Raw genomic sequence first — 144,179 nt, 5'->3', positions numbered from 1 at the left:
TACTATGAATCATTCAGCTTAATGTATTAAAAATAATATTATGAATGTCATTACTATCATGTTTTTTTTCATCATACCATAAAATTACAACAGGAAAATAACCTAATCACAAACTTGACTAACCATTAAAGATGTAAGTGTATAAAGCCTATATGAAAATTATCATAAGCACATTAGCATAGTATGTTTGATTTTGACAATCAATAACTCTATCATATTTCTTTTTTAATAATCTCTGGTCAAATAAATACAATACACCGATCTATTTTATCCATTATCTAGTTTTGATGATTAATGATTTCTTATTAGATAAATTGGTTAATCTATACACAACGACATCATTTATTATCATATATACCGGTTGTGTTGTTTGCTGATTAACTTGCTTACTTGTTTATTAATAACCATCGCCTTTCTTTTTCCATATGCTATATCGGAATAACTAAAGATCCGAACATGAAATAAGTGTAAAACAAGAATTAGAACAAAAAGCCTTTGAGCAAAGAAAAACATCATTCTTCTTTTTTGTTTTTTCGTTGGAAATACGCAACAGTATTTTGTAGTTTTTCGCCTCATTTTTTTGTTTGTTGGAAAGTTAACAGAAGGTTATTTACCAGATTAAAAGTTAAAATAAATGTCAAATAATGTTTATGTTTTTTTTTATGTCGACAAATAGAAAATAAGTATGTAACTACTGAATTACAAGATAGTACAGTGAAATGAAGAATAAATATTACTAAATATTGACAAAATTATGATTATATTGTTCCAATTATAATGATCTTTATAATATCCATGTGTAATTGAGTGGGTGACTGCATTCTCTTTGGATTACACTTATTATTTTAGTATAAACAAATGCTAAAAGCAATACCTTGTTGTTGTTGTGTGTGTGTTTTTGTTTTACATAAACTTTGATGTAAACAAAAACGTAACAAAGTATATGACATTTAAATAGAATAGCTAAATGAGATAATTAAAGTTATGGAGACATCTTTGGAATGTGAATAATGTTACGTCGGATTATTAATAAAAGCATTTAATTTAATTTAATCATTGACCGTGTCATTCATTTAACTAATCTGAATATCAAAGAAAATCATTACACTTGTTTGATGAATATATATATATATATATATATATAGAGAGAGAGAGAGAGTGTGTGTGTGTGTGTGTTAGATTATGCTTAGTGGATTTTGTTTGTTGAAACCTTGCGCTTTTTAATATCGTAGCCTTTATTTATTTTTGGTAATAGATAAAATGAAGTGTTATTTTACATAATATCACCTCCCCTACACTTAATTTTCTTACCTTTAATTTTGCCAAGCCCTGCAAGTTACTTAATTAACAGACTGTATTAATTGGACAGTAATAACTTGTATATCTTGATATTATTATCTTGTCTGTATGACTATGTATTCTTGATTACATAAGACAACCCACTCATATTACCTTTTTTTTAGCTTGAATGTTAGTTGCTGTAATCTCTCGGTGAATCTTTCGCTTTGCCGTATATACATATACATCCCTAGATCTTATTGATGCATTCGACTTTTCATTAGATTTTTTATGCGACTCATAAATCGCCCCGGTATTAGTTCACTCGCTTGCATTAGTATTTCTACACAAATTCGCTTGGTGTGTTTGTGCCTTAGTGATCTATGCCATTTAATAATAAACTGTAGTCAACTCATCATATTGCCTTCTGAATTTATACACCTTAACAATACATTTAATAACAGTTATCAGAGAGATTGATCTATGAAGCCTTCGGAATTATCTTGCTAGATAATCAAGTACAAAATACTCATCACATAAAACTTCGGTAAGAATAATTTTTTTTATTTGTTAAGTACTAAAGTGAAATCAAAAATACTACTTAAAAGTATTTTAATTAGTACTTTGTTAAGTCTTTATAATCCTTTGACAATCTATAACGCTTAAATATCAGAACCAAGAATACAAATTAACATGCTTTTATAAAAGTACAATTAAGCACTTGAATATATGAATCCTAACATATTTCAGATGATTCTATCAAATATAACTACTAAAAATAATGTTCAAATGGAATATTTATAAAATTTTAATTAATGTAGTAACGAAAGATATTTGAGGTACATGATTACATAATGGACTCATTAAACTAAAGCTAATGTTAATTAAGAATAAGATAAACTGTGAACCAGGCTTCACCAAATAAAATAATAACAATGGACTATAAAATAACTGACTCAAAAAGCGATGTCACCAAACACGAAAACTTATACAAAATTTTTCCATCAGTCCAAAATATTATTGATAATGCATCGTAGAACCTGAAACTAATGTTCATCGGTTCACGTTACCCAAAACATATCAGTACAGTGAGATGCTGTGGTAGTATAAGTAATAATAGAATTATTGATAGGAGAAAATAAAGGGCCTACATTATATGAATCGAAAAGAAAATACGCATTCATACAGTAAAACCTTCCAAGATAATATAGAAGCTTAAGATCTAAGGGTAAATGTGTCTTTTGCATGATAGACGATTCTAAATCATATCACCTATAATTTCTATCAATCGGTTACGACAATAGCGTGAATCCAAACCAGATAGTCTCCAGCTGTATACAAGCGTTAATCTAACAGTTACTGACTTCAAGGACTGAAGCCACTTATAGAATTTATTGCTCCTAAATCCCCATAATGTATTTTCTTTAACAAAGATAAACAATGTTTTAGGCTTCTGATGACTATAGCCTTGGTAAATTTGAGACTAATTATTCGTGATCGAATTTTCTTTACACTATGTATAGTTATAAAGTCTACTTTGCCGTTATCATTAATTTACCAACGACATTGATTACTTTAAATGCTTTTAAAACATGAACAGAAATACTTCTGAACATTAACTTAAAGTTTGACAAATATCGTTTTTGGCATATCTTGCTTTTTAATCAAGTAGAAGAATTTCACATTATCCATCTCCTGTTTATTTAATGTACGAATGTTCTAATAACTCATATTTTACAAACTGTCCTTGTTTGAAGTTCATGAAGAGTACCGATACCCTTAAGATTATAGATAGACCTGAATTAGAATTTCTAACTACTCAAAACCTACATCTAGACCTCCCTAAAAATTCCCTATAATCATCTAATACAATGATTTATTTAGTAAAAATAGTGTGACAACATATATACAACTATGGATTTTCTTTGAAATTTTACTCAAAAAAAAGAGCATCCGTTTTAAAGTTTATAGCTCCCTATGTCATAATAAACCATTAAATAAAAATTAATTTCATAATAACAAAATATCAACTTGGAAAAAAGAGGGGAATATATATTCCAACCAATCAGAATACAGTGAGTTCCTTCATATAACAGTGTTAACATAATGCTTGAAATAAACAGTTACCAATATTATTCTATGATTAAAGATGAGCATCTTACTAATATGTGTCATTTCTAATAAATCACTGATATATATATATACATTCATCATTGTTCATAAAAATACTTATTATATGTATATCATCATTATCTGTCAAGTTACTTCTATCTCATAGATTACTGCCATAACTCTTCATATGAAATAACAAAAAGAAAAAAAAGAACGAAGACTATTTTTTGCCTACTTTTCAAGATAATGTGACCTTAAGATAAAAATCCATTATGTACATAAGTTATCAATATATTTGACCTTATTGGTTCAATATGTAATAAATTGAAATGAACAAGAATGTTTAATGACTATATCTATCTGACAATGTTTATTACGGTTCATCGTAATGTATCTGAAAATCATTTTCATTAATTTTCACAAAATCAGAAGATCACTTCAAATCATATAATTTTAAGCTGTAAAACATTTTTTTATAAATGTTCACTTTAACAATTGATATCAAGAAACAATCAATCAGTGACCAAATTCCTTCAGAAAGCTCAGCACATCTTCGTCCACAAATTCTTTCGGCCATGAAATAGTAGAGGCAGCGACACCAAATGTAGTGAAGGAGAACACAGGTGAAGACAACTGAATTATATTTAGCACAAAATTACAGAGTTACTTGATAAAATAGAAAAATCACACTATAATACTTTATTTGCAAAATGTTCAATAATTGTCTTGGACTTCATTGTTCTTGCATTTCCATACTAATTGCTTTCTATTCCCGTTCTTCCTCTCTTGATCTTCTCAATCTTCTTCTACTGCTAGATATTATTTTCCTGACTCGCGTTATGTACTACTTATGTCAATATAAGTAGCAAACACCACAGGATGTGTCAGTGAATTTTTGGCTCATCTGTTTATCAACATTTAATCCATGTATAGTATACAGTATTTTCTCCTATTTTTTGTTGATTTACTGAATGATTCATGCGTATAAGAGCGTTATTTTCACCAAAGATATTATATCAAGTTCTAACCTCTGTTTTATTTGCCATTTTTATCTTGCAAGTTGAGATGCGCTACAGTTGGTCATGCCTGAAAACTGGAGTGAATTCTGCAATTGTTATTTTCAGGATATACAATTATTATTATTAGTGGTTATTTCATTGAAGACTAACATAGAAATCTTTAGATAACTGAAATGAAATTCACACTTAAAATCATATTCCTACATGTAGCACTCACACATTGATTGAATGGACAAGCACTTGAAAATACTAGCTGTGGTTATTTATTTATTCTCTGAAGAAGCAAACCATACTACGACACGAAACTTCAGAAGTTCAAGTTTATATTCATTAGAATATTAGAAATATTTTATTATCATACCTTAATAGGGAAATTAATCTGTTATATCTAGAGCTTAGATACTTAATATACAACTTGAGCACTAGAACTCTAAAACCCTCCAAGCTGCAAATGAGTAGACATAAGACAAGTGAAAGGAACGCTATTCCAAACAGTGTCAGTTATTGTACAAAACTGTCAGGTATTAATAGTTTTTAGTAAAAACGAAATAATTATTATAGTCTTTCAATCCGCCTACAGGGGTTTATCAGCAATTGTCCAGTAGGGAAGCTACACGTAGGCATTCTGGAATATTCTTCCAAAAGATGATTGGATGGAATATCTTCAGCTCTTTCTGAGCTTCTTAGAGCTTCCTCAAGTTCACCCGTAAACCATTCTCACATAATCCAAATAGAAATATTTCTAAAAAAATAGTAAGTAAAAACAAAACTATGAATTACATTCGTTTTCAATACAACGTTATTAAAAATAGGTTAAGCTAGTAATGATAACACTTTAAAGTGAATCTAAACCAAATTAGTAATACAAATGAAGTGGTGTTATTATGTGAGTAACTTTCATGGTTAACTTCCAAACAAAAATAACATTACAATATAATAGTAAACATTTGAGAGAGAGAGAGAGAGAAAATCCTCTTTTTAAATCAGTGAATTGTAATTCATTTATCACTTGTATAAGTAAACTTCAATTTTATTGACATAAATACTTTTCTTTAAATTTTCAATTAACTCCAAAAAGTTTGTTATTTGTTTGTTTATCTTTCATTAGCCTTGTTATATCTTGAAAAGTTGATTTTTCTTGATACTATCGCGTATAACAGAGCAGCAAGAAGACAGAAGACTAACGAAAGGAATATTATTCCAAACAGTGTCAATCATAGTACAAAAATTGTCAGGTACTTATAGTTTTTAGTGAGAACGAAATCATCATTACAGTCTTCCAATCCGCATACAGGGGGTTGTTAGCATTATCCAATCGGGAAGCTACACGTTGGAATTCTAGAATATTCTTCCGAAAGGTGATTGGATGAGACGTCTTCGGCTCCTTCTGAGCCTCTTACAGCTTCCTCGAGTTCACCGGTGGTCCGTCATCACAAGCCTTAATTTTAGATTAAATAGATTAAAACAATTAATATCGTTTATATTTAGGTTTTGTGAACATTTTGTGCAAGTTTAAGGTAGACTTATCATGAATTAAGCCTATCTGTTGACTAATCGACAACCTTCATCTGTAACAGAATGATTTAAAGTAATGACATTAAGTGCGAAGATCTTGAATAATTTGTTCAAATCACTGAATATTCTTACATTAGGTTTGAGAAATATCCTGAATAGACGATTTTCAACAATTAAATAGTCAACAATATTTGTTTGCACTGGTTTTGTTAAATTCGAGTCTCTATTACTAATTTATGCACAATTTCTCATTCTTGAGTGCTGTTAGAGGTATAAGGACGGTTATCACTTCCCGGTTGCCCACACCGTGGAAGGATTCTTTTAGAGGTACATAAAAAGGAAATCGAATTGGGGTGGTCTTAGTGAACTGAGAGCTTGACCGCAGTACCCAAGAGACAGCTGCTTGAGGTCGGTCACACACGACATTTTTGTGAGCAGTTTTCGTGTTAGCTCCGTACTTGTTGAGACCTTACCGCTGGATACGGAAATCCGCAAAATAAGGTGAAGCGTGCATTTTTAGGGTCGACTTTTTCTAGCCCCACCCACCCTTTGTCGGAAGGCAACATCGCTGTTATGCTGGTTTTCCGAAGGAAACACCTTACTGCCGTTACAGCTCTGTACAGTCAGCAGCACGACTTCGCCCTCGGACCTTGGGTTTGTTGCCTTTAGTCTTATCTTTCTTCAACCGACATACCTGGTATGGTAGAACCTTGAGGAACGATTGTCCCAGCCAGTATAGCTCGATTGGTTCATCAAGATAGGCAAGCCTGATCACCACGTCAAGGTAGCTGCAAAGGTCGGAGTATTTCTCACTACAATAATTTAATTATGACATTTTATCAGTAAAACAATCAACTGAAATTTTTTTGGTTTGTGTTGGCAATATTTATATGTTACTCATTATCATAATAAACTTGCTTCATGTTGTGAATAACTGTTAACAACTTCAGGGATAACGATTACATAATACGAAGGAGGCCTGTTTGAATACTTGGGCTATCTGTTCCAGTTATCTGGATATTTAAACAAATTATCTGTTTTCTTGTTTGTTTTAACACATCATTATGCTTATTAGTCGAATAACCTATTCAGGTGCGTTTGTGAAAAATTTACTAGATTTCACTGTACAACTTACAAAAAAGCCCAGTCAGTGACATCGTGGTTGCTGGTAATATGCATTGAAAAGAATGTACATTATTCAGGTGTCGATTCCTGAACTGCTAACATCTAACTGTCGACAACTCAATATTTATCGTTCAAGAAATAATTAAAAGAATCGTAATCGATGGTAATTTATTTGTTATGATCATTAATAAGATTATTATTTCTCATATATTCCTTAGTCTGTAATCATTTTGACGACTAATATTGCAACTTGAATTCAGTGGATTGCTGATTCAATTACACATCACACGTTAGTGATTTATAAATTAACAGTCCCCAGAAAAATTAACTTACAACCCTAGGTTTATATTGTGTTTTATTCTAAACGTCTTTATTTCAAACTTGATCGTCTTTTGATCATTAGGTTGAGTTACTAAGTTTAGCAGCGAATGCAAATCCTTTGAAAATAATGTTATTTGTTCATATTTCTGTATGCTTTCATGTCCTGTTTAATAAGCAACTGATCATATAGAATTTATTCAGAAATGCGAATAACGATATATAGTAATGGAATATATAAAAATTAAATACAATATTTGTGAACTTTTTAAATACCAGTAGAAACATAATTTATTTCTTTGTTCTTTCTGTAACTGCTAACCAAATTTGTTCTCAATCTTAAGGAACCTCATTCATTTGGTGGTTTGAAGTTACACTATTAGACGTCTTTTTTCCAGAAATCTTGATAATATTCAAGCAAAAGAGTGTACTTTAAAAACCCTTTTATAGTAATGGGAAGGTTATTAAAGTGTTATTCGTCAACACCCTAATTTTTTGATGGCTCCATTTAGGTTCTTATTAAAGTCCAAATCATTTTCTTAACTACTCTGAGATATATGTCATCATTATTCATTAGAATAGTAAAGTTGAACTGAAAGTTGCTCCTCTACTTTGTTTATGTTGTATGATATTGTAATTACCAACTACTAACTGCCACAAATTTGATGTCGTTTATCATCATTTTTAAACATCCTTGAAAAAACTGGCTAGTTTCTGACTTACTAAAAGATATTTACACAACAATATTCATTAGCCGTAATGTTATGTCTACCGATCTGATATAAGGATAATGGTAAAATAGAAAATAATCTTTACATAGGATATTGTGAAAATATGTTGTTAAAATCTATATACAATCATTATGAAAATAATTCCAGGAATAAAAAAACAATAAATAATCTTGACAAAATAACTAAAACTATTCAATAATTAATTTATTTTGATTGAAATCATGAGTCACTTGAATCTAGACCACCATGGAAAACCTGGAAGCACTGAACGGGGTGCGGGATCGTGGATGCGCACTGCTGAGAAGTCCCATACTATGACGAAACAGCCGTCCAGTGCTTCCAGGTTTTCCATGATGTTCTAGCTTCAACTGACTCATGATTTCAATCAAAAACTTAACAATCTCCACAACACCTAAACTAATTAATAATTTATTACTGAAATGATATAAAAGTAGTAAATTTATTATCGTCACCGATGACGATGAAATTGATATTAATGATTCCCTGTATTCATAAAAAAAATACAATGTTTTATTTGAAAGTAGAATAGAGTTAAGGTGAATGTTTAATACTGTTTTCCTTTAGTTAAATCCTGAACTGTTTTGTCCTTCTAAATGTTTAATTTATACGAAGGTAACTCAATAGTTCAATAATGTATATTAACATATGATGTTTATTCCGGCTGACAATGAGTATTTATTATGCAATACAATAATATTTTTCCTTCTTCTTTGATTACAAAAATTTACTTCACAAAAATTAGAATAGCACTTACTTTTAATTATTTATTGATAAACAAAAATATTTGAAACAATATGAACTTTATGAATGACTTCTGTTGAAATAGTCTAGCACTTTTATTTCATCTTGCTTTAGTTCATAAAGAAATATATAAATGATTAACTTGAATTTTGGAGTTATTTTAATAATTTAAAGGTCTTTCCTTTTGGCTCTTAATCACATTTATTATTTGATGGTTATCGATTTTGTCCCGTAGAGTAAAGCAAAGTAATTGAAATGAGTCTCTAGACAAAGACTTATCGGTTCGGAATAGATATCAAACAATTTTGTTTTACGTAGATCAACTAATAAATAATTCATATCAAAAGGGTTTTTGTGGATATTATAGTCATTTCAATGATTGAGATCATGATGCGCAATCCTGAGGAGTTTCACAATAGAACGAAACGGCCGTCCAGTGCTTCCAGGTTATCCATGGTGGTCTAACTTTCATTGACTCATAATTCCAACAGTTGAAATTACTATAATGTCCACAAAAACCCCTATTGATATGAATTAACATATGCTCACCAGTGACTGGCTTCAACAGGCATTTCCTGCAGTTCTAGTGAGAAGCAGTGACCAGTGGAGTTCAACCGGATGTGTTGAGAGACAGTAACTCACTGAAGACAATGGTGGACGGTGCCGCAATTTCGTGGATTAGTTGAAGTTAGACATCAACACATTTGAATGCAGGCTCAGTGGTCAAATGGTTAAGTGCTCGTACGCGAGAATGATAGGTCCTGGGTTCGAACCTCACGGAGGGCAGGATCGTGGATGCGCATTGCTGAGGAGTTCTATACTAGGACGAAAAGGCCATCCAGTGCTCCCAGGTTTTCCATGGTGGTCTAGCTTCAATTGATTCACGATTTAAATCAAATTGTTAATGTTGGGATGAGAGAGATAATAATGTAATTGCACATCGGAAATGACGTGATATGTAGAAGAGTATGAATTGCGTACGAATTAGTAAGTAGGGGTGGATGCTGAATAATAAAAACTGACTCATGATCTCAACGAATGAAATTAACAATAATTTTTAGTAAATTTATTAGTTTTTTGTTGTTTTAACACAAAATTATTCTGATTTTCTATAATCTAATTATTATTTATCAACTATTTATTCATCATTTACACATATTAATATTTTAGTTTGTTCTAGTTATTAGCAAATATATTACCGCCAAATAACAACCATATTTCAATAAGAAAAACAAAACAAATAAAAATACAGATTATCTTAAGCAATCAATTATTAACGTTCAATATAATGTCTAAATGGAAATGTAAATAAACCATATTAATATGATAATTGAAATGAATCTTTTGTTTTTTTTTTTAAGCATTAGATCAATGAATGACTAAACAAAGTTAAAAAAGTAGTAATCTATTTGTACATACAAAATTAGAAAGCAAACAATCTAAGTTTAATTTTTCTTCTATTATCATTAATTCATGATTAGTTGTTCCCTGAAATTAATTCACATTTACTTACTTACGCCTGTTACTCGCAGTGGAGCATAGGTCACCAGCTAGCATTCTCCAACCCACTTTGTCCTGGACCTTCCTTTCCAGTTCTATCCAATTTTTGTTCATTCTCATGTCTGTCTCCATTTCTCTGAGTAATGTGTTCTTTGGTCTTCCTCGTCTCCTTTGGCCTTGAGGATTCCATGTGAGAGCTTGCCTTGTGACGCAGTTATGTGCTTGCCTCGATGTGTGTCTTATCCACTTCCTATCAGCTTCTTCCTCCGCTGAGATCTGGTTTGTTCTCTCCCATAGTAGTTTGTTGCTGACAGTGTCTGGCCAACGGATCCGAAGTATTTTGCGTAGACAGCTGTTAAAGAACACTTTATTGGATGTATAAAAAGAAAAAAAAGTAGAAATTTTTTCTCTTGAATTATTAATTTTGATTTAATTTCGTAAATAACATTTTAAATTGAATAAGCTTTTTTGTTTAGAAGATAGAAACCCTTTTTTTATACTTTGAATCAGTCTTTACAAAAGATTTAACTAAATAATAACCATTTGTCAACTAGTACCTAAAGTTCACAGAGAATATGAAATTTCTAATGAGTGTAGAGTTTAGTAATGCTGTAGATGAATATGTCATTACCAATTATTTTGGATAATGGAATGTAGTGTCGGTTATTACGTTAAGCCCGTATACCTTGTTCTAGCTTTCAGACAGGCGAGTCTATTAATTTTACTTGAGTCACATTCTGACCTTGTTAATTATTCAATTGTCAACTTTGACTGTTCTTATATGGGCACATATGTATGTGTACACTTCTTATCCTATTAATCTGTAGTTTATTTTTGTGTGACTATAAATACTGATTAACGCTTGGTTAAGAGGAGTTGGCTTATATGCCTTCTCCACTACGCGTCATTTTGCTTCGCTTTCTTCTCTTCGCTTTGTTCCTCCGATTATCTGCCCAGAACAATGATTGTACAAAATGTATGTATTCGAAATCCATTCTCGTATTTGACTTATTTAATTCCGTTATTGATTAAGGCGATTTAACTCGATGATTATATATGGGGATTGACGATATGCATATCTCAATAACAATTATTCATACAATCTACTTGAAGTCAGATCCCGGGTCACTAAAAGCCTTACTATACTGTCAGTAGATTGAATTCGAACATGTACACCACAAGATTACAGCTTAAAGATAATATTCTCACTTAAAGGCCTAAAGATCCTAGGTATAATCATATACTGGAAAATAACAACTAGGAGCGAAACATCTCTTCCAGAGGAAGTTAATATATCATAAAGCTTCATTAAACTCAAACTAATCTTCGTAATAATCACTGTAGCTTAAAATTTAGCTTGACTAATTGAAAAATGACGTTTACTGTCATATGATTTAACTGAAAACTTTGATCATTTCCCATGTAATAATTTCAAAAACTCAATAAATTGCTCTTCTAAGTGTTGTACAAAAAAATGTGATAGCATAATTTAAAAAATGATATACCGCGATATCTTTCTGCAATTAGTCTATTCGCTACAAATCTAGACTAGTCAGTTTAATTGATTATATTCGAAATTGTGATTAACTGACTTTGTTTACAAAGTCAAATCAACTAATCTGTCATTTAATAATCACATATTATTCACTTTACTGAATACCACCGAACTAGTAGTTAGATAGACCTTAAAACTTCATTAATTGTTTTTTTTCATATAATAAATATTCAGTAAGATAATTTATTTGTAAATTTATCTCACTTTTACTGTTAACTTTACAAAATGTGAACTCCGCTTGTAGCTCTTTTAGAGTTACTGCCGGTCCCATGCCCGGGTAAAGGAGAAGGGTCGGGAATGAGGTTGGCGAACCCATCCCATAGAAAACTAACTCGCATAAAAAACGCCAACCAGAAAAAATAATTCAAACCGTTTAAACGCTGCCCTGGGAGATAGAAGGTCTTCATTTAGAAGAATTATGACGCCTCATGGTGGAAGCCGACCTCCTTCGGAAGCCACGAAGCCGATGCACCTTCTAACAACCAGAGCAACGATTTTTATAGGTACATGGAACGTCCGAACAATGTGTGAGACCAGGAAGACCAGTCAAATAGCAACGGAAATGAGGAGATACAACTTGACAGTACTGGGAATCAGCGAAACCCACTGGACCCAAGCTGGACAGAAAAGGCTAAATAAGGGAGAGATGCTGCTATACTCCGGTCACGAGGAGGAAAATGCTCCACACACTCAGGGAGTTGCTCTAATGCTGTCCAAAGTAGCACGAAATGCGCTTGTAGGATGGGAATCTCACGGATCCAGAATCATCAAAGCATCATTCAAAACAAAGAAGGAGGGGATCACAATGAATATTATCCAATGTTATGCATCCACCAATGATAGCAACGAAGACATTGAGGATCAATACTACGAGCGGCTGCAATCAATCATAGAGAAGTTCCCAAGAAAGGACCTCACCATTGTAATGGAAGATCTAAATGCCAAAGTCGGAATAGACAACACCGGATATGAAGATATCATGGGACGACATGGACTGGGAGAGAGAAACGTAAATGAGGGAAGATTTGCAAATCTATGTGCATTCAACAAATTGGTCATAGGTGGCACAATATTTCCACACAAACGTATACACAAAGCCACATGGATCTCACCGGACCACACCACAGAGTACCAGATAGATCATATCTGCATCAATAAAATGTTCCGAAGGACAATGGAAGATGCGAGAACCAGAAGAACAGCTGACATAGCTTCAGATCACCACCTAGTTGTGGCCAATTTAAAACTGAAGCTAAATAAAAACTGAACAACTGGACAAACAGCACTTCAAAGGCTCAATACAGCCTTCCTTCGAGATACTGACAAACTCAATGAATTCAAGATAGCTCTCAACAACAGGTTTCAAGTCTTACAGGATCCACTGAAGGAAGAAGAAACTACTATGGAGAACAACTGGAAAGGTATCAAAGAAGCATTAACTTCAACGTGTCAAGAGGCTCTGGGCCTAGAGAAACACCATCATAAGGAGTGGATCTCTGTAGAAACTCTAGACAAGATCAAAGAAAGGAAGGACAGGAAGACAGCGATTAACAAAAGTGCGTGTTTGAATGAACCAATGATACCTTTGTACTTGTTGAATGCTTGATTTCGAATTCCAAATACAATACATCCGTTTGTGCTTGTGTCTTACTTCTTAATTCAATTGCGTTATTTCTGGGACTCTTAGTTCATACTACAATTCAGATAATTCAAAACATTATAAAAAGCCGAACGCAAGCAGAGAATGTACAAGCACAAGCTGGGTACATACAAGCAAACAATCAAGTGAAGAAGATCATTAGAGCCGACAAGCATAAATACGTGGAAGAACTAGCAAAGATGGCGGGAAAAGCTGCTAGAGAATGAAACATCAAACAGCTTTACGATACAACGAAGAAACTAGCAGGGAAATATAGTAAACCACAGAGACCGGTTGAAGACAAATAAGGCAAGCCAATCAATGAAATTCAACAACAGCGGAACAGATGGGTAGAATATTTCGAGGAACTCCTGAATAGGCCGTCTTCAATGAATCCACCGGAAATCGAAGCAGCACACATAGATCTTCCTATAGATGTCAATCAACCAACGACGGAAGAAATCAGGATGGCCATCAGACAAATCAAGAGCGGGAAAGCAGTAGGTCCCGACAATATACCAGCTGAAGCACTGAACTCGGACATCGAAGTAACTACAAACATGCTTCACCTTCTATTCAAAAAGATTTGGGAGGAGGAACAAGTGCCGATAAACTGGAAGGAAGGACACCTCATCAAGATTCCAAAGAAAGGAGATCTGAGAAAATGTGAAAACTACAGAGGCATTACACTGCTGTCAATACCAGGGAAAGTCTTTAACAGAGTTTTGCTGAACCTGATTAAAGATGTAGTAGACACCCAACTTCGAGATCAACAAGCTGGATTCCGTTAGTATCGGTTGTGCACAGGCCGAATCGTCACACTACGGATCATCGTCGAACAATCGATTGAGTGGAACTCGTCACTGTACATCAACTTCATTAATTATGAAAAGGCATTCGACAGTGTAGATAGGAGGACATTATGGAAACTTCTTCGACAATACGGCGTTCCTGAGAAGATTGTCAACATTATCCGGAACATATACGACGGACTACAGTGCAAAGTAGTGCATGGAGGATAGCTCACAGATGCATTCCAAGTAAGGACCGGAGTCAGACAAGGCTGTCTACTCTCTCCCTTCCTCTTTCTTCTGCTGGTCGACTGGATTATGAAGAACTCGATATCTGAGGGAAAGCACGGCATACAATGAACAGCTCAAAACCAATTAGACGATTTGGACTTCGCAGATGACCTAGCCATCCTATCGCATACACATGAACAAATGGAGATAAAGACAGCCAGTGTAGCAGCAGTCTCTGCATCAGTAAGCCTCAAACTACACAAGGGGAAAACCAAGGTTCTCAAATTCGAAACGGAGAACAGCAATCCAATCACTCTTGATGGCGAAACTCTGGAAGATGTAGAATCCTTCACATGTCTGGGAAGCATCATCGATGAACAAGGAGGTTCAGATGCAGACGTAAAGGCGAGGGTTGACAAAGCAAGGGCCGCATTCCTACAATTGAAGAACATATGGAACTCAAAACAACTTTCGACCAATATCAAAGTCAGAATTTACAATACCAATCTTCAATATCAACGTTCTACTGTACAGAGCTGAAACATGGAGAACTACAACAACCATCATCAAGAAGGTACAAGTATTTATAAATAGCTGTCTACGCAAGATATTCAACATCCATTGGCCGGACACCATCAACAACAGCCTTCTTTGTGAGAGAACAAATCAGATTCCAGTTGAAGAGGAAATTAGGAAAAGACGATGGGAATGGATAGGACATCCATTACGTAAATCATCAAGCCTTAACGTAGAATCTTGAAGGGAAGCGGAAAATAGGAAGGTTAAAGAACACATTATGTCGCGAAATAGAAGCAGATATGAAAAGGATGAATAACAACTGGAAGGAGTTGGAAAGGATTGCCCAGGACAGGGTTGAATTGGGAATGTTGGTGAGCGGCCAATGCTCCTTCACAAGGAGTAACAGGCGTAAGTAAGTAAGTTACGAAATGTGATAGAATGTATACTTTCGAAAGTAAAAGTTTATTTTCACCTAATAGCAGGAACGTCTATGCTTGTTTAGTGGCCAAGGACTCCCAGTTTTGTATTTTCCGATTTTTATTGAGATATGCATATATATATATATATAATCATCGACTTAAATCGCGTTAGTCAATAACGGAATTAAATAAGCTAAATACGAGAATGGATTTCGAATACATATATTTTGTACAATCATTGATCTGGACAGATAATCAGAGGAACATAGTGAAGAGAAGTAAGCAAAGCAATATATATAATGGTTTTCGAGAGGCAGTACGAAAAACAATGAACGATTTGTATGAGAAAAGTATGACTGAACCGATTCAGTCTTCACCATGGCGTACTCCTATTTTTACGCCATCTAAGTCGTGTGGCAAGACTCTGTAGAGGTAAATAAATCACCGAAATCAATAGCTCTGTAGGTTTTCGACATTTGGTGCTGACCAAATTAGTTTTAATGGACTCATCTAGCTGAAGGTGACTGGTCGCACATCTGCACCAGATCACAAGTGAGAACGCCGTGTTCAACTCCTCCTACAACCGCTAGCCAGTTTAGATCAGTCACTTCTTGATATATTAATAGCCTATCAAATATATCTTCGAACTTCTTCGCTTCTGACTTCAGATTTCATTGGGTGGACACGTTTTGATTATATAGATATTACTCGTTAAGGTGTTATCAAACTCCAAATACTTGTGACATCCTCAACCCCTAGAATATGTTGTGACTACAGATTAACAACGAACTCCCGTTTGCTGAAGCAAACGTGCATGAGGATAGATCCTGAAGTTATTCTAATGTGACCTTGCACGGGTTCAGTTACGCTCGGTAACCACTCTTGTACTCCTTTGGCACGATCTCGGTATCCTTTCGACACCACGGGATCGCCAACAAATACATCTCGACTACAGCCATCAACTGCCTTCTGATATTTGGCTTACGGGGGATTTTATCGTTTAACTGGCTAGTAGTCTTCTTGTAGTGGTGTTCATAGTCAATCTCGACTCGACACCACACTACAATTGGTGAACCCAAAAGCACGAAAACTTCTCAGACTCTGGTCAAATCTCCCAAAGAAGCCAATTGCGGTGAGTCTATTATTTATCTATCCAAGTCTGTCGTATATTTTCATATTAATATTTTTCAATATATGATATACTCGACATGGCGGATAAGAATAGTAATAATATGATAGACTCCGATGTACGCGTACCAAATCATAGGTGTCTTTCATTCGCGTGACGATATATTTCACGCTTTGTTCGGGAAATTTCCCCAAATAACTATTCTCACTGACCCGGCTGCTTGGTACGGAATGCATACGCACTGCCGCCTACCACCCAGTGTCAAATGGTTTAGTTGAACGGTTTCATCGCCAACTTAACAGTGATTATCGAGCACACGAAAACGACAATTGGTACAAAACCTTACCGCTCGTCCTCTTAGGTATCAGAACGAGCTTGTTCCGCCGCTGAACTTGTATGCGGCACGAAATTTCGTCTGCCTGGGGAATTCTTCACACCACGGGTCAGCAACGGTTTCGGTTAATCGGACTACGTCCACCGACTGTCTACATTTATGTGAACACTGTCTCCGGTGTCAACTCGTATACAACGTCTACAGGCCGCTCTCCCTCGAGAGTTATCCACCTGTTCACATGTTTTCATACGAGCAGATTCGGTACGCAAACCATTGCAATAGCCTTACAAAGGACCTTTTCACGTGATCCCTCGTCACGAGAAGACGTTCAAGGTTGATCAACATGGCCGCGTCGAGATCGTCAGCATTGATCGTCTCAAACCAGCACACGTCAATAACAGTGCCCTACACGGTAACTCGAGACTCAATTCAAGACCTATCAAATCTACTAGCAGGACCCTTACATCTACTTCATGTCCCACGCTAGATACACCAGAGACCTCATTTCACGTCCCGGTCAACAGCACATGTCATCTGCACCATCTACGAACGAGACCATCGTCTCACGTTCTGGTCGCCGAGTACGCTTACCCGCACGCTTTCGCGACTTACCGCACAGTCAATAACGGATGCGGTGTAGGACTATTCCTATGCTACATGCATACTACGCTTTTCTCTTTTTTTATATTTTTGTATCCTGAGCCCACGCCTCCGACCATCGCCCGTTTGGTACCGTCGACTTCAGTCAACTTTGGCGAAAGCCGGGCTGGCCACCCACACTCTTGTCAACGCACTCAGTCGATGTTCTGGTTTCGTACTTGGTCGTTATGGTCGCCTCCGGTTTCTTAGCTCAACGTGGTTTCGTCCCACGTCTGCAGCGTGTTCTGGTCTGCACCACTACGAACGCAATATTCCGATCCTGGATACAAACCACTCTGGTGTGGTACGCTAACTTGAGCAACAAATACAGCACACTTCTGGTACCGTTCTCCGTAAAAGACCTTCGTTGGCAACTGAAGGATCAACGACCACGTCCTGTTCCGCCAATCCTCTCGTCCTACAATCGCACGTTTGCCGATCAGTCCCACGAATCAAACCGCTACTTATCGAAAGTGTAAACCCCTTCTGGCGGAGCTCCTGTAGTGACCTACTTTTATAAAGAGAACGCGACTGATTTAATGGAAACAACCATTATTATAGCCAATTGTACCAGTGGTTGTTTTACTGTGCTCGTTTGTTTAATTGTGCTAAAGACAGCCATATTCCTACTCCATTACTCTCCATTACTTTTCCGCGGATTGTGACCTCGTACGTACCGATTAAGAGCATATGCCAAACTATTTCTTATGAGGAGTTATTAACCATTACAATAAGAAAAAGGAAGCAGTTTTTATGGTCAAGGCTGCCAGAACTTCTGGTCAACTTTTGCATTATTTATAAAAAGTCTGTCATGCTTGCATATAGTAATTATTCTGATATACTCCATCAGACGGCTGATTTATTTTCCAAATACGAAAATTCCACTGTCCCTCGCCATATCCTCTGTGACGTTGGTACTGGCATGAACAGGATCCCTAATCAATCAAAATTCTATCATAACCAGTCACGCTTTTCATTTTTTATCATGGTGGACTTATTTTCTCCTCGGAGTCAAATTTCTCTTTTCATCACACTTTAATTCTGTCTCGATCTACTTATTCTCGTTTTTATATTTTATGTACGCTGTTATTTTATTTCAGTCCGACTGTAGTTTTGAAGTTTCTCGAGTCGAGCCAGCGTTGTCTTATCATTTAAAAATATTTGATTCATTTGTGGGGCAAATGAAATGCCACGGCTACAGCCAGGTCATAGAGTAGTTGGGTCACTTAAAATCGAACAGTTCACTAATCTTCGTTAAAATCAAAGACAACCATAGAGTACTAATGAATTACACACTATGAATTGGCCTGTGTGGCAGTGATCACTATTCTGAACAATGCGTTTCTGTAGTATAGTTATGTCCGTTCTATATGGTCATCAAGGTGGCCGAAAAACTTGAATAGAACGGAAGAGTAGTCGACGTTGTGTATCAACCACGAACTGTGACTTCGACGACGGCTAGAAGGTTATACCATTCCCGTCCAATTCGAGTAGGCCCACGGACACCTACACAGATGACCTTCATCGGTTATGTACACGTTGAACTTTACCAATGACTTCCTTACTTCGAACCCTGCAGATATGTCTGGCTTAGACAAACTGACTTAGAACTGTGGTTTTGGTAAATAATGATGATTAAGATCACATTGGTAAACCCTGTTTGCTGTGTGAGATTAGGACCATCTAGTTGAACTTCATTTAGTTGAGTCCGCTCAAACTAACAAAGTCAGCAACAATGGTAGAGGAATACAGAACCATTTACTCTGAAGAGTGGTTTACCCTCGCAAGTTTGTCAAAATAATTTGTTAGTTTATGATGTGGCGGAACATTTAAACGACTACTGCACGTAAGGCACTACTCGACATTTTATATTATCTCGATCTTTCTTTTTACGATTTATGATATTTAAAAAAAATTTAATATGCTTATATATTCATATTTTTATTTTTAAAAAAAACAAACAAAAAAAAACAAACAAAATATTTTTTTAATGCTATTACGTGTGCTTGAGTTTATTTTCCATTTTTTGCCGACATTGTGCTTTTACGCACATACGAGTGTGCTTCGATACGCACTTACATTTTCTCTTTTCTTGTCCAGGACGGCTGGAGAAGAACGATGAGGTTTACGAGGAGTCAAAATTTTCATTGTAATTTTTTTTACTATGTTGTACCTCGGTCCCATATAGTAAAGAAAGACGACCAGACGCTGCTAAACCTAGTAAGCTATCAGAAGAGTGTTTACCAACGACAGACTCGTTGGGCTTAAACTTCTGGCTGGCCACGTCTTAGGGTCGTCACTGCCCCACTAGGGGGGAGTGATCTGTAGCAGTAAATAAATCCCCGAAATAAATAGCTCTGTAAGTTTTCGACATTGGATGCTGACCATATGTTTTAGTGGACTCATCTAGCTGAAGGCGCTCGGTCATGCGTCCGCACCAGATCACGTGTGGTAACGCTGTGCTCAACATCAACCGCAATCGCTAGCCAGATTGGATCAGAGAATTCCGATATATTGGTAATCGCCAAATACACTCTTCCGATCTCCTCGACTCTGTCTTTTGATTTCTCTTGGTGGGTACAAATCATATTAGAAGGTGTTGCTGGTAAAAGCGTTGTCAAACACTGAATACCTGTGCCATCTTCAATGATATTTTGTGTTCTTTTCTGTTTCAAAAACTGATGGGTGCTGAAAACCAGCCTTTGATAATAATACGTCTACTTTCCTTAACACATTCCGTTCATACAGAAGGTTTAAAAACGTCAATCCCCCTCGAGGCTATCCCAGTCATTTGGCAAGCTAGAAATCATAAAACTAATTACCTATTATTTATACCACCGTTCAAATGGTTCAAATGGTTCAAATGGTTGTGGACGGAATAGAAGAAGCTTTCGCTTAACAGGCTTCCGTGTCTAGTAGCAGGGGATCACCAAATCCTCCAGGCAGGAACCTAGGTATGTTAACAATAAAAGAGGAAAAGAAATTGGTAAATCATAGTGCGATGCTGTCCTTGGTCCTTAAGAATAGGTCAAGTTGCCTCTTGAAGGACTCCTGAGAAGTCGCTTGGACTAGCTCGGCCGGCAGCGAATTCCAGCTTTTGACAACTCTTAAGGAGTAGAAGTTGTGTCTACATTCCGTCTTGCTATGTTGTGTTTCCAGTTTCTGGGTGTTACCCCTTAGGTTATTGTTCGAACTAAGCTTAAGTAGGTGTTTAAGAGGATGTCCAGAAGTGTTAAGAATACTATAAGCCATTAATAAATCACCTCTAAGACGCCTATATTCTAGTGGGTAAAGGTCTAGTGAACGGAGGCGTTCTTCGTAAGGCTTAGATTTGAGTCCTCGAACTGATTTCGTGGCTCGCCGTTGGATACGCCCCAAAGTGACCTTATCCTTTTGGAGTGAGGGGGGGAGTACTATGTTTCCGTACTCTAAATGGGGACGGATGAAACTATTGAAGATTGTGTGGAAAGTTCTTCCGTCAAACTGACCAAAAATGCGCCTCAACGTTACCAGTGCAAGGTTTGCTCGGAAGGCATTTTTGTCACAGTTAGCGTAAGACTTTAAGTCATGGGGCACCAGGACTCCTAAATCTTTTTCGACTTGGGATACTACTAGAGAGGAGTTTCCTAAGTTGTAACTGTAGTTTGCGACATGTCGCAGATGGACTACTTTACACTTAGAAGTGTTAAAGGTAAGTCCGTTATCGTCTGCCCAACTATGAAGTCGAGTCAGATCCTCTTGAAGAGCCTGTATATCGTCTTGGTTGCGTATCTCTCTCCAAAGTTTCACGTCGTCGGCAAAAAGTAATAAGTCTGACGTTACCTGTTGAGGAAGATCATTTATGTAAATCAAGAAGAGAAGAGGCCCTAGTACTGAGCCCTGGGGGACCCCACTAGAACATTCCATAGCTTGAGATAAAGTGAAATTAACCCTAACCTTAAAGTGTCGATTTTTAGGTATGAAGTAAGCCAGTCGATTAGAGGTGGTTTGATACCTAGTCGTTTGAGCTTGTTGATAAGACACAAGTGGTTAACCTTATCAAAAGCTTTTGAGAAATCAAGGTAAATGACATCAACCTTTCCCTTGCGATCGAGGATGCTTGTCCATCTGTCCACCGCAGTCAGCAGGTTGGTTATACAAGAGTAACCCTTCCTGAAACCATGCTGTTGGGGTGAGAAGAAATTTAAGGACAGTAGGTAGTCATTTAAACCGTCGCATATCAGGGACTCCATGAGTTTTGAAGGTAACGACAGAAGAGCTACCGGCCGGTAACTTGAAGGTTCATTGCGTCGACCACCTTTGAAAATTGGTGTGATGTGAGCCAACTTCCAATTTTCCGGTAGTTTGCCTCGGCTAAGCGAGTGTGAAAACATCACGCTAAGCGGCGTTGCCAGGATTGAGGCTGCCTCCCTCAGTATGGCAGGATGAACCATATCCGGGCCAGGAGAAGTGTCAAGTCGTAAGTGCTGCAGTTTCCGGAACACCAAGTCAGCGCTTAGGTCCACTTCAGAAAGTCCTGTGGAATTGCAGATGAAACTGTCGTCAATAAAGTTGATATCAGCCGGTTGAAATGTTTGAGAGTAATGGGCCGCCAGAAGGTTAGCGGCGTCGCCATCGTTGTTGGTCGGGCCGTTAGGACCTAGCAGTTGAGAAACTCCTGTTTTGGCTTGACGAAGAGAGGCTGCATAACGGAATAGGCTTCTAGGGTTAGAGGCGAATTTGTCCATAAGCTTTGTTTGGTACTGAAGCCTGTCTTCTCTTATAGCCTTCGTGCATGTGTTCCTGATATGTTTGTATTGCCTATACGCTCCATCGTTATTAGTTCGTTTGTATTCCGCCCAACAGTGCCGTTTGCGGCTTAGGAGGCGGAGGGTACGGTTCTTGATTACTGTAGGTGGCTTGAAGCTTTTGGGAACCGTTTGAGGAACTGAATGGTTTGTAGCACGTAAGAGCGTGTGCAGCAAGAAGTCCCAATGACCATCCACATCGATTTGAGGGTGAACATCCCAAGCCACCTGTTGTAGATAGTCATGTAGAGCTCGCACATTCAGCCGTTTAAAATTCCATCGCAAATTATTGTTGGGATACCTTAGCTTAGTTTTGATGACAAAACTGAAGGCTATGACGGCATGATCGCTTTTTCCCAGAGGAGCCAGGATTGAGAGGTTGTCGACTAGGAATTCTTCGTTAGTGAATACACAGTCTAAGCGCGATGGTGTCTGACTGTTTCTCCAACGAGTTGCCGACCTCACATTTTCATATAAGCCCAAGTTATCGATGAGGTTGAAGAACCGAGCTTCAGTTGAGTTGTCGCCTCCAGTGTACGTGTGTTCCGCGAAGTTGACTCTAGGGAGATTAAAGTCCCCTAGAATCAGGATGTGTGTGAAACCGAGACGGATAGAGCGGGATAGTCCTTCCAGCATACGACTATCGTACTCGGTGTCGGCAGTTGGCTTCCTGTAAATGACTCCGACTAGACACCTGGAAGTACTAGACAACCTTACAGAGCACCATATGGATTCCTCAAGATTGTTAAACTCGAGGTTGTGAACCTGGTGCACCTCCAAGCAAGAGCTTATGTATATGGCTACTCCGCCCCCAATTCCTATTTTTCTGTCGTTGCGGAACAAAGTCATCCCAGGCAATGCTAACTCTTGATCCGAGAACTGAGAAGATGTCCAGGTTTCAGATATTCCTATCAGATGGGCCTTGTTAGCGTCGCTAAGTTCACGTAGTTCATCCAGTTTGTTTGGTAAACTCGCGGCGTTCGTATATAAGCAGTTTATGCTTTCAATTTGGAACGCATGAGCTTCGTCCTGTTTTTCTGTATGAACCTTATGTGAATGGACAGGTAGCCCACCTATATGAGGTTTGCCGAGGTGGTAGGCCCTGTCCTTTACACGTTTTTTTATCGTTTAGACAGTCCACAAGTGGAATGGTCAGCTCCAGCTTGCCTTTGTTCTTGGTCCTGACTTCGTATGGCCTATCCGGGTGCATGTGGATTCCAGGTGGCAATCGACGTCTGTTGGCACGAAATGCTTCCAGAACTGCAGCCGCCATGTGAGAAGATGGGAAGGTTATCTTCATCAGACGAGGTCTAGGATCACCGTCCTTCTTGGCTAGTCTCGTCACATGCTGAGTCAGTATGTGTTTGAGCCTCAAGGACTGTTTGATGAATTTCCATTCCCTGATGTCAGAATTTGATTGAGTAGGGTCTGCATTTTCCGGTATACCTTGGACAATTATGTTTCTTCCGCGGAAGAACTTCTCGCGAGATTCTTTAGGGACGTTTCGTATGATATTGCGCTCAGAGTACGGTATGTCGGGCAATATTCTTACGTTACCATCTGATTTCAGTAAGTGACTTGCTAGCAAGACGTCCTCTACGTCGGTAGCATTCTTAAGTGTTACTCGGAGAAGCCTCGGGTGATTTAGATGCTTAGAATCCTTTCCTCGAGTGAGCCGGGTGACCGTCAAAGGCTCTATTCTAGGAAGTTCGAGCTTTTGTTCAATTCACCCCACAGCATCCTGTCGTTTTTATCCTGCAGACTGAGAGGAAGGTCAGGATTGTCGACGAGGTTCATGATAATGAGAGAATCGTCACGAACTGTTGTTAATTTACCAGGTTTCACGATGGGTTCAGGTTTAATAACTTGTTTTTTGGAGGTCAGTGTGCGTTTATGAATCTTGGGCTCTTTATTGACCGGACGAACAGTCTTGGGGGTAGACTGTGCGACTAAATCACCAGTTATTTTCCGTGCAGCAACACTTGGGTTGCTCGGCTTAGGCGGTGATGCCTGGTTCTTTTGGGCTCTCTTAACGCGGGTCGAATCGCCTGCAGGGTTTTGGGAACCACTGTTGTGTTCAGCGACCCTGAGCTGGGAGACCCGAGTTTGCCTAGGGAGTCTAGTACCGTCGACGTAATGATGGTACTGAGCCTCGACACGTCGTCGTTAGTGTTGATGGATGCTCCATCGATGACATACCTATCGACATCCCTATTTTTGAGTCCGTTGCGCGCTCTTGTTTGTATATCGGTTTTTTTACTGTCGTATTCCAAGTTAACTGACAGCTTGTTTCGAAGACCTGTCAGTAGGACAATGATGTTACTCAGCAAGACTACTGCGTCCGTGTTGCACGTGACACATACCCACTTTTGGTCTGACTTGCTGAGTTTGTTGTAAGCAGTTGCTGTCAGATTTGTGCATGCTTCGTGAAACCAACCTTTGCAGTTGTCACACTGCATGCCAGTTGTGACAGCAAAACGGCATCCCGGACGTTTGCATGAGTTTTTCATGACGGTGTTGAAGCAAACTATGTTATAGATTCTGGCAAAGCTTAAGACCTTTTTAAAAAAAAACACTAAAATGCACACTGAAAACGGACAAAAACGGACAAAACGAGTGATGTAAACTGAAACTAGTCTATACGTGAAAAACAAAAAAAACCGAATAGTAAGCTGAGGCAAAACCACAGGTAACTATTAAATATAGTGAAACTCAAAAAAAGTAATCTACCGAACGTATAGCTCAGGATAGATTTTTTAGAACTGAAATAGTACTTTTGTTGCGTAAGAACACAGCAAAAGTTTGATATATGCAAATCACGTTAGGACTAAACTTCCCGTTCGAAAATCGCGACCAAGAAAATTGACAAATATCCTTAAAGGCAATCAAAATATTTAAAAACTCTGTTTAACAACGAGAAGTAAACACTAAAAAACCAATTGATTGATGCAAATTAGTCGCTAGGATATTGGATATTGGATTAACCTCTGAGTTTTCGGAGCAATTTCGGAGGTAGCGCTACGTCGCGTGCCTTGCGAATAGTTTCCCTGACTACATTAACTTTCGGGGAAAACACATTTCTGAATTTATATGTTTTCTCATTCTTATCGGCCGTCATATATCAAGACTGCACTTAAATACTCAACGTATGCATATGGAGCATCACCAAGTAAGGACGTCAAATAAAATTTGCTTTAAAGTACTAATCAAACTTTTAGGACTTCAAAACAACGACCCTTTTTCCCAAAAACCACATGAATCCAAAGTTCTGACTGTTAAGAAAAGGGACAATCCTCAGATTGATGAACTATCGCTTAATGCGGCTATACTTATCAAACAATCTGAGTGTGCTCTAACTTCCAAGCACATTCCTCCTAGGTTCCAAACAATCACAAAGTGTTGCAAACAGTTTTGGATGGCGAATTTTCCCGAGTGGTCTCGCATTCTTGAAATAAAACTGGACAAGGACCCACACTTTCTTGACAGTCATATTTCAGAACCCGGTTTCCCGCATAGTTTCTCTGCTCAGCTTTCAAAAATTTTTAATTTCAATATCAAACTAGCAGGATTCTTGGATTCAAGTATTGCGTCAGGAGAGGTCAGTGTTTTGGTGCTTAATCTGTATATTTAAAGTAAGGTGGTTATTGCTAGGTCAAATTACGCTAATCGCTCTTTTTCATATGTCATTTAGTGATTAGTCGTTAGATTTAAAATTAAAAAAGGTTAATGTTTTGAGATTTTACATAGTATGATCTTACCTGAAAAATGTTAAAGGTCAGTTATTTGACCGTTTAAGTGGGTTACTTATAGTTCACAGGTTTCTCAAAATCATGTGGAATGGTCTCGTTGACATTTCAGTTAATAGAACGTTCGATTGTGCTGTTTCGCGCTGCTGTTTAGTCTAATCTCCATAGCATATAGTCAGGCAAAAGACTCAGCGCTATTAAAACAAGTTTGTTCTTCATTATCTCTAAACTAGAGGTCTTTCAATCTTGGTTAAATATATATCTCTGTTTATTAGTTGTATGATGCTGACTAGATCTGAAGCACACTTGCCTCAGGCTGTATACTGACCGACTAACCAAGTAAATGTCCTGTAATCTTAAGAAGAATAGTATATTGCATCACAAGTTCTTACCCTTTGAATTGCGGTTAAAATCAGTATTAGTTAGTGTGTCAAGAGCTAATACGGACTGAATCTTTAGATTTCGTTGTCAAGACCTAACTATCAATTTGTTTGTAAAACGAGAAAATAAGTCCGACGTTTTGGCTGGAGTCCATGATATTTATTTCCAGGTAAATCGCTTTCGAATATAAGATCTTCTAAGTTCTCAGACAGGATGTCTCTAGCTCTTGAGAGTAGCTCTTTGTTCAAACTTTCAGCACTATCTAAACTATTACGATTATCACTATTCTGGAAAAGAACCTACTGTTTATAATGAACAAATAGTTTTCAGTTTCAGTTTGGAAAGGACAGGAGGCTTGATCATCTGTGCTAGTCCTGGAAATGGTGGTCTGTCAGTTGATCCAACTTTCTTTTGAAAGAGTCGACGGATGGAGCCTCAACCATGTGCTGAGTTAATGAATTCCACTCGTTAATGATGCGATGAGAAAGTCGATAGTCAGCTGACAACTAATTTGTTCTGAGCTTGTGAAGTGTTCTAGAGTGTCCTCGTAAATCCTCTGTTTTTGAAGACAAGAAAAATAAGGACATATCAGGTGCAAGTTTATCACTAAGCAATTTGAAAACTAATCAAGTCACCTCTAGTTCTACGACACGACAACGGAAATAGGTTTAGCTTGGCCAGTCGAGTATCATACGAAAGCTTCTCTATTCCGAGAATCAGCTTAGTTGTTGTTCTCTGAACCTTTTCCAGAAGTTCACCGTCTTTTTTTAGGCAGGGGCTAGACGCTTGTATGCACTACTCAAGTTTAGGACGTACGAACACCGTATACAAAGTCAAAAACGTTTTAGCGTCGACATGACTAAAGGCCCTACGTATTGACCATAAAGTTCTAGAACCTTTGGGGGCTATTGCACGTCAGCGTGCAGTAGTCTTGAAGTCTTGGCTAACGATGACTCGTAAGTGATTGTGTGTAGCTCAGTGTTATTTATCGTGCATGTATCTGTGCCTTGATGACTGATATGCATCACAATACACTTGGAAGTATTTGTCGGCAACTGCCAGGTTGAAGATCATTCAGATAATTTCTCCAGGTCGTTTTGGAGTTCTAAGCTATCACCCTTACTTCGTATCGTCCTCCATATCTTGACATCTTCAGCATATAGCAAAACCGATGATGATAGTAGACGAGGACGGTCATTTTCATGCAAGAGGAACAACACTGGCCCCAAAACTGTACCCTGGGGCACTTCACTAAGTACGGCTTCCCAGCTAGACAACTTTGAATTCACCCGAACTAGGAAGTCTTTTATCCACATTAATAGATTGTCTCCAATTCTAGCATCCCTTAGCTTATATAACAGCCGATTGTGTGGAGCTTTGTCAAAAGCTTTGCTGAAATCAATGTAGGCTACGTCTACACGTAACTTTTGGTCCTTAAGAGCTCACCAGCTTTCACAAGCGACTAATAAGTTAGTGAGACAAGAATAACTTATTCTAAAACCATACTGTTTCTCCGAAAGGATCCGGTTTTCATTGAGGTACTTAAACAGCTCCTTCCAAATAATCTTTTCTAAGATTTTAACAACCACACTAGTTGAGCTAACGAGTCGGTAATTCTCAGGTTTATGTTTCGTAACTGTTTCGAAGACAGGACTTGCTATGGCGTTCTTCCAGTCTTTTGGTAACCGACCCTGCGTTACGGATAGATTAAAGCATATACTTAAAGGGTTCGCAACGAAGTTAGATAATTCCTTCAGTCGCCTAGGATGCATCGAGTTCTTTAATGGTCACGTCCAGTGCATGTGCGGGGGGATTTGTATGCGCTGACGGGAAGAGTGCTTTTATGTTATATACATTGATAAAGTAGTTCGAGAACATTTAAGCCTTACCAAAGTCGTCTTCCACTAATGATGCGGCAGTACTGTCTCCCTATAATGCAGGAATATCTCTTCTTTTTGTCCTCTGGTTTATTTACGAATACAAGCGTTTAGGACATTCTATGGATTCCCTAACTTTCTAGACTTACGGAGGGTCGAGGCACAGTTATTCCGAGCTTTTCGGTACTGATATTTCGTCTCATCAGTCCCCAGCAACCTAAATCTATCCCACATTTTTCTTCTCTTGCGGAGATGGATGCGAACCTCCCTACTGAACAATGGTAGAAAGTTTCTCGGCCCCCTTGATATAGTCCAAGGGATGTGCGGTGCGGTAACTTTTAAGTATAAACTTCGAAATGCGTCCTAAGCCGTTTCAATTGAGGACTTTGGCTCTATTGTCCAAACTACTAAAGATGCTGAGTGCATGATATCTGGTATGTTTGCTTTCCAGACGTTAGTTCTGGATTGAGCTGACGCGTGCTCGTGATTGACAGTTACATGGAAGTCAAAATTTAAAACTGTGACCACTTTTACCTAGGGGTGGCATGTAATGGAGGTTCACAACGTCATCCTCATAGTGAGTCAACATAAGATTTAGTTAGGATGATTCAGTGCCCGGGTCGTACCGGGTCGCTTCTTTCACATGTTGCACCAGGGCACATGTGATAACCGCATCACCTAGTTCCTGATCGAAGGAATTATCTGACGATTCAGTTCGCAGATTTTCCCAGTCTACCACTGATGCATTAAAGTCCCCTAGGATTAGACATCGACCACTTTGTGACCAAGTATTGAGACTGCCTAGCAGGACCTCATTTACCCTACAGCTTGGACTGCGATAGACCAAACCAGCAGCTCTTGTCCCTTGCATTTCAAGAGGCAACTAACTAATTCATACGTCCCACTCTCATGGGATACACTGTCGATAATCGCAAATGGGGTAGCATTCCTAATGAATAGAGCCACTCCCCCTCCTTTACGCTTTTGTATTCTGCCGGCCCTTACTAACATAAAACCCTCGAAATAAGGGTCCATACTATCTATAGACTGTGTCAACCAGGTTTTTGTGACTGCGATTATGTCTGGCTTTGTAGAGTCAATCTTTACACCTAGTTCCGATCGCTTATTGATCAAGCTTCGGGCATTAGTGTAACAACTTAATTAAACGATTTTGGAGTTTAGTCCGTTTCAACTAAACAACTAAATGCAATCTGTTGAGCGGTGACTTAGTGACTAAGGCATCCAGCTTTCAATCACAGCCACAAGTTCGCGTGCCGCCCCACCTACTGCTCTTTGAAGAGTCGAGTAGTATCACTAGCCCTCATGCACAGGGTGACTCAAAATCACGTACACAAATGTATACTTGTCTTATGAGTCCTGGCAATTATTGGAGCAGCGATTTTTCTTAAAGACATGTGGTAATTTGTACACAACGTATCCTATAAAAGTCAACTTTCTATAATCTCGTTTCTTTCAGGTTTTTAATTTTCTACGGTTTTGTGATTCCGTTTACAAAGAATCGCGAACAGCTAAAGGATTTCGACGTGGCCATATTATACAGACCTCAATGGTTTACGAAAAGCTAGCAAATTATTACGCAAAATGTGTGAGTCATTCGGTTTTTTTCCATTTCCATCGTGTTTAACTAAGTAGCACTTAAAAGCTTGTATCAGATTGCATCTCCACATAGCACGTTTATTTTATACACTCGTCGACTGTTTAAACATTAAATATTCTTAGGAATATTTAAGATACATGATTCAATATATTTCTTTTCGACTGGTCACCGATAGTAAGACAATATTTACGACCTAAAATCTGTTTTTTTCGGGACTTGAATTCTCCATGTTCATTAGCAGGAACTTCAAGTTAAAACTCCAACATGAGGAATTCTTCACTGTACCAAAGAACTCTCGCAGATAATGAATTCAGTCAACTCTGTCTTACCTTTGGTTGTAAAACATAATTAAAACACCCGTGGGCCGCACTTTTCTACCAAATGCATATTCGAAGCGTCTGTCACGCGTTGTGACACAACCAAGTGAGCAGTGCCGATGTTATATGTAGGGTACTTGACACAATACCTAAATGTTAGTCCTAAGAGTCACATTTTAAGTGCTTGATGAATGAGTAGTCCGCAAGCTAATTTCCTCCAATCTCCTATGACATTTTATCATATCTATTTTTTGTTAATATTCTGCTTATAAGCATATTATTTTACCACAAGGAAATATATTTGTCTGGCCAATAGTCTTCTTGATTTCTAATCATTCGAGGCTGCAGTTAAATAATACAATCTTGTAAGTAGCCATCACTCAGCAATATCGCATAATTCCGCTTATCTGTCGGTTCTTTATTTATTTATTTATTTCAACACACAGATATTGGTACAAAGAGGCACCAAATACATATGCGCCACACAAATTTCATTCGATATGTGTGAGGGCTGTGATACTGCCCGGGTGCCCAAACCGAAGCAGGTGGTTTACTCAGGGGACCACTCCCCGAGCCTTCGACCAGAAGGTCTGATCCACATGGCAGTGGAGCATCGTGAGGAGACGCAGCCGCATGGAAGCCGGTTACCAGCAATTGGTTCATACGCCATTTGTTCCCTCAGGAAACTGGAGCCAATGTGCACCATTGGTTTGGAATCTGGTCAAAGCGCCGGACATTCGCCTCTCATTTTCGTAAACAACACCCCCGTCACGAGAAGTCAGTGAGTAGGACTTCCTTAGCAGAGGCTTTATACGCGTAGCCATGTGAGAGTATTTCGAGAGGGAGAGCGGACTCTCCCCACTCTCGATTCGCATTTTGTTCATCAATTTTTTCAATCTGAAATTAGTCCCATCACCTCAAACCTCCTTCATGAAAGTACTAGACAACGATGATAAGTTCGTTCATAATACTAAAAACTTTTGCAATTCACATCATATTTATTAATTAACTTATTTGAACACATAAATATTGGTACAACGGGATTACCGAATACATATACGCCACACAATAAGAGTGAGGTTGTGAAGTGATAGAGCACGTAACCTGCGTATAATGAAAGAGAAACAGCGAACAGAAATTATTGCGTACAGCGAGTTAATAATAATAATGGAAGAAACAGCTGGTTTAGAATTCTTTCAGTTAAAGAATTTACGTTCACTTATTATGAAGAAACTAAACAAAGTTACACCAGGATCGCCATTAGATTCAATTCTGAGCCGTATCTGATAACGTCTCTACTCACCGTGTTGCACCATTTCAAGCACTTCAGTCAGAGAGACATGAAGGACCAATAGATTCCAGTCATGTACAGCTTTCTTTAACACCACGATATCGTGTTATACAGTGACCACCTCCGCTTTTTCCAACCAGTCCCAGCGTTAGCAAATAATGCACGATGTGGAACTCCATAGGCATATATTCTTAGTACCTGACCAAGCTACCGAAGTCGGTATTCCAAGATAGTGACACTAATTGAATTATCGTCCCTGTGCCCGAACACACGATGCCAAACCTCTGCATTACTAACATGGCGTTACCACTGGATGTCAGCAATCCTTCGGAGACAACGATGATCAAACACAGAAAGTCGTCTAACATCCTCAACTCGGAGAGGCCAGGTTTCACAAGCATAGAGCACAACTGCTCTCATCGACGCGTTGTAGATCTGACCTTTTTCAGCCAAACTAACATCGCGAAGGCGCCAAACGTTAGTATAAGCCGCTCTGGCTTTCACTATACGTGAACTGGTCTCATCTCTCATGCGACCACCAGCACTTACGCAGCTAAGCAGATACATTAACTTCTCGACCCCGTCTATCCCCTCGCTACCCAGGGTGAGTGCAGTATCTGGGTTCTGACAGTTTTGTAAAAGTACTTTGCACTTCGAAGGTGCAAAGCACATACCACACCTATGGACACTATTTGTCAATTGACTAAGTGCGGATTGCATGACTTGGGTATCATCGCATAGTAAGACAATATCGTCCACACACTCAAGGTCGAAAAGTCTTTCTCTAAGCAACAGATTCACACCACCATTACCTACATCCATCAGAGCTGTTTCCGGAACGGCATCAATGGAAAAGTTGAAGAGGGGTGGTGAGATTGGGCAACCCTACTGCTTGAATGGAACAATGGGAAGAGGTAGTCGTACGCCATCACTCTGCATAGGATATTTGTATATAGACCCTCCAAGGTGTTAGTAAGCTTCTCAGGCACACATTTCTTCAATAGACAATCCCAGAGAACAGTTCTGTCCAACGAACCGAAGACGGCCTTAATGTCAAGAAACACTACAATTGTTGGCCTGTAACAAGTATGACAGTGTTCTAAAATTAAGCGGAGGGTCAAGATATGATCAATACATCCTCGATCAGAATGCGAACCGGCCTGTTCCTCGTGAGTCAATCTTTCTCCGGTTTTGAATAATCTACGAAGTGTGACGCAAGCCAATAGTTTCGATTCAATCGGAAGTAGACTTGAATAAGTGACAAATACCTTTAAAAGTTAGGATTGACTATCGATCCTCTAATTCACAAAATTTTGCAAACAACTTAGTTCAATAGTCAGAAGGTTGCAACAGCACTTAAAGAGCCCCAAGAGTAGGTCATCTGGGCTTGGTGGTTCCTAGAGTTCCTTGGGGGCTTTTGTCTCCTGTCCAGAGGGAACAGAACAGTCTGGTCGAGGTCGCTGGGACAGCAGACCAGCTTAAGTGTTTCTCGAATAACTCCACCTACTGTGCTGACATTTAGTGTCAGCCAGGAACGGGTCGTGGTCTGTGCAAAGTTTGAGTAGATGGTCCATCGTTAAGACATCGACATGTTATCTGTTGAACGCCCTTTATGAAGATCACTTAACTGATGGTACAATTTATCCTCGATCGCATCCGGGCTGCAACGTGCAGGGGAGTAGAAGATAACAAATGACATCGTTTTTCACACCGATTTCTTCACACTTTGATGGGGCTTTATAACCTAACATCATATAGCCGCGGTTCTAGAGATACTGTTTCAGTATTCGTAGTCGGTGGTAACATTCATCCCATGGAATACTGTCGAACTACAGGACCTTTCCCAACAACTTAGCCTTCATTTCTGGAAAGGCCTTAAAATAGATTGTCTAAGCCTAATGAAATGTAGATAGGCAATCATCAGCCAAGGAGGATATCACATTCTGATTGATATTTGTGAGACAATGGATCAGTTAAATTGTCCTCCACCTAGTTTTCAAGGAATTTATGATAATTACTATTTGGAGTGCCATCAACTCAGATTGTCACTTACATTGGACCTTCCGGTACTAATAGTGCATTAGTACTTGATAGCCTTTCCGAAAAATTATTGTTCATAATTATAGTACGTTAATGTATAAAATATCAGTAACTATCCCTTGTTAACCAAAACGTGAAGCTCTTTTAAATTAACTTAGTGTCTTGAATGTGTCTTTCTGTCCATTGTTGTTGGTGTACGAAGTTGACGAACGTATAACTTCTGTTTGCCTACACTAATCAGAATTTGTCCAGATTATAAGCGACGGTTTGCAAAGTGAATGGTCTTCATTGTTTTATTGTTAGATGAACCATCAAATAAAGCCATTTTGATCCAAACTTATACAAAAATAAGTCATGTATATTTTTTATGTGGTTCTAAATCGACCCATCACCCCTTAAAAGATAATAGACTATGGTTATACAACTAATATAAATATTACAAGTCCTTTTTGCACTTTTTCATTATTTTAGGGTGACTGGAGTGGATACATTAAATTACTGGAACGAATGAAACGAGAGGGTTTGTTACCTTCAAAAAATACTTATTTCTATGGATTCGAATGTTTGGGTAAACTTATGAACGAGAATGGATCTCAACTTCCACCGTCTTCGCACCCTCAGTCTATTTCAAAAAATAAAGCATTTAATCGCATAACTCCCAAATCAGTTATACCTATGGAAAAAATTGGACGCGAAGCTAAAAATCTAATAGGTGCTGCTGAAAAGGAGGTAATTTATTTTGCCCCTTTCTGTAATAAATGTAATTTTTCAGTTACCATTCTTAAATTATTATTTTTAATAGTCAAATCATTGGCATTTTACGGGGTTCTGGGTATCTATGTGGTTGTGCCACAGGATTGATCCGCGCTCTTCAAGTTCCATTATTAAAACTTGGATAGCGACTGATCCTCCTCAAAACAAATGTAAACTTATCATCTATCAGAAGGGTATGTTTATATAGAAGTGAACACCTCCCGAATCCTCTAGTACGAACGAGGGTGGTGAATCCGTTCACCCACTCATAATGCTTTCATATATCCACTGTTAGGGAAGTCCTACTCACCGCCTTATCGCGACCAGGGTGTTGTTTACGAAATTGGGACGAAAAGCGAACGTCCGGAGCTTAAACCGGGTTCGTGAGTACGGAGGATCCACCTAGGAGAGTTAGAAAACCTTTATTCCAAACTATTTATGCAAATGGGGCTCAAGATCCCAAAGGAGCAAATGGCGTGTAAACCTATTCTTGGTCACCCGCTACCATGAGATATCGTCTCATTACGTTGCTCCGCTGCCTCGTGAATTAGGCATCTAGCTCAAAGGCTTGGCGACTGCCCTCTAGCTCGCACACAAATCAAATAATGGTTAGAACTGAAAAAATACTCTCCCTCCAATTTACATTTTCAGAAATTGTATTTACAATTATTCCGAAACATTCGTTATTATTTTATATTACATCACGTCTATATTCTCTTCTTTTCATATTTTGTTTACTCCCTTATTTTTCAACCCATACAGCAGTTTGTTTATTGTTGAAAACCCTCTCCCAACCAAGCGTTCTCAAACCGCTTTTTGGTCGAAAGTTGAACGCTACATCCGACTACGAATACTTAAACAGTCTTTCTGAAACCACGTATACCATTCAAACTGGCCCCCTTCAACGTTAATGCGGATCGGACAACAGATAGGGTTGGCTATATCTTTATAAATTCATAATATCGATATCTGTTGTCTATCCGAGACTCATATTCAAGACTCTAGTAAAGTACTACAAGTTTTCTTTCCATCTGCCCAGATACTGCACTCACCCTGGGTAGCGAGGGGATAGACGGGGTCGAGAAGTTAATGTATCTGCTTAGCTGCGTAAGTGCTGGTGGTCGCATGAGAGATGAGACCAGTTCACGTATAGTGAAAGCCAGAGCGGCTTATACTAACGTTTGGCGCCTTCGCGATGTTAGTTTGGCTGAAAAAGGTCAGATCTACAACGCGTCGATGAGAGCAGTTGTGCTCTATGCTTGTGAAACCTGGCCTCTCCGAGTTGAGGATGTTAGACGACTTTCTGTGTTTGATCATCGTTGTCTCCGAAGGATTGCTGACATCCAGTGGTAACGCCATGTTAGTAATGCAGAGGTTTGGCATCGTGTGTTCGGGCACAGGGACGATAATTCAATTAGTGTCACTATCTTGGAATACCAACTTCGGTAGCTTGGACAGGTACTAAGAATATATGCCTATGGAGTTCCACATCGTGCATTATTTGCTAACGCTGGGACTGGTTGGAAAAAGCGGAGGTGGTCACTGTATAACACGATATCGTGGTGTTAAAGAAAGCTGTACATGACTGGAATCTATTGGTCCTTCATGTCTCTCTGACTGAAGTGCTTGAAATGGTGCAACACGGTGAGTAGAGACGTTATCAGATACGGCTCAGAATTGAATCTAATGGCGATCATGTTGTGACTTTTTTCATAGTAGTTTAATGACTTGAAATAATTCTTTCTAGTTCTATTTTAATTAAGTGAACTGCTTCTCTTATTATTCTTTTTATACTCACCCTCCTTTGTATGTCTTTTTGTAGTCTCATTTTTATTTTTTAGCCCTTACGGATTTCGGTGTCCGTTCGTATCAATGTTCCTCATCTATGCCACATTAGGTAGGTCGATGGACACCGACCAGGGAGGACAGAACCGCCTGATCTAGGTCGCCGGGACAGCAATCCAGCTAAACTGTTTCTCAAATAATTCTATCGACCCAGACGTCAATAGATGCTATTAATCGGTGTTCCGTCCGCTTCTCAGATTACTCCCGAAGCCCATTTGCACCATTGGTTTGGAACCAAGGTTTTCCAGCTGTCCTAGTTGGGTCTCCCGTACTCGCCAACCCGGTTTAAGCCCCGGACATTCGCTTTTCGTCCTAATTTCGTACAAAACACCCTGGTCGCTATAAAACAGTGAGTGGGACGTCCCTGACAATGTCTATTTACGAGTGGCAATATGAAAGCATTTCTAGAGGTAGAGTGGACCCACCACTCTCGGTTTTATTTAATGCATTCAGGGTCTTCTTTGCAGTAATGCAGGCACTTGTTAGATTTTATAGATCTCCGACAGGAATAGTCTTGACATAAGACTTATGGAATACTTCCTACTTGAAAGCTCTTCTGAGGTGAAATATTCTTTTAGTTCTTAGTTCCTAAAGTGCTACTTTATGTTTTAAGACCCTTTACCACTGGGTTTGCGATATCTTTGTTCAGATTATATTAAATGAATCAAGCTAATTATCAATAGTCTTCGTGAAAATCCGACAGAATGCATTCTAATTTTTCATTATTATTGCTAAAATTCCCAGCTCATTTTAGGACATCTGTTCTCAATTATTAGTTCATTACCCTGTTAATAACCTTTTCTTTTGTACATTCGGTGGGATAATAAAACTGTGTATACACATGTTGTTTGTCTAGTCAGTCTTTGCTGTCCCTAATAAGTTTTCTACTGAATATTTACTTGTGTTAGGTAGTAGCTTCAGGCAGAATAAAAAGTTACTTATATTCTTTGTTCAGAGAATAAGAACCTCAGAGTATTTCTTCTTTTTACATTTGGTTCATTCATGTAGTTTATTTGTCTAATAACAAGTTGAAGGCAATTTAGCTATTCATGTAGTTTCACCACATGGAAAACAATGTTATTTCCAACAGTATAACAGTTTCACAGATTTATTATCCTCTATGTTTTAAGACATCTTTAATTGACCATAAAACTATTAAATAAGTCAAAATAAAAGAGGCGGCACTAAATTTTTGTTCACAAGTAACAATTTATTAAGTCACTCCTTTGAGTTTATTCCTATTCTTACATTCTATAGAAAACTTCGCAGGGTGTTTGTATCTGTTTATTAATTCATTTTATTCATTACAATTCTCTGTTTCATTGATATCTTGTAACAGACCAAGATTATTTGTTTCTTAATCTTCACATGACTTAGCTATAAGTTTGTAATTCTCTGCTTCTCTAGGTAATTTTATATACTCTGTTAAGTGAGATCATGTTGATGAATGTTTTATTTGTTGGCATTCATTCACTAAGCGAGTGCTGACTATTCTTTATTATTCTTGTAATTCCTATGAATTTAATTAATATACACGCTTTCTCTTTTTAAAGGGACATGATCTAACTCAGGGTTTACTAGGTTTATCTCTAGAAGAAGGTTCATTGAGGAACATTCTCACTGCTTTGTTGTATGTCCGACCAAATATAAATCCAAATCTTAATTACTTTATACACTATTCATCCAGTAATATTTCATCACATACCAAACGTATCAAGGAAATATCTCATCCAGCTCAAAAACATTTAGATAATGTTAAAGTAAGTTAATAACATTTTGTTTCCCTGATTATGCCCACAGACTTGCATGACGTGCTTTTTGCATTACCCCAGTAATCTAAATACCCATTTCTTAGCACTTTACATGAAATGTGTAAAACTAAAACGTAATAAGAAAGTATAATTGAGTGCTTTCTGTCTAATATCAACTGATCTGATGACTCAGATCTTTGATGCAACTTCTTGTCAACTATTAAATTAATTTTCAATTCAATCAAAAGTAGTTAAGATATTGATTTTGTACTCGCAAAAAATTAGCTGAATCCGAAATTCCTTATCATAAGCTTAATTTCCTAACCTACATATAATTATAATTCCTTACCAATGTAATTTGAATTAATAAGTTTAAATTTGTCTAGTGGTAATTTGACATGTCACAGGTTCGAATCCCACTACATTGTTTTCAGTTCAAGCAGTCTGCTAGTATTACTATTTCTACCATACGAACAGAAGTCAAGCTTGTAAATCCATGTTTGATAAATAAGTTGCATTAAAATATTTGATTTAGACCTTGAGCAATAGGTCTCACAATATATCTCACTGATACAAATGTGTTCGCTTTTTTCTTTCTCTTATTTTCATAATTCTTGCTTACTGATTTTGTTCATTTTTCCTTCCTTTTTATACTTAGTTATCCTCTTAAATTAGTATTATCACCATCATTATCAATCTTTTGGTTTTTCCCTTAATAATTCCTTTTTCCTGTTTCGATCTAAAACGTGATAACTTAAATTAAAGCACCCTTAAACCAGGTCTAACTCTGTACATATCTGTCTGTAAACACCTCTATATTATTGTTTAAATTACATTAATCTCTAAAACAATCCCTTTTCTAATAAAACACTAGTCCTAAGTCAAGTTGTTCTCTCAGTTTGGAAATGTTTTCCTCCTTAATTATAGCACGAACGTAAAAATCCTTACGCTGGTATTTTTACGGATTTTGGTGACATTTCAAAGGCATTTAAAAACCAGATGTATGTAGAACAAATGACAGAAGTCACTGTCTCACCCGTACTTTCACCATTCGGTCAATCAGAAACTACCTCTTTATCGCCAGAACTAAAAAAGAATTTGGTACGTTATCTTGTTTTGTACATCTGTAAATGGTTTACTCACTATAATTTTAATATCTAATATATATATGTACACAGGAAATCTAAACCATTGAAAGCAACTTTGGGACTAAATTCATTCTTTTAAGGTGTACCACTCTCCAGTATCGCTTACATTTACTACATCATTAATTGAACTTAAAGTAAACTGTTTGATATTTTATGAAATTTTTATTCTGCGGCTTGCAAATTAAAAGTCTGAAAGAATTTACGGCGATAAAAGAAATCCCATATTTTCCAAGATATTACAGCACATACTTTAAGATAAATTCCACTTATATACTTACAGTCGCGCCTCATTGTAAGGAATCTAATTTCAGTTCCATCCATTCTTTTCACAATTCGGTAACTGGCTTTTATCAGTTACAAATTCCCAACTTCTGTTTGTTAGCTTCGCCAACGCTTTAAGCGTTTTTCCGTTTTTTACAACTGTTCAGAACCTTAACCAGGCTGAGACTGGTTGATTTGCTTGTCTTAAGACTTTTTTATTCTGTTTTATTTGAACACATAGATATTGGTACAAGGAGGCACCAAATACATATGCGCCACACAAATCTCATTTGATTTGTGTGAGGGCTGTGATACTGCCCGGGTGCCCAAACCGAAACAAGTGGTTCTCTTAGGGGGCCACACCCAGAGCACTCGACCTAAAGGTCTGATCCACAAGGCAGTGAAGCAACATAATGAGATGCAGTCCCATGGTAGCCGGTGACCAACGATTGGTTCATACGCCATTTGTTCCCTCAGGATACTGGAGCTCATGTGCTCCATTGGTTTGGAATCAGGGTTTTCCAACTCCCGTAGGTGGACTTTCCATGTCCACTAACCCGGTTAAAGCGCCGGACATTCGGTTTTCGTCCTCTGAATTTCGTAAACAACACCCCTGTCACGAGAAGGCAGTAAGTAGGACTTCCTTATCAATGTATGTATACGCGTGGCCGTGTGAGAGCATTTCGAGAGGTAGAGCTTACTCTCCCCACTCTCGGCTATACCACGGTATTTGGGGGCTTTAAGACTGTTGCATCTCTTAGTCTTATATGTGCTATTCCTATATTTATTAAAACAGTTTATTTAAATAAACTATAAATTGAAATTCACACACATTTTGCGTTTATTTTTATTTTACATCATTGAAAAGCCATATAATTGAAGAATTTTTCTTGTGGTTTAGAAATAGTCAAAAGTATACAGTTTAGTTATATGTGATATTTAAATCGTGGCTTATAGTGGAATTCAGGACACCTGTTCCTTCTTATTTAAGATACGTCAGCCAAATGTATGCATTTCAGTGTTCATATTCACACTGAGATTCGAACCCATTACTTGTTGCTTCAAACGTCAACTCACTATCCACTAAGCTACTAAGTCGAGTTGACAAGCCTTCAAACAACAAAAATCGTGTCCTGAATTCCACTGCTCTAGCAATAATCCATTGCTCCAGGAATCGAAGATAAACATCAAGAGAATGAATAGTACTTGGCAACATTTGGAAAAGATAGACAAGAACAGATCAGGTTGGGGATTGCTGGTTGGCGGTCTATGCTGCACGAGGAGTAACAGGAGTACTTAAGCTACAATCCAAGTATGCTAAAAATTTGTAACTGAAAAGGCTATATCAGCACAATGCTCTCAAAATCACCAATACATCAATAAAAACTAATCAGGTGTCGTTCTTCAAATCAACAACGAGAAAGTACAAACTCTAACAAGTACATAGCATGATTTGTGATCATTAGAGTTTCGATAAATTTTGTACTTTACTGCGATTACAAATTTATATATGATAGTTTGTTATTCGACTTAATAAAACGTTGTAACTAATATTGGTTTGCAATATTTAATTTTCATCCGGTTTTATTGATTTCCTCAACAATAATTTTGTGTTTGTATAGTATTCATTTTTATTTCCTTTACATAGCATAATGCTTTGATTGAAGAACGTAAACACTGGCATCAAATCCTACTAACGGCCTTTAATGAACAGTTGAAAAGGCTTAAAATAATTCATGCAAGTGAGTTTTTTTTCCTCAAAGGAAAATTCACTAGTTCTTGTACAATTTTATCTCTCAAGTTACCAATAAATAATTATAGCTGATATAATACAAGTGTGGCTGCTCAAACTATGATAGTGTTGAATTTAAAATGATAATTTCATGACTTTCAGAGGTTATTGATAAGCAGGTTTTACAAACTAGTTAGAAATATTCAAATCCAGTTTATTATAACATGTAATATGGTTTAAAAAGTCTCGATATGTCCAACCAGTCAAAATCTTATCCAAACTAATTTTGCTTTGTTTGCTTCAATTTTATATTTATTTGCGTTTGCTACATAAATTGCAATATACACTAGTCTGGGCATCTCTGACTCTTTCGTTATGTTTGTTTGAATGTGAAAAGTCATATGTACAAAGCTGTAGTGCATATGGTTCTGTACTCACCTGTGTGACCTAAACCTTACAAGTTTGAAGTGTTCTAGAGTTTTCTGTGTCCCTTCATCTCTTAGTTGTATTGTTCTGAGCTGGCGGCAACACTATACATGCCATTTCAATGCCAAACTCCTTCTTGAATATGAATTCATTAGAAACTACTAGCTTTGGTAGCTAACACTCTCAATAACAGCAATTACCATATCAAACATCGTTCCCTACTTTTTTTCATCCCATTGCCTGGTCTCAAAATATAATGGTTGTACTGGATTTATATTTCTTGGATAAATCTCATCGTTCTCTGAAAGGTCCTAGAAATAACGAAAATAAATATCTCCAGTAACATCAGAATTATTACCGCTGAGTTACTAGTTTCGTAGTTATTCCCTTTAATTATAGGTTATTTCCACCAAGTAGTCAGTAATTCACACTTAAATTATTTTAATTTTATGTGACAGTTCGTCACATTGTCCTTCTCTTTCTTACCGAACATTTATCAAGAACTTTTATTAATTTCTTCTAGAAGGAAAACTGACAGCTTATCCATTCCTGAAGATCTTGCCTGCATCAAATTATATAGATCTGATGATTTCGGTAGTTACATTTTGCATGTTTATTTATTTAAGTGGATCATTGTTTCCCAATTACTTTGTGTTTAGTAGTTATATAATAAATTCAATTGTTGTGATTCTGAATATTTGTTTTTCGTCTTGTATATGTTCTTGTAATTTTGGTCAACTTAAATTTTTATGCATCGAAATTCTTATATCAGCTTGAACATTGTCACAAACATATTATACGAAAATCACTTGTTCAAGGAATGATATAACACTAATTGATTGTAATTAAGTGTTCTGATATACTGGTTTACGATATGACGATTCTAAAGCTTCCTGATTTGTGTGATTTCGAATAATATTTGTATTATTTCATGCTCCAACATTTTGTTGACCTAATGGTTTTCAAGTATTTCGTGATAATAGTTATTATTATTACGTCTACCTAGTAGATATTCTCTCTTACATTTTCCTTCAGGGCATTGATATGTTAATTGTGGATTCAGCTTTACAGTATACCTCCTCATCAATTGCTTGTCTTCAACTTGGTCGGCGTGTAGAACGCGCTTGTACTGTATACCGCCAAGAAAAAATAGGATATTTTAAGCAGGTAAGACAATATTTACTCCTTGTAAATGTATTTTTTTATACTGAACTTTATGAAGTAATTAAATGTCGATTATTACCTCCTGGTGTAATCATTTGAAGTCTACCATGTATTCATATCTGAAATCATCAAATGCACTCATTCTTTACCTCCCTCGAGCCTCAATATTATTTTATAATTTAGTCCACATAGTCATTTCTCTTTTCCAAACCATGTTATTCACGTGTAGACCTTTTCTCTATCATTGTCTTCACTATTACTTTACCTTATATAAAATTGATGTAACAGACTCATACGCAAATCTCTATTTAATTACACAGTTTTCGTTGTATCAGTTTAAAAAGTCTCAGCCTGAATCTCATTTTGTGTTCAGTTGTAACTTATAATTCAATCATTTAACTTTCTTTGCTGAATAAAATAAAAATGCTGTAACTTACTTCGTCAGGACAGTTTTATGTATTTTTATTACTCACAGTTATATAACTTTTTCTTTGCGCAGTTAATTTTCTAAGATTTGTTCAATCTGAAGAAATTTTTAAGTACTAATCGGGACCTTTTTAAAGTCTACGGAAAATAAACTAGTAAATAAGTAGCCATTCGATTATATGACTTGACTTTCCCCGTATGTAATCACTTAAACAAAACTTTTACACTGGTTATTGTAACAAAATCTTTATCAGCTTATAGCTGTCATTATAGACTCGACAAAAAATTTTTGAAAGTGATTATTTGTTCTATTCTATAAAAAAACACGAGAATGTTTCAAAATCTATTTTAAAAAATACATTCGTTTCTTTCCTGTAGTTAGAGAAAATGTACATGACATATGCTACTTTGTTTAATGAACATGAAATGAAATTTCCTAATTTCCGTCATATGTGGCTATATGCTCTGCAGTCACGTATAGATCAAGGTCCGAATACGGTTAGTTCTATGTTTTTTTAATTTAAGTTTTATTTCTTTAAATTTACTCAAAAAAACTCTTTTGGTAATTCGGTATTTGCTTATTAGTTGATTGTATTTATGGTTTCTTGATAAGTAATTAGTGTGAAACAATGGCTTGTGAACTCTGTATTCCTCTCTTACCGTCTGTAATGAATTATTTTACGTATGATTCTTTGTCCACTCACTAAGAAGTAAATATTTGTAGCTTGTTTTTTGGATGTTGTTGTGCGCTAATTTCCTGTGAAACGTGCTTGTAGGTAGAAATACTGATTTCCTTTGGTGTATCATCTTCATCAAGGCTTGACTAGATGATTTCACTTGTCGATTGATGAACTCGATTAATCATTGAAATAAATTAAGAAGTAAACGAAAAACACGACAAGTTTTTATTTACCACAGTAAGCAAACATATGGCGTTTAGAAAATTTGTGGATCATATATGTTAGAATTATCAGTGTAGTGGCGTTTGACAAAATCTAAACCACTTTATTACGCAACTGTCTGTAAAATCGTATAGCCTTCATCTTAACATATATATCCATGCTCATCATCAAGATTAAACAGAAACATTTCTTACTTTATTTGAATTTACTTCATAAAAGTATCGAAATTTATTGTTCCCTGTATTAGTTAGTTTCTACTGTTTAATTTTGTTTTAACTATCAGCAACATAATTGGACTTCGTGGCCTCCAACAATTCTTTTCATGATTGGTGAGGTATTATACAGTCTTATATATGAACATTTACGTTTCGACTTAAATGGCCCACTTAGAGTTCGTCATGAATTCTCAAAAAGTAATGAAAAGACAAGTAGTAATATTCGTCGTAAAGATACTCCAGCTATCTTTGAAGTTCTCGCAGAATTCCCAACTGAAGTAACTAATGAAATTAAGGTTAGTATTTGATTTTCACTGTTACGTAATCTAAAGTATCCAGTGTGTTATTATTAACTGAAATAAAATAAATTTGTTTACAATACTCCCTTTGTTTTGAATCCCTTCACTGTCGTTTGCGTACGGTTGCAAACATTACCAGTCTTACTAATTAATTAAAGACAATTAAACTAGAAATATTTTCTTCCTATAGATATCACCCATTTAATCTGTACAATTGTATTTAAAATTAATTTTTACAAACAGTAATCACGTAAAATGGAAGAGAACATTATACTTAGATCAACAATAGACAGTTTCTGTCTAAACAAAAATATTTAAATAACACGTTTACCCTTCTGTTTTATTATAAACCACTGTTTGTAAGAACTTAACTACAAATAAGATTGCATAGCTGAATTGTCTTAATCTTTTTTTCAATGAAATTAGTACTAAAAACAAAATTTGATAAAAATTTCAGTCTGATAGAAGTTAATCACTTTCATCATTATTATTGTCTTTTTTTAGGTTCATCCAACGCTAATTAACTGGTATCGTGATGCAGATTATCCACCCTTAAGTTTCCATCCATGTGCTCTACCTATGCTTTGTCCACCAGTTCCATGGATCAATCTTGATGATGCTGGTTATTTGATTTCAAGAAGTAATTGAAAACATCTGCATCTTTTGCAATTAACTTTCCCACGATTGTTATAAAATCTTTTATAAGCTAAATCATTTAATTAAATTGATGAAGATGTTCGACTATCTACTGTGCACATATTGATTGCGTGTAGATTAATTGGACAAAAAGCAAGTGATGTGATATCGACTATCTTATCCATTGCCACGAAATGTTTACTTTTCAATTTTTTTTACAAATATAATAATTTTGTATGTATTTTTGATTCACAGCCTAGTTGATTGAGGTCGAAAATGTAGACCATTGGTTTACAATTGAGTTCTCTAATAATTAATCGCTATCCACGAGAACTAAAAATTCTCAGTGAGATCGTTGCTATATACTTGTGAAGAGTTTCACATGCGAACGAAATCGCTGTTCAGTGTTTCTTGGATTAAAATAATGACAATAATACCTGTATTTAACATCAGTTCTCCAATATCGCAATAAATTTATGCTTAACATGCCCCAAAATTAAAATTATTCAAAATTTTCCTTTATAAATTAATTAGTAGACAATGTCTGCCACCCAGTCTCTGAAGGTTTCTATCAGTTTAGCTGCTACAACTATTTTTTCCATCCATCATTTATAAGATGAATGAATGACAATGTGCATGTCTTATTTTTTCAAGGAATAGGGAGTCTCAATAAATCCAATGTTTCCGTTTTAATTTGATAGTATCTACTATCACAATAATTTACGAGCCCTTTATTGTAAATCGTGAATGCGTACAATTAACATGAATAATTATTTAGTTCAAACAAATCTGAAACAGAAACGTTCACTCCAATATTTGCATTTGGAAAATAGACAATCTAAACATTTAATTTAGGTTGCCTTAACAATGGTGTCCAAACTAATATCAATCGGTAATAAGCACCACTTAGAAATTTACACATAGTTGGTCCGACAACTTGTTTGTTACAAATTTATTGTATAATTGTGACATCGTACATGTACTACTTTAAATCTAATCCTAAAATATTACTTCTTATTCTCAGATTATGCAACACGTCTGATTAGATGTACCAGTGTTTCATCAACAAATCCAACTTATCTTGATGACTTGGACTTTGATTGCAATCAAATTCCATCAATATTAGATGCTCTCAACTGTTTAGCTTCCTGTCCATGGAAAATTAATAACACCGTATGTTGAACCAAGTGTTTTTTACGTGTAATGTAAACTATATATATATATATATCATGGGTTTTATGGGCTTCTTTTCTTCTAGGCGAACATTTTGTCACATCTATTGCTGTGCTAAATTACTGATATAGCGAAACCGGTATTCTGACTAAAAGACTTAAAAATCAATTCTGATTTGTTTACTATTAAGTACAGAAAAGCAAATTTGTTATTTATTTACAAGCGTTTTTCGGGGTGCAAACATCAGACACTTTACGCTATTCTTTCACTCAGTAACATTCTTTGTCAAGATTTTCAGGCATAAAAGAAAAGTGCTGGAATTAAGTAGTTCACTAAAACAAATACATGTTTCAATTTTTGTTTTCTCCTAAACGTTACTTACTTACGCCTGTTACTCCTCGTGAAAGAGCATAAGCGGCTCACCAACATTCTCCATCCAACCCTATCCTGGGTAATCTTTTCCAGTTGTTATTCATCTTTTTCATATCTGCTTCTATTTCCCGACGTAATGTTCTTTGACCTTCCTCTTTTCCGCTTCCCTTCAGGATTCCAAGTCAGGGCTTGCCTCGTGATGCAGTTTGATGATTTACGTAATGGATGTCCTATCCATTCCCATCGTCTTTTCCTAATTTCCTCTTCAACTGGAATCTGATTTGTTCTCTCACAAAGAAGGCTGTTGTTGATGGTGTCCGGCCAATGGATGTTGAATATCTTGCGTAGACAGCTATTTATAAATACTTGTACCTTCTTGATGATGGTTGTTGTAGTTCTCCATGTTTCAGCTCTGTACAGTAGAACGTTGATATTGAAGATTGGTATTGTAAATTCTGACTTTGATATTGGTCGAAAGTTGTTTTGAGTTCCATATGTTCTTCAATTGTAGGAATGCGGCCCTTGCTTTGTCAACCCTCGCCTTTACGTCTGCATCTGAACCTCCTTGTTCATCGATGATGCTTCCCAGACATGTGAAGGATTCTACATCTTCCAGAGTTTCGCCATCAAGAGTGATTGGATTGCTGTTCTCCGTTTCGAATTTGAGAACCTTGGTTTTCCCCTTGTGTAGTTTGAGGCTTACTGATGCAGAGACTGCTGCTACACTGGCTGTCTTTATCTCCATTTGTTCATGTGTATGCGATAGGATGGCTAGGTCATCTGCGAAGTCCAAATCGTCTAATTGGTTTTGAGCTGTTCATTGTATGCCGTGCTTTCCCTCAGATATCGAGTTCTTCATAATCCAGTCGACCAGCAGAAGAAAGAGGAAGGGAGAGAGTAGACAGCCTTGTCTGACTCCGGTCCTTACTTGGAATGCATCTGTGAGCTATCCTCCATGCACTACTTTGCACTGTAGTCCGTCGTATATGTTCCGGATAATGTTGACAATCTTCTCAGGAACGCCGTATTGTCGAAGAAGTTTCCATAATGTCCTCCTATCTACACTGTCGAATGCCTTTCCATAATTAATGAAGTTGATGTACAGTGACGAGTTCTACTCAACTGATTGTTCGACGATGATTGGTAGTGTCGCAATTTGGTTTGTGCACGACCGATTCTAACGGAATCCAGCTTGTTGACCTCGAAGTTGGGCATCTACTGCGTCTTTCATCCGGTTCAGCAACACTTTTAAAGACTTTCCCTGGTATTGACAGTAGTGTGATGCCTCTGTAGTTTTCACATTTTCTCAGATCTCCTTTCTTTGGAATCTTGATGAGGTGTCCTTCTTTCCAGTCTATCGGCACTTGTTGTTGTTGTTGTGCTTCTATGTACTCAGCTTGTGCTTGAACTTTCTCTCCTCGTGTTCGGCTTTTGATAATTGCTGTCTTACTAATTAATTGTTAAGTTATACGTAAAGCGTCAGATAAAAGTGGTAATGTAGATGATAATTTTGTCAATTTCCATCAAATAGTCATTAAAATATGTTTTTAAGTTTGCCTTATTATCGAATAACCAACGAAATACAATCACATCGTAAAAGATTTCAATAAATCATATAATTAGCGTGCCGAGATGAATAGCAATGAAACAGATTTAATGTATTTGCTTAACCATTGAAAATGTAACTCCAAAAACCAGAGGAATGGCAGGGAACTCTAGAGGGTGTCCGTGGGCCACTTACCTACCTTCGTAGAGGAGCATGGGCCGACCACCAACATTCTTCATCGAACTCTGTCCTGGGCAGTCTTTTCCTAATTTGCTCCTCAGCTGGAACCTGGTTTGTTCTCTCCCACAGTAGACTGTTGCTGATGGTATCCGGTCAACGGACATTGAGTATTTTGTGTGGAAAATTGTTTATAAATACTTTTAGCTTCGACTTCATACAGTAGAACTGTCTTGACGTTCGTATTAAAGATGCTCACTTTGATCTAGGTTGACAATTGTTTTGAGTTCTACATATTTTTAACTGTAGGAATGCTGCCCTTACTTTACCAATCCTCGCCTTTACGTCTGCATCGGATCATCCATGTCCATCGACGATACTTCTTAGGTGCGTGAAAGACTCCACCTCTTCCAGAGCTTCTCCATCAAATATGACTGGGTTGATGTTCTCCGTGTTGTATTTGAAGGTCTCGCTTTTTCCCTCGTGTGTGTTAAGTGAATAATTTTTAATTCCGACTTCAATAACAGTGAACGAAACCGCTCTTTATTCTCTTCATTCCTGCCCACTAACTAAGGACAGGAATCCAAGCTCACTTGGAAACTCTGTCCTTAGAGGCTCCACGAAAGTAATAATCATTTGAACACATCCATTTAAACTCAGATCTTATCCCTGTGCTTTCCAGAAACAGAAATTATCATACTAAGCGAACTTCAGGCAAAAATTAATATCGTGCTTAATCAACAAAAAATCACATTGGATGTTTTACTGTGTGAAAATCACATTAAAAGTCAATGCACAATCTTACTGTTATTTTCTCAATTTAACATCCCCTAGCTAAAAATTCCCTTCCTTAATACCAGCGTAAAACGTAAGAGTATGTAGTTGATCCTTTAGTCTTGTACACACAGCGGTCTCTAGCATAACCGAAATTCTTCGAAATTTCCAGTTTCTTTTCATATTATACAAATCATCATCAAATTAGTCAGTCACAGTTCTTCATGATCAAATTTTGTTCCGTAAAGTGTGTGCGTCATTCTCCTGTAAACCATGTTCTCGATTTTCACCATCTAGTCTATTGTTACGTAGTTTAGAAAAAAAGTCGCTGTACTTCAGCAATAAAAAATAAGATTTCCAAAATACACTAAATTCATTTTGTGTTAAAGCGTCTCATCAGTTGTAAATAAACTGCTTAAAGTTCCAACAACTATTAAACCAATCCAACTACACTATTTCAATCATAAAGAATAGATTATTATTTTATTTATTTATTTTAACACATAGTTATTGGTACAAGGAGGCACCAAATACATATGCGCCACACAAATCTCATTTGATTTGTGTGAGGGCTGTGATACTGCCCGGGTGCCCAAACCGAAACAAGTGGTTCTCTTAGGGGGCCACACCCAGAGCACTCGACCTAAAGGTCTGATACACAAGGCAGTGAAGCAACATAATGAGATGCAGTCCCATGGTAGCCGGTGACCAACGATAGGTTCATACGCCATTTGTTCCTTCAGGATACTGGAGCTCATGTGCTCCATTGGTTTGGAATCAGGGTTTTCCAACTCCCGTAGGTGGACTCTCCATGTCCACTAACCCGGTTAAAGCGCCGGACATTCGGTTTTCGTCCTCTGAATTTCGTAAACAACACCCCTGTCACGAGAAGGCAGTAAGTAGGACTTCCTTATCAATGTATGTATACGCGTGGCCGTGTGAGAGCATTTCGAGAGGTAGAGCTTACTCTCCCCACTCTCGGCCGTATCAGGGCATTTGGGGATGTAGTATAACTGGAGAGTTCGAAAAATCAAGACCACTGCTAGTTGATTTATGATTTGTTCAGTTGTTTTTGAAGCACAAGTCACTCATGTTAAGTAATATGTGATTTAAGATTGATTGTACGCTTCACATTTTAGTCACTAAATCTAGTATTTTATCAAATTATCGTCAGATTTTAGACTATCTTATTCAAGTGGCACGTTCTGGTGGCAACGAAACTCTCAATATTCCCGAATGGAGAAGTAAACCTAAACGTGTGGATTTGAGAAAGTTAGTTTTCAAGAGAGATTAATTATTCATACATGTTCATTATTAGTGTAAAACTTAAATCTGTGTTTTTCATTCGCTCTTAAAAAGTATGTGTGTGCACATTTTTTGTATATCACAAATGAATCTTCTAACATATACCTCTTCATAGAATTATCTTTCTAGGACTTATTCTTTACTGAATTTATCAAACGTTAAGACATTTAATTGGGATTTTATACATATTTACCCACATATTATTGCTGTCATTAAAATTTAGACTAATGTTGATCTTGAGGTAGCTAACTAGTTGCATTTGTTGCAGTGATCAATTTCATAAACGGTAGCACTTATGAATTGTTATAATGAGCTGATTGTAAATCCAATTACTGCACAATGTTTTGATTACTTATAGTAAGAATAAACATACTTAAAAAAGTTACATTGGTGCTTTAAAGTTTTTGTTTTAATGTCGTTAGTTCACCCAACATAACTGTATCTTCTCTTCTCAACTACCTTGAGAATAGTCTACAATTTTCTTCCTGAACACTACTAGGCTACAGTATGAAGCAGTTTTTCTGTGCCAATTTCATCAGACAGAAACTAGTGTCAAAACTCTATCAGTGTTGAGACTAACTAGCAAAATCCCGTATTTTTGATAGTCTCTTCTCTTATTTTTCCAGTAATCAATTTACTGTTGAGTATGAAGATGATTTCTAGTGCCTTCCGATTCATCTGGGTAGTAAATCTTTGATATTATGCTTCGTATATAAGTAGCTAGGGTGTGTTGTTAGTAAACTTTCGAAAAGAATGTTATCTAACTTGTAAAGAATATATTTGATTAGAGTTATTTGTCCATTATACTTTCCACTGAGGCATCTCTCGTAATTTATGTGTATCCTATCCATTTCAATGTAATTGCAACCTGATCGAAGCTGCTACCTTGACGCGGTGGTCGAGCTTGCCTATCGTGATGACCCAACCGAGCTATATTGGCTGGAACATATGTTCCTGCAGGTTCTACCATGCCAGGCAGGTCGATTGGTGAACGGTAAGGCTAAAAGCGGCAACTCAAGGTCTGAGGGCGAAGTCGTACTGCTGACTGTAGAGGGGTGTGACAGCAGTAAGGTGTTTCCCTCGGACAACCAGCATCTGCAGCGTTGCTGCCTTCCCACAAGGAGTGGTGGGGTTAGAAAAGGTCGACCCTAAAAATGTCACACCTCACCTTACCTCACGGATTTTCGTCTCCGGCGGTAAGGCCCTTTGAAGAACGGAGCTAACACGTCAAAAACCTTCCACAAAAAGGCCGTGCGCGACCGGCCTCAAGCAGTTGTCCCTTGGGCTCTGCGGTCACGCTCCCAGGTCGTTAAGACCAACACTAATCAATTTCCTTTTCAGGTTCCTCAAGAAATACCCTTCCACGGTGTGGGCATCCGGGAAGTGACATCAGCCCTCATACCCGTGACAGCACACGAGACAAGTTGGTCACATTCTAATCCTTCCTATACCTTCTAATACCTCTCTTATCTCCATGACTAACTCTCCTCACGTCTCTTTATCACCTCGCACCGCTAGGGCAAACGATTCGAGTACTCGGAACGCTATTCCTGGTCTCCTCAAACCACGCTCTAAACTACACGTAGGAGCTTTTAACGTCCGAACACTGTGCCAAATAGGACGAAAAGCTTCCTTAACTAGGACTTTAGAATCTCGCGCCATCGATGTGTGCTGCGTCTCCAAAACGCGCATACAGGATCCGAGTAGCGTCATTCATTTGACCTCACCATGTCAAAATAAAGAACCAACTCGATTTACGCTTCGTGTATCTGGAAGCCCTGATTCTGCTTCCCGTGGCCTCGCCGGCGTAGGTATAGCATTGAGTCCTAGGGCAGAACTAGCTCTCTTAGACTGGATCCCAGTAGACAGTCGTTTGTGTGCTGTCCGACTGAACGGAACAGTAAGAATCCGGAAAGATAGGAACACTCGTCGTTGCCTCTTCGTCGTCTCTGCCTATTCTCCCACTGACTGCAGCTCAGATGATGTAAAAGATGAGTTTTACAGAAAGCTTTCGGACCTTCTCCGAAAAGCTAAGCGCTCGGATGTAGTAATAGTGGCCGGTGACTTTAATGCTCAAGTAGGTAAACTAAGCGATAGGGAAAGACACCTAGGTGGATCTTATGGTGTCGTGGCTCAGAGAACAGATAATGGCGACCGTCTGTTGCAGCTATGCTCAGATAACCGCCTGTTCCTTGCAAATACTAACTTTAAACATAAAGAAAAACATCTTTTAACATGGAGACCCCCTAATTCGTCCCAATGTTGGACCCAAATAGATCACATAGCTATCAGCCACCGATGGAGGGGCTCGATGGAAGACTGTCGCTCATTCTGGAGCACATGCTTAGATTCAGATCATGCCATAGTACGAGCGCGTATCTGTCTGCGTCTTACTGGACGTAGGAAAGACGCTGGAAGTAAACTTTTAGGGCCCTACTTAATGATAGTCAAGCTAAGAGTATATTTCAGGAACAACTAGGAAAACAGTTAGACAGTCATGTAAGTGATACCCACCCCGAGGCAGCATGGAATGATATCCGAAAAGCTGTGGAAACAGCAATGATATCTGCTAGTACGGTAACCCGTAAAGTTAGGGAGCGACACTGGATCTCAGTAGCATCTATCGCACTGATAGATGCTCGGAAACTCATTCCACCTGGCTCTGAACATAATGAAGAGCGGAGTCAGCTTAAGTGCAAGCTGACAAGAAGCCTACGCAATGATCGTGAACAGTGATGGGTAGCGAAAGCAAGAGAGATGGAAAAGGCAGCGGCAATCGGTAATAGCAGACAATTGTTCAAACTTGTTAAGGAAACCGGTATTAGGAACCCGACTGTTAGCGAAACAATCTCAGAGAAAGATGGACATATTATACATTCTCAATCCGGGAGATTGGATCGATGGGCAGAACACTTTAGGGATCAGTTCAACTGGCCTTCAGCCACACTTCGGTTTCCCACGATCTCTAGTCAACCTTAATGGCAAGTTAATGTAGGTCCTCCGTCCCTTTACGAAGTTGAAAAGCCATAGGAAATCTGAAACGAGGGAGAGCAGCAGGCCCTGACAGGTTTACTCCTGAGATTTTTAAGGATGGTGGTCCAGTATTAGCAATGAGATTAACCGAGGTCTTAGGTAGGATTTGGGAACTGGACGTAATCCCATTTGACTGGTCTCAATCACTGATTGTGCCAGTCTATAAGAAAGGACAAAAGTCCTCTTGTGACAATCACAGAGGAATCAGTTTGACTAATATAGTGTCTAAAATATTAGTTTCAATAATACTTCGACGCCTAACTAAAGCTCGTGAAGAGCAGATTAGAGAAAACCAGGCTGGTTTTCGACCCGGACGTGGTTGTATAGATCAGATGTTCACACTACGTCAGGTTCTAGAACACAGACACCCCACAATGGTAGTATTTCTCGACCTTAAGGCGGCATTCGACTCTGTTGATCGTGAGGTTATATGGCAGTGTTTGTCACTGAAAGGAGTACCAAAGAAGTACATTAACCTTATAAAGGCTCTCTACTCGAACACAACTGGTAAAGTGAGAGCTTATGGCGAACTGTCATCAGAATCGATTACCTCAAGTGGTGTTCGTCAGGGCTGTCCACTCTCTCCATTCTTGGTCAACTTTGTCGTCGACGTACTTTTAGAGATAACACGTTCCTCGTCTAGATTTCCAGGGGTTGAACTTTTACCGGGAGGTTCACTCGTTGACTTAGAATATGCAGATGACATAGTTTTATTTGGTGAAGACGCTGACAAAATGCTGAGTCTTCTGACCACTCTAAGCAACAATGCAAGCATGTTCGGGATGCGATTCTCTCCCTCGAAATGCAAAATGTTGCTTCAGGATTGGGTTACATTGACACCCGAACTAATGATAGGGAACGAAGTAATTGAGCGTGTCGATCGTTTCACTTATATTGGAAGTCTCATCAGCCCTTGTGGTTTAGTGTGTGACGAAATCTCAGCACGGATACAGAAGGCTCGACTAGCTTTTACCAACTTGCGTCATTTATGGCGTAGACGAGATATCCGTCTATCAACCAAAGGACGTGTTTACTGCGCAGCAGTTCGTTCCGTCCTACTTTATGGCAGTGAAACATGGTCGGCAAGAGTAGAGGATATTCGTAGGTTACAAGTATTTGTTCAAAGGTGCCTTCGAAATATTGCTCGTATATCCTGGGACCATCGAGTAAGTAACACAGTTGTTAGGAAACGGGTACTAGGTAAGGATGGCAAATCAATTGATGACGTAGTGAAACTTCATCAGTTGAGATGGCTGGGACATGTGTTATGTACGCCCAACGACCGACTTCCTCGACGTGCGATGTTCAGTGGTATAAGAATAGGTTGTAAGAAAGCTAGGGGCGGCCAATCCAAAACATGGCACAAGTCCATAAAGTCACTGACAAATAGACTGTGTCATGTTGGTAGGTGTAGACTACCTGGTTGGGGACCGCGAGATGATAGCAACCGATGGTTAGAGACCCTGATTGACATGACTCAAAATCGTTTGCAATGGCGCAGGTGCATCCACTCTCTGTGTTCTCCCAAATTCTAATCTTCTAAATTCTTCATGTCCCTTTCTTTTTTCCTCTTTCTAAATTTATTTCACTGGATTATACTCTTTAAATAACATCTCCAAACCCTAATCTTCCCGATTACTGCTTATACTCTTATTACCTCTACCACTACGGGATTTGAATCTACCACTGCATCTCTGTGCTAATGTGGTGTGGCAACTCGAACTGATGTACGTACGTACGAAGTTCTACGTTGTTACTGACTGACTGACTGAATGTAATTGCAAAATTCCATCATCACTTTCTACAGAGCACTTATTGCACAGATATATATGAACATTGAATAAACATGATAGTGTGATGGGAAGGTTATAATACTGGATTATGTAGTGTAAATAATAACAAATGTGCAAATGAAAAACCTTGTAAAATCAATGAGTTAACGATGAATTATATTATGATGAATGGAGTGGCATAATTAAGATGTTTTCTGTCAAAATAATTAAAGCTGATACAGAGGGATTAAATTAAATGACTAAAATCATGCGGATATGGGAAATAAGTTAAGACCATAGTGAGCATATATACACACTTCCACCTTCATTTCATGGATAGGAAGTGCTTTTGTTTTAAGGATTACAAACCAATGGAGCACATGAGCTCCAGTATCCTGAAGGAACAAATGGCGTATGAACCTATCGTTGGTCACCGGCTACCATGGGACTGCATCTCATTACGTTGCTTCACTGCCTTGTGTATCAGACCTTTAGGTCGAGTGCTCTGGGTGTGGCCCCCTAAGAGAACCACTTGTTTCGGTTTGGGCACCCGGGCAGTATCACAGCCCTCACACAAATCAAATGAGATTTGTGTGGCGCATATGTATTTGGTGCCTCCTTGTACCAATAACTATGTGTTAAAATAAATAAATAAGGAGTTATATACGAAGAAATCTGTGTAGATTTAGACGAATTGTATCCGCAACCTTAAAACCAACTCGCGGACCGGTGAAGTGATTACAATAGATTCAATCCCAAGGAATAGAACTCCTAACCGCTTTCCTCACGCCTGTAGAACCACACTGGGACATGTTCTTGTATCTGAGTTGAAAGCAAGATCTGGCTACGGCTTATGTACCTTGCTGCACTAGAGCAACTGACAAATACACATCCTTCTCTATATTATCTGTATTTTACATAATTATCTTGTGTTCTTTGAATATATATGTGTATATTGTAGTGATATGACCGCCAAAGAACGTCGGCTCGCCTACAGAAAATACCATGAGGATAGACAAGATTATGGTGAATTTTGTTCACTGTGGAGCACTGAACTGTACAGACTGTCTATAGCTAATCAAGTATGCTCCTTCACTATAAAATTGCTTTTGTTAATTTTTCAAATTATGTCTTCAATTTCTGTTTTGATTTACGTTCCCAGTAAAATCTCATAACCAAATGTTCTGTCAAATAAATTGTCCACCAATAGATCTTGTTTTATTCTCAAACTATACTGAGTCATTTCGTACACCATCAATATGGTATTACAATTATAATTGTAGAATCTATACGATGGTTCTAATATAACGACTAAGTCAAATGTAGAAATTCTAAATTGAGAAGGGAATTCAATAGAAACATTTGATATTATTTCTAAGGTCGATCCTACAATCTATTTCAATTCAGTGTGTCTATACGTATATGAGCTGCTGCTACTCTCTTAGTTGTATCTACTAACGACGTAAATTTAACGCATTTGTTTTTGACACATGTTAATAATTATTTGTTTCTATTTATAAATCTTTCCTTTTGATAGTATCGTGACAAAATTATTTGGTTTCCACATAGTATGGATTTCCGTGGTCGTGTATATCCTTGTCCTCCCCATTTCAATCATACCGGTATGTAATCTAATATCCTGTGTGCATTTCTTAGGTTAATTAAGCTTTTCCGTATTTTTGTTACAAGCGTATGATAAGTTTCCTCACAATATATGAGCTTAGAGAAAGATAAATGGTTTTCAAAAGTATAATTATATCAGTATGTAGTTTTCTGGAGGTTATTGATTAAAAACGCGAAGTTCAGTGAAGGGATCTCTTCAACGAATTTATTATAAGGCTGTACAATCGTATATGTTATAAGTACTGGTTCCATGAGGGCATATGAACAAGGAATGGACATGATGAGGCAATCGAAAGGTTATAATACCAGACTACGTAATATGGATGATAACAATGAAGTTGATAAGCTAGAAACCAGTTACAATGTGAATGCAGTAAGATGATTAAAATGCTTTTATTGTAATAATAACGATAGGATTTACTTTTTTGTACACACAATTCTGGCTTGAGCTCATAGACGGTAAGAGCTTCTGTTGTTTTAAGGAGTTGAATACGAAGAAATATAGGTAGATTTGTACGAATTGTATACACAACGTTAAAATCAACCAGTGGATCGGTAGAATGGTTAGAGTCCATTAGATGTTCAAGAATGGAACTTCTAACTTTCCTCTTACCCTTGTAAAATCACACTGGGACATGCCCTCGTATCCGAGATGAAAGCGAGCGCTGGCTACGGCCTATGTACCTTGCTTGATTGCCACCGCTATCATGAGCCAACCTCAATTAGACATTCACTAAAAACCAGTAGCCACTAGACGACTTCACAAAGCTCTATGCTGATAATTATCATGTCTTCACTAGTGGCTAATTTCAAGAGACAGTTCTACATAACTGAAAATCTATGGTCCATTAGGTGATTCTGATGAGTAGTCATGTATCAGATTCACTAAAACAACCGTTGTGTTCACTTGAATAACATACTCGAGGTCTGTTTGAGTCAGAAGATTGTCTTGTTTACTCGGATATATATACGGTTCTACAATAAATCATTACTAGTTAAATCTAAGCTCAAATTCATGATGATAAGACAACAACAGCAGTCAACCGTTAACCCAGCGTAAAAAAATGGGTTAAAAATGGCTGTCCACGCAACATAAGTTCCGACCAATAAGAACATAGCTGGTTTGTCGATAATCAGTTTAACCAATAAGATATAAGAAAAGGGGATAAACCCTGATTACTAATAAGTAATATGGTCCTAAAACGAGAATTTCTCACCATGACCAGTGAGCTCCAAACGAGTTAGATGTGAGGCAATTAACCAAAGAAAACAATGGAAGATAGTAGCTCAATATCATGAAGTGGTAGACACCATTTGGTTCCGGCTTAGTGATCTAGAGGTTAAGCGCTTATGCACGAGATATGAATTCCTGAGTCCGGTCCTCCATGGGATCGTAAGTCCTCACTGCTAAACTGTTTCATACTAGGACGGAGTAACTGTCCAGTGCTCCCCGGTTTTGAATGGATGTCTAACTTCGGTCGATTTATGACATCGATAGTATAACCATATTATTGAGATCTGATTAAATGATAAATGTTCAATCATAACACTTCGACAATCCAATAACAGACACTTATAAATAAATCAAAATGTATTGATAAACAGATTTTTAAAAAGTGAATATGGTCTAATAAAGCACTCATATTTGCCAAGAAGAATAGCGAATGCATTTGTCCCCTTTTCATCGCCTTATAGTCTTATGACACTAATTTTCACCAAAAAAATTCACGTGTTGTAGATCAGTATTAAGCATTGACGTCCCCCACCTGCACCTTGTATGTTTCTGTCCTACTGTTTCTCTCATATGGATCTTGTGTAACCCCTCTGCCAAAGATATATGTGATACTATCCGGCTTCTCAAGCCATAGTCAGTCAGTCGTTAGCAACTCAAAATATGTTACATGTGCATCGGTTCGATTCGCTACATCATATCCGCACAAAGATATGAAATGATTTTAAGACAATTACAAAATAAATAGATACAGTAACATAATAGGTGGGATTTGAAAAAACTAGGTATAAACAGTATAATTCGAACATAAAACGTATGAAATTATTGTAAAACTTAGTCAAAGAGAAGATAAAAAGTAAATGTTTCTGCACCACTGTGGTCGGCCCTAAGACATACCACCGAACATTTTCAACCACTGATCACTCAGACCCTAACCAGACAGTCTACATCTACCAACACACTGATTTCATGGACTAACGCCATATCTCGCTTTGGCCTCCACTATCTCCTAACTTACTCCTAAAGCATACAAGTTAGGTGGTGCTTGGACATATGTGAATACATGTCCCAACCACCACAGTCGATGGAGATTTACAACCTCAATGACCGATTAATCGAATTTACCTAGCACCATGTGCCTTGCATCTGCATTGTTCATTTAGTGGTCCCAACATAAATGACCAACGCTCTAAGGGCATCTATAGTCAAATAATTGCAATCTGTAGATATCTCCTATTTTTAAAGTCCACGTTCCACAGCCATAAACGAATATAAAACCTAAAGCATGCCAGATAGGATAGGGTCTGGATCATCAACCTATAGGTTGAAAGTCAACTCTTCTAACCACCAAAGCACTCCTCCATTTTCATTATGGGAACTAGGCATCAAACTATGGGGTTCCTGAAACTTTGTAATATTGCTAGTTGCTCACAAAGCATCACATTGCTTTAATTATTCAGTACTTTAAAAATAAACACTTATTTCCTCATTTCTTTCCCATGTAAAAAGTACTTTGTACACTTCAGATCGGTTTTTTAGTTTGCTGAACTTCAAATTGTTGTATCTAAATTTAAAAGCGATAATTAATCAAACTGTAAGTATAGGTATTCATTTAATTTTTTTAATTCGATAAGCGTAATGTTTTGCTTACTTACCGAATAAAAGAAACAAGTGGTTTTTGTACCACAATACTATGCATATATAGCAAATGATAGTCACTTTTTTACTTCTAGTGATTACATCTGATTGTAAACTAACTTTATTTGGTATGAATCTTTAAAATATTATATAGGCAAGTATAACGTGAAATATTTTTCAACTCTTATCCATTTAGGTAGTGATGTGGCTAGAAGTCTTATTGTATTTGCAAAGGGATTACCTCTTGGTCCTAATGGCCTAGATTGGCTTAAAATACACTTAGTCAATTTAACAGGTTTAAAGAAGAGGTAAGAGGTACATTATTTTAAATAAACAATGTACTAATATATCATGAAAATTTCAAATTTATTTGTTTCTTTTCTAGAATAATAAACCAATAAGTTAATCTTGTACAAATTTTATCAAAATATTCGAAATAGTTTAAATTGTCTCGTTCATTGTTCACAACATCTTATAATTAACTGTACAAATATCAACTGTTTAATGTTTGCGTAACCAATGTACGTATTTCAGTCCATGTCGTTTAGTAGCTCTCAGTCGGCTACAACGTAGTACCAGGCACTTATGTGCATCCGTCCAAGTTGCCATATCTTAATAACACAAGATGAACACCTAATTCATAGAAGTATTTACTTCAATAGTAGTAATATATAAAAGAAAGATTGCATATAAGAATATAATACAGGAATAAGGAATTAGTCGGTAGAAAGAAAGATATAAATCAATTTTAATCTCGTGGTTTGAGGGAAGACAGAGTGTATACACCGACGCCATTGCGATCGATTTTGAGCCACGTCACCCAATCTCTAACCACTGGTTACGATAGTCGTGTGGACCCCAACCAAGTAATCTACATCTACCAACATGGCTAAGACTAGAAGTTAGCGATTCTAAGAATTGATGCCACGTTTTGGTTTGGCCACCCCTAACTTTCCTCCAACACTAGTCAGCATTGCGCATCGTGGTAATCAGTGTTTAAACATGCGTAACACGTGACCCAACCATCTCGGTCGATGAAGATTCCCAACCTTATCAACTGATTTTCTATCATTCCCTAATATCCTGCGTTTAACCTCACTGTTACTCATCCGGTGATCTCAGCAGATGCTGGCAATATTTCTAAGGCATCTGTGATCAAATACTAATAACTTACGAGTATCCTCTACCCTTAATGGCCACGTTCCCCAGTCGTAAAGTAGGACAGAACGAACTGCTGTGCAGTATACTCGTCCCTAAATTGGTAGACGGATATCTCTTTTTCTCCATAAGTAACGTGAGTTGGCAAAACGAGCTTTCTGAATCCGTGCAGAGATTTTGTCAGACATCAACCCATTAGTGTTGATCAAACTTCCAAGATACGCGTTTAACTACTTCACTGCCTATCCTTAGTTCAGGTGTTGGCACAGGCCAAACAGGACTATATCGTTTGATATCTTTATAAACTGTTAAATGAAAACGCATTTATACTTAGCTTCTAAACTACATAATCAATTAATGTTGAGTTTCACATTTCATAGAATAAAAAGCAAACGGTTACTGTATAAATAGATTATAGAATTGCTTAACTATTATACAGATATAACAAACCACAAGATAATAATGATAATATTGAAACCATTATGCAACATCGTAGACAAAAAGACAAGCAATACAGCTTTAACAATGGTACAATAATTTTTCAATTCCTACTTCTTAAAATTAAAGCTTTGTTTTTTCTTACTATCATTTACATTGTTTGAAGCTAAAAATTCTTTATAGTTTTATTGTTAACTAACTACAAAGTATATTCATTGCTACTTTACAATATATAAATGTTTGGTAATCATTTGTTTTTACTTTTTCTCTTAATTTATTAGTAGGATTCCCTAAATAAAAAGATATTCCTAGTTATAATATGTATAGTCAATTAGTTTTAGTGTTAGCTATTGTACATTTTCTGTATTTGCTTTCTAACGAACAAGTATCTGATTATCACATGTATTTGTGCTAATTTCTTTGTGTATAGTTATATAACTTTTTAATAGAAAAAGAAAAAAACAAATTAACTTAATTAGTAATGCTACTCAATTTTCCTTGTTAGATGCACCCACTCAGAACGTTTAGAATATGCCGATTCTATAATGAATGACATTATTGATTCTGCTGAGAAACCATTCGATGTAAGTTTGCTTATCATCAATATATATACTTCTTTATTGAAGATTTTTTCATTGGTAAAGGACAATGGTTGTGCTCAATAATAATTTTTGATCTTTTAAAAATACTCTTGAACTATTTCTATTTGATTATTTGTGTTTATTAAATCATTTGCTGTCAAATGACGACGAACTCTGCGGTCAAGATTGAAGTCTTTTCCGATTATTTTCAAGGTACAATAGCGACGTAGTCTATAATCTCCCTCCTAGCTTATTTGTGGTATTCCATCTGTTAATGTTTAAAGTCTTGATCATCATCACTCTGATTACTATTTCGGTGATTGATCTTAATTTATTAATAGTATTGCTTCGTGTTTATCAAACTTCATAGTTTAAGTTTTATGTTGGGTTAGAATTTCATCAATTTAACTCCATACATTGAGTAGTAGATGACAAGCAGCATTCACTTATCCATCTTTGTTGACCTAACATTAATTATTTTGTGATACTCAATTACTATATTTTTGAAGTGATCAATGAAGTGAAATAAATTTTTATTCTGTTACCTATTATAATGACATATATTTACTTTTTTAGTAAAACAATGTTAATACAACCTTATTGTCTAATTAATCTTAATTTCTCAGCACTACCCAGATCATTGTACCTGGTAGAACTATAAGAAAACGAATACAATTTCATTAATAATTAACTGAAGTTAGAAGTTCGAACGATTCAAATAGACACTTTTTAATTGACAGTTAAATTAGGATTCGAAAATGGGTAAAACCCATTCCGAATCCGCCCTCAAGATGTTAATAAGATTTCACATTTTATCAACGTAGAACTATTTGTTTACTTTAAGGTGATCAGAATATCTTAAATGTTACCTTCGTAAATTAATGCATTTGTTGTGAAATGCGTGTCAAATCAATGCTTCTCCAAACAAATCTAAAGCCTTCCACATTATCCTCCTCCCAAATTTTTTTATGATTTCTAGCCTGGTGTGGGATCAACACATACATATTGAAGAAGTATAGCTGCGTATTCACTACTGAAGATACTCGATAAGTCACCTGTTCCGACCGAAGCTGCTACCTTGACGCGGTGGTCGAGCTTGCCTATCGTGATGACCCAACCGAGCTATATTGGCTGGAACATATGTTCCTGCAGGTTCTACCATGCCAGGCAGTTCGATTGGAGAACGGTAAGGCTAAAAGCAGCAACTCAAGGTCTGAGGGCGAAGTCGTACTGCTGACTGTAGAGGGGTGTGACAGCAGTAAGGTGTTTCCCTCGGACAACCAGCATCTGCAGCGTTGCTGCCTTCCCACAAGGAGTGGTGGGGTTAGAAAAGGTCGACCCTAAAAATGTCACACCTCACCTTACCTCACGGATTTTCGTCTCCGGCGGTAAGGCCCTTTGAAGAACGGAGCTAACACGTCAAAAACCTTCCACAAAAAGGCCGTGCGCGACCGGCCTCAAGCAGTTGTCCCTTGGGCTCTGCGGTCACGCTCCCAGGTCGTTAAGACCAACACTAATCCAACTTCCTTTTCAGGTTCCTCAAGAAATACCCTTCCACGGTGTGGGCATCCGGGAAGTGACATCAGCCCTCATACCCGTGACAGCACACGAGACAAGTTGGTCACATTCTAATCCTTCCTACACCTCCTAATACCTCTCTTATCTCCATGACTAACCCTTCTCACGTCTTTTTATCATCTCGCACCGCTAGGGCAAACGATTCGAGTACTCAGAACGCTATTCCTGGTCTCCTCAAACCACGCTCTAAACTACACGTAGGAGCTTTTAACGTCCGAACACTGTGCCAAATAGGACGAAAAGCTTCCTTAACTAGGACTTTAGAATCTCGCGCCATCGATGTGTGCTGCGTCTCCAAAACGCGCATACAGGATCCGAGTAGCGTCATTCATTTGACCTCACCATGTCAAAATAAAGAACCAACTCGATTTACGCTTCGTGTATCTGGAAGCCCTGATTCTGCTTCCCGTGGCCTCGCCGGCGTAGGTATAGCATTGAGTCCTAGGGCAGAACTAGCTCTCTTAGACTGGATCCCAGTAGACAGTCGTTTGTGTGCTGTCCGACTGAACGGAACAGTAAGAATCCGGAAAGATAGGAACACTCGTCGTTGCCTCTTCGTCGTCTCTGCCTATTCTCCCACTGACTGCAGCTCAGATGATGTAAAAGATGAGTTTTACAGAAAGCTTTCGGACCTTCTCCGAAAAGCTAAGCGCTCGGATGTAGTAATAGTGGCCGGTGACTTTAATGCTCAAGTAGGTAAACTAAGCGATAGGGAAAGACACCTAGGTGGATCTTATGGTGTCGTGGCTCAGAGAACAGATAATGGCGACCGTCTGTTGCAGCTATGCTCAGATAACCGCCTGTTCCTTGCAAATACTAACTTTAAACATAAAGAAAAACATCTTTTAACATGGAGACCCCTAATTCGTCCCAATGTTGGACCCAAATAGATCACATAGCTATCAGCCACCGATGGAGGGGCTCGATGGAAGACTGTCGCTCATTCTGGAGCACATGCTTAGATTCAGATCATGCCATAGTACGAGCGCGTATCTGTCTGCGTCTTACTGGACGTAGGAAAGACGCTGGAAGTAAACTTTTTAGGGCCCTACTTAATGATAGTCAAGCTAAGAGTATATTTCAGGAACAACTAGGAAAACAGTTAGACAGTCATGTAAGTGATACCCACCCCGAGGCAGCATGGAATGATATCCGAAAAGCTGTGGAAACAGCAATGATATCTGCTAGTACGGTAACCCGTAAAGTTAGGGAGCGACACTGGATCTCAGTAGCATCTATCGCACTGATAGATGCTCGGAAACTCATTCCACCTGGCTCTGAACATAATGAAGAGCGGAGTCAGCTTAAGTGCAAGCTGACAAGAAGCCTACGCAATGATCGTGAACAGTGATGGGTAGCGAAAGCAAGAGAGATGGAAAAGGCAGCGGCAATCGGTAATAGCAGACAATTGTTCAAACTTGTTAAGGAAACCGGTATTAGGAACCCGACTGTTAGCGAAACAATCTCAGAGAAAGATGGACATATTATACATTCTCAATCCGGGAGATTGGATCGATGGGCAGAACACTTTAGGGATCAGTTCAACTGGCCTTCAGCCACACTTCGGTTTCCCACGATCTCTAGTCAACCTTAATGGCAAGTTAATGTAGGTCCTCCGTCCCTTTACGAAGTTGAAAAAGCCATAGGAAATCTGAAACGAGGGAGAGCAGCAGGCCCTGACAGGTTTACTCCTGAGATTTTTAAGGATGGTGGTCCAGTATTAGCAATGAGATTAACCGAGGTCTTAGGTAGGATTTGGGAACTGGACGTAATCCCATTTGACTGGTCTCAATCACTGATTGTGCCAGTCTATAAGAAAGGACAAAAGTCCTCTTGTGACAATCACAGAGGAATCAGTTTGACTAATATAGTGTCTAAAATATTAGTTTCAATAATACTTCGACGCCTAACTAAAGCTCGTGAAGAGCAGATTAGAGAAAACCAGGCTGGTTTTCGACCCGGACGTGGTTGTATAGATCAGATGTTCACACTACGTCAGGTTCTAGAACACAGACACCCCACAATGGTAGTATTTCTCGACCTTAAGGCGGCATTCGACTCTGTTGATCGTGAGGTTATATGGCAGTGTTTGTCACTGAAAGGAGTACCAAAGAAGTACATTAACCTTATAAAGGCTCTCTACTCGAACACAACTGGTAAAGTGAGAGCTTATGGCGAACTGTCATCAGAATCGATTACCTCAAGTGGTGTTCGTCAGGGCTGTCCACTCTCTCCATTCTTGGTCAACTTTGTCGTCGACGTACTTTTAGAGATAACACGTTCCTCGTCTAGATTTCCAGGGGTTGAACTTTTACCGGGAGGTTCACTCGTTGACTTAGAATATGCAGATGACATAGTTTTATTTGGTGAAGACGCTGACAAAATGCTGAGTCTTCTGACCACTCTAAGCAACAATGCAAGCATGTTCGGGATGCGATTCTCTCCCTCGAAATGCAAAATGTTGCTTCAGGATTGGGTTACATTGACACCCGAACTAATGATAGGGAACGAAGTAATTGAGCGTGTCGATCGTTTCACTTATATTGGAAGTCTCATCAGCCCTTGTGGTTTAGTGTGTGACGAAATCTCAGCACGGATACAGAAGGCTCGACTAGCTTTTACCAACTTGCGTCATTTATGGCGTAGACGAGATATCCGTCTATCAACCAAAGGACGTGTTTACTGCGCAGCAGTTCGTTCCGTCCTACTTTATGGCAGTGAAACATGGTCGGCAAGAGTAGAGGATATTCGTAGGTTACAAGTATTTGTTCAAAGGTGCCTTCGAAATATTGCTCGTATATCCTGGGACCATCGAGTAAGTAACACAGTTGTTAGGAAACGGGTACTAGGTAAGGATGGCAAATCAATTGATGACGTAGTGAAACTTCATCAGTTGAGATGGCTGGGACATGTGTTATGTACGCCCAACGACCGACTTCCTCGACGTGCGATGTTCAGTGGTATAAGAATAGGTTGTAAGAAAGCTAGGGGCGGCCAATCCAAAACATGGCACAAGTCCATAAAGTCACTGACAAATAGACTGTGTCATGTTGGTAGGTGTAGACTACCTGGTTGGGGACCGCGAGATGATAGCAACCGATGGTTAGAGACCCTGATTGACATGACTCAAAATCGTTTGCAATGGCGCAGGTGCATCCACTCTCTGTGTTCTCCCAAATTCTAATCTTCTAAATTCTTCATGTCCCTTTCTTTTTTCCTCTTTCTAAATTTATTTCACTGGATTATACTCTTTAAATAACATCTCCAAACCCTAATCTTCCCGATTACTGCTTATACTCTTATTACCTCTACCACTACGGGATTTGAATCTACCACTGCATCTCTGTGCTAATGTGGTGTGGCAACTCGAACTGATGTACGTACGTACGAAGTTCTACGTTGTTACTGACTGACTTCAATTTTCTAAATGGCCAGAGCCAAATTATTTAATGACAAACAGTTCGTATAATAATCATACTCCTGACTACAATACTCTCTTTCATACATTTAATTTGTTAGACCACAACATACTACTAATTACAAATACATAGATAATGCATCTAGGAAGAATAATCAAAAGATACATGAGTCACTTACTTCGACGATTTCACTATAAATCCAAATAATACAATTAGTTAAAGTATACATATGGGTATTACTCAACTTAACTATCGTTCACCAACTTTTTATCTAAGTCTTTAACGAGACTTGATGTCATCCACTATAGTTTAGTAAGTCTTACATTTTACAACAGACATCGCAAATTGATACTAAGATTTATTAACAGTTCCCATCATATTTGAAATGATCCTTTATGTATGTTTATGATGAACTGTTAATTAAACATTCCTGGATATCGGATCTACTCAGATGCAACTTTTTTAAGGAACTTGTGAGTTAGTTCTTATATGTGAAAATTATATGAACACACATAATTCATTCATTCATTTATCTTCATATTGTGAACTGTTCACATGATTCGCATATAGCCGACTCATATTATCCTACTTACTAAAGTCAACATCTGAATATAATTGGATAAGTACAGTAAAGGTTTGATTTTTAAACATTATGTACTTCTTTGATAATTTTAGTTTTGATTATTACCCTGAAGAAGTCCAGACAAGTTTTCTGAACGAAACGTTGGAATTAGATAAATTTTAAATATATTTTTTACAAATAATGTCTTCTGTATACTCCGCACCCAATTTCTGTCATACTATTCGTTCTAATATCGACGAGCATTCGTATAAATCAGTTAGTCCTCCTAAAGGAAATTCTATTTCTCACTGGACACTATTTAAATAATGAAAAACATCTGCTTCACTAATTGTCTTGTCATTTATACTGTCCAGTATTTCTCGATTTCTTTTATAGGGTAGGAGATGGTGGCAAAATCAAGCAGAGCCATGGCAAATCTTAGCTTGTTGTATCGAATTAAAAAACGCTTTGTCACATCCATCTGGACCAGAATCATATGTTTCTCATTTTCCTGTCCATCAAGATGGTTCTTGTAATGGATTACAACATTATGCCGCCTTAGGCCGTGATCTTCGAGGTGCAAAATCAGTTAATCTTACTAGTATGGATTATCCACAAGATTTGTACAGTGACGTTGTTGAAATCGTAAGTATTCATTAGTCTGTTTACACAACTCTGTATTCTTATCTAGGAGTGTTATATTTTTTAATGCATATTTTAACTCGAATCTTCCCCCTTTTACTAGGTAGAAGAACAAAGGCGTATCGATGCTGATGGCGGGAACTCTATTGCTAAAACACTTGAAGGTTTTGTTCGGCGTAAAGTTATCAAGCAGTCTATAATGACTACGGTTTATGGTGTTACTCCATATGGGGCTACTGAACAAATCCGTAAACAACTTCGCGACCTACCTGATTTTCCCAAAGAGTCTTTACTCCCTGCTTCTAGATATTTGGCTCGTTTAACACTGAATAGTATCGAAAAAGTTTTTACATCTTCAGTTGATATTCAAAATTGGCTTTGCAAAGTAATCATCTTGTCGATTAATGTCTCACTATTCTTATTGTATCGGTTTATTTTATTCTTTATGTGACTTGATTTCCAATAATATTTTCGGTTTATCATATAGCTATGTATATTAAATCTTACAGTTGCATGCCTACGAAGATTTTGAAAGATGTTTTAAAACTTCAATATTTTCTCATATAAGTTTTATAATATAGGTTACTCTGTAATGTTTTCTCGATGCTGTCAGTTACAAGTAAACCTAATAATATTCGTTGCTATATGTCATGTAATTTTCAGTATCGTTCAAGAACTTACCATGATAACATGCTTCTGGGCTATGGTAAAATTTTTATTCATTAATGAAAGGAATTTATCCAAAATACATACTACCATAGTTAGCTCCATTGCGGGTTACTTATTTTTTACTTTCCTTCAAGCATCATAAATATGACATTTCATTAGTTACAAAATACGCTTACCCTAAAGTATATTCACAGTGAGTGAACAGACAGGTAACAGTATTCAAAGCATAGAACAAGAAAATTAGTAAATGTTAAGAGTTATAAGGAAAAAAGAAACATTGAAATCATGAATTGATCAATGTTAGACCACCACTGAAAACCTGGAAGCACAAGACGGCCGTTTTTTCTTAGTATGGGACTTGTCAGCAGTGCATATCTACGATCCTGCACATGAGATTCGAATCCGGGACCTTTGGTCTAGTCCAAACGCCTAACCTCGACCACTGAATTGGCATTCACACAGGGCTAATGTCTAACTTTAATAAACCCACGATGTGGCGCGACCATCTTCCGTTGGATGTCGGCTCAATGGTCTAGGGGTTAAGCTTTTGCGCAAAACCGAAGGTCCAGGATTCGAACCCCATGTGCAGGATCGTAGATGAGCACTGCTCTCAGGTTTACAATGGCGCTCTGATTTAGATAGGTTCATGATTCCAATGAAATTCAGCAATTTCCACAATCCCAAACCAAAAAATAGAAATGCTTCCAACAAAATACATTAATAATCTTTCATCGCTTTTTACTTACGGCTTAGTCACTAGTCGTAATCAGTGTTAAACCTGACACATATGTACGTCAGCATCACGAGAGGAAATTGATAAACTGAATAACAAAGAAGTCGAAATAACCGTTGTGGCCAATGCAAATGACTAAACATTGAAGATATGATTCGAGAAGCAGTGGAACTTAAGATCTGGAGGAAGAATAAATGTGAATACATATGCATTGCCGCTACCTATTCTGAGCTGTCACCCAACATTCCCAACCACTGATCACGCAGACCCTAACCAGGTAGTCTGCTGATATTGTTCAAACCAACCATCAATAACTTTATGAACCGATGCCACATCTTTGTTTGGCCGCCCTTATCTTTCTTCCAACTTACTATCACTCCAGTCAAAATTGCATTTCGAGGTGTGCAATGGTTATGGACATGTTGTACATGTCTCAGGCGATAGAAATTTTTAGCTTTATATACCAATTTGTCATTTTTTTTATCTAGTTATGTCACAATACACAAGCAATGCTTCGGTGACACGTGTGATCAAAAACCATCAGTCTACTGAAGTCCTTTACTTTCGCAACCCATGTTTCACATTGATAGAGAATTACAGGGCAAACTGCCGCGCTGTTTATCCGCGATTCTGTTTGGATATGGTTATCCCACCTACACTACATGTGAAGCAAGTTGGTAAAATCCAAAAAAGCTTCCTTAATCTGTCCCAAGACTTCATTGGACACCAACGCACTAAAGCTAATGAGACCTCCAAGATAAATACAATGACCACTTTTTGTCGATTATTAGCTCTTCCTGTACAATATGATACTTATTTACTGAGTTTTCAGGTATCAATATCAAAGTTGAATTTGATAGTTTCAAATAAATTGAGCATTGGGAGAAAGATATATATATACTCATTGGAATATCACGAATAGTATATTTATTGATACTGAATTACATTTTAACCTTTACGTTTGTCTCCATAAAATAATAAAATCAGAGTACTCATACTTCACACCACTCTTACGGGAATGTATTATTCAACGTTAAAAATGACTCAAGAACAAATTAGTGGAAACCAAGTAGGATAGGAAATTATCTACAGGGTATATTATTTGTACCTGATCTATTGAACTGTATAAGGGTGGAGAGTTGTGTGAAATGAATCAGATAACTAAACAAAATATTATATGATTAACTTGAAATCCAGATATGATTCCGACCCAGTTGTGTAGAACATCAAATCAGTAATTAAGAGCTTCTTAATTCAAATTCACCAATGTCTCATGTTTTCCAAGTAAGTGGTATGTAAAAATTCGTTTCAAGTCTAATTTACTGGTATTTTTTACTTTTCTCTTAGATTGCCAAATATATATCTGGAGATTTGCAACATAGAGTTAGCTGGCAAACTCCTCTTGGTCTACCAGTTATACAACCATATATCCAGTCAAATAAAAGTTCGACTGATTCTGATGATTATACAGTTAACTATTATAGCCAACTTATTGACAATAATCAGAAACTAGATTTACTAAAGAATGATAAAACGGGTGACAATTTGATATCATTGCCAAAATCATCTAAACAGACAAGTGCTTTTCCACCGAATTTTATTCACTCATTAGATTCATGTCATATGATGCTAACGGGTTTACAGTGCTTAAAAGAAGGCATTGTTTTCGCCTCTGTGCATGATTGTTTTTGGACTCATGCAGCTACTGTAGATAAGTTGAATCGAGTAAGAACTTTAATTTACACTAATTGTCGGTATCTTCTCTGTTTTTCCTTATCTTTTAGTTCATGGTCTTTTGTATCTTAGAATCTTAAGTAAATTAACAGACGTTGTGAAGTTGAGTTTATTTATCTGCTTGTTTAGTCTGTTTTGGGCAATATCTCACTCGTCCAACTACAGAGTCAACAATTTATACAATGTGTAATATCATTGGACCTCATGGACATGAAATGTTTTTTACATTTTATTTCATACACTTTAAAGTACTTGACATGATAGCGCTTATTGTATGAGTTCTCATTCTATCCATTATGTGGAGATTGATTACCAAGCGTTCATTTAGGTTACTCAAATGTTTCATGCACACACAATTTCAATAAGCTCAGTTTTAGTTAAAACTTCATAGTTTGAAAATAATGTAATCACCAGTTTCTTAATTTATCTAATAACCATTTTTTGATTTATCCCATTGTAATAATAAACATTTTATTGATGATGTTAGTAACAATAGTGATGGGAACTGTCTCTAAGCAATAGAAATCACTAAAATCACAAATTACGTGAAAAACACTTGGTATTGTTTGGCTTGTATCTTCCCGTTGAGATTTCAGACTGAAATTGATCAGTCTGTTATTGGCATATGTGCATACTGTGCGTATGTCTCGATATTACCTTAATTCACAAGCTATTTGTACGCAATGATGGATAGTGGCTAGCAGTGAAATCCAGGACGCGCATTTCGTCCTATTTGGGACTCGTCAGCTGAATGTACCCGCATCTCAGAGGGTTGATGTTCACTCTTGGACTCGAACCCAGTACCATTCGCTTCAAACGTCATCGCGTGAAAAATGTGAATATTTGTAACACTGGGACTTCTTTTTTAGCATATGAGGTATATTGTACAGTTACTAAATTACGTTACTTTATTGGAATAATATTACGTTCAATAGTATGTACAAAATAGGTATCACATATGCAAGCAAAGAATAAAAACATTTCGGAATTCTATTTTGCTTCAGAAGAACCTAATACTTGGCTATTTTCGTTAATTAAACCACTTGGTTAAGTAAATTCTCTGAAGAAAGCAATTATAGACAATAAGATAGAGTATATTAGTTACATTTTGCCTCTTATTAGGATGATGACTAATCTCATTTTCGGACTCACTAATTCTATTAGGCACCAAATCTTTTTAGAATAAACATGAAGATATGAGAAGCTACACTTCTGTTTACTACTACACTATGTACACTTTCAGTGGATTTTTATAGGGAGTATCTGTTCAGTATATTATACTCATTAAGGTTGTTTACTCAAGCATTTGTCCTTGAGTAAAAGTGAATAAGTATGTCTCATCTGAATTTATGTTATTCAGAGCTCTGTATTTTTTTATACTGTTTTCTCATTAGTATTGTCATAGATAGACAGTATAGTCTTTTTAAGTGGAAATGTTGAAGATATGTAATCTTTTGAATAGCTCGGATAATAATACAAGATGGAATGTCATTTCATTCACAAACTACACTTTCATGTTTCCCCTTCATACAAATGTTCGCATACTTTTGTACATCATTAAGTTGTTAATCGGTATTCAAACCGTTCACTTGTTGAATTCAACTAGGACAAATCTCCACTAGTACCTCACTACTTTAATATCTGATCATCTTTCGCTTATTTTACTCATTTAAATCAATATCAAGATTTCAAAATTCTCATAATTTGACCTTTCTTCATACTACATTATTCATAGATATGCCGTGAAGAATTTATTGCCCTTCACAGTCAATCAATATTAGGCGATTTTGCTGATTATGTAAAACAAAGGTTTGGATATACAGACAAGTACGTTGATATTTTTAACTTTATACGATTCCAAAGGTATTTTCATATATTGAGATGGTGAAGAAAGTTGAAGACCTCACTCCTGCCTAAAGATTTTGCCGATGTTGTGCAGAAGAATAACGAAAACTTCACGACTGACTAGACAATCCAGCTCAGAAAACGAAATTCTACCAAAAAGGATTGTCATATAATTCTTGTCAATGAATAGGGCAACAATCGAGTTTTATTGTAGAACAATTTGTCTACACTTATTCTTATCGTCAGTGGATTTTTTTCAGTACTGCGACAGTAATAAAACTAACCATAAAAATTCCTAATTATAAAATCAAAACTTATAATTTACTTGCAGTAACAATTAATTAGCACTAAATTTAGTCCTAAATATAAATGTCTTAAGTATTAAGAAGTGTAAATCAATTGGACAATAAATCTGCAGTCCATACGTTGGACTTCGTGTTAGTTGTAGTTTGTTTGTTTATAATCTTCTATTTTTTGCCAGTGCTAATCGAAGACAATATATTTAGTTTGTTTAATAACTATAGTCTTGCTTTATGTTATGTTCTACTATTTTTCTGATATATTTCGATTATTAATTTTAAGGATATTGAATATGTACCTAGCATTTTCCAAGTTTCCAGATATCGACCCCCTGTTTATTTTATTCTGTTCAATTTTAATTTATTATGGGAATCTCCTAAAAATCTCACTAATCAGTTAGATACTACTAATTTACTCTTGCCATAAGGATTCGTAATCAAAACAATCATATCAATAATAATTCTTACTAACGATGGACTAACATAGTGAAAAATGTTGTTTATATTCGTTTAGAAAGAAGTTTGATTTATATAAAAGCCTAGTTACTTTTCTCTTTTTGCGCTTAGCTCAGGATTTTGAAACATGACTAACTTGAAAGAAAAAAGTAACTATTGTGACCGCACTAACCACGCTGTTTAGATATGAGTATAGCTCATAACCAAACCATCTAAAATCGATAACACATGACGTTTTTTAGTCAGTAATTACGGGAAAACAAATACAAGTAAAAATATTGATTAGCAATGGAAATTTCGTCATTCGCTACATTCAGAGTCACCTTTTGTTATATCCGAGTGGAGATTAAATTACAGGTAACTCCCGAGGACTATTAATGGACTAATATTCTATAAATATTCTTATTGTATAATTATTCAACAATTACATTACGTATATTTATATCCCTCTTATGACAAGCTTTATTTTGGCCTATAATTTATTATTGTACGATTTACGGTTCTTAAGTTATGTTCAGTTTATTAACTACTGCCTCCCTCATTCACGGCCACTTTTTGGGCTTATTTGTGTACAAATATTATTTCCTATTTTATGGTACGTTGCGGTCTGTGTGATTGATATATAAACTAAGTATGCCTGAAATAAACGATCTGCTCTGATTCGGAAGCTGGTATCTTGTTCTGGACTCAAGTGGGAGGGCTCGTAGGACATAGGACCAATAAGGACACTAAACTGCCCACACCGGTTGAACGTCATTGGTTGGCCTAGTGTGAAGATTCGTATAAGTCGTATCCGGATTGGTCGATAGGTCGCGTGGTAGCAAAACAAGACATCCAAGGTCATAACAATTGGCGACGGGGATTTTGGCAAAAACAAAATAATTGGGAGACGCAAGGTCATAACACCTTTTTGCCTAAAAATTTTCCACACTCAAAGCACTTGTCACATTTTCATTTTCTTTCATATACACAACCTATAGTGATCATTACGTTTGTAATATATCTGCGTTTTTGTCCTAGACAAATCAATGAATTTAAAAGTGGGAAGAAACGAGATCAGGCATTAGCTTTCAATCGTTTACTTTCGAATCTCCCTAAAAGAGGTCAGTTTCTAGTTGTATTTTTTCGAATCTATTCATTAATCGGCATTCGCTCGATTTTCTGTGTTTCTAGTATTACAAAGAACATTGCAAACAACGTCACTTCAAACAAACGTAGTCCGTATTTGGGGATTGTTCCAATCCCTTAGGATAATGTATATGGGTATGGTTGGCCACTGACTCCTTTTATGTCTTCATATCTACGTGCACCATATATTTCTAAAATCCTAAACATTTCAATGATCAATATGACAGCGAAAGTTTTTCTTGTATTCCTTTCAAACTTAATTTTTAGTTAGCACGTAAATAAAATTCTTTTTTTAAAGCTTACGCATTGGTGTGAAACTATTGTTCTTTTCTGGTGTTTGTAGATTTGTTTGTAGTTTTTAGTTTCTAGATAAAGTTTGAACTTATCATCCATCGTTACGTTTACGGTGTTATGAGATACGCTTTTTGTGCAGAAAACATTATTTTATTTGAGCTTGTGTCCAGTTTTCCCGAACACAAACGGTTCTGTTTTCATATCAGCTTCCTGTAAAGATATATATATCTATTTGGATCATGTTTCGGTACAATATAGTAATGGTCATTTGGATACGTAAGCATTCAAATAACAAGTTTCATGTAAGACGAGAATGATCATTCTTTATTCCACCTTTAATCATTATCAAACAGCATTAGAGTCCAATGTATTAGATATTATTCTATACACTAATTTATCAACATAATGTTTGGATAAATTTAGCCGTAATCATCACCTCGTTTAACTTCTGTTTTCAATGAGTAGGAATTATTTAATAATATGATAATTGTGCATAAAATATGCACTTTTCTATTTGTATTCAATAATTTACCTTAATAAACATTAAACTACTTTTATGCATCAAAATATATAATGTTTCCCTCTATATAATTTATATAGGTTCGTTCGATTTGTCCGAAGTTATGAAAGCAGAATATTTCTTCAGTTGAACAAATCATTTGCGTCATAGTTATATACAGAAAATACACTGTACATAGAGTTGATTAGAATATTTTTACATCATTATGAGTTTGTAAATATAATTCAACTTTTATTTATTTTTGTTTATCAATTTCCTATGTTTACGATTTCGAAAACAAAGTAAGCAACTAAGATTTAAAAGTATAGTCGGCTGCATAATTAATTAGTTTGGATCTCTGTACAAAGTAATTTTTAGAATAATGAACATATACCGAAATCTTGGGACTAACAACATCAGTTTTAGAATTAAAACCAGTCTATAAAATCAGTCACTGTAATACCATTATATTTCTGTTCTCTAATATCATAAAATCACTTGGGAAATCGGTTTACGGGACACGTCCTAACCAGATCGAACCACAATTTCTGATAATAATTAGACTATAAAAACTAAATAAGTCATTTATCTTTTAAAAAATAAGAGGAACTACAACTTGTTACATGACTGACGGGTTGATTAACTACTTTAAATATTTCAATCTATGAATACTACCAATGAAATTACTCAGCACCACTTGCAAAGTTTACCACAACTTATAAAGAGAAGAATGTATCCCCAATTTAAGAGTTACATCGGCACTTTATTTAGTATAAGTTAAGGAAACTATCGCTCGATCTTGCTTGCTTCCAAAAACAGAATTTCTTTTATTCAGACTACTCTTATCCATTACTGAAAATTTCGATACCCAACCGTTTGTCAAGTTTAGTAGTGAACTGTATAATAATAACATCGAAACTGATGTAGTTAAGCAATCACTTATTAGTTTTAAAAATAAAGAAGGTGGAAGGAATAATGGTTAACCTACATAAAGAAAACCAGACTTTGGAAATAAAACGGCAAACTAGAATTATGTACAAGAAACCAAGTGATCGTGGTCTTCAACAGCCAAAACTAATAATAATCACCCATAAATATGGAGCCCATTAGAAATCCGATATAGCGTAACCAACATCTCAATAGTACTACATAATGTTCGTACTGATACTCATTTGCCAGTCAGTCAGCTACAACGTAGGACCAGGCACATATATGCATCGGTCCAGGTTGCCATACCGCATCAGCACAACAAGATGAACACCGGATTCATAGCAGTGGTTAGGTCAAAGGTAGTAATATGTAGGAGAAAGATTGCATATAGAGATATAGTACAAGAAGAAAGGATTGGTTCGTAGAAAGAAAGATATGAAGTGATTTTAATCTCTTAGTTTAAGGAAAGACAGAGTGTATACACCTACGCCACTGTCATCAATTCTGAACAATGTCACCAAGAGTCTCCAACCATTGGTTACGATAGTCACGCGGACCCCAACCAAGTAGTCTGCATCTACCAACATGGCTCAGACTAGAAGTTAGTGACTTCAAGCACTGATGCCACGTTTTGGTTTGGCCGCCCCTAACTTTCTTCCAACCATCTCCAATACCGGATAGCATTGCACGTCGTGGTAATCGGTGTTCAGGCATACGTAACACGTGGCCCAACCATCTCAGTCGATGAAGATTCATAACCTCATCAACTGATTTACCATCATCTAATACCCTGCGTCTAACCTCACTATTACTTACCCGGTGATCCTAGCAGACGCCAGCAATATTTCTAAGGCATCTGTGGTCAAATACTAATAGCTTACGAGTGTCTTCTACTCTTAATGGCCATGTTTCGCTGCCGTAAATTAAAACAGAACGGACTGCCGCGCAGTATACTCGTCCTTTTATTGATAGACGGATATCTCGCCTTCGCCATAGGTGACGTAAGTTGGCAAAAGCCAAGCGAGCTTTTCGAATCCGTGCTGAGATTTCGTCAGACACCAACCCATTAGGGCTGATCAGACTTCCAAGATAAGTGAAGTTGTCAACGCGTTCGACTTCTTCACTCTCTATCCTTAGTTCAGGTGTTGACACAGATCAGTTCTGAAGCAACAACTTGCATTTAGAGGGAGAGAAGTGCATCCCAAACATTCTGGCATTGTTACTTATTGCTACCAGAAGACTCTGCATTTTATCAGCGTCTTCACCAAACAGGACTATGTCATCTGCGTATTCTAAGTCGATAAGTGGACCTCCTGGAAGGAGGTCAATACCCGAGAATTCAGTAGACGAGAATGTTATTTCCCTCAATAAGTCTATGATGAAGTTAAACAAAAATGGAGAAAGTGGACAGCCTTGACGGACACCACTTGAGGTTGCAAAAGCAGATGACAGTTCGCCATAAGCTCTGACTCGACTAGTAGTGTTCGAGTAAAGAGCCTTTACAAGGTTTATGTACTTCTGGGGTACGCCTTTCAATGACAGACACTGCCACAGAATCTCGCGGTCTACCGAGTCAAATGCTGCTTTTAAGTCGAGAAAGACCACCATTGTCGGACGTCGATAAGTATGCCTGTGTTCTAGAATCTGACGAATGGTGAATATGTGGTCGATGCAGCCACGACCAGGTCTAAAGCCAGCTTGGTTCTCTCGTGTTTGCAGTGCACGAGTCTTAGGCGTTTGATAATTATCGAGGATAGTATTTTAGATACTATATTAGTTAAACTAATCCCTTTATGGTTGTCACAGGATGTGATTTTAACCCTCTCTTATATATTGGGACGATAGGTGATTGTGACCAGTCAGATGGAATAACGTCCAACTCCCAGATCTTATCTAAAATAGTCAACCTAATCGCTAAAATTGGACCACCATCCTTAAAGACTTCTGGAGCCAGTCCATCTAGACCAGCTGCCCTTCCTCGTTTCAGATTAACTATAGCCTTTTGAACTTCAGCAAGAGTTGGGGGACCTACTTCAATGTTTCATTCACACTGTCTGGGAATGGAGGGTAGTTGTAGAGTAGCTGAAGGCCAGTTGAACTGTTCTCTGAAATGTTCCGCCCATCGTTCTAAACGTCTGAACTGGGAGCAGATGAGTGTATCGTCTTTTTCCGATATAATCTCACTTACACTTGACTTATTAATTCCAGTTTCTTTTATTAGTCTGTAAAGCTGTCTTGTGTTCCCTATAGTCGCCGCCTTTTCCATCTCTTTTGCTTTCGTTGCCCACCACTGCTCACGGTCGTTTCTTAGACATTTTCTTAACCTAGATCTGATTTGTTGTCGCTCTTCCTCATGTTCGGAACCTGATGGGACGAGTTTGCGAGAATCCATCAGTGTGATAGACTTTGAAGAAATCCACTGGTTCTTTGTAACTCTGTGGTTTAAGTCACTAATAGATTTCATTGCTGTTTCCACAGCTGTTTGTATATCTTTCCAAGCAACATCTGGGTCAGCCTCGTCTTCAGAACTACCTAAGTGTGACCTCAGTTGTTCCTGGAACCTACTTTTGGTTTCCTCGCTACTTAGTTCGGTTCTAATGGGTCTTTTTACTGTGGCTTTTTTGCGTCCAGTGAGGCGCAAGCAGATGCGTGCCCGTATTAGGGCATGGTCGGAGTCCAAGCAGGTACTCCAGAATGAGCGACAATCTTCTACCGACCCTCTCCAACGATGACTGATGGCAATATGGTCTATTTGAGTCCATCGTTGGCTTGGTGTAGGCGGTCGCCACGTTAGACGATGTCTCTCCTTATGCTTAAAATTTGTTTGCTAAAAATAAGCGATTGTCTGAGCACAGTTGCAGCAGACGGTCACCATTGTCTGTTCGCTGTGCCGGAATGCTAAAATATCCACCTAAATGCCTTTCTGTTTGGTTTAAGCTACCTATCTGAGCATTAAAGCCACCCCCTACGAGTACTATGTCTGAGCGTTTAGCTTTCTGAAGAAGTTCAGACAGCTTTCTGTAAAATTCATCTTTCACATCATCTGAGCTGCAGTCAGTGGGAGCGTAGGCAGAAACGACGAAAAGGCAACGACGTGTGTCCCTATCCTTCCGAGTTCTTACGGAGCCGTTTAGCCGAACAGCACATAGACGACTGTTGACGGGGATCCACTCTAGCAGTGCTTGTTCCGCCCTCATGCTTAGTGCTAAGCCTACTCCTGCCAGTCCACGAGAACTGGCCATCGGGTCACCAGATACACGTAGGGTGTATTTCGTTGGCTTTCCGTTTTGCCGAGGTGAGGTCAAGTGAATGACCACACTGGAATCCTGTATGCGTGTTTCGGAGACACAGCATACATCAATGGAAAGAGACTCTAGGGTTTTAGCCAAGGAAGCCTGCTGACCGATTTGACATAGAGTGCGTACGTTGAAAGCTCCAATGTGTAGTTTGGAGCGAGGTTTCAGTAGACCTGGGACAGAGTTTTGAGCACTAGAATCGTTGGCTATGGTGACACTTGAGGAGGAAGCCGAAGGAGGAAGTTTAGGGTTGAAAGTCGATGTAGGAGGAATAATAGGAATTGAAGAGGAAGGTTGATTATGAATACAGTGGTCTTGGGTGCTGTTAGAGGTACGAGGGCGGTTATCACTTCCCGGTTGCCCACACCGCGATATTTTAGCTACTCCCTGAATGACATGGCTCAAAATCGTTTGCAATGGCGCAGGTGCATCCACTCTTTGTGTTCTCCCAGATTCTAATCTTCTGAATTCTCCATGCCCCTTTTTTCCTCTTTCCAAATTTATTTCACTGGATTATACTCTTTAAATAACATCTCCAAACACTAATCTTCCCGATTACTGCTTATACTCTTGCTACCTCTACCACTACGGGATTTGAATCGACAACTGCATCTCTGTGCTAAGGTGGTGTGGCAACTCGAACTGATGTACGTACGTACGAAGTTCTACGTTGTTACTGACTGATTTTAGCTACTGGACTTTATTTAGTGGGTTTGACGAAACACCCTAGATCTCATTGAATAATCAGTAAATTTCAACCTAAGGAAAGATGAATATTTAGCTGCCAGGTTACTTTTTGCGGATAATACTTACTATCAGGACCGACCGTTTCGTAAGGACGCTGACAAACTGCAGTCTCCTAAATACCTTGGCTTGGACAAGATTTTCGTCCGCTTACCAATCAACTAAGTAGCAGTCCGCTCCTTAGTGCATTGTGGTTGTGAAACATGGTCCTCAAGGATAGATGACATGTGCACAATACAATTATTTTATCGTGGATATCTTCCTAACATGCCGAGATATGATAATCACCAAGTGAGTAATGATAAGCCTACGTGCGGTGCATTGAGTGAAGATGGGAAATCCAGTAAGTCTATGGAACTCCGTTAACTATCTTCCTCGCCATTTAATTCTGGCTTTTATAAAAATAGGTTGGGTGAAATCTAGGAACCTTCAAACCATAACTTGACAAGAATCCATTGAGTCACTAACTTGTTCTGAATCATGTTACTAGATTCTAGCTTCCTTGTTGGATTCTACACAACTATGATCGGTTTGGTGAGGTGGATAACGCCTTACAATCAGTCTCCTTGGTTCGAACATGTCCATTCTTCATTTCCTATATCTTAAGTCATGATATGATTAGATTACTCTGTTCCTTCCAAGTCATGTGTCGGACAGTCTTGCGAAAACAAAGGATAATTCTCGACTTCGCAAAAGCTGTATATTGCTGAACATAACCAACTATATTGTTCATCACTTACGGTGGTGTTTAGAACTAAGGAAAGAAGTTACATTGAGGACATCCAACGCTGGAGGATCACCACTAGCTAAACATTAAGGGTGAGATTACACCTCATCAGACCCCCCTCACCTCCCAGGTTAAAGATAGTGTCTCGATGGAGAATATTTGGTAAGATGTGACTCCTGTAGTACGGAAAATTAAAAGAACTGTGGACCCCATTTCTGCGCCTGGCTGAACTACTTGTGCCCATCAACGAAGGACCCTACGCTTATTAGAATTTACAGTCGTATAGAGAAAAGAACAAGACAGCACCAGCCCATGAACGTAGATAAAGGCTTGTAGCATACGACTCAGTCAACATACGCACATCCAATCTACTTTTCTGTTGTGAGGTATGTCTAAAACACCTGCCCAGACTTTACTAAATGTCGACCGACCCTACGATTTTCTGGTTGGCTAAAACCTCAGTAACTACGTGTTCCATTTTACATCTTTTCCTTGTGAGTCGTGTGAAATCATAAATAGACACGGTCGATAAGCGAAGTAGATAGCATTTAGTTGCTACTATTAATTTAGTTTCAATAATTCCATGTTAGCATTGTTGGACGAAAGGGATCTACAATCCACGGACAAATCCCGCTTTGGGTAGTTGCAGCAAAGTCCCAACTAAATTGCCGCATTATTTAATCTTATCTACACTGGTCGTTATTTAGTGAAAAGAATGTGAACGCTGAATATTATCTGGTCTGTCTCAGTATCGAATACACGATATTGCATGCATGACGCGTCCCAATGTTTAAAATAATATTTGTCTCGAACAGTAATCCTTGATAAATACATATTATTTTAGCGTAGATCAATATAATTAAAAGGATTAATTAAAAGTATATACAACTTAAAGAATCAAATCATTCCGAACCGCTTTTCATTTAATCTCAATGCCACCTTGAATGTTTATGCTTCGATTTATGATTTTGCCTCGGGGACTTGTCTGAAAGCTTCGAAAGCTTTTTTAGTAGCTTTTCACGTTGTCTTTCGGTGAGGTTTTTGAGGAATTCCATGGCTAGAGAATCTTCTTCTTCAGATGTTTGCTTTGAGACACTGGTCAGTGCACTCTTTGCTTTGCTAAATACAGATGTAAAACGGTCCAGATCAGTTCCTCGCTTCAAAGTAAGCCCCTCTTTTTGTAGATTTTTTTTAACTTGGTCAAGACCAATCATATCGCTTGTTGTTGGTTCCTTAGTGAAAGACTGACCAAAAAGTGGACAAACACGATCAGTGTTTAAGTGCCCCCATTGTTTGCACCGCATGCATCGTACGTTTCGGACTTCGATGGCAAAGGGCTGATCTATGATCTCTGACGAGTTTTTGCAATAGCTTTCTCTCGGAGCACAATATTTCCTTTGCCATTCAAACTTCACCTCTTTGTCGTCAGGTTGCTCCTATTCAAATGATTACTAACATATACTCCTAAACTAACCTTTTCCATTAAAGCAGGCTGGTCATACATCCATGCTAAGCCTAGCCTAGCTTTTTCATCACCCAGAAGGACACGGTTTTCAAGTGTTTCTTGTTCCCGACGATATTGATTTAGTTTCTCTAGTTCCTTTTTCGTATCGTACTCATTTGCCTGTTCAGCCATCCACTTTCTCTTTATGTTTTCGAAGTTTGTTGGGTGGAAAAACTTCTTGCACATATAATTATTATATCCTTTCCCCATCTTTAACAAGAGACGTACCGCAAAATCCGACAAGCGCCACTCCAGATAATGTTTTATGTCTTTGTGAGTAGCAGACTTAAACTAAATGATTTATTTTTTACTGGTTTAACTGCACAGTCAATTCACGGCGACTGAGTGCCTACGTGTTTTTTTTTTATCAGAACCGGTGAGTGTTCTCATGATAGCGATGTCACTGGAAATCATACATATCGCTTCATTAGAAGTACTGGACAACTCTAGTGCAACTTTTTGGCATAAGACAATCTCTGTTGTGCAACTTATTTTCGTTCGTTACTAGTAGACCTGTCATAGGTGCATAGATCAAGCAACCTATTTGTGTGGTGAGTTTTGGAATAGGTCAACTAAGATCCCTTTATCGGGCTCTACATGATCACAATTTAATCAGCTTAGATGCAATTCCATGCTAGAAATTCTAAGTGATGTGTTATAAATAAAGTCGTTGTGTGCCATATGTAAGAACAGGCCCCTTACTGAGAAGACTGGATCACAACCTCAACTAAAACTGTTACAGTTTTCGATATATTCGAGAGATTATAGTTTTGTGAAAATATGATATTGAAGCCGACTTTATGGGTTTTAAATGGCATTGTGAGTTGAGAGCTTTCAATCAAACATCACCACATTTAGGTAGCCACTTTGAAGTGCATGATCATTATTCCTCTCCGGAAAATCAAACCAGTCCTATCTTTGCCTTTTTCTTTATTTATCTCGAAATAATTTGTTTCGCACCTGTTTCCCTTATTTGGCTATATGCATTTGTCACCTCATCCTGCTTGAAAAATACATCAAATTATTCGCTTTTAAGTCCCTCCTTCCCTCTTATTTAAAAATTATCTGTCATGTTGACGATATTGAATCGTGATCCAACTATTCAGATGTGATTTTCCAACATAGTGAGACAGTTTTTCACACTAAGTTCACCACTGTCACAGGCTCATCGCAGGACAAATATGGATGAACAATTCAGGACTTTTCTGACAACATATTCTTTCTAGACTACTACGGAAATCCAAACCATCCTTCTTTCGTGTTGAGTGTTGTTTGTAGTGCTTTATGTTCAAGAGACATCTCAGTCGATGTAAGCGAGGTTTTCAACGTATTATACTGAACAAGCGTTCCGGAAGCTGGATTGAATTTCGTAACGCGCTAAAAGAATTCGAAAAACTTTGGGAGAATAATTTTATCCCTTCTCAGACTACCCATACTCATTACATCCAAACAGAAAGTAAATTGCTGAAGGATATGAGGTTTAAATACTTGTTTGTGGTGTTTCATAGCACATTTGGTCATAAGCGTAAATCAGAGAGTCTGACAGTTAATCAAAAACCGTGAGAAATTTAACTAATATGTGACGTTTAAGGTCTAAGTTTCTAAACTGGCAATCACGGCGCTGTGTAAGATTAGGTGAAAGATTCAGATTTGTATAATGAGGGCGGAAGGCCTACGGCTTATGTTATTCCTTTTCTATTATGCTTCTCCGAATGCCCAGTCTTCTGTTAAAAAAGTCAATTGAAGGTGCGGACACCATGTCTTCGGGCAGCAGGTTCCAAGTATTAATGACTCGGTGTGAAAACCTGTATGCCTCGTGTATTTTGTTTGTTCTTGGCTTCTCTACTCGCCTGCTATGTCCTCTGAGATGTCCCGATCATCAAAATCATACAAGATGCTTCATAATCATCCTTTTAGTAGTTCATGGATGAGTTGTGATCCATAGACCAGAAGGTTATCGTCAGAAGAAAAAGAAAATTTGAAACCGGTGATATTGCAGTAACAATCAACAGACAAATTAATAGAAAGTATCAAGAATAGAACTAGTAAGCAGGTCACTTCTGCTGTTGTCAAAACTGTTAAAGCCCAACTGTCTACAGGTAGATGTGTAGAAGTATATTTCAGGTTGTTGTACGCGAAAGCAAGTAATCGATATGTTGCGACAAAAGGCGGGAGTGAGAGAGTATTTAGAATACGGATATGTTACCAGGATCTGCTTCAGTACTCATGAGCAGATACAATTATATAACACATATCCAGAAGTTGTTTGTATTGAGTCTACTTATAATACCAATAATAAAAAGTGATTACGCTTCTTGTTACGCCGCACTTTGTAGATATTCGTTATTGTAGTTGGTAGCCACCGGATGTACAGACATTACATTATCGGGATATATGGTGAACGATTCGTGATACATGTTGAGAGAAAAGTCGACAATTTTTATTAGGAATTGTCAATAAGTAGACAAGACTGCAGTTTCTAGAACGCCTATCTTTATGAAATGCGGTTCGCAATCTAACGAAGTGTGAAGATGTCTACGATAAAAAATTCTTTGTGGTTTTGTTTTTGACTTTACTATATGTACAACTTGTAAACTTATTTTTCTGCTTCATATGCCATTCTTCCTTTACCAGTAGTACTTATGAATCAATAAACTTTCGCAAGCTTTTTATTTTCGCCTTCGCACGTTCATGGAGGGTATACCAATAATGTTAACGAGTTATTGTCTGTGAGAATTAAGAACAAATACGTGTTATATATTTGAATTTCTATACTTAATACTATTCACATTGAATATATTATTCTATAGCCGGCACGAATGTGTTCTTCTGAAGTATCATTATCAATGGTAACGATACGATGAATCAGTGTAGACAGTGATGCGACTTCCAAGTGAGATCTTAAAGATTAGGCAATCACATGACAAATTTGCCGTTTTCGGATTAGGTCTATTACTAAAGTAGTATAGAATTATGGTCTACTATGATATCAGTGCTGCTCTAATAATAGACCTAATCCTAAATTTGTAGATTTGTCATGATATAACTGCCTAATCTATAAGATCTTACGTGGAAGTCACACCATCGACTACGCCAACTCACTGTATTGTATCAATTACCAATACATGATGCAGAACAAGGTTAGGCTAGAGAAAGAACAATATATTTAATATGAATAGAAGAAATAAGATAACATTCAGCAGGGACCACGCCTGCATGGCCGAGCCATGCCGTCCGATCAACTATAATTCACTCAACTCATTGTTCGCGCCTTCTCCATCGTTAGGTATTTCTCCGTGTCAAATATTGAATATCTATTTTCCGAGTTGTCTCATGTTCAGCTTTGTGGATTGTGTGGTTATGGTTCAATGTCACTACAGTAGTATCAGTACCGAACTAGACTATAATTATATATACTAACAGGATTTACAATAGAAATGACTGAGTATAGTTGTTGTATTTATATTTAAATAATTCACTAGATAAATGAACATGACATTAGTCAATATAAAGCACAGCTATCATAAACTTGTAAACTGTTTCTCCCCATGATCTTCCACAATCATGAATTCTCTAAATTGTTCCTGTTTGTTTATGATTGTTGTGTTGACTTTTTACTCCGTCAAGTACAGAGTATATCTGGTGCAGGGCACTGAAGTCTTTGATATATAGTACATCCTTTTCAGTTTTCGCAGTTTAGACCTAGTCTTTTGGTTGATATAGAGATTAATTGTTTTAAAATCAATTTTAGAGGGTATAGTAGTGCCTAGTGCAGATTTGGTGGTATTAGTGAATATTTCTAATGTTTCTATGAGGTTATCAGAATAGTGAGATTGTCGCCCTCAACATTTAGAGACCCCATAACAGCACCGTTGAGGGGGAGAGAGATAAAAAAGGATGAGATGGTATATATGTCGAATTAGGGCTGATTAGAGAGTTGTGTAGGGTGGTTAGACTTTGACAGTATCTAGAATCACTAGGTGGGTGCCTAAGTGAGCCAACATTATAGCTTCTTTGTGTGCGGTGGGCAATTTTAGTCCTATTATGGGTAATTGAGGAGGTTGCTTGTTTCAGGTAAGGAATAGGGAATTTCCTGATATGGCTTACTGGTATCACGTATGGGTGCAGTTTTTGTCGTGGTAGCCTCACGTTAGGAGTAATGAGCACTGCCAGCCCACTATGTTTGTTGTAAGAAGTTCTGCTGCTGTGGACGAGTGCATATTGTGGGTTAGGGGTACTGGAGTACTGGTGGGTTCTTACAGACATCTTAGTATTATTTCGTACATCAGTGTCTGAGCGTCTGTAGCTGTTAGGCCAATTCCTGGGAGGATCATTTTTAGGCATTTTATCGGGGCCGCTAGGGCAATACTGGGGCACCACTGAGGCATAAGTGGATTGGCATTTCGGGGTAGCTGAGTGTTTGGGCTGAGGATGAGTGGTTGCAGCTGCCTTATGTGCACTCCTGTCCTTAGGATTAGTAGCAACATGCAACTGGCCTCCGTTTTTGGTAGGAGTAGGGCATGGTGTTTTAGGATTTGTGTAATGGCCAACGTTTTAACTGCCGCTACTACATAGGCTGGGTTGAATCGTTTGCAATTGACTGAAGATTCGATGTTGGATAGCAGTCCTGTCATGGATGATTCTAATCTTTTTAAATGTTGGAATATGTCCCAGTAATGACTGACTATTAAGGAGGTGGTTGACTTTTGTCATACTATCAAACTGAAATAGTATGGGACAGGAGGCTTTAGCCTGTGCTTCACGTAATCTTCTTGTTACACATCAAGATTGCGACAATCCACATTCATGTAGTAGAGTATTCTTAGCAATCTTTACGCTCGTACTATCAGGTATATTATACACAATCACATTCTGCATACACTGAAGTCTTTTCAACACTTCAAATGATATATGGTCGATTAATTTTTCAGTGTTTTTAAAAATTTCGATTTCGGGACTGGAAAGACGCGATAAGCCCGGTTTGTAACGCTGGGAGCAGGGATTTAGTTAGTAACTACAGAGCCACTAGCCTAACTAGTGCAGTTGTAAAACTGATGGAAAAAATTATCCGAATATCTCTTACAAACTATATTGAAGGGCATAATCTTTTCTCCAAGGATCAACATGGTTTTCGGAGAGGCCTATCATGCTTGACAAATCTCATTGCAAGAGAAGATTGGGCTGCTGCAAAAGATCCGAATATTCCTGTGGATGTGATCTTCATAGATCTAAGTAAGGCTTTCGATAAGGTCTCCCACTCTGGTCTTAAATTCAAACTGGAACGTTCTGGAATCGATCATACACTCAGAGATTGGATAAGTAACTTTCCTCATGACAGGAGACAAAGCGTAATGGTTGATGGGGCTTTCTCCTCGTGAGTACCTGTAAAAAGTGGAGTTCCACAAGGTACAATATTCGGTCCTCTCCTCTTTTCACTTTGTGTAAATGAATTACCAACTGTACCAGAATCATTCCTTCTACTCTTCGCTGATGACATAAAAAGTTGGGGACCCATAAACAGTATGTCGGACAGAATAGTATTACAGGATGATCTTAGCTCATTATTGGCATGGTTGGACAGGTGGTCACTACAAGTAAATCCTAGTAAAAGTGTGGTGATGCAATTCAATAACTATGATGAATCGTGTCACTACGCAATATTTGGATTCGTGCTACCCAAAGTAAGAAACTATAAGGATTTCCGAGTCATACTAAGCAGTGGTCTCAAAACCACCGGCCATTGTAAGGCTGCTGCTGCAAAAGGCTACAGGGTATTATGATCTATTCGTAAGTCTTTCCAGTATTTAGATGATGAAATGTTTAGATTATTATACCCGATTTATGTGCGACCGCATTTAGAATATGGGATTCAAGCAGAGAGTCCTTGTTTCAAGTATGAAGCAGATATGCTTGAAAGAGTCCAACAACGAGGTACTAAGATGGTCAAAGGTCTATCTGGTCTATCTTATGAAGTCAGACTGGTACAAGTTAACTTATTTCCGTTATCATACCGTAGAATACAGGATGATATAATATTGGCTTGTAGCGTGGTGTCGAGTCGCGGTTGACTATGAACACTGCTACCATGAAACACGTGCCAAATAAATCAGAAGGTGTAAGAAGCACGTTCCAAATGACTCCATAAAATCCCCGAGAAGCCAAATATCAGAAGGCAATTAATGGACCAAGTCGAGGTTTATTTGCTGGCGATCTCGTGGCATCGAAAGGATACCGAGATCGTGCTAGGATACAAGCTTGGTTACAGAACGTAACCGAATCCGCGCGAAGTTACAATCGAAGTGTAAGTAAAAGAATGGAAGCACAAAATAGCTGTCATTAGCACAGTCAAACAAAAGCACATTAAAACAAACACTGGTACAGTTGGTTATAATAATAATTGTTTTTATTAAGCCAGTCGTGTTCTCGTGATAAACGTGAGTCACTACAGGCTTATCGTATACTGAACGATGACCTTGGTATTAACATGAATTATCTTTTACTTCCATCTAGGACTGATCATTTGAGAGGTCACTCGAAGAAAGTTCAAAAGCCGAGATCAAATCGTTTACGTCTGGAGTTTCTTTTCTCGCACCGAGTAGTGGATTATTGGAATTCCCCACCGGAACACGTAATATCAACACCTGTCGATATATTCAAAACAATTGTTTTGAATCTTAAGATTGGACCTCCACAGAATTACAAACTGCAAGGATTAATATAGGTCGATAGACCTCCTATCCTTATTACTGAAGGCTAAAATATTGACTATCTTGGTATCGTTAATAAGCTTCGGCGGTATTCAAAAAGTCCATCTGTACGTTATTTCCAACCCACATCAGTGGACGATACCCTAGGAGCGTTGCCTACGTGCTACACACCTGAAGGCGCTCTGTGCTTGTGGTTGCTCAACAAATTAAGAGGCTTATAGCCTATCAGAGGTATGTTTTCATATTTTACCAATAACCATATTCACTAAGTCAAGCCTTCCCAACCAAGTTATCCAACTTTGTTACGCAGATAAGTGACAGGAAAACCATCGTTTTTAGACCCATAACTGTTTATGTCAGCTAAAACAATCCTGCTGTAGTTATCTGTAATACGAATAGCGCGATGGATAGACTCCAACGATTTTTGGATGAAAATGTAGAAGCTATAAGAGTAAGACCAGATTCTTGTACTAAATAATCCAGTTATTACCTACAACGTTCTTCGTAATTGGAGTATATCTTCTCGGGAGGCATTTTTATATCGTAAATAAAACTGGTTCATGCGTATATTCATTCAGTTTACTAAGTTTAACTCCATCCACTCGATTCCATCTGTTGTATACAGTCGCCAGATACATCTAAAAGGTTTAGTTAAATCTATAAGTCCTACAGGTGAATTGGAGATCTTACATGTGCCTAAGGTTAAACTGCCTTTCCGAGTCCCTTATGGTACGTTGTTTTTAAGAAAATTACATTATAGGTAATGCCATGAAGATTTCTATTCCTGTGCAGCATTCCGGTCAAAGTATACAATGGTTGAAGCAAAATATACACCCAGGTGAACGTGTCGTTTTCATCCCTGTAAAACCAATTTTCGAGAATGCAGAACTGCTGGCTATAATATACAAACGAGTAACTTACTATTTTTGTTTATGGTGGCAGTGGTATTTTTTAAAAAAAGATATATCTTACCACCTATTAGTCAATGGAATAACCAACCACAAAAGCTTCAATGATTTGCCAGATAACTTTCGCAATAAGTACTCCTCGGCTATATCGAAAGCAATTCGAATGAAACGGGGTATTTGGCAAGAAGACTATAAAGTGTGGAAATCTTGTAAATTATTTTTCCAAAAGATAAAACAACTCGTGAACTTGTAAAACTGACGATTTAGTCTTGTTAATATACAGTTTCTATTTTACTTTTCTAATTATGGTGTAACATGTTGAACAGTGTGAGTAGTTATTTTCACGATTTAAAACATAAATAAGCAAAATCAAGAGGCCGAAATGTTAAAGTTAGTGTTGTAACACATTTTTACGTAAAACGTCACCTTACATTCTAATGTTTATGCTAAAACTATGAAGTTATAGTGAGTCTCTACTTGGTGCGCGTCTAATAATATGTATACAAAGTATCGAAACATTGTACACCTTGGGTAGGGACTTATTGAAGTCATCTTTACTTTAATTATGTAGTTCAGCATTTTTACTTAGAATGCATATTTTGCACGAGCAATCAGTTTGTAAAAAGTAGTCTTAAATAATCGGATTTAGGGAGTTATTCTAAGGGTCTTGTATTCATACAGCAGACCCTGAACACTATTTTGAATAAAAACTAATCTCACGAAATAAGAGTTGAATGTCACTTCCAGGCAAGTTCATCGTACCAGTGAGCAAACAGGATATTCATTTTTCGATAAAGTCGACATTTTTATCACCCAGACTGTTGTTGGTAGCTGCATAGGATAATTTGCGAATACCTTCGCTTTATGTGTTTTCACAAACTCGTCCAAGTAGGCAGAACATTTGGTTATTGAATGCTACTCAATTTAGCATTCTGGGGGCTAATGCTTTAATCTCGTGTTTAAATATAATAGCTAGGCATTGAGTTAGTGTATATCAAAAGAATGAGTCACATATTTTATTATTTTGGCAGGATTGACCTCCATGATTAAGAGGTTGGAGATTTGAAGCTTGACTAATCAACGGAACATAGAATCAGAATATTAAGGGCGTTAGTGTAAAACCTGATTGCAGAAGACCAAGGATAGTATTCCATAGGCTCGTTTTTAGTTATAAAGTAAATGGTCGTACGAGTAGTCATTCAAGTTGTCGACATGAAAACAATAAACGTAAGAGGGACTCAAAGGATGAAGATGGCTTCTGACGAGCAATACGAGTTTTAAAACTTCTTGGGGCGTGCAAGCAGGTAATATTTTGCAACTGTTCGTAGATGAAACTTTCCACCCTTAAAACTGATAATGAAACTGCGACCAACAAAATAAGTATTTGAGAGAAATATTTAACTGTATATTTTGTATCACTACTGAAATCAATATTTGGAAAAATAAAATAATAAACAATATTTTGATTGGTTACAAGAAAATTATCAAAAATATACTAAAATATCAGGAGAAATATACAGTAGGTTTACAAAAACCACCTTATTTAGAAATCGGGTTTACAAGATGTAAATTTCCGATAGTATGATAGAAACCATCATCATCACGGTGTCTTACGATTGCACACAGGTAAATTGAATCTAGGATGAATACTCCAAACTCCGTATCTAAAAATTCACCATACAGATTGGGGTCGATTTTGTTCGTACCAACTTTTTTTGATACTGAACGATTCATCTGAAATTGGGAATATATAACTAACCGTACTTTCTCTAAAAACAACCAGTGGTCACGTAATTACAATGATAATATAATAACTAAAAGTATCTAGTATTGCTGACCAATGGGTTGAGTAAAAACAATGGCCATGTCTGGTGTGAGATTTTCGGAGCAAGTCAGTTTCTTCATTGTTGTCAATCATTAATAACATCCGAAACCCGGCGAGACTCATACTTTCAGCTGCTACTAACTATCAACAAGAGTAATAACTAATTAGCAAGCTTCAGAACTTAGATGATCAGGAAGATCACTAATGGGAATGAAAAAATACAACAGAAAAGATCTCCAATGTCTTCTGTAACCGTTTAGAGAACTAACACTGTGGCATTTTACTTGCAATTAAGTGTAAACCCACTTATTGTTAGTAACACAATCACTGGGAGGTTTACTGCGCAGAAGGTAATCTCAGTCAGTCAGCTACAACGTAGGACCAGGCTCATATATGCATCGGTCCAAGTTGTTACACCTCATTAGCACAGCAAGATGAACATCAAATCAATGGAAGTAATATATAAAAGAAAGATTGTGTATGAGGATATAATACAAGAAAGAAGAATTAGTTCGTAGGAAGAAAGATATAAATCGATTTTAATCTCACGGTTTAAGGGAAGACAAAGAGTGTACACACCTACGCTATTGTGATCGATTTTGAGCCATGTCACCCAGTCTCCAACCATTGGTTACGATAGTCTCGCGGACACCAAGTAACCAGACAGTCGCTGCTACCTTGACATGGTGATCGGGCTTGCCTGTTGTGATGAAGCAATCGAGCCATACTGGCTGGAACAACCGTTTCCCCAAGGTCCTACCATGCCAGACAGGTCGGTTGAAGAGCGGTAAGACCAAAAGCAGCAAACTTAAGGTCTGAGGGCGAAGTTGTACAGAGGTGTGACGGCAGTAATGTGTCCCCTTCAGACAACCAGCATAACGACGATTCTGCCTTCCCACAAGGAGGGGTGGGGTTAGAAAAGCTCGACTCTAGAAATACACACCTCGCCTTATCCCGCAGATTTCCGTCTTTACCGATAAGGTCCCAACAAGTGCGGAACTAACACGAAAACTAGTCGCAATAAGGTCGTGTGTGGCCGACCTCAAGCAGTTTTCCCTTGGGCATTACGATCAAGCTTTCAGGTTACTAAGACTACCTCTAACTCAATTTGCTTTTCAGATACCTCTAGAGGAACTCTCCCATGATGTGAACAACCAGGAAGCGGCAACCGCACTCATACCTCTAACAGCAGTCTAGATCACTGTATTCATAATCAATCTCCTTCAATTTATATTGTTTCTCCTACATTGACTTTCAGTTCTAAACTTCCTCTTTTGGCTTCCTCCTCAAATGTCACCATAGCCAACTATTCTAGTGTGCAAAAGACTGTCCCAGGTCTACTGAAACCGCGAGGCTGCAACGTGCGTCAGCAGGCCTCCTTGGCTAAAACACTAGAATCTCGTACCATTGGTGTATACTGTGTCCCCGAAACACTCATATATGATCCTAGTGTGGTCATTCACTTGACCTCACCTCGGCAAAACGGTGAACCGACGAGATACACCCTCCGTGTATCTTGTTACCCGATGGCTAGTTCTCGTGGACTAGCAGGTGTGGGCATAGAACTACGTACGAAGGAAGAACAAGCACTATTGAAATGGATCCCCGTTAACAGTCGTTTATGTGCTGTTTGGCTAAACGGCTCCGTAAGAACTCGGAAGGATAGGGACACACGTCGTTGCCTTTTTGTCGTTTCTGCCTACGCTCCCACCGACTGCAGCCCGGATGAAGTGAAAGATGAATTTTACAGAAAGCTATTTGAACTTCAGAAAGTTAAACGTTCAGATATAGTACTCGTAGCAGGTAACTTTAATGCCCAGATAAGTAGTTTAAACCAAACAGAAAAGCATTTAGGTGGGTATTTTGATATCCCGGTGACCGTCTGCTGCAACTGTGCTCAGACAATCGCTTATTTTTAGCAAACACTAATTTTATGCATAAGGAGAAGTCGTCTAAAATGGCGACCCCCAGCACCAAACCAACGATGAACTCAAATAGATCATATTGCCATCAGTCATCGTTGGGGAGGCTCAATAGAAGACTGTCGCTCGTTCTGGAATACGTGTTTGGACTCTGATCATGACCTAATATGAGCACACATTCGCTTGCGCCTCACTGGACGCAGAAAAGCCACACTAAGACCCACTAGAATTGAGTTTAGTGATGAGAAAGCCGAAAGTAGATTCCGGGAACAACTGAGGTCACACTTTGGTAGTTCTGAAAACGAGGCTGACCCAGATGTTGCTTGAAAAGATACGAATAGCTGTGGAAACAGAAGCGACATATGTTGTTGATTTAAACCAAAGGGTTACCAAAAACCAGTGGATTTCTATTAAGTCTACTGCACTGATGGATTCTCGTAAACTCATCCCATCAGGCTCTGAACACGATGGAGAACGAAAACAAATCAGATCTAGGTTAACCAAAAGTCTAAGGAACGACCCGTGAGCAGTAGTGGGAGAAGAAATCAAGAGAGATAGAAGCCGAATAACTCCAGAAGTACCAGAAAACCTGACCCAACATTATTTCGTGTGGGAGGAGAAAGCCAGAAATTTTAAAGTCAGAGTCTAAACTTCAAAACAGAGGTGTTATGGCGGGATGAAAGGTCAAAATTTGACTGATTTATTCATTATGATTTTTATTCAACATTAATTCCGTTTAATTCAAATTGATCACTTAGTATAGTATTTTTTCGTCTTCCCCTATGACATTTTATTCTGTATAGCATATGATATTCTTGTATGAAATATTATTCATATATGTTATTTATTCTGATTATTAATCAAAAATGGGTGTGCAAACTAATATATAAATGAGTTTATTTCCGACTAGACTGGTTGGGATCGCTCGTGCTTCTGGATACTTGCGGAATATACTTCCCGTTCCAAACTTCGACTTCTCTCTCTAGTTAGCGGGGCCGGAACGCATTAGAACAGCTAGCTTATTGGTCTTTGTTCCGTTCGCAGACTAGGTGAACTCGTAATCGCTTCAAGCATAGCAATAACACAAGACAGCTTTTCAGATTAATAAAAGAGACTGGAATTAAGAAGTCAACATGGCTCACACTACCAGATTCCCAACCTCATCGACTGATTTACTATCATCCCCTAATATCCTATGTCTAACCTCACTATTATTCACCCGGTGATCCCAGCAGATGCGAGCAATATTTCTAAGACATTTGTGACCAAATACCGGTCGAACGTCATTGGCTTGGCACAATGCCAAGACTGTATAAGTCGTATTTCGATTGGCGGGTAAACCACGTGATAACTAGCCGGGCTTAAGGTCACAATAGTAGCAGCAACAGTCGGGAAAGGTAGTCTCAAGATATGCCTTTGTCAAAGTATATGTTAAAATTAGCAATTCATTCACTGACGTCCTGAATTTAACTTTCTGTACCTGGATGTCTTAAATAGTAACTTTGATTTGATGAATAAGATATTAATTAATAGAAATTGACCTGATATAAAGTGATACAAGTTCTTTGTGACAACTTAAGCAGAAGCCTATAGGTGTTTAGTCAATCAGTTTTATACTCAGTGTTAATATTAGATACATGTAAACTCTACATCAACAAAAGCATACCAGTTTGTAATGTCAGGGTTCACTATGGCCCGTCATTTTATTTATTTATTTGAACACATAAATATTGGTACAAGGGGGCACCAAATATATATGCGCCACACAAAGCAGTGAGAATGAGGAGAAAAAAAGGAGCGTAAAAGAAAAAAGAAGAAGAACAATAACGACCAGATAAGTGTAAAAAAGTGTAATAATAATAATAATAATGAGGGAAACGATAAGGCACAACCAGAAGAAATCTTTCAGTTAGGGAAGATACTACCACTTTTTATGAAGAAAGTAAAAGAAGGTTACAGCAGGATCGCCACTGGTTTCTATTATGAGCCATATCTGATAACGTCTCTAGCCACTGTGTCGCACCATCTCTCAGACCCCAACCAGGGAGTCGTGAAGAACCAACACAAGCCAGTTCTTTGCAGCTTTCATACCCCGACACTATGTCGTATACTGACCACCTCTCCGCTTCTTCCAACCAGTCCCAGAGTCGGCAAATAATGCACGACGTGGAATTCTCTGGGACGACATTCGGAGAACATGTCCAAGCCACCGAAGTCGGTGTTTCAAGATGGTGACACCAATTGAATTATCATCTCTGTGACCGAACACACGATGCCGAACCTCTGCATTACTGACATGGTGTTGCCACTAGATGTCCTCAATCCTTCGGAGACAACGATGATCGAACACAGAGAGTCGTCTAACGTCCTCAACTCGGAGAGACCAGGTTTCACAAGTATAGAGCAAAACTGCTCTCACCGACGCGTTGCAGATCCGACCTTTTACAGCCAGACTAACATCACGAAGGCGCCAAAGGTGGCCCAGATTGGCATAAGCCGCTCTGGCTTTCACTATACGTGCATTGATCTCATCACTCACACCCCCACCAGCACTTATGCAGCAACCCAGATACACGAACTTCTCGACTACTTCTATCTGCTCACCATCCAGGGTAAGTACAGGACTAGATTCCTGCCAGTCTTATAGAAGTACTTTGCACTTCGAAGGTGCAAAGCACATACCGTACATACGGACATTGATTGCCAACTGACTAAGTGCGGATTGCATGCCTTGGGCATTATCGCACAGTAAGACAATATCATCTGCATACTCAAGGTCGAGAAGTCTTTCTCCAGACAACAGACCCACACCGCCATTACTTACATCCATCAGAGCTGTTTCCAGAATGTCATCGATGGCAAAGTTGAAGAGGAATGGTGAGATTGGGCAACCCTGCCTAACCGCAATGCTTGAATGGAACAGTGGAGAGAGGTAGTTGTATGTCTTCACTCTACCTGAGGTGTTTGAATATAGGGCATTTAAGATGTTAATAAACTTCTCAGGCACACCCTTCTTCAATAGACAATCCCAGTGAACAGTCCTGTCCAACGAATCGAAGGCAGCCCTGATGTCAAGAAACACTACAATTGTTGACCTTTATTAAGTATGACGGTGTTCTAACAGTTGGTGGAGGGTGAAGATATGATCAATATATCCTCGACCAGAACAAAACCCAGCCTGCTCCTCGCGAGTCAATCTTTCTCGGGTTTTGAACAACCTACGAAGTATGACGGAAGCCAATAGCTTGGACGCAATCGGAAGTAGACTTATCCCCCGATAGTTGTTACAGGAACGACGTGAACCCTTTTTAAAGATAGGGACAACTATCGACTCATTCCATGACGTTGGTACACTCTCTAGCTCCCAAACCTTTGTAAACAACGTCGTCAGTTCCTTAGTCAGAAAGTCACCACCATCTTTAAAAAGAGCCGGAGGTAAGTCATCTGGGCCAGGTGATTTGTAACGCTTCAAGAGTTGGAGTTCCTTGCGGACTTCCGCCTCATTTAGTGGATCAGTCGTCACCGGCCATGAAGGGCAGGACAGTCTGACCGGTGTTGCCGGAGCAGCAGGCCAGTTGAACTGCCCTTCGAAGAATTCCGCCCATCTTCCAAGACGTCGATGGATTTTAGTGATTGGCATCCCGTCATCCTCGCAGATTGTTCCGCTCACACCAGACGTCTTGCTGCCAGTGGCTCGGATGAATTGGGAGAGCTTCCGGTAGTTACCAGATGCAGCTGCTGCTCCGACCAACCAGGTTTCTCGGTCCTTACGCAAGCTTTTCTCAATTTAATTAGGTAACAGTCGTCGTTTGTGTTCAAACTCACGGTTACCCGGAGTAGACCGATGGGCTTCAATGAGTTGTAAAGAACCAGAAGAAACCCAGTGCTTATAAGTGGGGAGTTTCGCGAGAGGCTTTACTCGCCATTTTGATGGCGTCGTGAAGTTGCAACCAATGATCGTCCATACTTTCCGGTGGAATGGTAGCTAGCCAAGAAGCTAGCCCGGTCCGATACTTACTAGCAACAGAAGTTGCAACCAGTTTGCTGACATCAATCCTTGGTGGAGGTCACTTCGTTGGCCACTGAAAAGCGAGATAAGATTGGCGCAGACCAAGGCATGATCAGAGTCCAGATAGGTACTCCAAAAGGAGCGGTAGTCTTGTACACAACCATACCAGCGGTAGCTGATCGCGATGTGATCAATCTGAGTCCAGGCTTGAGATGCAGTGGAGGGACGCCAGGTGGCACATCAGCGATGACTGTGCCGAAAGTTAGTGCTAGCCAGAAACAGGTTGTGGTCTGTGCACAGTTGCAGTAGACGGTCCCCGTTATCTGTCCTGCGACCAACAAGTCCCCATCGGCCACATAAACGATTCTCTTCTGTGCCAATTATGATGAAATGTCTTCACCTAGACGCCCGAGCTGAGCATTCAAGTCTCCGGCTAGTACTAAAATACCTGTCGAACGCACTTTCTGGAGAAGAACAGATAACTGGTAGTAGAATTCACCCTTGATTGCATCCGGGCTGCAATCTGTCTGGGCATAAGCGGAGATGACGAAAAGACATCGTTTCTCACACCGATTTTTTCTCACTTTGATGGAACTTTTTAATCTAACAGCACATAACCGACTGTTAATGAGGATCCAATCGATTAGTGCTGCCTCAGCTCTAGCGCTTAGTGCGGCACCAACGCCAGCCAGACCAGACGAAGTTGCCACAGGGTCCCCGGATAAACGCACGTAAAACAAGCTTTTCGAAGCGACAGATGAAGAGCAAATTTGTAGTACTTCACCAGAGTATTGACGTCATTTAATTATTTTGACCAGTTTGCCAAAAAGCACCTGGAATTAGTCTGGAAATCTCAATATCCACACAACTTAAGCGCAAAAACTTTAGCAGACTTTAAGGAAGATTAAAATGAAAGTAAATAGCACGAATGAACTAGATTAAATTAAATGGTTCAGTCAGTCAGTCAGTCAGTAACAACGTAGAACTTCGTACGTACGTACATCAGTTCGAGTTGCCACACCACATTAGCACAGAGATACAGTTGTCGATTCAAATCCCATAGTGGTAGACGTAATAAGAGTATAAGCAGTAATCGGGAAGATTAGGGTTTGGAGATGTAATTTAAAGAGTATAATCCAGTGAAATAAATTTGGAAAGAGGAAAAAAATGGACATGAAGAATTCAGAAGATTAGAATTTGGGAGAACACAAAGAGTGGATGCACCTGCGCCATTGCAAACGATTTTGAGTCATGTCAATCAGGGTCTCTAACCATCGGTTGCTATCATCTCGCGGTCCCCAACCAGGTAGTCTACACCTACCAACATGGCTCAGTCCACTTGTCAGTGACTTCATGGATTTGTGCCATGTTTTGGTCTGGCCGCCCCTAGCTTTCTTCCAACATACTCCTATACCATTGAACATCGCACATCGAAGCAGTCGGTGGTTGGGCATACGTAGCACGTGTCCCAGCCATCTCAACTGATGAAGTTTCCCTACTTCATCAATTGGTTTGCCATCCTTACCTAGTACCCGTTTCCTAACAACTGCGTTACTTACTCGATGGTCCCAGGATATACGAGCAATGTGTTGAAGGCACCTATGATCAAATACTAGTAGCCTACGGATATCCTCTACTCTTACCGGCCATGTTTCACTGCCATAAAGTAGGACGGGACGAACTGCTGCGCAGTAAACACGTCCTTTGGTTGATAGACGGATATTTCGCCTACGCCATAAATGACGCAAGTTGGCAAAAGCTAGTCGAGCCTTCTGTATCCGTGCTGAGATTTCGTCACACACCAGACCACAAGGGCTGATGAGACTTCCAAGATAAGTGAAGCGGTCGACACACTCAACTACTTCACTCCCTATCACTAGTTCGGGTGTCGATGTAACCCAATCCTGAAGCAACATTTTGCATTTCGAGGGAGAGAATCGCATCCCGAACATGCTTGCACTGTTGCTTAGAGTGGTCAGAAGACTCAGCATTTTGCCAGCGTCTTCACCAAATAAAACTATGTCATCTGCATATTCCAAGTCAACAAGTGAATCTCCTGGTAGAAGTTCAACCCCTGGAAATTTAGATGAGGAGAGTGTTATCTCTAAAAGTACGTCGACCACAAAGTTGAACAAGAATGGAGAGAGTGGACAGCCCTGACGAACACCACTTGAGGTAATCAATTCTGATGACAGTTCGCCATAAGCTCTCACTCGACCAGTTGTGTTCGAGTAGAGAGCCTTTATAAGGTTAATGTACTTCTTTGGTACTCCTTTCAGTGACAAACACTGCCATAGAACCTCACGATCAACAGAGTCGAATGCCGCCTTAAGGTCGAGAAATACTACCATTGTGGGGCGTCTGAATGTGTGTCTGTGTTCTAGAACCTGACGTAGTGTGAACATCTGATCTATACAACCACGTCCGGGTCGAAAACCAGCCTGGTTTTCTCTAATCTGCTCTTCACGAGCTTTAGTTAGGCGTCGAAGTATTATTGAAACTAATATTTTAGACACTATATTAGTCAAACTGATTCCTCTGTGATTGTCACAAGAGGACTTTTGTCCTTTCTTATAGACTGGCACAATCAGTGATTGAGACCAGTCAGATGGGATTACGTCCAGTTCCCAAATTCTACCTAAGACCTCGGTTAATCTCATTGCTAATACTGGACCACCATCCTTAAAAATCTCAGGAGTAAACCTGTCAGGGCCTGCTGCTCTCCCTCGTTTCAGATTTCCTATGGCTTTTTCAACTTCGTAAAGGGACGGAGGACCTACATTAACTTGCCATTAAGGTTGACTAGAGATCGTGGGAAACCGAAGTGTGGCTGAAGGCCAGTTGAACTGATCCCTAAAGTGTTCTGCCCATCGATCCAATCTCCTGGATTGAGAATGTATAATATGTCCATCATTCTCTGAGATTGTTTCGCTAACGGTCGGGTTCCTAATTCCGGTTTCCTTAACGAGTCTGAACAATTGTCTGCTATTACCTATTGCCGCTGCCTTTTCCATCTCTCTTGCTTTCGCCACCCACCACTGTTCGCGATCATTGCGTAGGCTTCTTGTCAGCTTGCGCTTAAGCTGACTCCGCTCTTCATTATGTTCAGAGCCAGGTGGAATGAGTTTCCGAGCATCTATCAGTGAGATAGATGCTGCTGAGATCCAGTGTTGCTCCCTAACCTTCTGGTTTACCTTACTAGCAGATATCACTGCTGTTTCCACAGCTTTTCGGATATCATTCCATGCTGCCTCGGGGTGGGCATCACATACATGGCTGCCTAACTGTTTTCCTAGTTGTTCCTGAAATATACTCTTAGCTTGACTATCATTAAGTAGGACCCTAAGAGGTTTCCTTGCAGCGTCTTTCCTACGTCCAGTAAGACGCAAGCAAATACGCGCTCGCACTAGAGCATGATCTGAATCTAGGCATGTGCTCCAGAATGAGCGACAGTCTTCTATCGAGCCCCTCCATCGGTGGCTGATAGCGATGTGATCTATTTGGGTCCAACGTTGGGACGAATTACGGGGTCTCCATGTTAAAAGATGTTTTTCCTTATGTTTAAAGTTAGTATTTGCAAGGAACAGGCGGTTATCTGAGCATAGCTGCAACAGACGGTCGCCATTATCTGTTCTTTGAGCCACGACACCATAAGATCCACCTAGGTGTCTTTCCCTATCGCTTAGTTTACCTACTTGAGCATTAAAGTCACCGGCCACTATTACTACATCCGAGCGCTTAGCTTTTCGGAGAAGGTCCGAAAGCTTTCTGTAAAACTCATCTTTTACATCATCTGAGCTGCAGTCAGTGGGAGAATAGGCAGAGACGACGAAGAGGCAACGACGAGTGTTCCTATCTTTCCGGATTCTTACTGTTCCGTTCAGTCGGACAGCACACAAACGACTGTCTACTGGGATCCAGTCTAAGAGAGCTAGTTCTGCCCTAGGACTCAATGCTATACCTACGCCGGCGAGGCCACGGGAAGCAGAATCAGGGCTTCCAGATACACGAAGCGTAAATCGAGTCGGTTCTTTATTTTGGTATGGTGAGGTCAAATGAATGACGCTACTCGGATCCTGTATGCGCGTTTCGGAGACGCAGCACACATCGATGGCGCGAGATTCTAAAGTTTTAGCTAAGGAAGCCTGCTGTCCTATTTGGCAAAGTGTTCGCACGTTAAAAGCTCCTACGTGTAGTTTAGAGCGTGGTTTCAGGAGACCAGGAATGGCGTTCCACGTACTCGAATCGTTTGCCCTAGCGGTGCGAGGTGATAAAGAGACGTGGGGAGGGTTAGTCGAGGAGATAAGAGAGGTATTAGAAGGTGTAGGAAAGATTTGAATGTGACCACCTTGGTCTCTTGTGCTGTCACGGGTATGAGGGCTGATATCACTTCCCGGATGCCCACACCGTGGAAGGGTATTTCTTGAGGAACCTGAAAAGGAAATTGGATTAGTGTTGGTCTTAACGACCTGGGAGCGTGACCGCAGAGCCCAAGGGACAACTGCTTGAGGCCGGTCGCGCACGGCCTTTTCGTGGAAGGTTTTTGACGTGTTAGCTCCGTTCTTCAAAGGGCCTTACCGCCGGAGACGGAAATCCGTGAGGTAAGGTGAGGTGTGACATTTTTAGGGTCGACCTTTTCTAACCCCACCCCTCCTTGTGGGAAGGCAGCATCGCTGCAGATGCTGGTTGTCTGAAGGAAACACCTTACTGCTGTCACACCCCTCTACAGTCAGCAGTACGACTTCGCCCTCAGACCTTGAGTTGCTGCTTTTAGTCTTACCGTTCACCAATCGACCTGCCTGGCATGGTAGAACCTGCAGGAACATATGTTCCAGCCAATATAGCTCGGTTGGGTCATCACGATAGGCAAGCCCGACCACCGCGTCAAGGTAGCAGCTTCGATCGGTTAATTATCTAAATGGTTATGATTAAATTGCACATTATTGAACACACGTAGGTGGGTTATTATTCATTCTCAGGGATTGTTTAAAATGAGATCTTTTAAAAACAAAACGAAACCTACCTTCATCAGAGAGATATGAGGTTTGAACTTTCTCTGATCATCTGTATGGAATCCGGCCACATGTAGAATCTGATTTAGCTGATCGACAAAGAAATGCAATGTTTCATTAGATTCAACTGCTGCATATAAAACTCGACCGTGGAAGTTACCCACACCTTTTATTGTTAATTGGTTTGTTGGAACAGATCTGCAAAGCTCTGTTTCCGCCTGTTTGAGGGCTTCCATGCACTCAGATATCTACAAAATGTGAAACGAAGTTTACTAAGATGGTCAAAAAGTAAGCTTAGGTCTAGTGGAAAAATGACAAATGTCACTTTAACACAGTAAGTCATTGCACTTACAACAACACCGAAAATTATTACTGTTACAAAGAGTACGTTTACTCTTTGTTTAGTTAACCGACTCATATACACTCAAACGTGTAAAAGTGTAGTGTAGATGGATGGCAATAAAATTATGTGCATTACAAAACATGCGTGATAACGGTGTTGTTTTCAATCGGGTTTCATTAAGTTCTACTCTGCAGTTTTGTTTATATCTACGTACGAACACTATTAGACTAATCGAGCCAATTTGTTAGTTATTGATAACAATAAAGTAGATTACACAAATGATTATTTAATAAAAATAAAATACTGATAGCAAGATGGTGTAGTAGTGGAAACAAGTCATAAAGCGTGACAACAGCAAAAAATATATTAGCTTAAGAATTACGTCCAGACTTGGGAAAATAGGATTTCTATATAGCTAACTTTAAGTAACTAACAGTTATTTTCAAACAAACATCAGAAGTGCTATGCATTTTTAAACTTTAAAATTTCCAAAATATTTAAGAATGGAAAGTATTTCATACGGCCACTGAAACATATGCTTTTATAGTATGGAATAATAGTTGAGGGGTGTCGCAGGCGGTGAATATGATCTTTACGATTGGATTACTATGGAGGACGAACGGATATGTAGTTTGGTTGTAATAAACGAGTTATATCACAGAATAATTGCACCTAAATAGTGTCACAGAAGTTCGAAATTCACGAAAAACATAACAGGATCAATCACTATTAGCTTATAATCAGTTTGTCTAGAGACAGTCAAAATTAAGTGATGATATACTTTCTAGTTTAATGTAACGAATGTAATGATTCAAGGCATTTTATTTAAATTATGTAAATCGGCAGATCTGTAAAACTATACTAAAGTTCCAATACAGCTTTAAAACAAGTCTCATTCAAAACTGAAATACTCACTAAAAATCTACTTGCTTACTTGCAAACTACCTTCCAGTCGTAATGTTGACAGTGTAAGATGAAATAGTTTTGAGTCAATACAACAATCTTTATAGTACGGTTGAGTGTCACAAATTCTTGACTGAACCTTTAACGCTTTTTCTATGAAATCAGGAGATGCGACTCGCTGACAAATGAAGAAATTCGGTTTATTTTTTATTCTTTGCTTGATCGTCTCGTTTAACGACACTTCTGTTTGACTTTCCGATGAGCAGGCATCTTCTGCAACCTTTGTATTCCACTTCAAAAAAACATTATCAAATACGTTGCTGAGCTGAACATCAGGAATATCTCGAAAAGTCTTACAATACTTTTCATAGTTTTCTATTACATCTCGTATTGTCTTAGATGAACGGCTACTACCGAAAACTCTATCTATTCTGAAACGTTTATCCCATACAACTATATCCTTGTATTTAAAGTACTGAATTCGATGTTCGGGTACACCAAAAGTGAAATAATCTAAACTATCTAGTGGTTCCCACGAAAAATCATCGAAAGGTTTTTCTAGAATCCCCTTAAACCTATCCAAATATCCAATTGTTATACATTTCTGAGGAATCTTTTCATCCCATAAAACACGTTTTACAACATCTCCGGCGGTTCTCATTGGACACTTCTTGGAATCGCCTTTCTTAAATAGCATCGCTTTGTACTCGTTATACAGGAAAGTTGTACAATCAGACAAGTCTCCACTAAAACCGAATGATATAAACAGGTTTATAGGGAAAGAATAGAATTATGAATGAAATAAGCTGTGGTTTTTGCAATGAATTTACTTTCTAAAACTTACAAGTTGCCTATTTTTCTGCTCTATCTATTTTCCGCTAAATACCTTTGACGTCCGCCATTATTTCTTCAGTGAAACCGACTTTTCCAAGCAGTCAATACGATTCAGGAGGACGACTGATGCATGAAAAACTATTTATTCACAGGAATTTGAACCCGTTCCTAAAATTATTAACGTTAGGGTACCAGCCAAACACGATTTATCTTCAGTCCTGTAAATTAACAAGCATAAATGCAATTTCATCCTAATTTGCATCATTCATGAATGATCTCAAACCTAGCAGTTGCCGATAAATACTTCCAAGTGTACTGTGATGCATAGAATTATGGTCTATGATATTAGTACTGCTCTAATAATAGACCTAATCCTAACAGCAATTAAGCTGATTCCTGGAATAGAGAAGCTCCGTATGATGCTCGACTGGCCAAGCTTAACCTAGTCCCGTTTTTATACCGTCGACTCTTTCGAAACTCACTCATCTATTTAGCTAAATAGCGTTTGGGCATTTTAGCTCACGTCAGTTCGTGATGGATTAGACATAGATTTTAAACCTTACACGTCAACCAAAAATCATAATTCTTATTTATCCCACTGGTTCATAACCCTTATTCAAACCTACTTAATAGGTGGATATTCTTCATATAGTTTTAGCGTTGATCGAAGGTCATCTATAAATCACAGTCTCACCAAATGCAGCAAGTCCTAGATGATCAAACTAGCTTCCGCGACCTTGAGAGGCTTTTTTTGAGGCGGACATTTCCTATTTCAAGTACTCTTTGTTGGTAGAGTGAGTGTTAGCTTGCATGAGTTCGTAGTGTTTGTTTAGTTAACTAGTCTAGTTGCGTCTGAAAACGTAATTTTAAATCATTTCGAGTGTGTTGTGATTGCTTTCAGTTTCAGTTTGGAAAGGACAGGAAGCCTGATGGCCTGTGTTAGTCCTGGCAATGGTGGTCTCTCAGTTGATCCAACTTTCTTATAAAAGAGTCGACAGATGGAGCCTCAATCACGTGCTGAGGTAATGAATTCCACTCGTTGATGATTCGATGGGAATGTCGATAGTCAGATGACAAGTAATTTGTTCTTGGCTTGTGAACTTTTTTGGAGTGTCCTTGTAAATTCTCTGTTTTGGAAGACAAGAAAACTGAGGGCATATCAAGTGCAAATTTGGCACTAAGCAATTTGAAAACTGTAATCAAGTCGCCTCTAGTTCTGCGATATGACAACGGGAAAAGGTTCAGCTTGGCCAGTCGAGGTTCATACGGAAGCTTCGCTACTCCGGGAATCAGCCTAGTTGTTGTTCTCTGAACCTTTTCCAGAAGCTCACTGTCTTTTTTTAGGCAGGGGCTGGCCGCTTGTATGCAGTACTCAAGTTTAGGACGTACGAACACTGTATACAAAGTCAAAAACGTCTTAGCGTCGACATGACTAAAAGCCATACGTATTGACCATAACGTTCTAAAACCTTTGGGGGCTATTGCACGGCAGTGTGCAGTAGTCTTGGCTAACGATGACTCCCAAGTCACTATATGTTTGGATGACAGGTAGCTCAGTGTTATTCATCGTGTATGTACCTGTACCTTGATGACCGATATGCATCACAACACACTTGGAAGTATTTATCGGCAACTGCCAGGTTTCAGACCATTCAGATAATTTCTTCATGTCATTTTGGAGTTCTAAGCTATCGCCCTTACATCGTACCGTTCTCCATATCTTGACATCGTCAGCATATAGCAAGACCGATGATGATAGTAGACGAGGAAGGTCATTTACATACAAGAGGGATAGCACTGGCCCCAAAACTGTACCCTGGGGCACTCCACTAAGCACAGTTCCCTAGCTAGATAACTTTGAGTTCACCCGTACTCTTTGTTGGCTCCCAACTAGGAAGTCTTTTATCTACATTAATAGATTGTCTCCAATTCTAACATTCCTTAGCTTATATAACAGCCGGTTGTGCGGAACCTTGTCAAAAGCTTTGCTGAAATCAATGAAGGCCACGTCTTCACATAACTTTTGGTCTTAAAGAGCTCACCATCTTTCACAGGCCACTAATAAGTTAGTGAGACAAGAGTAACCTATTCTGAAACCGTGCTGCTTCTCCGAATGGATCCGGTTTTCATCGAGATACTTAAACAGCTCCTTCCGAATAATCTTTTCTAAGATTTCAACAACCACACTACTTAGGCTTGTGGTGGCATTGGGACCTAATACAAGACAATGTGAGAAATAGACATCCAACATTCAACACGGAATAAAACTCAACGACGAAGAGGGCGGGAAGAATGAATTGAATTATTTAGAGTTGAGCGGATGTCATGGCTCGGCCATGCAGGCGTGGTCCTTGTGGAATGTTACCTTGGGCAGTTATATGATGACAAATCTACAATTATAGGATTAGGTCTATTATTAGAGCAGTACTTATATCATAGTAGACCATAATCCTACTGACTTACAGAGCTATTGATTTTGGGGATTTATGTACCTCTGCAACCCACGCCCTCGTATTTGTGTAGTGATGACCTTTAGACGGGGCCAACAAAAGTCTACACACAACGAGTTTGTCGTTGGTAAACATTCTTCCTATAGCTTCATATGTTTAGCAGCGTCTGGTCGTCTTTTCTAACAATACAAGGGCCATGGGCTTCTATATAATAATGAAAACCAGGTACAATTGAAATTTCGATTCATCGTAAACTTCGTCGTATTTTTGTCTTTTCCAACTGTCCTGAAAAAGATAAAAAGGTTATGCAAGAGCATTTCGAATCATACCATACGTGCTTATAGATACAAAACGGAAATATACTGATATACATTCGCATCGTATGCATACAATTGTGTGAAAACGATTTTCGCGTGAGTACTTTTGTAGAGTTATGGTCTACTATGATAGTAGTATTGCTCTAATAATAGACCCAATCCTATAACTGTAGATTTGTCATGATATAACTGCCTAATCTATAAAATCTTACGTGGAAGTCACATCATCGTCTACATCAACTCACTGCATCGTAGCAATTACCAATACATGATTGAGGACAAACTTAGGCTAAAGATAGAACAATATATTCAATATGAATAAAAGAAATAAGGTAACATCCCACAGGGACCACGTCTGTATGACCGAGCCATGCCATCCGATCAAACCCAGTCCATTTTATTCATTGTTCGCGCCTTCTCCATTGTTAGGTATTTCTCCGTGTTAAATATTGAATATCTATTTTCTGAGTAGTCTTGTGTTCAGCTTTGAAGATTGTGTGGTTATGGTCCAATGCCACTACAAGCCTACTAATACAGGAGCGATTGGAAATCAACACATATGGACAGGTTACCGGCATAATCCTTACTTGATTTTATAATTTAAACCAAAACTAATACTAATATTAACATTTCTACAATATTGATTGCCTTTACTATTTCTAAACACAAAATACTTACTACCTATAAGTTAAGTTATTAACCAACAGCTATTAACACGCATCTTACGTTTTATTATTATTATTATTATTATTATTATTGTAATCCCATTTTTATAGCCCAAATAGCCTTCATGCAAATTTTCATTTTGAGCGTGTTAAGCATGAAATCAGATACTTTAAAACTATTACACGTATTTCCCGACCAGATGCTTCCGCCTTCTTCTTGATTTATCTTTCAGTTTATCAGTACCTGCAGGATTCTTATTATTTTGGTAACCACCGGCGCGTGACGATCCCATCCAATTTGCTATCGAACCAACATCACGTTGATTCTGGTGGGAGAGTAGTTTGGTGGCATTAGACCATAGTCACACAATCCTCAAAGCTGAACACAAGACTACTCAGAAAATAGATATTCAATATTTAACACGGAGAAATACCTAACAATGGAGAAGGCGCGAACAATGAATAAAATGGACTGGGTTTGATCGGATGGCATGGCTCGGTCATACAGACGTGGTCCCTGTGGGATGTTACCTTATTTCTTTTATTCATATTGAATATATTGTTCTATCTTTAGCCTAAGTTTGTCCTCAATCATGTATTGGTAATTGCTACGATGCAGTGAGTTGATGTAGACGATGATGTGACTTCCACGTAAGATTTTATAGATTAGGCAGTTATATCATGACAAATCTACAGTTATAGGATTGGGTCTATTATTAGAGCAATACTACTATCATAGTAGACCATAATTCTACAAGGTACCGTAATTGTGAGTCTCGTGTCTTCTAATTGTACCGAAGGAAAATCAACATGATTAGAGTTTCCTTCCAAATACGCGGATTTGAGGCGATCGATGCTGATGCTGTCGTTAGTTTCGTTCTTATCGACCATATAGTACCTAGGTTCACTCTAGAGGACTCTGAACTGTCTTTCGTTTACCGTTCCAAGATGTCAAAGTGAGTCGCGATGTACACAGACGCGTGCTCCCTCTTTCAGCCCCGTTGTGATATGGAACGAAAGATTTTATCCTGCACCATCCTCAAAGCCTTAGACATTCTAAAGGGACATAAGGTTGCGACATTTAGAAGCTCCCACCTTCAATGGACCTATCCTTGACTATCAGTTGCACATTCGCAACGCAACTTTCGTGAAGCGCGCCAAATGTGATGCTGATTAAAACCATCTACATTCATATCTTATAAATTATCAACCCAGCTGTGTAATTCACTACAATGGATATTGTATCATTTGTATCAATTTGATCTTGCCTGTAAACTGGCATGCCTCATGTAACAAACTGTTATTTGAGAATAAATTATTATTATTATATCGTAGGGTAGCTTGAACAGAAGCATCAGTTGAGTGAAGTGGAGTGGAAACAGGTTTAAATGAATGCATTTTGTTTGTAACCATGCTAGTGTAGGGATCTAGGTTCATGGTCATTGAAGAAGATAAATAATCCACGAGTTGGCCTGGAAGTCGAAGTGTCGTTCCCTAAACGAGTTGAGCTGCAGTGTATTCAATGTCAGTTTTCACTGAACTGCGAATACCGAGTAAAACGAGTTGGAGAGCATCGATCAACTGTGAAACGTCTTCAGATGAGAGTGAAGCTTTGAGCTGTCAGTGAAAGCGTTCTATCAACGCGTTTGCTTGTGGGCGGTAGGCAGTCGTTCGGAATCTCGTGGTTCTTAATGGTGTGATTAGACAACGGAAACGTCCAGGTTCGAATTGGTGTCTACGGTTTTTAGTGATGGTTGAAGGGCAGCTAACGTTCGCTACCCATCGTTCGACGAAGGCGCGGGCCAATGTCCCAGTGTAACTGTCCTTGATGGGTACTGCTTCTAGTTATCGAATGAAATGGTCTATAGAAGTTAAGATGAACATGGTGGAAACGCGCGTCGGAAGTTTTGAATGAGCCTAAAGGACATTTTTTGTGTCTAATCACCTTAGATTTCCGGCAGCCTACACAGGAGCGTGCCCACTCCCTTATATCTTTATTCATACCAGGCCAGCAACATCGTTCTGTCATGAGCTTGATGGTTTCATGAACACCTGGACGAGAGAGCTTGCACGACGTACTGAAGATGTTAGGTTGATAATTGTTCGGCACAATTGGACGATTCCTACCTGCAGATGTGTCGCATAGTAAGGTTTCCTTACTTGTTTCCATTTGGGGTTGTTGAAGATAACTCGTGCTGAAGATCAGTATATTTTTGAAGCTGGACCAGTTTAAGAAGGTCGATTCCTTGGAAACTATTTAAGGGAGTTATATGAGACAAAGGATCTGCAACTACATTGTTCGCCCCAGAAGTGTGTCGTATATCTGGAGTAAACTGCGGAATGCACTCTAGTTGTTGAGACTCTCGAGGAGAGCACCTCTCTGATGTCGACGATGCTTGTTGCATCTTAGGACCTCCTAACATTTCGAATTCATCGTCTCATTGATCGCATTCCATGTTTCCTCCATAGTAGTCCCCTCTCCTTTGAGTAGGACTTGTAAGGCTTAGAAGCGGTTGTTGAGAACGTTTTTGAATTTCTTGAGTTTGTCAGTACATCAAAGGGAGGCTGTGCTAATGCTGGCTGTCTCGTTATCCAATGCCTTTTTAGCCTTAGTTTAATCTCAGGCAAAACGAGGTAGTGACATGAATCTAAGTCAGCACCTATCTTTGTTCTCACATCTTCCATTGATCTTCTGAATTTTTTACCTATGTATATTTGACCGATCTGTTTCTCTGTAGTGTGGTGGTGTGAGACTTATGTAGCTTCGTGTGAGCATTCATGGTGATACCTGCAACCATTTTGTTGAATGCACATAGATTAGCAAATCTTTCACTATTTTCGTCCCTTTCTCCCAGTCCATATCGTCCCATGATATCTCCATACCTGGTATTGTCTATTCCGACTTTGGCGTTTGGGTATTCTACCAGATAATAAAATCTGTTCATGCACACTTCTTTACGACGACTTCAGTCCCCTATAAAACTCATCTTTATTGTCTTCATTGCCATCATTGGTGAACTCACTAAACTAGATATCGTTCGTTGTGGTCCTGATATAACGGATTGTTTCGAATATTTTCGTTACTTTTATGGTACGATAAGCTATTATGTAATACAATTATGAGACCTGTCAATGATATTACAACTAGGATTCATGCCACAGAATAAGGAGCTGGAGTGATGCTAAGTAATACTCCGTTCAACACAATTACAAGCAGCCACTCTCAGTGAGTCCGGAGTAGAAGTCAGTGAAAGGAAAGGAAATAACATATCTCATGTTCATTAGGTTGCATCTATTTGTCTACGCTCAGCGACAAACCATATTTCGCCTTTACTACTACACATCCTTATTCGTTTTGAAGAATGCTCCGGTGATTCTGGATCCATCGGATTCACACTTTATCAGTGCTCCTCGTGCTTCTTTGGACGGCATCAGTGCAACTCCTCGCGTATGAGGAGAATTTTCTCCCTCGTGACCAGAGCGTAACGCCATCCCTCCAAAAGCTAATAATCTCTGTTCAGCTTCAGCTCAATGAGCTTCATTTAACCGGAGCACTGTCAGATTGCATTTCACCATTTTCCTAGCCGTTTAACTGGCCCTGCCGATCTTCTCTGTTATCCAGACATTCCACGTACCCGTGTTAATTGTCCCCTTGGTCGTTAGAAAAGACATTGACTTCAGGGTTTTCGAAGAGTCTAGGTTTTCACTGCGAGACTTCAGAATTCTTTCAAATGAAGATCCTTCAACACCCAGGGTGCAGTTTAAATGGTTCAAATGACTTTTCGATATGGAAAGCTTACCCACGGTACAGGGTTGCTGACTCTATGATCAACTCTTCTTCTTTATCCGGGCTTGATGCCACAATGACCCTAGAAAGTCCATGGTCAGAGTTGGCCCGCAAGGGTGTCAAGTGCCTGTGTGGATTGAGTCAGACTGTTTGAGTTGTAATGTTAAATTTTTCATATTGTCTTATTCTCGTGAAAACCAATGTAAAGTTTACCTGATCAATAAGGTTACATCATATGTTACGGACAGGTAACTACACGAAACATGGTCTACGATTCTTTACTTCATCCATGGTACTACGATTGTTCAATTATGGTAAAGGCCGTTATAAGTGCAATTTTCTATGCTGCTTGAATAATAGACCTATTCCACAATTTTGGACTTAACATGATGCCACTACTTAACCTATAATAGCTTATGTGGAAGTCTCATCATTATGTATGCTGACTCGTCCTATCGTGACAGTCGGTGATATAATGTTTAGCACTTCTGAAAGACACACTTGAGCTGGGGGTAGAATGATATATTCAATGTGGGAAGGAATGATTTACACAGAGTGACCACGCCTAAATGGTTAAACCATTCCATTTCGAATCCTGTTTGCTCATTTACTACTTCTGATGTCTCTATGCTAAGTGTTGATTGTAAATTTTCTCATTCTATGCTCGGCTTCTAAAATCGTGTGGTTGAGAAATTCCATCATTTCACGATCATAACTATAGGAGATTAATGTGGCAGCATTATTTTACTCCTGTGAGTAACTAATGCACGTGATCTGTTTGGATGGTCAGTTTTCTAGAGTTGGATGTAAATTGTCTGACCTCCTGGCTTACGTAAAGCCACACCACAAGGTTGATACCTAACCGAGCTTATGCATTTTTGATGATTAAATGTACTGGTTTCTTAGGTGAATATGATGATGAAACAAAACCCTGCCGCATCGTTGGGATGCATCGGTAAAAACATATTAAATAATCACAGCGTGAGACCATTGCTAAATTACCTTTCTATGGTGGGTCACTTCCCAATATGTATTTGACATACTTGGCCTTGATGCTGTTCAGTAAACTGTTCAGTGTTCAGTGGTTCTTCACGTTGCACGGACGACTTATATCATGACTACTAAAATCCAGGCAATATTCGTTATGCATTTAGGTGAAATGACATTAGCACCATTGAGATTTCTTCGTATAGAGTTACCTAAAATTGATTTCTGGATGGCTTCCTGTTTGTGCTTGCATCTTTTGAATTATTACATCATGTCATTCCGTGTGCGGTATGTTGAGAGACTGAAATAGAGACGAAGACACGAGATGTGCAACCCAGTACAAACATTTTTATTACGTCACCGAAGCTTTTCGCATTAAGTACAAATTAAGTATCGTTCTTTCGTCAACATGACTACATAGTTCGATAGTTGAAAGGGCTTCCAAAATTGAAGTTGGAATGAGTTTGAACTATTTATGCAAAATTTAAAAACGAGTTGGAAAGATTTTTCATAAGAGACGTAATATAACAATAACTCAAATAACCCCTCAAAGCCGCAACACTTTCAAAATTCGCCTATTTACTTCTATGACTTACTTGTTAATCTGAGCTGCGGATTAACCAAGTGTATTTTGCAATGTTGCCAACGATTGTGCGTAGTGGTAAATAAATCTTTTAAATAAAATTACCGTAGCTACTCAAAAGTGATGCTGACCTCACTAATTTTACTGGACACACCTATCTGAAAGCGCTCGTTCGTGCATATGCACCAGATCACGAGTGGGTACGTCGTACTACACATCCCTTGAAACTATTGGCTGGCTTAGAGTAAATACTTACCACATATATCTCCAAACCCACTCATTTCTGACTTCTGATATGACTGGGTTGGGATACTTCGATTATAAAGGTGTGACTTATAAAGGCAATGTAAAAACTATTACATATTGCATCTCTAATCCTATTCAACATGCATGCATCACAGAATAAGCCAGGCAGTGCATATCCTTAAAATCTGTCGAGCAGCTTTAAAAATAAAACCTACCTGCCAGCCAAAACAGGGAACATTTTCAGCCCACCACTAAGTACTCTAATGTTGTACAAGTTAACTAAGGATATGCCGGATTGCGCAGCCAAACATTTGAGACAAAAAATGTCTGATATAGTGAAAAGTTTGAGAGCGATACTGGAAACTATGCTAACAAGTAATCCTTCGAAATGCCTATTGTAATCATCCAACCAACAGAAAAATGTCATGTACGACAAATGATAACATGTAATATGCATCCAGTCTGTATTTTTATCACTGGGCCTGTGAATCATATGTCTGGATTCCACACTAACCCAATTTAATTATGATAAAGGTCCATTCCACATGGTAAGAGAGCACAGTGCCGCAGTCCAGAATGTGTAGTAGATGACTCCCTCCTAATCAAACTCAAGTCCTGGTGTAATAGGGGTAAAAGCCTTATAATAAGCGACTTTACTGCACCGAATACAAATTGAGTAGACCTAGAAATAGGGTCATCGACAACGTCATTTGATTGCAAACTGTTCGAAAGCTTCATTGAACTAGTTTTATTACAGTACATTAGAGATCCCACCAGATATGACTTAAGAAGCTCATCGTCTCTCTTGGACTTAATCTTCACACACGGTGATGACGTCCGCCGGATGAATTTCCTACCACTTCAAGGGAGAAGTGATCATGCAGTCATCTTATTCAAGTTCATAGCTGACATTGCCTGTTAAACAGTTGCGCCGGCCCGTCCTAACATATGGAAGGCAGATATGGAGGCAATTAACTCTGCAGCATCGGCTGAAAACTGGATAATCGACTCAGAGACATCAGTAGAAGAGAAATTGACTCATTTCAGACAGTTATATAATCAGGTGACCCACCCATACATATCCCGAACAGTCCCAAAGAAGAAGAAGAAGAAGAAGCACGGTCATTCCTGGATAGGCCGGGATATTCGACGTTTGCTAAGAAAAAATAAGAAATGTTGGAACGTTGCCATCAGCCTTGGCGCAGTAAGCACTGTGGAACGTTACAGGGCGGTAAGAAATAAATGTATAATTAAATCCGGGAAGCTCAGGGAAAATATGAAGTGCAGTTGGCACAATATGCACTCAGTCAGCCCGAGAGACTATTCTCGTATATAAATTACGGAACAAGGATGCATCATTGGATTCCCACCCTAATTAATGAAGGGAGTGAATCCGAAATGATAGAGGATGGTCACGAAAAAGCAGAAGCAATGGCAAACTCTTTTGGGGCAGTTTCACCCTGGATCCTCTTCTAGAGGAAGGACTAGACCCAAATACAAAGTCGACATGCCGGCTGCTCACCGTGGACTTCGAACAAGACGATGCACTTGAGGCTCTTAACACCTTACATACGGGAAAGTCAACAGCACCGGATGAACTAAATCCCCCAAATCCTGAGGCGGACTGCACAATATATTTCAGCCCCACTAACTGCGATATTCAATATGTCACGTGACCAAGGTGTGCTACCCATTGAGTGGATGGATGCAATCGTCATTCCTATACATAAAACAGGATCAAAGCAACTTCCATAGAACTACAGACCTGTCAGCCTCACCAGTGTCGTAGTTAGAATACTGGAAAGAATAGTCAAAAAGACCATAGTAACATTTGTGAAACACAACAACCCCCTAAAGGGAGAACAATATGGTTTCACGAAAGCTTTATCTTGCACAACAAACCTTCTTTAAGCAAGGGAGCAATGGATAAAGGTTCTAGAGGATGGAAAATTAGTGAATGTTATCTACATAGACTTAAGCAAAGCATTTGACAAGGTGACAATAAATAGAGTATTATTGGAGCTAAAAAATCTTGGCGTTGCTGGACCTTTCCATAAATGGTTTAAAACTTTCCTTGTAGGTCGTATACAGAAAGTACGAGTAAATTAAGAGTGCTCCACCTGGAAACCAGTAATATATGGAATACCTAAAGGTCCTGTCCTAGGTCCCTCACTTTTTATATTGTGCGTAAATGATCTCTCAAGCGTGTTATTATACGCTGACGATGTAAAAATCTGGAGAGAAATAAAAAGAAACTCAAATAGATGTGCACTTCAGGTAGACTTAAATATTGTGATTAACTGGTCTAAAGAGTGGTTAATAACTATTAACGCGGCAAAGTGTGTCTACATGCACTTTGGGGATACAAAAGTAAATAGGTACACATGTAGATGAACGATAGATCTTTTTAAGTATATTTTTAACGAGATCGTCGATCGAGATTATTTCCTTTATCCTCTAGGTACACCTAACAAAATTGTAGTCACAAATAAACAAATATCTTGAAACAAATAAGCTCTTTCTGAATTAATCAAAGACTCCTGGTACAATTAGTTACCACGCAGAAAATGTGCAGCATAAGGGAAGTGACTGTACCCGTGGTCTGGTCTCACGAGGATCCTAGGGTGGCAGTCAGTCATGATCTTAAGACCACAGCCCATTGCCGGGAAATTAAAGCTAAGGGTTTTAGAAACCTATGGGATTTAAGACAGACATCCACTAAGTTTGATACTGCCATGTTCACTACAGTATACACAATCTTAGTGAGAACTGAGCTTGAGAACTGCGCTTAGGCTGCAAGCCTCTGTTTAAAAGATGACTCGGATATCCTGGTAAACGTACAGAGGGCAGCTACCCGTGCAATTCCATAACTCCGGGGTTTACCATACAAAGAGCGGCTTGAAAAGCTGGACCTCCTTACCCTGTCCTACTGCAGAATAAGAAGCGATTTGATTTTGATGTTAATTATACTAAAGAATGATTTTGGACCTAACATATTTTCTCTTTTTCTTCCCACTAGATCTAGACATCTCAGAGGACATAGCAGGTGAGTAGAAAAGCCTAGATCGGATAAAATACATTCAATTGACTGATTCAAGAGGAAACAAGACACTCACAGAAGCATACTAGAAAAGGAACAACATAAGCCGTAGGCCTTCAGTCCTTACTATATAATTCTGAATCTGGTGTGTTTTAGTTTCTCGAAGACATTTACCTTCTCAAGGTTGCCCGTCAAAGGTTTTCTGTCAGAGGGTTCGGACATCACTTCACAATATATCCATAGACTGTATGAACTGATCTGATTTGTCTTACACTGTGTTTGCCGCAGATAAAAATGACTAAGGGACGATCAATATGCATGTCGTAAGCATGGAATTTATTGCATCATACATATTGGCTTTAGGCAATTGATTCTGTTTACTCTCATTCATGCCACTTTAACTGCATATGAAGCATTTCTCACAAAAACGTTGGAGTTTTAATTCATTCCCGTCATCACTATGCAACTAGATGGGATGGACTCACTTATTAGTTGCTACGTTGACTCACTTCAGATCCTTCCTTTGGAAATACAGTCCAGAATAACCGCATACCTTCAGTCAGATCTACAACAACGTCACTTACTAGCGCTAGCTAGGCGCACTGTGGATGAAATGCAAAAGTCCATGGAGCATAGTACCAAAAGGAAGCATTTGGACCAACTCATATATGTTTTAGTTGCGATCCAAAACATATGCGACCGTCGAATCAATGATCTGGATGAAGTAAGTCCAAAAATTTGCTGCAAATGTCTGACGTTTACTTAGGAATCTCTGTAGAACTTGTCTAATATCTATTCTCGGTGGTTTTCCTATTACTGACTCATCGACTATGAACGAATTCACATACTCGGCTCTCCTTCACTCCAAGTGTGAGGCCTGGTGATATTATTCGTTTTTCCAGAGCTTTATTAAGTAAATCTGGATTCACACCTGCTATCTAGTGTCCGGAAGTCAAGCATCATAACCACTGAGTCACCGTCTCACAATTTTTCTCTTCCGGGTGTTTGACTGGCATTCTGGCTTTCGCACTAGATAGAAAAATAAGACACCTCTGCAATTAATATCACCCAATAGTTACTACTGTGTTTGACCGAATGGTATTTTGAAAACTTAGAAGGGTCGAAAGACAGGTTGCTTGTTCAGTTTCTGAATAAGCGATCATATGTAATTGTGTGTGGGAGCTAGTGCAATTAACAGAGACATCTAACACAAAGAAGTTGTTATGATAACCGTCTGCTACATCTTTCCTGCGACCACTAGTTTTCTGGGAAATATCAAGTTCAGGTTAAAGGTCTAATATTGTCGCTTTGGAGTAGAGGTTGTTTCGGGGTTCTGGAATATGTGGTCAATTCCAGATAGTGTCAGTTGACCTACCCTCAGTCAGTCAGTCAGCCACAACGTAGGACCAGGCACATATATGCATCGGTCCAAGTTGCCATACCCTGGTAAACACAAAGTGAATACACTGCTTATTTCAAATGTCAGTGTCAACTATTTAATTGAAACAGATTCAGGTGGCACCTGAAAAGCAGTCAGCCAGGAGAAACATTAAACGTGTCTTATGTGCATCATCTGAATTCACTTCATCAATACAAAAAAAGTAATTACCAAGATAACTACTGAAGTGGTACTAGCAGTTGTGGTAGTAGTAATAAAATCTTTAGTAAAGAAGACATGATGTGACGAGTTCGGAAGCTTATCACGATTGGCTCTGAAAGTGGCAGTTGTGTAGACCTAATATTAATCCTGGCACAGCGTGTTGTTTATCTATCGTCGAAACAAACTGACTCAGTCGTTAAAGCGTTTAACCAAACCATTAATTCAAACATCCAAATTCTATCCCTACCCCCAAGGACCATTTCACGTAACTAGATCTGACGCGAAAATATTTACATCAAAGGAGAGTAAACAAATCCGTTTTATTGGTTTTCTAGATATAATTTGTAATGAAAATAAGAAACTAAAGCCATAGGTAGAACGCTTTTTGGGAACGTCCAACTAGTCGTTAGCTACTCCCTATCCACCCACAAATTGGATGTTAATAAAGTCATTATCAAAGTAATCAACCAATGTTGAAAAAACACCAAGTACCATAACTATGCACAACATCCCAAACTCAGAATTAACACAATACTAACCGCCTCCAAAATGGGCTATATTTGTTACTAGGGGACGTTCAATGTAATGGGACACCAAGATACTCATCACTTGAAGAAGGACAGTTGTGGAAAAACAGTAAAAGACAAAATTTAGATTCAGTACGCGATTAGGAAGTGTTGAAGAATACAGTTCACAACCAATATACATTCTGCTCAATACGAAGGTACATCTTATTGTTTTTGAGTAACATTAAAAAGTACAGCAACATAATTACTGATTTTTGAATTCACGTCTAATTATCCCCCCAAACTATTAAATCACATGATCTTCAAGAGTTTAAGCTAAGAAGCTAATCGAAAATAACTTTACTATTTTTCAGAGCTGTTATAAGTTGAACCCCTTTGTTATTTACACACATGTCAGTAAGTAATGAACAATATGGAGAGTTGTTAAGACGACGCTTGTAAAATATGTCAAAACTGTGAACCTGGTGTTTCTAAGTGAAAGCACTTAGTACACTGTTTTGAATGTTGCCTTGATGATTAACACGTTATAGGTTAAAATAATCAACAAGGTTCTCATAGATAAGTGATGTACGATAATATGGTGTGTTCGACTAATGGCTTCTCACGAAACGGTTTTTAAGCAAACTCACCAGTGAACTGATGAAAGGACAACATATCCCAACAGAATGGAATCCTTTTAGTAAAATGATGTGCCCGTTGACAAAGTCTGACTCATGATCACTGTGCAATTATTACCTAGCTTGAAGTATTCTACTACGATTTAGAAAGGTGATAATTTCACACCATACATAATTTTTAGCAAAACATTTGTTCCCTGCAGTTATCTCGTTCATGCTACTTATTAGTATCACAGATTTTTCTTTTAAAATCCCCTAGCAATGAAATGCTCCGATAAATAATTACTTTTATGGGGTATTCCCGCTCACTTAAAACTCAAACACTGGGCATGTTATTCACAACACACTTCGTAGAAATGTTAAGTTTTTTTGTGTCACTGTGTACTCTTCGTTCCTCGACCTCACTCATCCCTTAACTTGTACTTAGGTTTCCACTGCAGTAAATAATAATAACCTCTCTCTCTCATCACTAAATTGCTGGATGTGCTGGTGTAAAATGTAGTTATGATGCACATTAAGGATTTTAACTTATCGATGACTGGTTCAATGATATGTTTACCACTTTCACCCAACTACTTGTTGTTTCTCATTTTGCTTAATTATTTCTTGAGAATATGAGATTGTGTCTTAGACTTGCCAAATGTCAAGGAGTTGACAACTAGATTTGTCACTGTATGCTAGTTGTCATGAGCTACCGTATATAACTTTTTAAATCTATGTAAATTACGAAATTTGATATTTTTTTCCACAAAAAATTTTCATGTCTGATTTTACCACAATCCTTTTACACTTTTTGAAATTTTGTTTGAAAAATTTATTCAGTTAGATGAAGTAATTGAAACCCATTCTTTAAAGCTGATGAATGCTAAAATGAAAGTTGATACAATCGATCCTCAACGTACTCGTTCAAATACGGAAAATGTCCCTGAAAGTGAAGTCGATACCAGTGATCTAGAAGTGTCTAATCCCCAATACAATTGCAATTTACTACGGCGCAACTTATCTCAGGAATCAAGTTTCGATAAGTGCACTAGCTACTCTATACCAAACACACGATGTAGTGATGTAAGCATACGAGGTAAAGAACGCTTCCCATTACGTGCTGTTAGCACTAATAGTCGAACTGCATCACGTCGATCACTGAATAAATGGGTTCCCGGCGTTCATCGCTTCAAGCCTGCTAATTCAATGGGCAATAGAAATGCCAACAACTCTCTAAAGTCCAAAGGTGATACTAACAATAAGTCAACAAATAGGACTTCAGTGGAACTCAAACAACATAAAGTGGGTGTAACATATACTCGTTACTCTCGAAGTCAACAACAGAGATTCAAAAGTCATCGTGTATTGCCAAGATCACTTCACCCGAACCGTGCAAGACCTCAGTACTTAGAGTACGCTATGCTGAGACATGGTTCTCGGAAGAGAAGAAATACGGTGTCGAAATATACTAATCCCGACTCTTCTCGAAATTGTGAGGAAACAAATCTCGTAGGTAGTGTGAAGCGACGACATGAACAAAGCCATCCTAGCTTTTACAAAAACGACAATTGTTTTGGTTCATCTAGTAAATCAATAAGTGATTTAAATATTGAAGATAAAACAGAAGAGAGTGATGTATATACCCTACTTAGTTTAAAGAGCCCAAAAAGGTTGGGAGATAGGTCATCTGATTGGAATAGCAGTTATAATGAAAATGAAAATGTGGCTGATGTAGATTGTAGTGACAGCAATGGTCATACCACATATGACATGGGATGTGATCAAAACTGTTCTTCGCAGGAAACACAAGTCATCAGAACACTAACTAATCAACTAACAAACGCTCAAAGTGGTGAACCAGGTCGTCAAAAGATGTATAGACTCCGACGAGCTAGTAACAATGTACAGTCAACACAATCGTATCACAGACCCAATTCATCCTTCCCACCTGCATCACCAGAACATGGATCTAATCGCAATTGTTTAACATCTCAGAGTCTTAGCCACGGCAACACTAGGCGAGGATGTCGAAGTAATAACACCGTACGTCACAAAATGGATCTTCAAGTAAACACACGGTCTCCTCCAGGAAATTCATTTAAGTATGGATCACATGCTGATGATATGAATGCATTTCGACACAAAGTAATATCGGAAAACAGCCCTAGTCATAGTATGAGTGAAGCAAGCGTCAGCCCAGATGAGCGTCTGTATTGTATATGCCAAAAAGTATCATTTGGCGATATGATAGCTTGCGACAACAAGTTCTGTGAGGTTGAATGGTTTCACTTCTCATGTGTAGATGTCCGGGTTCAACCTAAGGGTAAATGGTATTGCCCTTACTGTCGAGGAGAGTCTTCGAAAATAAAAAGATCCGATATCTAGTGTCGTTTTCACCCCCCCCCTTAGAATCCATTATACAAATAAGGATTTTACAAAAGCCAAGTCGTGGAGGTAATGCATAATTATTATTGTTTCTTCAAGTAATATTAAAAATTGACTTTCCCCAAACCTTCTATAACTTTCCTGGTTTCCAGTAATTTTGAACGAGCTTTTTGGTATGCTTCTGAATATTGAATAAGGATGTATATTAAAGTATAACCTACTTATTATCGTTGAAACATCCATGTGTGCAAGTGCTATCCTGTAAAAACATTCTTTATTAATCTTCAAATAGAAACTACCTACCTTCTTTGCTTCTCATCACCCGTTGTTGGACATCTGCTCATGGTCCTGTATAGATTGGACCTGCATGTAAAAAAAACTCAGTTTCACTTCTCACGACAAAACTGCTTTTTATTCTGCACAAATTTATTATTGTTACCTACCATTTAGTATAATTTCTGAATAGAAAATATCTTCATTCTACAAACTTTTTTGCTTACTGACAAGTGTATGGTGTATTTATAGTATCGTATCAACAAGGTAGCGAATTTCCTAATTGGAAGTCCAATTGCTAGGATTATTGCTCGTATACTAGGTAAATGCGGCAAACCGACTGACGAAGTATTAAATCTTTATCGATCGAAATAATGAGGATATGAGTTACGTATCCCTAAACACCCCCTACCTCTACGGGCCATTTAAGGTATAGTAGTAGGCTAGAAGAAAGCTCTGGGTAGCAAAACTAAGACTTGGCACCAGTTGATGAAGCCATCAACAATTGGACTGAGCTATGTTAATAGGTGTAGACCTCCCCAGCTGGGATGGTTAGACTTGGCGTGACATGGCTCAGAATCGTTCGCAATGGAATAGGTGCATTCATTCTTTGGATCAAGGTCTTGTTGCTTACTATAGTCAGTGTCACAAGCTCTTCAAAAGTAAATTTTAAAAATGTATGGATTACTATTTATCTTGTAAAAAAACGGATGGATGTCTGCAGATTGAAAATGGAGTAGTCCCGCTTGCAAACAAAAAGAACAGCTGATGGATATTGATTTAAAAAGATCACTGCAGTTAGGTAATGGGAATGTGCACAGAAGATTAGTTTTCAATAATTCTAGAGCTGTTTGGCTACTTACCAGCTTTGGATTGCACAATTTAGATTCAGAAATAGTTTTCCCGTGTTTTTTGTACGAAATCCATATTTCGCTAAGTTATTGCTCTGGAAATGTAGGGAAAGTCGTTTTAAGCAAACAAGCATGGACATCTAGTAATAAATAAAGCATTTTATAAATTGTACTAAGTGGGAGGGACTTATGTATTTAATGTTTGTACCTATAACGGTTAATTCAGAAATTCCATCCAACTTAATGACCGAGGTCTCACCATCTTAATGGCCACCAGATAAGTGAAAAGAAATATTTTTGTAAACCAACTTCAACACTAATAATTCGGTGTCGGTCCATGAGTGGAGTATTGAGTGAATTAAATTTTACTGTCGATACAAACCAGTCTACAACTACCTTAAGATGAGACACTGCTTTACATTGAAACTGGATGGTGACCGCTCAACTGTAGATTGTAAAAATGTCTTTTCAGATTCCCATCATTTTAGAATAACATTGTCGACGCTCACTTTAAATTTTGTACGTTGTTTGAAACAAACTTATTGATAATGAATTTGATTATGTCTTAGAAAATCTTCGGTGCATCCTCGTGATTGAGATCTGTGACCGCAGGGTCAGTCAGTAACAACGTAGAACTCCGTACATACGTACATCAGTTCGAGTTGCCATATCACATTAGCACAGAGATGCATTTATCGATTCAGATCCCGTAGTGTTAGATGTGGTAAGTGTATAAGCAGTAATCGGGAAGATTAGTGTTTGGAGATGTTATTTAAAGAGTATAATCCAGTGAAATAGATTTGGGAAGAGACAACGAGGAACCAGGAGATTAGAATTTGGAAGAACACAAAGAGTGGATGCACCTGCGCCATCGCAAACGATTTTGAGCTATGTCATTCAGGGTCTCTAACCATCGGTTGCTATCGTCTCGCGGATCCCAGCCAGGTAGTCTACACCTACCAACATGGCTCAGTCCACTTGTCAGTGACTTCATGGATTTGTGCCATGTTTTGGTCTGGCCGCCCCTAGCTTTCTTCCAATCTACCCCTATACCACTGAACATCGCACATCGAAGCAGTCGGTGGTTGGGCATACGTAGCACGTGTCCCAGCCATCTCAACTGATGAAGTTTCCCTACTTCATCAATTGGTTTGCCATCCTTACCTAGTACCCGTTTGCTAACAACTGCGTTACTTACTCGATGGTCCCAGGATATACGAGCAATGTGTTGAAGGCACCTATGATCAAATACTAGTAACCTACGGATATCCTCTACTCTTACTGGCCATATTTTACTGCCATAAAGTAGGATGGAACGAACTGCTGCAAAGCAAACTCGTCCTTTGGTTGGTAGACGGATATCTCGTCTACGCCATAAATGACGCAAGTTGGCAAAAGCTAGTCGATCCTTCTCTATCCGTGCTGAGATTTCTGTGACCGCAGAAGTGAGAACTAATGTAGAATATAAGTTTATGGTTTCTACACAAATTAAGCACTTATACTGGGAAGTGTGCAGCTACTGATACAATTTTGTCAGTAGTCGCATAAAAGAAAGTTTATATATAAAATGCTCCTGTTCAATGTTTTACGAACTGCGTCTTGTTAAGTGGCTTTCGATCAATTTGCGCAAGACAACAAAATGTGGTTATTCTAATGTTCATTGATGATTCGTTAAGGTATCCAGTATTTTTGGAGGACTTTGTGTTGTGAGTAAGAACCGATGTATAAGAACTATATAATCCAGCTGAAACCAGGCTCAAATGCACTAGCTTTTATTTGTGTCTAAACATCTTTCCATAATTCAAATGGTTAGTCTGTCATAACTTTTCACACCACTCAACATAGACTGTAGAAGCGATAATCATTCCCTAGTCTCGGTATGTCCATCAGCTCTCCCGCATAGTGTGTTACGAGATGATTCTTAAAAATTCGGAATTCGTTTACAAGGTGTTTTTTTTTTGTAATAAATCATTCCCAGTGAGCGAGGCAATAGCGTCTTTCATTTGAACGGGAAAGCTTCATTTATTGAAATCTACAAAAGTCAATTTAATTGGAAGGATTATATGTTGATTGCATTCATGATCATTATCGATAAACCCAACAGAGTAAACGTAAAATTATCAGTTCACCTATAATTTGACAGGCAATATTAAATGTAAACATGACTTCTCAGTTTTAAGAGCATTATCCATCTAAGAAAAAGTTTCAGCGTAGCATCGTTTACTAATTTCATGTTGGGATTTTCCATCAAGTATGTAATCGTGTTGCGTTTCATACTCACTTCAAATGATCCAGGTATTTTGGCAAATGTGGGGTCCTCTAGTTGGCATGTTCCACCTATAAAAAATCTTCTTAGTTCCTCTACAACAGAATCTCCTACTGGGCGCCAACAACTCACAACAATTGAGTGAGCACCTGCAAAAAGTAAATAGTATAATTTTACGCGTCCCATTGGGCTTTTGATGTTATTAACTCACAACTCAAGAAAAATTCAATGATAATCGATACTCTGCCGAACTTCATATATTCGTAATATTTCTGTCTCCACATCATAACGTTTATTAAATCAATGTACCAAAACATGTCACTTTTTAATAAGTCACAATGTTAAGTAGTCAGAAATAGCTTTAGGCTGCGAAATCCAACTAAAATGGGCTGAGTTCTAACGGATCGTTAACTGTCATGCTGTCAGCTAATATGGAGTTTTTTCTTTGCAAGAAACATTGGAATGTCCTAGAGAAGCACCAATGTACAAGTATTAATCATTCTTTTATTTTTTTTTGTGTACATTTCATGCTTCAGTGACATGACTTTTGAGTCAAGTGGGTTACTATAGACAGTCAAATGGAATTAATCAAGTTGCATGTCACAAATGTCTGAGATGTTTTTGCGTGTATTTATTCAAGATTACTTGACATTTTAGTATTCGCAAGTGTTTCCTAGTCAGAGTCTATGAAACCGAGCAAATTTATTTAATCTTACCAGCAATGCGCGGAAGTTCTGTGAATCCATACCCTTCAGTTCGACTCCGAGTCCAAAAGTCAAGCGACTGGACTTCAAAATACAGTGTAGGCCATATTGAAACTGGTCCTTTCGTTAAGTCTAGAAGAGGATTAAAGTGTTTTAAACATATCTCTGTAAATAAAGTTGGTGGTATTTACTCCTACATGATCTGTTGCTTAGAAACGTATATCACTCATCTTGGTTTCAAGTTTTCATTTAGTCATTACCGGTGTTTTCACAGTGAACTGTTATTTAAAACATTTCTTTTATTAATTATGTGAAAAACTACACTTCCAAACACTTTATGTATTCTGTTGGTTTGATATATTATTTCTGCATTTTTTTAGCCTTAGTTCCGCCTGATTTAAAAAATATTATTATTATTATATCGGATCTCAAGGGGCTGCTTTTTCAAAAGATTTCCTATTATTCACCATTTTGTAAAATAAGATCTAGATAGATGAAAATGACGTCCACGTAAAGTCACAGACAATAATTTGATTATCCTTGGTTTAGTGGATGGTTTGTGCGATCGACAAAGAATAGAATAAACTCACACCATTTAAAGTTGAAAGTAAATGACTCTTAATTCCTCTTGCAAATGCTTTTTATTCATGAACCTCATTCTCTTCCATTATATATTTATATTTTTCACTAGGATATAGTATTAAGGTCGTTGTTTCAATTACACATTCTGAGATCTTCATACAGTATCCATTCGTACCATATTGAATAAAGCGAGTATTTTTGACATGTATTTACGCTAAACCAGTGCTGGCATGCTCAGATAAAAATATGACATTATTTAGGTCAATATTTCTTGCATCAGTTCATTATAAATTTCGATCAGGGCGACGGGTGTGAACTTCGTTCAGTGGGACGATTGTATTTCCCGCATCCATTAAACTGTATCAAGTACTCGACGAAGTTTCCCCTATGTGTTATATTATTGAGTGTAAAAATTAGTACGTAAGTTACTGTATTTTGGTCCAATGACGACTTGTTTGAAGACATATTTTTGGGAAATAATGAATCTTAATTCCATCAGTGTTTTGTGTTTTTAATTCGCGCTGTGGGAATTGCAGTTGTTCCCGTTTCCAAGTAAAAGCGGTAAGATTGCGGACACAACCAAGTCAACATACACATTAACAGAGGAAATATAACAAATACATTATTGGTTTATACAATTAAATATAATTTTTTGGAAGTGTGCAACAGTTTGGCAATATCCTGTTATATATTAGTTTTACTTACCGATACTTATTTCAGGTTTATATGTTAGGTCAAATTCGATCGGATGCGAAAACATAATTATTTCTTCCTAAAAGAGATAATTTCAGAATGTAAAAGTAACAAATTGTTAGGAAATAAGTTGTCAGAGTCAGTCGATTTATTTCAATCAGAAAGGTAACAAAGTTTGTATTTCACTTTCGTAGAATTTCTTCCTTTACAAAATATCGAACTCTTTCAATGCTTTCCAAAAATCTCAGTTGGAAACTTCGATACATATGCATACCATGATGATTCTGTAGAAGGAGCCTACAGTTAAAAATCAGTACAAATCATATTGGATAATCGAAATGTAACGATTTAGTCTGCATACCATCATTAAAATAAACTAAGATATTTTATATCTAATCCAATGGTATACAGATATCAGAGTTGACTTACGTTTCCATAATTTTTGATAGAGGCTATCTGGGAACTTCCACATAATAGCTTATGATCATACGCTTTCCAGTCTGAAATAATATGGTTCTATTAAGTACGAATTCACTTTGTGGTAATTCAAGATAATATTGTACATACAATCCAGGGTTTTCAAAGTTAGTCGCACCCACTAAAATAACTATTAAAAGATAACTTACTTATCTCTCCAGCGATAAAAAGCCTGTAACTTTGTTCATTTGGCTATGCGTATGTTAGAATTTTGATCGACTACATACCATTTCAAAATGTTTGCCGATGGAGGCACATAAGTGAGAATATTTTCGAAGTGTTATCTACATATTGAGTTAAAGTTACGTTCTAAATCCACCTCTTTATCCATGTTTCTTATTTTCTGTTTGTCCAGATCAGACATTTGAAGTGAAATATTTTCCAACGTAAAATAATATGACCCTAAGAGTATACATTTGCCAGTAGCAGATTAAACCTTTTTGTTTGCTTTTTATTCTGTACTTAACAGACCCGCGAGTAAAATCAGGTTTGCAACGTAAAAGTCCATTAGAATCAATAGTTATCTTGCAGAGGATTTCTTCATTGCCCATATAAAGAGGCGATAAGTCTGCAGCATCATTTGGAATATCACTACTTAAATCGGCCATTATATACATCTCTTGGGTTATTCTAGTAGGTAGATGACTAACGTATCTATAATAGTCAGGAGGAAACTCCAACAACATTTCATTTGTTGGCATAGGACTTCAGGTTTCGACACTGATTAATTAATACTTACTTCGATAGATTGTCTAGTTTTAACTGGATGTTAGATCTTCGTTTCTCAGGATATGAGATAGTTCCAATGCCATCCACGAATATCTAAGAAAATCTATAACAAAAATATCACATACGCCTCTTTCTACTGATATTTCGTCCTTATGGACATAAGTAAATAATCTTTTTGTTGGGAATCCTGAACCTCTTCGTATATTTTTAGAATAATTCGGACTCACTTCATATTGCTTATTTCCTTGTTGTAAAGTAGTTGCGTTTCAGTCGTACAATTTTTCCGGTCCCTATAAAGAGCCTTTTCTTTCTACAAAATTGGAAGTTAGATATGAAGATTTCGTAAAAGCATCAAAAAGTTGAAAAAATACATCTTATATATATTAATCGTTGTAATGCAATATCTGGGAGATTATGTTTTCTAAATATAGATGGGTGCTAATGCTTCAATTGCTGTCTTCACTGAAATATAGTGCTACCATAATCATTAAGAAACATTGATCTTCAAATATTTTATTACTATATATTATTTTATTTGGACCCATAAACATTGATACAAGGGGGCACTAAATACATATGTGCCACACAATAATAATGGGGCCAGTAGCAGTTATCATTGACTTATATGAGGGCTGTGATGCTGCCCGGGTGCCCAAACTGAAGCAGGTGGCTTCGTTGGGGGTCCACACCCCAAGCCTTTGATCTGAAGGTAGATCTAGTTCTATAGCCATAAATCTTAATCTAGCTTTATTTGAAAAGGAGAGCGAGGTAATGTTGCATTGATGTTTTAGCTTCATATCACTGGAATGTAGTAGTGCACCCATTGTTCAGAATAATCCACTCGATTCTTATGTTGAACCTGTTTCTCGCCTCAAAATATACAAAGATATTCTTTTTCTAGTTTTCTTTGTTAATTTTAGTACGTACCTTGTCATGGGGAACACACTTAGTTTATAGTGACACACAGGAACTGTCGTAGTTAGCAATAACATCAAGCATCCAATAAGAAGTAATCGATGCACTTCAAGTGTTTGTTGTGAGTTTGCCATTCGGAATATCCTAAACTTGGTCACCAACTACATCTGGTTATCATCTTTATATAGGTTTCTCACTGTGTGGCAGATTATTTGTAGACACCTGATACTGCTGGGTCGTGAAATGCGGACGTTACGAATTAATTTCATTAAAATTTACACGTAGATTTCTATTGGTTTGATAAATTGAGGTACTAGGTGAAGCAATACCTAATCTTAATCCAATAATTCTTTTGTGGACTGCATTACGGGTTTCCAGATTGAAACATTCAGAGTTCTTAAATCATCACCAGATATACAAGTACAATTTCAAAAGTCAAAGTGCTGAAAACTAATGAAACTAAGAAATCAAATAAGTTTCGTGAAAGCTACATTTCAACCTATAAAGGCACTATCCTGATCACAAGATGTACGTAAAAACTTGAGGATTCATAGTTTAAATGATCGAATTCGCGTATTAGTAACTTTGTACTTCCGTTCTAATGATTAAGCTTTTCGAGTCGATAGTTGAACTCTGTTACTTTCAAAAGTCACTTCATTACCTTACATGAATCAATAAGTACACATGTGAAATATTGTAGAGAATATATCTTTGGGAATTTCTCATATATTTTGCAAATTCCAAGACGGAGCACCGTGCGAAAGCTATGACAAATTTCTATACAACGTAAAATGCCGACAGTACATCATTATCAACGCTAATGTAGACGTTCTCTGATATTAGGGGATGGACTTTGAGGAATAATAGCATTACTTCTATTGCTTAATAGGGGTTCAGATGCGTCGATAGCATCAAACTCTGTGAAGACTATATATTTGTCGAGTAACTCTACTGAGTCATCCATAAACACATGCTTGTACCACACAATTTTGCCAATGGTTACTTCTCGACAAAATTGGCAAATAGTATGAGTGTTTGGATTTCCTATAGCGTAGACACAAAAACTGCATTGTGATGGATAGGCATTTATTTGCAAATTAATTGCGCCCCTTTAGTTGCCGAAGTCGTTACTGGTACCTTTTCTGAAGAGCTCTAGAAACCACAGATTATAAAGATTGAGTCAAAGGAGACACGAATAGTGTTGATGGTCAATCGTAAGTTGTAATTCCTACTCGTTATTGAGAATAATACATTTATCACGGAAAACGTCTGATGACGGTCTTTCTTATCGCTTATAAAAGCTTGTATAGTAGTTTTCTGGATATAAGTCATGACTCGTTACTCGATAAGTTTCAAGATTACCAAAAACAGAAAAAGTGCATGCACTAACGTATGATTCACAATATATTTGAAAGTCATTGAAGTGCACCCCAGTCAACAATTCTTAATGCCACATAATCGAATGATACTCGACGATGTACCTAACCAAAACTAAATTGCATTCACTTGTTAGGTACCACGTAACTAAATGGATGAAAAACTTCTTGGTTTTTCATAGTTGCTTGAGGATCAGATCGGTTTTTCTGTGCCTACTTTCCAAAACCTCATGAAATAAGATGATTCTCCAGCTTAAGGCCATATATACCTACTAAACAATAAATTTAAGTTTACATAAACTTATATTTGGAATATATTCCATACAGCTTGGTAAAATGTTTTACCAAGCTGTATCTCAGACACTTCTTGTGTGGACACATCTCTCTTAATTTTTTTAGAGTTTTTTTCACAAAACAATTCACGTTACTAACAACATTTTTACTCTTGAACACACTTACTGGACTGAAAATCTTTTCCTGCCAATGAAACACATACTCTTCTTCTAGATACTGCTCCTCTGCCTTACTCCGCCGACAGAACAATTTAACCCTGATTTAGAAAATTATTCTATTTGATACCTAATGGAAAAATTCCGCAAAGGACCAGTTATAACATAAGTTTCAGAGTCAAATCCATCCATGACTGCTTCGCGCGCCCAAATAAAGGATCTCTGTGGCAACGACAGTTAACGTTGTGGAGATGGTTGATAAAAACTGATTCCGTAGGAAATTTTCTTATAACCATAATCTCAGTTCGCATAGGCCATTGTTATTGACTACTTTAACACTAGTAACGGTAAGACAGAAGCGACCGTCGGCTTGAGATATTTGTTTATTCAGTTCGTTGGAACGATAGTTTTGTTTGGGCAGTTGTAGTTATCCGGACGGTGACCAAGCAAAGAATTTGTATCCATCTTATCATTAAATTTAAGTTATTGCCTAAGTATGACTCTTCAGTTACATTTTGGGTCCTCTCACATGACACGCCTGTGGAGGTATATCAGATTCAGTTTGGGAAGGACAGGAAGCCTGATGGCCTGTGTTAGTCCTGGCAATGGTGGTCTCTCAGTTGATCCAACTTTATTTTGAAAGATTCGACGGATGGAGCCTCAACCACGTGCTGAGGTAATGAGTTCCACTCGTTGATGATTCGATGGGAATGTCGATAGTCAGATGACAAGTAATTTGTTCTTGGTTTGTGAACTTTTTTGGAGTGTCCTTGTAAATTCTCTGTTTTGGAAGACAAGAAAACTGAGGGCATATCAAGTGCAAATTTGGCACTAAGCAATTTGAAAACTGTAATCAAGTCGCCTCTAGTTCTGCGATATGACAACGGGAAAAGGTTCAGCTTGGCCAGTCGAGGTTCATACGGAAGCTTCGCTACTCCGGGAATCAGCCTAGTTGTTGTTCTCTGAACCTTTTCCAGAAGCTCACTGTCTTTTTTTAGGCAGGGGCTGGCCGCTTGTATGCAGTACTCAAGTTTAGGACGAACGAACACTGTATACAAAGTCAAAAACGTCTTAGCGTCGACATGACTAAAAGCCATACGTATTGACCATAACGTTCTAAAACCTTTGGGGGCTATTGCACGGCAGTGTGCAGTAGTCTTGGCTAACGATGACTCCCAAGTCACTATATGTTTGGATGACAGGTAGCTCAGTGTTATTCATCGTGTATGTACCTGTACCTTGATGACCGATATGCATCACAACACACTTGGAAGTATTTATCGGCAACTGCCAGGTTTCAGACCATTCAGATAATTTCTTCATGTCATTTTGGAGTTCTAAGCTATCGCCCTTACATCGTACCGTTCTCCATATCTTGACATCGTCAGCATATAGCAAGACCGATGATGATAGTAGACGAGGAAGGTCATTTACATACAAGAGGGATAGCACTGGCCCCAAAACTGTACCCTGGGGCACTCCACTAAGCACAGTTCCCTAGCTAGATAACTTTGAGTTCACCCGTACTCTTTGTTGGCTCCCAACTAGGAAGTCTTTTATCTACATTAATAGATTGTCTCCAATTCTAACATTCCTTAGCTTATATAACAGCCGGTTGTGCGGAACCTTGTCAAAAGCTTTGCTGAAATCAATGAAGGCCACGTCTTCACATAACTTTTGGTCTTAAAGAGCTCACCATCTTTCACAGGCCACTAATAAGTTAGTGAGACAAGAGTAACCTATTCTGAAACCGTGCTGCTTCTCCGAATGGATCCGGTTTTCATCGAGATACTTAAACAGCTCCTTCCGAATAATCTTTTCTAAGATTTCAACAACCACACTAGTTAGGCTAACGGGGCGGTAATTCTCAGGTTTGTGTTTCGTACCTATTTTGAAGACAGGACTTACTATGGCGTTTTTCTTGTCTTTGGGTAAACGACCCTGCGTTACGGATAGGTTAAAGCATATACTTAAAGGGTTCGCAACGAAGTTAGATAATTCCTTCAGTAGCCTAGGATGTAATTCATCGGGCCACGTGGATTTACCTATATCAGGCTTATTTAGTAGATCATAAAATAAAGCTTTTTAAGTCTACAGCGTTGACGCTGGCCTCATTATTTTTTTCTGAAAATGCATTGCACTAAAGGCAGCCGGTCAATCATCCACAGTAGATGACGTGTGACTACGCCGTGTTGTGCTTCCTATGCATCAACTATTCAGCCCAAACCGTATATGCTTTGAAAAGTTGACCATCTCCCTAATATATCTTTGAAGAATTCAGTTCTGACTGCTGGTTTGACTGACTTTAGAATCTATAGTTGGAACTGTGATAACGACAACAACTTTGTCAAGCCCTGAATATTCATGACATTTTAGAAGTGCACTCGGCATGACATGGTACACAGAACGGAAAACTGTGAGTATGTTCCTCGCCGTAAAGTTCTATACATACTTTTACATTTTGCGATATTACTTTTGTGTTCTCAAGTTTTTTCATTCTTACCCACCAATATTGTTTTGGCCTGACAATAACAAGGCTTAATCCTGCCATGCATGAGCCATTTTCCACGAACGCAACGTAACAACCCCACGTGTACAGTTATTCGCAAAAGTGAAGAGACTGCAGTGCTAGTTTAACAGGTAAGTGACACCTAACGTGTTTACTATTGATGCTTCAGAACTTTGTGACACCCTTAAGAGGCTATCCTCAAGCATGGACTTAAAGTCGAAAGACAAAGGTTAGATCATCTCTTCCACAATATCGAAGTGTGACGTGGCTCGGCGACAGAAACCGTGCCACGTTTGCGAGAGGTCACCGGACAACGCGTTTTCAGCGAACGTCTTTTTAGATAACTCCTGTCTAAGCTTCTCCAAGAAGTGCAAGAGGTTTTCCTTTTCATCCCAAAACAACTCTGTGGATGAAATAGTTGCATCTCTCGACCGGAATCTGTAGATCATAAAAACAACAAGCGCGGGGGTTCGTCTCATTGAGGAAAGGACTCATTCAGTTCAAAGCAAAATTACAGATTACTGTAATAAAGCCATTAATAATAATAATAATAATAATAATAATATTAACACGCGTTCTCATAACACTCAGGTTGATCACAGATGATACCGCACGCGACGAACAGGACGTTACGCGCAGACCGATTTTTTGTGGTTTTCTTGCTTAGGATCTACTCAGGGTAGAACGGATCATTATCTCTTAGAATTACAAGAGTAACATCCTTCTACAATCATCAGCGTATACATGGTATATTTTTCGCTGTATGGTAAAATCGCAGTTTAACAAGTTCAAAGCATATATGATCATATATATGACTATGTATCTTCTTCACTATCTTACAGAACCACAACCTCGCACTTCCAAAATATGTATAATCATAGATTATGAGAAGTTGTACTTTATATTTTATATACTTCTTTAATTTGTATTTGGTTGCTACAACTCACATACTTTCCCGAATTACTGGTTCTATTTCGACCTCAATCTATCACTTCCAAATATACATAATCGTACATAATGAGGCATAATTCTTCTAAAATTATGATTTTATATGCTATCCCTTAAATTGTATTATCAAATTGAATTGCCTGTTCAACTTAGTTTGTCAAAGTTTTCGGTCAGTACGTTTACCTGAAATACTGTTTCATACATGTAAGTCATAAATTATCGTGTTAATTCTAGATGGTATAAATTCGCGTTAAGTCTGTACATCACCATACTCGGCAAATTTAAACTAATGCCAGTCTGCGTTTTATATATGTAGCACGTACACTTCTCATTTTAATAATCTGAGCCCGAATATAGACATTTCAAAATTATTTTGATATACTGGGCATCCCCTTCCATAACATCTCGAAACAAAAACTTTACACATGTGCATGTTTTTGTGCTATTTTACATTTAAACACATGCTTACATACTTCACCTCCACTATGATTTTCATGACATTACCTCCGCTTGTATTTGTCACTAATGTTACTTATTTCATTCTCATATTTGTTTGCGACATAGGCCTTGACTTCCGATTTGATTTGACCCCTCTACTTTGCACCACCATCTTTATTTTAATGCATTTGTCCCCATCGATTTGCTACTAATCACTTCACTTTCATGCCTTGGAAATCTCTTAAAGCTCATCCAGCTTGCCGTCCAGCCAAACGTAGAAAAATGACATGATATAACACTTCTATCGACACGATTTCCCAAAGTTGTAACAACTCGTGCTTTTGAAGGTTGTGACTTTTTTCGCACGTGGTTTTGTTTTGTTCTCCTATTAGTTTTTCCCTTTCATTTACTAACATTTATTAGCGAAAAACACTTCTGATAATTTGACACCTCGTCTTGGGACTCAACGTCGAACAATAAGTTCGTTAGTTTTCACGCTGTCCATCACTTTTCGTTCATTTACTTTAATATATTAGGTCTTAACAAATATTGGATTTGATCCTACCATAGAACTTTATTATTCTAATAAGTTAATTTATAACAGTTGCTGTTCATCTGATACAAACCTGATATTTACATTACTTTCAATTATGTCTAGGCCATCTAAAAAATATATAATCTCTCCTGATGCCTATAGCACCTGCAAAAGATCTAAATTAGTCACTAAAGCGAATAATGTGAAGCCTTATAAACACACTTATCAGTTTGCATCCTACTCTGATCTTCCGACAGTTACACTGGACGTGCACCGTGTAATTGGGCATGAAATGTCACTAACTTGCATCTAACTTGTACATATAAATAAGAGCACTCATATTCCGTGTGAGTCGACTTCATTTGCCAGTCCAAACAAAAGCATCACATGTTGTGAGCTGTATTCAGACAGTGCGGTTGACCCGAAACATAAAAAACATCCACAATCCGCCATTCTGAGTAGCTGCCCACGGAGTGCATCTGAGCCTATCTACAGTAGCCAGCTCAATGATGTAAATCCCGACTACTCACCCAGATATAGAACTTAGCGTCAGCCAAATTATTCAAGACTTATTACCGTACAAATATTTATTCAGCGTTCCAGAAGATCGTGATCTCGAAATTATAAAAAACACTGAAAAATTAATCGACCATATATCATTTGAAGTGTTGAAAAGACTTCAGTGTATGCAGAATGTGATTGTGTATAATATACCTGATAGTACGAGCGTAAAGATTGCTAAGAATACTCTACTACATGAATGTGGATTGTCGCAATCTTGATGTGTAACAAGAAGATTACGTGAAGCACAGGCTAAAGCCTCCTGTCCCATACTATTTCAGTTTGATAGTATGACAAAAGTCAACCACCTCCTTAATAGTCAGTCATTACTGGGACATATTCCAACATTTAAAAAGATTAGAATCATCCATGACAGGACTGCTATCCAACATCGAATCTTCAGTCAATTGCAAACGATTCAACCCAGCCTATGTAGTAGCGGCAGTTAAAACGTTGGCCATTACACAAATCCTAAAACACCATGCCCTACTCCTACCAAAAACGGAGGCCAGTTGCATGTTGCTACTAATCCTAAGGACAGGAGTGCACATAAGGCAGCTGCAACCACTCATCCTCAGCCCAAACACTCAGCTACCCCGAAATGCCAATCCACCTATGCCTCAGTGGTGCCCCAGTATTGCCCTAGCGGCCCCGATAAAATGCCTAAAAATGATCCTCCCAGGAATTGCCCTAACAGCTACAGACGCTCAGACACTGATGTACGAAATAATACTAAGATGTCTGTAAGAACCCACCAGTACTCCAGTACCCCTAACCCACAATACGCACTCGTCCACCCATAATAGGACTAAAATTGCCCACCGCACACAAAGAAGCTATAATGTTGGCTCACTTAGGCACCCACCTAGTGATTCTAGATACTGTCAAAGTCTAACCACCCTACACAACTCTCTAATCAGCCCTAATTCGACATATATACCATCTCATCCTTTTTTATCTCTCTCCCCCTCAACGGTGCTGTTATGGGGTCTCTAAATGTTGAGGGCGACAATCTCACTATTCTGATAACCTCATAGAAACATTAGAAATATTCACTAATACCACCAAATCTGCACTAGACACTACTGTGCCTTCTAAAATTGATTTTAAAACAATTACTCTCTATATCAACCAAAAGACTAGGTCTAAACTGCGAAAACTGAAAAGGACGTACTATATATCAAAGACTTCAGTGCCCTGCACACTTGACAAGAACACACAACCCAAACTGACATCAGTAACTGACCTAGGGGTACATTACTCACACAGTCTTAATTTCTCTGAACATATCTCACCAAAGCATCTAAAATGCGGAAATTGCTTGGCTTCATTCTCCGTAATTTCTATCAAAATTAATCTGAAATCCTTCTTTACAAAGTTCGTGTAGGACATCTCGTTGAATACTGTTTGCTCTTATTTTCCAACCTACGCCTATCTGATATACTAAAGGTGGGAGGAATACAACGAGACTTCACCCGCAGAATACCTAAGACCGGCTCACTCATTGAGTACACTTCCCGATGCCATATCTTAGAACTAGAACCCCTTTGGAATAGAAGGCTTAGGTCTAATTATATACTCTATTTCAAACTCCTTGAAAACCTACGTATTCCACATGTAATATAGTTCTCGCCCAAACCTACATGGATGGAACAGTCTTCTCTCTGAAATACGCATGACAGATGAATTACATACGGTTGAAAGACTTCTTGATCAAGCCCTCACTTCCATTGATCTAGCACGATCGAACTCATCTGCGTACCACCCAGACATCTTAGGCTCTCTACATGTATAAGCCAAATTAGACTCTAAGTTCAGTTTACCTTACTTTCCTACTTTACAGTTGTATTAGATACTTTTCCCTCCCTAATTTTTTGACTTGAAATACACAGTTAACTCACTGGACCTATCGACACTGCTGAACTGAACTTGGTCGCAAAGGGGCGCTCACTATTACCCCAAAAAGTCAAGAGAATCACACTATCGACTGTCTACTACCAGTGGTCTTGCATCTATGGAGTCTGTTACCCATCAACCGGTTACGATAGAACAAAACAACATCAGCACCAAGTTAACGAGAGTTCCTTTTTGTCTACTCTTCATTGGCCTTCCACTTTCCTATGCACCATGTTGACTTGCCGTTAATTTTATTTCACCACTCCTTACTTTATCTATAATTCACATATTTCTGTACTTTTTTGCTTACTCTGGTAAACAACTATTCTACATTATACCCTTCTTAATGCCTGATTGGTAACCTATACTTTATACTATAGTGAATTGAAGCATTGAATCGATGTCTTACCCACAGTTCATGGTTTGTAACTGCCTGATACACTTGTAAAACGGCACTCATAGAAATAGTGTTTTCCAACAGGATGCGAAACACAGAGCTTCATGTGAGGTATGGTATATATACAAAAAAGCCTAAATGTGCCTAACATCACAAAAGGAGGGAGGGTGGAGTTACTGACCAGAAAGCATTGATGATGAGGAGGATGACATCATTTCACCTGTTTTTGTGGGGCAGGATATTTTGTTTGTATCAAGCCATTTATGACTGAGAACAAGCCAATCAATCTGTGGTACACTTACTATTCAGACTCATGTTTCCAATTTTACTGTGGATTAGTTATTCTATTAAGACAACCTATAACATGCCAACTCGAACTTTTACACTAGGACTGTGTGGCTGGCATCGCATAAAAAGGAAAACCGAAAAAATCAGAGAATAGAAGACACGGTTATCAGTTTTTTGGACCCTTCATTCTCTACCTTCGTTATTCTAACTTTGACTTCCCTTCCATCATTTGAACCTAATCCGCCTTGTTAAATATCACAACTCATTGTTCATTATTACTGCGTTCTCTCATCTGGAGCTTCCTATCATATTCACTCTAGCAACAATGGCTGGTATGAATTTATTCTAATAATTTATTATATCTCTCTCTGTTCTACTACAAAATGTTAAGAATTGTTCAGCGTTCAGATTCAATTGCCTTGCTGCTCCCCTGTCACTCTTTTTTCAGAATCTTGCTCTGTGGGCACAGATATGGAACTCCTGGCGTCTGGAACAAACTCGACGTACGCGTTCTTCTCATAGTCATAGTTCACACCAAGCTCTCTACAAATCTACTTCATAAAAACTACAAAATTAAAAATTTGTATTGCATAAATATTTAGCACTAACAGGATTCTAACACGATTATGCCGAGATTGGATCTGGTGTGTAACGTGAACGCGATGCCACTTTGGAAAATATTTTGGAGACTGTACCTAATCATTAAAGCTCCAAGATATCTGCACGAAGGCACTGTTATTCACTTTCATTGATTTTATCTATTTAACGACACTACTTGGGAATCATATCGTAAGAGAACAGATGTAATATGTATATTATGCCTATAAAGATGGCGTGTACCTCTCCCGGCAGAAATATATTATTATTATTATTAAACGTCATGATTTTTAACTTTAAAAAATATGATGCAGATCGATGGAAACTAAAGAGGTTGCACTAGCATGCTGTAATATTTGGGCGAATTTCAAGTTGACGTTAAAAAAAGAAAGGGTTTCAACGATTTAGCTATGTTTGCTCAAGAGGATTAGAAACAACAATGTCATGTGTTTTGGACATAAAACTTAAAATAAATTATTACTGTAATGAGTCTATTATTATTATTGTAAAGAGATTAAGCAGTAGTAATTTAGAATGATGCGATTAAAGTTTTGTTTAAAGCCAGGAAAGATCATTACACATCGGGTTTGTGGCTCTCATACTTAAATAGTGAAGACAAAGTGGATCCGAACAATCTAATTATTTCAACGAGTGTAATGTGAACTTTTGCTCATTTGGATTGAAATTCCTGCAGTAGTAATAGTATAATATCTTGAGTTTGTCAGAAAATTAGTCATGATATTAATAACTATGGTAGCAAACATAAACATAAGCAGTCTTTGAGTATTAGCAAGAAAACCTCAAAGGTTTGCTTCGTTTTAAAGTCAATTAAATAAATGCCAGGTTTTGCTTGTATAAATCCTAATGCATAAATGTTTACATCTATACTAAAAAATTGATGTTCTACTAAACAGAATGATATTACAGGTTCTTCCATTATCATAGTTGATCCACTTACACGTTAGTTGTTCCTTTTCCTCTCTTTTTCTTCTATATAAAGTTTATTCATAAGCATCCAAAGTTTAGAATTAAGACATAACACCTTGTGTTACACTTAGATAAATTAACTTTTTAGATTAATTTTGGTTACTCGTACATGACCTATGAAAACTGACATTTGACAATTATTTCTTACATTCATGTCTTTCACAGAGTACTTACAAACTATTACTACACAAAATCTTATTCTACTATCAGATCTTACTGTATTAGCGATTTATTTTCTTGTGCATTCGTCTGTTTCTGATTCGTTTTGTAATGCGTATATTATTGTTTGCTATTATTTTGTTCCACAAACATAATAATTAAATTATTAAAATATTCCTCGTTTCTCCTCATGACTTTCTCCCTTTTTTCTCTAAAGCAAACTCAATTTTGTTCTTGATTCCACAGAACCTGTTAAAATATGGCAGATGTCACGCAAACATTATTGACACTGGAGTATAATTGCACGTATGTGCTAATAAACTGTTTTTAAGTAGCTGTTATGGCATTGGGCCCTAAACACACATTACTCAAAGCTGAATACGTGACAACCAAGAGAACAGCTGTTCAACATTTAACGCAGAGAAAACCTGACGGAGTAGGCGGGAAGAAGGAATTCAATCAATCCAAATTCCTGGAATTGCATGGCCCAACCTTTCAAGCGTGACCATCCTTATGTAACTTTTATTCGTATTAAATATATTGTTCTGTCCTCAACCTAAATGCGTTTTTCATCATATATTGGCGATTGTTACGATACGATGAGTCGGTGTAGACAATAATGTGACTTCCACGTAAGATCTTGTAGATAAGGCAGTTACATCATGACAAATCTACAGTCTTAGGATTGGGTCTATTATTAGAGTAGTACTAATAACGAAGTAGACCAAGGTTCTATATAGTGATAATAATAATTTCATTTGTAAACATACTGATAGTTAAAAGGTCAAACAAACTACCTTCAGAGAGGAAATTACCAATGGTAATCAAGATATGGTCAGAACAAACCAGATTTATGAATACAGTTTGTCGCTAATTGTGGTTTTTCATAAATATATTCACTCGGCATGAAAATGAGTCGTCAGAATAAATGAAGTAGACCACGGTTTTACTGAAAATAAAGTTTTCTGGGCGTCTGTGTCACATGGTTGAATAGTGGATAACAAAGAAACACTGATATTGGTTTGTACATGTTCTCGAAGTTGGAAGAATACTCTTCTTATGATGGAGTGAGAAAATCTGGATTATCAAGAGTGGGAGATACCATTTAAAGGCTGTGTTAAGGACAGATTTTTACTCAATAGCCCTGATCATAAGAGGTCCTGGCTTGAGTTCTTGACATCTTTGGTGGTAATCGTAATCGTCGTAGTACTCCTGAACAGCTATGGAGAATCTTCTTTAAACCCGTGAAATTTTCATCAAAGAGTTATACGTTCAGTTTTTGTGAACTAAAATACCATATTCAAGGATGGGTATGATACATTTTTTACACAATATTAATCTAGATTCGATTTCACTGAGATTCATTATCACGAATTCCATGATATCTTATGCTTTTGATGCTTGGAGTGCAATGTGATAATAAATGTACAAATTGTTACTGTACCTTAAATTCAAGTCGTGAGGTGTTGAGAGGTTTAGGTACGTGTTTATGCATAGTCAGACTTATTTTAGGGCTGCAGTTAATGTAAATAAGTCCACTTTCACCAACACTCAGTGATAGATTTCACGATACAGCCCATTCGTATAACTTATTCTTGTCTTCTTCAGTTGCCACCGAAATATAGCCCTTTTTGGTAGGAGATGAGAATGAATGAATTGCTTTCAGGTCAACATCTAAAAAGAGAGGTTTATCGTATCCAAAGATTGAGCACACGTCAATAATGAAAAGGAAGAAGGGTAATGGCCCAATAAGACTTCCCTATGTAGCCCGAAAGGCTATATTCCTAGGTCCGGAGTAGCAAGATTCAAAGTGAACGATTTTGTCACGTTCTGTTGAGAAATATTTGGACAAAGATTAAAGGGGATCTCTTACGCAATATGGCGAAAGTTTTAGAAGAAAAAGGTTGTGTGGAACCTTGTCGAAGGTATTATTTAAGGAAGTATTGAATTGTCACCGATTGACCAACACACATTCTCCGGGCGATTCGATGGAAAATTTCGAAGTGTGATGTTGTGTATGAGTCAATCGAATGTATTTTATCCGATCTAGGCTTTTCTACTCACCTGCTATGTCCTCTGAGATGTCTAGATCTAGTGGGAAGAAAAAGAGAAAATATGTTAGGTCCAAAATCATTCTTTAGTATAATTAACATCAAAATCAAATCGCTTCTTATTCTGCAATAGGACAGGGTAAGGAGGTCCAGCTTTTCAAGCCGCTCTTTGTATGGTAAACCCCGGAGTTATGGAATTGCACGGGTAGCTGCCCTCTGTACGTTTACCAGGATATCCGAGTCATCTTTTAAACAGAGGCTTGCAGCCTAAGCGCAGTTCTCAAGCTCAGTTCTCACTAAGATTGTGTATACTGTAGTGAACATGGCAGTATCAAACTTAGTGGATGTCTGTCTTAAATCCCATAGGTTTCTAAAACCCTTAGCTTTAATTTCCCGGCAATGGGCTGTGGTCTTAAGATCATGACTGACTGCCACCCTAGGATCCTCGTGAGACCAGACCACGGGTACAGTCACTTCCCTTATGCTGCACATTTTCTGCGTGGTAACTAATTGTACCAGGAGTCTTTGATTAATTCAGAAAGAGCTTATTTGTTTCAAGATATTTGTTTATTTGTGACTACAATTTTGTTAGGTGTACCTAGAGGATAAAGGAAATAATCTCGATCGACGATCTCGTTAAAAATATACTTAAAAAGATCTATCGTTCATCTACATGTGTGGATACGTGTTTATTCTGCTAGGGTGTTTTTCAGTGCGAAGAAAATCGAGTTCTGGCTT

At 38.1% G+C, this 144,179-nt stretch overlaps 6 protein-coding genes across 12 annotated transcripts; 3 read left to right on the top strand and 3 right to left on the bottom strand.

Moving 5' to 3' along the window:
- Positions 1–25,329: 25,329 nt before the first annotated feature.
- MS3_00001986 (uncharacterized protein) lies at positions 25,330–76,581 on the top strand. Of its 2 annotated transcripts, none has more exons than XM_051209531.1 (24): positions 25,330–25,572; positions 25,622–26,001; positions 29,885–30,013; positions 34,145–34,402; positions 37,825–38,031; positions 38,950–39,123; positions 41,080–41,173; positions 42,113–42,183; positions 42,625–42,756; positions 43,558–43,677; positions 44,365–44,592; positions 45,100–45,235; positions 46,256–46,404; positions 50,448–50,545; positions 56,345–56,465; positions 56,921–57,005; positions 60,072–60,183; positions 61,977–62,055; positions 68,008–68,256; positions 68,357–68,638; positions 71,003–71,380; positions 73,125–73,216; positions 75,010–75,092; positions 76,012–76,581. In XM_051209531.1, the coding sequence occupies exons 1-24, from the start codon at positions 25,494–25,496 to the stop codon at positions 76,059–76,061; spliced, it is 3,786 nt and encodes a 1,261-aa protein (XP_051074985.1). In that variant the 5' UTR covers positions 25,330–25,493; the 3' UTR covers positions 76,062–76,581. The 2 variants fall into 2 exon arrangements, with proteins under 2 accessions (XP_051074985.1, XP_051074984.1); XM_051209530.1 differs by having other exon boundaries at positions 73,253–75,092.
- Positions 76,582–82,445: 5,864 nt separating this feature from the next.
- On the bottom strand, positions 82,446–83,368 carry CIR1_1 (putative electron transfer flavoprotein subunit; the record flags this gene model as incomplete). 2 transcript variants are annotated; one of them, XM_012938406.3, is made up of 2 exons in its annotated part: positions 82,446–83,043; positions 83,082–83,321. In XM_012938406.3, 2 exons carry the CDS (start codon positions 83,319–83,321, stop codon positions 82,537–82,539), a joined length of 747 nt encoding a protein of 248 aa, XP_012793860.1. In that variant the 3' UTR covers positions 82,446–82,536. The 2 variants fall into 2 exon arrangements, with proteins under 2 accessions (XP_012793860.1, XP_051074983.1); XM_051209529.1 differs by having other exon boundaries at positions 82,446–83,368.
- A 5,931-nt stretch (positions 83,369–89,299) lies between these two features.
- On the top strand, positions 89,300–91,106 carry MS3_00001983 (uncharacterized protein). Of its 2 annotated transcripts, XM_051209525.1 has the most exons (6): positions 89,300–90,049; positions 90,089–90,269; positions 90,302–90,361; positions 90,397–90,547; positions 90,579–90,730; positions 90,761–91,106. In XM_051209525.1, the coding sequence occupies exons 2-6, from the start codon at positions 90,222–90,224 to the stop codon at positions 90,977–90,979; spliced, it is 630 nt and encodes a 209-aa protein (XP_051074981.1). In that variant the 5' UTR covers positions 89,300–90,049; positions 90,089–90,221; the 3' UTR covers positions 90,980–91,106. The 2 variants fall into 2 exon arrangements, with proteins under 2 accessions (XP_051074981.1, XP_051074982.1); XM_051209526.1 differs by having other exon boundaries at positions 90,579–91,020.
- A 1,003-nt stretch (positions 91,107–92,109) lies between these two features.
- LENG9_1 (Solute carrier 7 member 3) lies at positions 92,110–106,325 on the bottom strand. Of its 3 annotated transcripts, none has more exons than XM_051209522.1 (3): positions 104,772–106,325; positions 103,506–103,742; positions 92,110–92,460 (listed from the first exon to the last, which is right to left on the bottom strand). In XM_051209522.1, exons 1-3 carry the CDS (start codon positions 105,435–105,437, stop codon positions 92,266–92,268), a joined length of 1,098 nt encoding a protein of 365 aa, XP_051074979.1. In that variant the 5' UTR covers positions 105,438–106,325; the 3' UTR covers positions 92,110–92,265. The 3 variants fall into 3 exon arrangements, with proteins under 3 accessions (XP_051074979.1, XP_051074980.1, XP_051074978.1); XM_051209523.1 differs by having other exon boundaries at positions 105,585–106,325; XM_051209524.1 differs by lacking the exon at positions 92,110–92,460 and having other exon boundaries at positions 103,106–105,486; positions 106,201–106,325.
- Positions 106,326–117,813: 11,488 nt separating this feature from the next.
- On the top strand, positions 117,814–123,247 carry MS3_00001981 (uncharacterized protein). The gene is made up of 4 exons (XM_051209521.1): positions 117,814–117,895; positions 117,938–117,972; positions 118,013–118,373; positions 121,216–123,247. The coding sequence occupies exons 3-4, from the start codon at positions 118,110–118,112 to the stop codon at positions 122,758–122,760; spliced, it is 1,809 nt and encodes a 602-aa protein (XP_051074977.1). The 5' UTR covers positions 117,814–117,895; positions 117,938–117,972; positions 118,013–118,109; the 3' UTR covers positions 122,761–123,247.
- MKS1_1 (Pleiotropic negative transcriptional regulator) lies at positions 122,822–132,301 on the bottom strand. 2 transcript variants are annotated; one of them, XM_051209519.1, is made up of 18 exons: positions 132,206–132,292; positions 132,086–132,176; positions 129,563–129,645; positions 129,461–129,528; positions 129,346–129,428; positions 129,043–129,311; positions 128,926–129,008; positions 128,834–128,890; positions 128,756–128,798; positions 128,665–128,727; positions 128,559–128,629; positions 128,142–128,208; positions 126,867–126,986; positions 126,166–126,299; positions 123,897–123,979; positions 123,064–123,123; positions 122,982–123,019; positions 122,822–122,941 (listed from the first exon to the last, which is right to left on the bottom strand). In XM_051209519.1, the coding sequence occupies exons 6-18, from the start codon at positions 129,305–129,307 to the stop codon at positions 122,865–122,867; spliced, it is 1,161 nt and encodes a 386-aa protein (XP_051074976.1). In that variant the 5' UTR covers positions 129,308–129,311; positions 129,346–129,428; positions 129,461–129,528; positions 129,563–129,645; positions 132,086–132,176; positions 132,206–132,292; the 3' UTR covers positions 122,822–122,864. The 2 variants fall into 2 exon arrangements, with proteins under 2 accessions (XP_051074976.1, XP_051074975.1); XM_051209520.1 differs by having other exon boundaries at positions 128,559–128,798; positions 128,926–129,428; positions 129,461–129,645; positions 132,086–132,301.
- Between the last annotated feature and the right edge of the window lie 11,878 nt (positions 132,302–144,179).

The sequence above is a fragment of the Schistosoma haematobium genome, chromosome 1 (assembly GCF_000699445.3).
Source record: "Schistosoma haematobium chromosome 1, whole genome shotgun sequence".
NCBI classification, from domain to species: Eukaryota; Metazoa; Platyhelminthes; class Trematoda; order Strigeidida; family Schistosomatidae; genus Schistosoma; species Schistosoma haematobium.
This window is presented reverse-complemented; position numbering and strand designations above follow the sequence as displayed.

Bases quoted from the DNA above. Each gene is read 5' to 3' on its own strand.
- MS3_00001986 (XM_051209531.1), top strand. From the start codon at position 25,494: ATGTTTTCTCATTCTTATCGGCCGTCATATATCAAGACTGCACTTAAA. The intron at 25,573-25,621 runs GTAAGGACGTCA...TCAAACTTTTAG, and splicing joins TGCATATGGAGCATCACCAA to GACTTCAAAACAACGACCCT. The intron at 42,757-43,557 runs GTAAGACAATAT...TCTTTCCTGTAG, and splicing joins AAATAGGATATTTTAAGCAG to TTAGAGAAAATGTACATGAC.
- MS3_00001983 (XM_051209526.1), top strand. From the start codon at position 90,222: ATGGATAGACTCCAACGATTTTTGGATGAAAATGTAGAAGCTATAAGA. The intron at 90,270-90,301 runs GTAAGACCAGAT...TAAATAATCCAG, and splicing joins AAAATGTAGAAGCTATAAGA to TTATTACCTACAACGTTCTT. The intron at 90,548-90,578 runs GTACGTTGTTTT...ATTACATTATAG, and splicing joins GCCTTTCCGAGTCCCTTATG to GTAATGCCATGAAGATTTCT.
- LENG9_1 (XM_051209522.1), bottom strand. From the start codon at position 105,437: ATGCTATTTAAGAAAGGCGATTCCAAGAAGTGTCCAATGAGAACCGCC. The intron at 103,743-104,771 runs GTAAGCAAGTAG...CACATTTTGTAG, and splicing joins GACTGGAAGGTAGTTTGCAA to ATATCTGAGTGCATGGAAGC. The intron at 92,461-103,505 runs GTAGGTTTCGTT...TCCCAATTTCAG, and splicing joins CTCATATCTCTCTGATGAAG to ATGAATCGTTCAGTATCAAA.
- MS3_00001981 (XM_051209521.1), top strand. From the start codon at position 118,110: ATGCAACTAGATGGGATGGACTCACTTATTAGTTGCTACGTTGACTCA. The intron at 118,374-121,215 runs GTAAGTCCAAAA...AAATTTATTCAG, and splicing joins GAATCAATGATCTGGATGAA to TTAGATGAAGTAATTGAAAC.
- MKS1_1 (XM_051209519.1), bottom strand. From the start codon at position 129,307: ATGCCAACAAATGAAATGTTGTTGGAGTTTCCTCCTGACTATTATAGA. The intron at 126,300-126,866 runs GTAAGATTAAAT...TACTTTTTGCAG, and splicing joins AGAACTTCCGCGCATTGCTG to GTGCTCACTCAATTGTTGTG. The intron at 123,124-123,896 runs GTAAGTAGCCAA...TTTTACATGCAG, and splicing joins AATTGTGCAATCCAAAGCTG to GTCCAATCTATACAGGACCA.